Source organism: Atractosteus spatula, assembly GCF_055471065.1.
Source record: "Atractosteus spatula isolate fAtrSpa1 chromosome 10 unlocalized genomic scaffold, fAtrSpa1.hap1 SUPER_10_unloc_1, whole genome shotgun sequence".
In the NCBI taxonomy this organism is placed as follows: domain Eukaryota; kingdom Metazoa; phylum Chordata; class Actinopteri; order Semionotiformes; family Lepisosteidae; genus Atractosteus; species Atractosteus spatula.
The window spans coordinates 285,060-427,203 of record NW_028296612.1 but is presented as its reverse complement, the minus strand read 5'-3'; the positions used below and the strand labels follow the sequence as shown (position 1 = coordinate 427,203).

At 42.6% G+C, this 142,144-nt stretch overlaps 23 non-coding genes and 2 pseudogenes across 23 annotated transcripts; 16 read left to right on the top strand and 9 right to left on the bottom strand.

Moving 5' to 3' along the window:
• Positions 1-8,471: 8,471 nt before the first annotated feature.
• Positions 8,472-8,544, top strand: trnav-cac (transfer RNA valine (anticodon CAC)). The gene has a single exon. It is a non-coding gene; the product is annotated as a tRNA-Val (tRNA).
• Positions 8,545-16,906: 8,362 nt separating this feature from the next.
• On the top strand, positions 16,907-16,980 carry trnan-guu (transfer RNA asparagine (anticodon GUU)). Its single transcript has one exon. It is a non-coding gene; the product is annotated as a tRNA-Asn (tRNA).
• Positions 16,981-40,312: 23,332 nt separating this feature from the next.
• LOC148813275 (5S ribosomal RNA) lies at positions 40,313-40,431 on the top strand. The gene has a single exon (XR_016086260.1). It is a non-coding gene; the product is annotated as a 5S ribosomal RNA (ribosomal RNA).
• Positions 40,432-40,968: 537 nt separating this feature from the next.
• LOC148813274 (5S ribosomal RNA) lies at positions 40,969-41,087 on the top strand (annotated as a pseudogene).
• Positions 41,088-41,624: 537 nt separating this feature from the next.
• Positions 41,625-41,743, top strand: LOC148813273 (5S ribosomal RNA). Its single transcript, XR_016086248.1, has one exon. It is a non-coding gene; the product is annotated as a 5S ribosomal RNA (ribosomal RNA).
• Positions 41,744-42,280: 537 nt separating this feature from the next.
• On the top strand, positions 42,281-42,399 carry LOC148813272 (5S ribosomal RNA). The gene has a single exon (XR_016086259.1). It is a non-coding gene; the product is annotated as a 5S ribosomal RNA (ribosomal RNA).
• A 19,279-nt stretch (positions 42,400-61,678) lies between these two features.
• trnat-agu (transfer RNA threonine (anticodon AGU)) lies at positions 61,679-61,752 on the bottom strand. The gene has a single exon. It is a non-coding gene; the product is annotated as a tRNA-Thr (tRNA).
• A 1,679-nt stretch (positions 61,753-63,431) lies between these two features.
• trnal-aag (transfer RNA leucine (anticodon AAG)) lies at positions 63,432-63,513 on the top strand. Its single transcript is given in 2 exon segments — positions 63,432-63,469; positions 63,479-63,513. It is a non-coding gene; the product is annotated as a tRNA-Leu (tRNA).
• A 1,012-nt stretch (positions 63,514-64,525) lies between these two features.
• On the bottom strand, positions 64,526-64,599 carry trnat-agu (transfer RNA threonine (anticodon AGU)). The gene has a single exon. It is a non-coding gene; the product is annotated as a tRNA-Thr (tRNA).
• A 4,525-nt stretch (positions 64,600-69,124) lies between these two features.
• Positions 69,125-69,206, top strand: trnal-aag (transfer RNA leucine (anticodon AAG)). Its single transcript has one exon. It is a non-coding gene; the product is annotated as a tRNA-Leu (tRNA).
• Positions 69,207-70,220: 1,014 nt separating this feature from the next.
• On the bottom strand, positions 70,221-70,294 carry trnat-agu (transfer RNA threonine (anticodon AGU)). Its single transcript has one exon. It is a non-coding gene; the product is annotated as a tRNA-Thr (tRNA).
• A 5,618-nt stretch (positions 70,295-75,912) lies between these two features.
• trnat-agu (transfer RNA threonine (anticodon AGU)) lies at positions 75,913-75,986 on the bottom strand. The gene has a single exon. It is a non-coding gene; the product is annotated as a tRNA-Thr (tRNA).
• Positions 75,987-77,665: 1,679 nt separating this feature from the next.
• On the top strand, positions 77,666-77,747 carry trnal-aag (transfer RNA leucine (anticodon AAG)). The gene has a single exon. It is a non-coding gene; the product is annotated as a tRNA-Leu (tRNA).
• A 1,014-nt stretch (positions 77,748-78,761) lies between these two features.
• On the bottom strand, positions 78,762-78,835 carry trnat-agu (transfer RNA threonine (anticodon AGU)). The gene has a single exon. It is a non-coding gene; the product is annotated as a tRNA-Thr (tRNA).
• A 1,683-nt stretch (positions 78,836-80,518) lies between these two features.
• On the top strand, positions 80,519-80,600 carry trnal-aag (transfer RNA leucine (anticodon AAG)). The gene has a single exon. It is a non-coding gene; the product is annotated as a tRNA-Leu (tRNA).
• A 2,764-nt stretch (positions 80,601-83,364) lies between these two features.
• Positions 83,365-83,446, top strand: trnal-aag (transfer RNA leucine (anticodon AAG)). The gene has a single exon. It is a non-coding gene; the product is annotated as a tRNA-Leu (tRNA).
• A 1,012-nt stretch (positions 83,447-84,458) lies between these two features.
• On the bottom strand, positions 84,459-84,532 carry trnat-agu (transfer RNA threonine (anticodon AGU)). Its single transcript has one exon. It is a non-coding gene; the product is annotated as a tRNA-Thr (tRNA).
• A 1,679-nt stretch (positions 84,533-86,211) lies between these two features.
• trnal-aag (transfer RNA leucine (anticodon AAG)) lies at positions 86,212-86,293 on the top strand. The gene has a single exon. It is a non-coding gene; the product is annotated as a tRNA-Leu (tRNA).
• A 1,013-nt stretch (positions 86,294-87,306) lies between these two features.
• On the bottom strand, positions 87,307-87,380 carry trnat-agu (transfer RNA threonine (anticodon AGU)). Its single transcript has one exon. It is a non-coding gene; the product is annotated as a tRNA-Thr (tRNA).
• Positions 87,381-89,059: 1,679 nt separating this feature from the next.
• trnal-aag (transfer RNA leucine (anticodon AAG)) lies at positions 89,060-89,141 on the top strand. The gene has a single exon. It is a non-coding gene; the product is annotated as a tRNA-Leu (tRNA).
• A 1,013-nt stretch (positions 89,142-90,154) lies between these two features.
• On the bottom strand, positions 90,155-90,228 carry trnat-agu (transfer RNA threonine (anticodon AGU)). The gene has a single exon. It is a non-coding gene; the product is annotated as a tRNA-Thr (tRNA).
• Positions 90,229-101,582: 11,354 nt separating this feature from the next.
• On the top strand, positions 101,583-101,656 carry trnan-guu (transfer RNA asparagine (anticodon GUU)). The gene has a single exon. It is a non-coding gene; the product is annotated as a tRNA-Asn (tRNA).
• A 1,419-nt stretch (positions 101,657-103,075) lies between these two features.
• trnal-caa (transfer RNA leucine (anticodon CAA)) lies at positions 103,076-103,147 on the top strand. Its single transcript has one exon. It is a non-coding gene; the product is annotated as a tRNA-Leu (tRNA).
• A 9,243-nt stretch (positions 103,148-112,390) lies between these two features.
• Positions 112,391-112,473, top strand: trnal-uaa (transfer RNA leucine (anticodon UAA)). The gene has a single exon. It is a non-coding gene; the product is annotated as a tRNA-Leu (tRNA).
• An 11,871-nt stretch (positions 112,474-124,344) lies between these two features.
• Positions 124,345-124,463, bottom strand: LOC148813253 (5S ribosomal RNA; annotated as a pseudogene).
• Between the last annotated feature and the right edge of the window lie 17,681 nt (positions 124,464-142,144).

Genomic DNA, 142,144 nt, shown 5'->3' with positions numbered 1-142,144 from the left:
CTCAGGCTGGGACAGGAGATCACACTCTGTATTATTATTATTGAGAGACAGGCTCACTGTTTGTGTCTCAGGCTGGGACAGGAGATAAGACAGTTTATTAATATTATTGAGAGATAGGCTCACTGTTTCTTCCTTTGGGCTGGGACAGGAGATCACAAACTGTATTACTATTATTGAAAGACAGGCTCACTGTCTGTTCCTCAGGCTGGGACAGGAGATCACACTGTATTATTATTATTGAGAGACAGGCTCACTGTTTGTTTCTCAGACTGGGACAGGACATCCCACACTGGATTAATATTATTGAGAGACAGGATCACTGTCTGTTCCTCAGGCTAAGTCAGTGGATTACTATTATTATGAGACAGATTTACTGTCTGATCCCTGGCTGGGACAGGAGATCACACACTGTATTATTATTATTGAGTGGCCGGCTCACTGTCTCTTCCTCAGGCTGGGACAGGAGGTCACACACTCTATTATTATTATTATTATTATTATTGAGAGACAGGCTCACTGTCTGTTCCTCAGGCTGGGACAGGAGATCACACTCTGTATTATTATTATTGAGAGACAGGCTCGCTGTCTGTTCCTCAGGCTGGGACAGTAGATCACACAGTTTATTCATATTATTGTTGAGAGACATGCTCACTGTCTGTTCCTCAAGCTGGGGCAGGAAATGACACACTGTATCATTATTATTGAGAGACAGGCTCACTGTCTGTTCCTCAGGCTGGGATAGGAAGTCACACACTGTATTATTATTATTGAGAGACAGGCTCACTGTCTGTTCCTCAGGCTGGGACAGGAAGTCACACACTGTATTATTATGATTGAGAGACAGGGTCACTGTCTGTTCCTCAGGCTGGAACAGGAGATCACACTGTATTATTATTATTGAGAGTCTGGCTCACTGTTCCCCAGGCTGGGACAGGAGGTCACACACTGTATTATTATTATTGAGAGACAGGCTCACTGTTCCTCAGGCTGGGACAGGAGGTCACACACTGTATTATTATTATTGAGAGACAGGCTCACTGTATATTCCTCAGGCTGGGACAGGAGATCACACTGTATTATTATTATTGAGAGACAGGCTCACTGTCTGTTCCTCAGGCTAGGACAGGAGATCACACACTGTATTATTATTATCGAGAGACCTGCTCTTTCCTGACTGTTCCTTAGGCTGGGACAGGAGATCATAATCTGCTTTATTATTATTGAGAAACCGGCTCACTCCTATCTGTTCCTCAGGTTGGGACAGGAGATCACACACTGTATTATTATTAATGAGAGACGGGCTGACTGTCTGTTCCCCAGGCTGGGACAGTGGATCACAAACTATATTATTATTACTGAGAGACAGGCTCACTTTCTGTTCCCCAGACTGGGACAGACGATCACACACTGTATTATTATTGAGAGACAGGCTCACTGTCTGTTCCTCAGGCTGGGACAGGAGATCACACTCTGTATTATTATTATTGAGAGACAGGCTCACTGTTTGTGTCTCAGGCTGGGACAGGAGATAAGACAGTTTATTAATATTATTGAGAGATAGGCTCACTGTTTCTTCCTTTGGGCTGGGACAGGAGATCACAAACTGTATTACTATTATTGAGAGACAGGCTCACTGTCTGTTCCTCAGGCTGGGACAGGAGATCACACTGTATTATTATTATTGAGAGACAGGCTCACTGTTTGTTTCTCAGACTGGGACAGGACATCCCACACTGGATTAATATTATTGAGAGACAGGATCACTGTCTGTTCCTCAGGCTAAGTCAGTGGATTACTATTATTATGAGACAGATTTACTGTCTGATCCCTGGCTGGGACAGGAGATCACACACTGTATTATTATTATTGAGTGGCCGGCTCACTGTCTCTTCCTCAGGCTGGGACAGGAGGTCACACACTCTATTATTATTATTATTATTATTGAGAGACAGGCTCACTGTCTGTTCCTCAGGCTGGGACAGGAGATCACACTCTGTATTATTATTATTGAGAGACAGGCTCGCTGTCTGTTCCTCAGGCTGGGACAGTAGATCACACAGTTTATTCATATTATTGTTGAGAGACATGCTCACTGTCTGTTCCTCAAGCTGGGGCAGGAAATGACACACTGTATCATTATTATTGAGAGACAGGCTCACTGTCTGTTCCTCAGGCTGGGATAGGAAGTCACACACTGTATTATTATTGAGAGACAGGTTCACTGCCTGTTCATCTGGATGGGACTGGAGATCACACACTGTTCTTTTGTTATTGAGAATCATGCTCACTGTTTGTTCTTCAGACCTGGACAGGACATCCCACACTGGATTATTATTATTGAGAGACAGGATCACTGTCTGTTCCTCAGGCTCAGACAGTAGATCACACACTGGATTATTATTATTGAGAGACAGGTTTACTGTCTGTTCCTCAGGCTGGGACAGGAGACACACAGTGTATTATTATTATTGAGAGATAGGCTCACTGTCTCTTCTTTTGGGCTGGGACAGGAGGTCACACACTGTATTATTATAATTGAGAGACCTGCTCTTTCCTGACTGTTCCTTAGGCTGGGACAGCAGATCATAATCTGCTTTATTATTATTGAGAGACTGCCTCACTCCTGTCTGTTCCTCAGGCTGGGACAGGAGATCACACACTGTATTATTATTATCGAGAGACCTGCTCTTTCCTGACTGTTCCTTAGGCTGGGACAGCAGATCATAATCTGCTTTATTATTATTGAGAGACTGCCTCACTCCTGTCTGTTTCTCAGGTTGGGACAGGAGATCACACACTGTATTGTTATTATTGAGAGACGGGCTGACTGTCTATTGCTCAGGCTGGGACAGTGGATCACACACTATATTATTATTATTACTGAGAGACAGGCTCACTTTGAATTCCCCAGACTGGGACAGATCACGCACTGTATTATTAATGAGAGACAGGCTCACTGACTGCTCCTCAGGCTGGGACAGGAGGTCACACACTGCATTATTATTATTGAGAGACAGGCTCACTGTCTGTTCCTCAGGCTGGGACAGGAAGTCACACACTGTATTATTATTATCGAGAGACCTGCTCTTTCCTGACTGTTACTTAGGCTGTTACAGGAGATCATAATCTGCTTTATTATTATTGAGAGATTGGCTCACTCCTGTCTGTTCCTCAGGTTGGGACAGGAGATCACACACTGTATTATTATTATTATTGAGAGACAGGTTCACTGTCTGTTCCTCAGGCTGGGACAGGAGATCACACACTGTATTATTATTATTGAGAGATAGGCTCACTGTCTCTTCTTTTGGGCTGCGACAGGAGATCACACACTGTATTATTATTACTGAGAGAGAGGTTCACTGTCTCTTCCTCAGGCTGGGACAGGAGGTCACACACTCTATGATTATGATTGAGAGACAGGTTCACTGTCTGTTCCTCAGGCTGGAACAGGAGATCACACTGTATTATTATTATTATTGACAGATAAACTCACTGTTCCTCAGGCTGGGACAGTAGATCACACTGTATTATTATTATTGAGAGACTGGCTCACTGTTCCCCAAGCTGGGACAGGAGGTCACACACTGTATTATTATGATTGAGAGACAGGGTCACTGTCTGTTCCTCAGGCTGGAACAGGAGATCACACTGTATTATTATTATTGAGAGTCTGGCTCACTGTTCCCCAGGCTGGGACAGGAGGTCACACACTGTATTATTATTATTGAGAGACAGGCTCACTGTTCCTCAGGCTGGGACAGGAGGTCACACACTGTATTATTATTATTGAGAGACAGGCTCACTGTATATTCCTCAGGCTGGGACAGGAAGTCACACACTGTATTATTATGATTGAGAGACAGGCTCACTGTCTGTTCCTCAGGCTGGGACAGGAGATCACACACTGTATTATTATTATCGAGAGACCTGCTCTTTCCTGATTGTTCCTTAGGCTGGGACAGCAGATCATAATCTGCTTTATTATAATTGAGAGACTGCCTCACTCCTGTCTGTTCCTCAGGCTGGGACAGGAGATCACACACTGTATTATTATTATTGAGAGACGGGCTGACTGTCTGTTCCTCAGGCTGGGACAGTGGATCACACACTATATTAGTATTACTGAGAGACAGGCTCACTTTCAATTCCCTAGACTGGGACAGAATATCACACACTGTATTATTACTGAGAGACAGGCTCACTGTCTGTTCCTTATGCTGGGACAGGAGATCACGCTCTGTATTATTATTATTGAGAGACAGGCTCACTGTCTGTTCCTCAGGCTGGGACAGGAGGTCACACACTGGATTAATATTATTGAGAGACAGGATCACTGTCTGTTCCTCAGGCTAAGTCAGTGGATTACTATTATTATGAGACAGATTTACTGTCTGATCCCTGGCTGGGACAGGAGATCACACACTGTATTATTATTATTGAGTGGCCGGCTCACTGTCTCTTCCTCAGGCTGGGACAGGAGGTCACACACTCTATTATTATTATTATTATTATTGAGAGACAGGCTCACTGTCTGTTCCTCAGGCTGGGACAGGAGATCACACTCTGTATTATTATTATTGAGAGACAGGCTCGCTGTCTGTTCCTCAGGCTGGGACAGTAGATCACACAGTTTATTCATATTATTGTTGAGAGACATGCTCACTGTCTGTTCCTCAAGCTGGGGCAGGAAATGACACACTGTATCATTATTATTGAGAGACAGGCTCACTGTCTGTTCCTCAGGCTGGGATAGGAAGTCACACACTGTATTATTATTATTGAGAGACAGGTTCACTGCCTGTTCATCTGGATGGGACTGGAGATCACACACTGTTCTTTTGTTATTGAGAATCATGCTCACTGTTTGTTCTTCAGACCTGGACAGGACATCCCACACTGGATTATTATTATTGAGAGACAGGATCACTGTCTGTTCCTCAGGCTCAGACAGTAGATCACACACTGGATTATTATTATTGAGAGACAGGTTTACTGTCTGTTCCTCAGGCTGGGACAGGAGACACACAGTGTATTATTATTATTGAGAGATAGGCTCACTGTCTCTTCTTTTGGGCTGGGACAGGAGGTCACACACTGTATTATTATAATTGAGAGACCTGCTCTTTCCTGACTGTTCCTTAGGCTGGGACAGCAGATCATAATCTGCTTTATTATTATTGAGAGACTGCCTCACTCCTGTCTGTTCCTCAGGCTGGGACAGGAGATCACACACTGTATTATTATTATCGAGAGACCTGCTCTTTCCTGACTGTTCCTTAGGCTGGGACAGCAGATCATAATCTGCTTTATTATTATTGAGAGACTGCCTCACTCCTGTCTGTTTCTCAGGTTGGGACAGGAGATCACACACTGTATTGTTATTATTGAGAGACGGGCTGACTGTCTATTGCTCAGGCTGGGACAGTGGATCACACACTATATTATTATTATTACTGAGAGACAGGCTCACTTTGAATTCCCCAGACTGGGACAGATCACGCACTGTATTATTAATGAGAGACAGGCTCACTGACTGCTCCTCAGGCTGGGACAGGAGGTCACACACTGCATTATTATTATTGAGAGACAGGCTCACTGTCTGTTCCTCAGGCTGGGACAGGAAGTCACACACTGTATTATTATTATCGAGAGACCTGCTCTTTCCTGACTGTTACTTAGGCTGTTACAGGAGATCATAATCTGCTTTATTATTATTGAGAGATTGGCTCACTCCTGTCTGTTCCTCAGGTTGGGACAGGAGATCACACACTGTATTATTATTATTATTGAGAGACAGGTTCACTGTCTGTTCCTCAGGCTGGGACAGGAGATCACACACTGTATTATTATTATTGAGAGATAGGCTCACTGTCTCTTCTTTTGGGCTGCGACAGGAGATCACACACTGTATTATTATTACTGAGAGAGAGGTTCACTGTCTCTTCCTCAGGCTGGGACAGGAGGTCACACACTCTATGATTATGATTGAGAGACAGGTTCACTGTCTGTTCCTCAGGCTGGAACAGGAGATCACACTGTATTATTATTATTATTGACAGATAAACTCACTGTTCCTCAGGCTGGGACAGTAGATCACACTGTATTATTATTATTGAGAGACTGGCTCACTGTTCCCCAAGCTGGGACAGGAGGTCACACACTGTATTATTATGATTGAGAGACAGGGTCACTGTCTGTTCCTCAGGCTGGAACAGGAGATCACACTGTATTATTATTATTGAGAGTCTGGCTCACTGTTCCCCAGGCTGGGACAGGAGGTCACACACTGTATTATTATTATTGAGAGACAGGCTCACTGTTCCTCAGGCTGGGACAGGAGGTCACACACTGTATTATTATTATTGAGAGACAGGCTCACTGTATATTCCTCAGGCTGGGACAGGAAGTCACACACTGTATTATTATGATTGAGAGACAGGCTCACTGTCTGTTCCTCAGGCTGGGACAGGAGATCACACACTGTATTATTATTATCGAGAGACCTGCTCTTTCCTGATTGTTCCTTAGGCTGGGACAGCAGATCATAATCTGCTTTATTATAATTGAGAGACTGCCTCACTCCTGTCTGTTCCTCAGGCTGGGACAGGAGATCACACACTGTATTATTATTATTGAGAGACGGGCTGACTGTCTGTTCCTCAGGCTGGGACAGTGGATCACACACTATATTAGTATTACTGAGAGACAGGCTCACTTTCAATTCCCTAGACTGGGACAGAATATCACACACTGTATTATTACTGAGAGACAGGCTCACTGTCTGTTCCTTATGCTGGGACAGGAGATCACGCTCTGTATTATTATTATTGAGAGACAGGCTCACTGTCTGTTCCTCAGGCTGGGACAGGAGGTCACACACTGTATTATTATTATTGAGAGACAGGCTCACTGTGTGTTCCTCAAGCTGGGACAGTAGATCACACTGTATTATAATTATTGAGAGGCTGACTCACTGTTTCCCAGGCTGGGATAGGAGATCACACACTGCATTATTAGTATTATTGAGAGACAGGCTCGCTGTCTGCTCCTCAGGCTGGGACAGGAAATCACACACTGTTGTAGTGTGCTCTCACAAAGCACCAGTTCTGTAGGGGTTTGGGCATTTACTGGGACAATTATTAATTGTGGCAGTAAATCACAAAATTGATTCTTTTAATCGTCTTAGAATCTAACCATGGGATATAACTCAAACAACGCACACACAGGTACTAATACACGAGGATGCATTTATTATTATATAGAATATGCATGTAAACCTAACAGATCTTATCGTAAGGGTTATCAGAATACAAAAGATATAAATTCATTCAGTTACAAAGAGTTACACATATCAAGAGGACATAAGTTCGGTATATCATTCATTTAAACCGTTTCGTAATTGAACTTGTTTACAACTTCTACATTAGATACTCAAAACAAGTACATAACCTTAGGAATTAAATTGATATCAAGTGGTTGGGATAACAATTGAATTCTCGAGCACTAATGCTGTGAAGTTGAATACTCACTGCCGGTGGGACCTTTTTCCCACTGTTTCCGTAGTGTAGTGGTTATTACGTTCGCCTCCCATGCGAAAAATCACTGGTTCAAAACCGGACGGAAACAGGCCCGTCTCGTTTGTCGTCACGTACACTGTTTTGGGATTCACCTACCGCTGTGAAGACTCTCCCGCTCCTCTTTGTGGCCACAACGCAAAGTACTGACCACTATACGATCACGGCGAGTTACCGATACCCACGTGGCAGGGCGGAAAAGGCTGTGCTCTCTTCGTGTGACCTAATTCGGAAAAGTCCTGACGTTGCATTTCAACTGAGCCCCAGTATACATCGACTCTTCGACACTCTGAGTGACAACTCTCTTGCGCGTTTTCTCATATTTATGTAGTTTGCTTGCATGATGCCCGGAACAGCGGGGTTGTGTGCTCCCATATGGTCTAGCGGTTAGGATTCCTGGTTTTCACCCAGGCGGCCCGGGTTCGACTTCCGGTATAGGAACCTGTCAGTTTTGCCTCCTGCTTTCCAAAAGATCAGCACCGTGTACGAAGGAGCCGCATTAAAACCACTCGAACGTACAAAACGCGCGAGAAGAGGGGGCGCTTGTTTCCAACCGAAGACTTCTCGCGTGTGAGACGAGCTGATCATCCCTGCAGGAGGTGGGAGGGTTACTCTGGTAGACAGGGCTGACCTTCGGCAATAGGATTTATACTCTCCAAGATGATATTTGCACTTTCTGGAGAGGCGATTTTCTCCACTTCAGTGGCCCGATTTCGTCGATTGCGTGGAGAGGGCTGTAGAATGTGGCGCCGCCTTTCCTGCTCCGTCCATGACAGGCGTGCTGGTCTCTGGAGAGAGAGCACGGTCCATCAGCGCACTTTAATAAAGGCACTGGAAGCAGCTGAATCGCATTGGCGAAGCTCAGCGCTGGGCCGCTGGGTAGGGATTGCCACCGTTTCCGTAGTGTAGTGGTTATCACGTTCGCCTCACACGCGAAAGGTCCCCGGTTCGAAACCGGGCGGAAACAGACCGGCTTCTTTTGTCGGCACGCACAAAAGGGGATTGGGGATTCGCCTAGCGCTGTGATCAAACAGACCCACTCACCTCTTAGTGTGGCGGGATCTGCACAGTGCATGTCGCAGCGCATCCTGCTTTCACTTCAATGCGCGTCCTGATGTACCCCAGTCGCCCGCGTGACAGGTGGGGATAATCACCACTATACTAACGAGGAAGACATCGCTCTCTCCGACCCCCGGCATCGTGTCCCGACCCACCGTGCTGGAAGCCGACGCGTGCTGTGATTCCTTTACGGAGCAGAAATGACAACCGAGGAGCCGAGAGATCATTTCAGCATTTCGCGTCTGAACAGAAAACACAAACGACCAACTCGGAATGACTTGCCTTTGATGCTTTCAAAGCGTTCTTTGTGCATCGAACAGACCCACTCACCTCTTAGTGTGGCGGGATCTGCACAGTGCATGTCGCAGCGCGTCCTGCTTTCACTTCAATGTGCTTCCTGATGTCGAGTCGTGTGCCGTGCGGAGGCTCTGAAAGCGAGAGCAATGAAAAGGTGCACGGCGCTGTGAAAGAAAACAGAGAAGTGAAAGGCAGTCCTTTCTCTAAGGAGGTAAAAGAAAAGCTTTCTACTCCCCGTCAGGGAATCGAACGCTGGACTCCCGCGTGACAGGCGGGGATACTTGCCACTATACTAACGAGGAAGACATCGCACTCTCCGATCCCCGGCATCGTGTCCCGACCCAGCGTGCTGGAAGGCGACGCGTGCTGTGATTCCTTTACGGAGCAGAAATGACAACCGAGGAGCCGTGAGATCATTTCAGCATTTCGCAGCAATTCAGCATTTCGAAAACACAAACGACCAACTCGAAATGACTTGCTTTTGACGCTTTTCAAAGCGTTCTTTGTGCATGACGACTGCGCCGCCTAGCAGATACAAATGGGTTGTACAACTTTGAACTTGCGAATGGAAGAGGGCTAAGCCCCCTCTCTTTTAGCCCAGGTTCGATCTGTCTCCCAGAATCACAAGGGCACACACACACTGTCTTGTTTCTCGTACACGTATAGTGTAAAAATTAAGAACCCAGGACGAAGATGTGACACTCGAAGAAACTCTTTATTATTTAACCTGTAACTCCGAACCAGTTAGCTCCTAAATTCACTATGACCTGTGACCCTGAGCAACCGTTATTCCCCACTCAGCCCTCCATCAATCAACATGCAGTTTCACTGCTGACGCACACAAATATTACACCTCCTCCAGCTGTTATGAATCACCTCTCTTCAAAGCCCGGTGTGTTTTTTTTTTGGAGATGTTATATATGTCAGAAATAGCACTGTGACGTCAGAGACACCAGCCAGAGCGCCGGGATCAGAGAGCGAGACTGCGGTGGAGAGTTATTGATCACTTATCTATCGACAACCTATAAATTCAGCTGAAGAACCGTAGAATTAACGATTAACTTCACCGATTGGTGAGTACTGATTCTTTTCCCGTTCTTGACCCTGTTTTAAATATCTAGAAAACGGTCAATACCGCCTGTATCGATCAATTACAGTACCATAGTGCGTTTAGTGTTAATAATGTTCAATCCAAAATTAAAGAATGGTTATTCAAATTATTATTTAGGAATTTAATCCTAGAGCTAGATAGTTATATTCCAAGTTGATAAATTAGTAACAGTTTAAATGCATTTTCCATTTGTTTACAAATCATAAGTTTGGTAATCACGGCGACACGCACCAAGTCACTGTGCCCGGCTAGGTGTCTCGCCTTCATCACAAAGAGCGGTGTGACGTCACGGACAGCTACTAATACTAATACTAGTGTATTCATGTTAATATTAGTGAGAGTACAACTGGTAGTTTTAATATTAATGCTAGTATTCATGTTAATATTAGTGCTTATTATAGATTTACAGTTAGACTATTTACACTAGTAGTCGTGTTAGTTTTAGTGATATTATTACTGTTATTATTAGTATTAGTAGTGTAGTAGTAACTTTGTGTTATTGTTAGTAATAATGATAGTGTTAGTCATAGTGATAGTGTTACTGTTGTAATATTAGTGGTATTTTTGTTAGTGTTTGTAATAGTGTAACTGTAGGTAAGAGTGTATGTGGTGTCCGTCAGTATGTGAGTTTGTGTCTGTGAGTATGTGTACTGTCTATGTGTGATTCTGTAAATGTGCGTATCAGTGTGTGCGTGTGTATCTCTTAGTGTAGTGTCTACAGTATGTGTGTGTCTGTGAATGTGTGCTAGTTTGTATTTGTGCATGTATGTGTCTGATTGTGTGTATAAATGTGTATGGTGTTAGTCAGTATGTGTAGTGTCTGTGTGTGTGAATGTGTGTGAGTGTGTAGGTGTATACTGTATCTCTCAGTGTGTGTGAATGTGTTTGTAGGTGGGCTTGGGCTCCAATGTTGTGTCTGATAGAAGTGACCCATCAACAGGTGTTGAGGTCCAGAGCTGCTTGCAAATCGAATCACTTTCTAGAGTCCAGACCAATGTCTACAGAGCTGTGAGTGCTCTGTTTTTATCACTATTAGTAGTAATGACAGCAGTAATAGTAGCAGGAGTATTAGTATCAGAATTAGTATTAGAATCTGAAGTCATGGTCGTAGTAGTAATGGTAGTAGTGGTAGTAGCAGTTGTGTCAGTGGCAGCAGTATTAGGAGCAGTAACAGTACTACTAGTAGCTTTAGAAACATTAGTAGTAGCAGTAGGAGTAGCTGTAAAATTTTATTAGTTGCAGTTGTATCAGTGGCAGCAGTAGTAGTAGCTGTAGTAGCAGTAGTAACACTATAACCATGTGTTACAATCCCTGCCTCCCAGCAACGAAAGAGGCAGAAGAAGGCGGAGTCTTAGTTCATTAGTCTACCTGTTAGTGTACGCTTTCACCACCACACCTCCGTCTCATTTTATATTTAAGCACTAGTCTTTCCCTACTTCCTCGGTCAGTATTGGTTTACCTTTCGAGCTACTTAGTTGCGCTACGCCTTCTACCTCTTCGTACTGTTCAGGTTCCGACTTTGGTTTCTCCCCTCTTTTGGAGTTTGGATCTCTGGCTTCCCCTGGACTATCGGCTCTCTCCTTCGTCTACGGTTTTGGATTACGGTCTGGCTTTGGCTACTCTCTCCCTGTTTGGATCACCGGCTTCCCCTGGACTCTCTGCTCTCTCCTTCGACTACGGTATTTGGATCACGACTTGTCTCTATCGGCTCCTGCAAGTGGGTTCATTACTTGGTTTCGGTTTCACTGGCCGAATCCTTAACAGTATACTGAGCCACTTAACATGGACCCAGCGGAGCAAGAGGAATTTCGCTCGGTTTTGGATCAGCACTGGCAAGCTTTACTCCAGTTACAGGCTTCCGTCCAACAGATTTCAGCGCACCTGTCAGCAATGCCGCCTACCAGTAATAGTGAAAGTAACGCTGGAGCTGCCGCTTCGGCTCCGCCCCCGCCAGCTTCTACACCCGCTCCTCGACCTCTTCCACTTACACCACCTGACAGGTTTGACGGCAACCCTACGAGATGTCGGGGCTTCTTAGCACAGTGTGCGCTGGTTTTCAGGCTCCATCCGGAAACTTTTTTTTCTCCTCAAGACAAGATTGCCTTCATAGTTTCTCTGTTAACTGGCCGTGCTCTGGATTGGGCAACTGCCCTACTAGATCGCAGAGCTCCTGAGGTACAGGACTATGATCTCTTTTTAGAGAAATTTAAGGGTTTTTTTGTCGTTCCTCAGCTGGACAAGACTCCGCCTACCGCCTCTCATCTATCCGCCAGGGCCGCAGGTCTGCCCAGGATTATGCCATAGACTTTCGAGTAGCAGCAGCAGAGACTCACTGGGAGGATGAGGTCCTAATTTTTCTTTTTCTGCAAGGGTTATGTGAAGAAATAATCACCTGGTAACACCTCTGTCTCATCTTGTATTTAAGCACTAGTCTTTCCCTACCTCCTCGCTCAGTATTGGTTTTCCTTTCGAGCTACTTAGTTGCGCTACGCCTTCTACCTCTTCGTACTGTTCAGGTTCCGACTTTGGTTTCTCCCCTTTTACTATGTTTTTTGAATTACGGCTCAGCTTCGGTTGCTCTCTCTCAGTTTGGATCTCTGGCTTCCCCTGGACTCTCGGCTCTCTCCTTCGTCTACGGTATTTGGATCACGACTTGTCTCTATCGGCTCCTGCAAGTGGGTTCATTACTTGGTTTCAGTTTCACTGGCCGAATCCTTAACAAGTAGCTAAATACACAGGCCACACTGCTCCAGTTGAGGCTCAAACTCACAACCTCAGCATGACTTTGCTGTGCATTGCTGTATAAGCACCGCGCGCTGACCGATTGCGCCACTGAAGCTGTTTAACACCCTCTCCTCATACAGACTGACGCTGCAGAAACACAGGCTGCAAACAGGGTTTCGGTTGTGGATCCATCTCCACATGGGGGAAAGGGACAGTAAAATAGCAAGGAAAATACAAGAGAAGAAACGGAAAGAATTGTGCTCACTGCAAAGTAAGAAGGAAATAGGTGGCCGAATACATAAAACAACTCAGCAGATAATTTGTAAGGACATTCTTTGGTGACAATCAGCAGCCAGATTTCTCTTTAGGTTCAGCTCTGCAGTATGAACGTACATTCTCCGAGATTGGTTAGTTATATGTGATCAGCTGATATTAAATAGGACTAATAACAATCAATACAATCTGGCAAAATAACCTTTGTACATGATCTGGAATGTGACTGGTGAAATTTCAGCACAGTTGCTACCCCCTTTATAAAGGGTGTGCACACTTATACAACCAAGACATTGAAAGTTTTTTTTATTATTGTTCCAAAAAATGTTCCATTTGTTTTCTTTCTTAAATGTTGTTGATTAAAAGATCTTATTAAATGTGAAAAAATCTGATTGTGAAAAGGTCAAAATGTTAGTGAAAAAATGTGTAATGTGAGGAAAGATGAATTGTGGGAGCCCCTTGACTCCTCGTGTCGTTCTGTATTTCTCTCTCATTCTACTGGGAGTGGTGCCGTCGCTTCTGGATAAAGTCTGTCAGTGGTCATTCCAGATGGGCCAGGTATGACTGCACTTCGGCACAAGAAGAGACATGTGATTTGCGAGGATCCCGGCAGTGTCTTTTTTTTTTTTTAGAGCCCAGATAGCTCAGTTGGTAGCGCATCAGACATTTAATCTGAGGGTCCAGGGTTCGAGTCCCTGTTTGTGCTTTTCTTCAATCTATTGTGAATGTCATTCTAAATCGTCTTTTATCTTTCCCTCTTCTAGCTGTACTGTGGTTATTTTATATGTTCATCACTTGTATTTTCTTTAGTGTTTCCTTTCACAAACCGAAAATGTTCAAGGTGATCTTCTCACCACACTCCACGTAGATAAATTAAAAGAAATCACAGTAGAGTAAAGGACACGCAGTGAGGAGCTCCCGCAGTGAGTACTCTTGAATACGAAAAGAGGAAAAACGCACTGCACATCTGCGGAACATCGCAAAGTGATTTTTTTTATTAAAGGTTCAAGGAAACCTGAATATGTTTGCTAGAAGTATTTCAGAATCACAGTCAAATCGAGTACGATTGCTGCACTGATCTGCCGTGTGAAATTAGAATACTGTTTGTGCGCTGTTCAAAGCTTTTCTAAAACTACAGAGATACGTTTCGGAATGCGTCTTCCTGCAAAAATAAAATCTCTACACGGGCGCTATACGCAGAGTCTGAAGCTTGCTTAACAGAAGAACTATATTCAGAGGGCCAAAGAAGTGAATATTTCACCAAGTGAGAGAAAGCATCTCGGAAAAAGGAGGTGCAGTCTCTTCCATGCAGCATAACACCACAAAGACAGACTACAAGTGCTGAAAAGCTGCTATCAAGCGTAACCCGGCCGAGCACTCTAAAGAGCTGGATTAAAGCGCCGTCTCTTCGAGGGCGTGAGTTGGAATCCCACTGCTGCCCAGTATCTCCTTGTTAAGAATCATGGTTTTGTTGTTGTAGATTCTGCGCGATTAAATCAGTTTCAATAGAATTAATTTAAACAGTCATATTTGTTTTATTCCTCCTACCATGGCAATTTGTGCTCAAAGATTGAACTTTTTTGTATTTTAAAAAAACGTGCTAGCCTTGATGGGAAAGTAAGCGGAACTGCAGGCGTGGTGGCCAAGTGGTAAGACGTCGGTATCGATAAGGTCAATAATCTGTTAAACATTTTATGCCATTTTTTCCATAGATGATGTTCACCTTGGAACAGTGAAAAAGGCATACCTGGATGCAGTTGAACCATCACCTTACTATTATTTTAGTCCCAACGTGGCCGCACTAATCAATTGTACCACAGAGACTCCAACAAGTTGGTTTTCTCCATTTGCAGTTTTGGGTAAAAAATAATCTGCACTTTTAAGCAAGTATTGTATTTCAAATTTTGCAAATTTCTTGAAAAACGTTGTTTCAGAGAGAAACTGAGTAGACAGGGATAGCCCAGTCAGTAGAATATCGAACTTTTTATCTCTAGGTCCCTAGTCAGGCGACTGATTTTCTTGCAACTACTGTGAACCTGCGAAATAGATAGTCTTTTGTCCCTCAGTTTTTCAAGTTGTTCTATGAATGTTTAAAATGTTCAATATTTTTCATGCTCTTAAGCACTTTCCGTCACAAAGTTTATGGTGTTCTTGGTGCTGTGCTGCACGTAGATAATGTAGACAAGAGCACAGGTAACAATACAGGACAAGCAGTGAGGAGCTCCCGTAGCTTTCAACTCAGTGCAGAGTCCAGAGGGAGGTCTAGGTCACTAAACGATCAACAGGTATCTAATAATGACGTTCACGAAGGTGACAATACGTTTTTTTCAACATATCCTTACATTTACCCGTACAGCACAACGTATTTTCTATACCCTCAAATCCCCAATGTAACTACTTTCTCCTGAAAAACACAAGTATAGAGTGAAATCACAATAACTTATACAACAAATCTATTCAAACACCCAGATATGACAGAACACACCCCTTTAAATATGTATTTCCTTTATTTCAGTTTTCTTCCCTCCTCAGGATACCTGAAAATTCACTATCGCATATTAAAGGCTGTACATGTAATACATCTACTAATAAAGATGGACATTAAAGTTAATTATTACAAAAAATACACTTTTCATTAAGACATGTATTGATAAAATTATTGTGAATAGTTGTGGTGTCTGGAAAGCAATTTTTGTTAAATATAATAATTTTCAAGCGAGTGGTGCATAAGCTTGTTATTTAGTGACTAAATTATTTCCACTGCATTCACAACAGTTCTAATGTGTTCAATTGTTCCGCATAGCGGGCTACTGAGTTGTTTTCGGAACTGAAACCTTTAAGAACAGTATTTAAGATGCACCATGGCCCAGAATCGTTCATTGGGACTAGGATTAATATCAATTGAAAGTACTCCAAAATAAAAGATTTAACCTGAATATTAAAAGAGCAGGAAAGTATTACAACAACACCATAACGTCTTGACTTCCAATCTTCTTCCTTGTTCAGGCCATGTACAGTAAAATGACATAATCAGTGGAGTCATGCCGAGGTTGAAAGTTTAAGCCTCACCTGGAGCAGCCTGGTTTTCTGTCTTGACAAAAAACGGCGTGAAATGATCACGTATTTCACTCTACTTCTCTCTTGTATTAAAGCAGATCTTGCTAGGTGAGCATTTGCTCCGGTTAATTAGGTCACTTTTCATGTTAACTCACTTCTTCTAAACACAACATTTCCTGGTGCATGTTTTCTCCATGAAAAAAGTCATTTTCCCTTCCATGATTTCTCGTTTTGTTTCATCAAAGAGTACAGAAAGAAGAAAGAAAGGAAAAGAGTCATAAATGAACTCTGCCGCCCTTGGGAGATGTCAAGCGCATTGGACATGAAAAGTGCCCAATAAAAGCCATTTCTCTTCGTTTCTCTTACAGTCAGGGCTCCTGTTGCGTGTAAAGGAGGCAGCTTGCTCAGCCAGCAGACTCAGGGCTTACTGAACACAGATGGCTCAGAGTGGTGTGTCCAAGCGGCTGTAAAAGAGAAGAATTCTGCCGGCACTGTAGCTTAGTTGCTTTAAGTATCTATCTCGTTAACTGGAGATCCTGGCTCCACATCCCAGCTGTGCCTTTCTTCCTGTCTTTTTGTGCAGAAAGTACCATTTTGGACAACCGCATAGGGCTTGATTTAGTTTAATGCATGAATGCATTTCCTTTCTGCAACAACTTGTTTTTCAAGAAATTCATACAGCTTGTGAAAAATGAAATTTAATTCTTGGCTATCAGAGCAGAAGGAATATTGCCGACTGGCAAGAAAATGCAAGCAATGTTTATTTTTTGACCGGAAAGGTGCGAATGGAGAAGTGTTTCTCTCGTCAGTCTCTGTGGCGCAATCGGCGAGCGCATTCGGCTGTTAACTGAAAGGTTGGTGGTTCAAGCCCACCCAGGGACGATCTTCTTATTATTGTCAATGTAAACACTGCCTCCGCTAAAGCCGAAACCTTAAACCTGTTTATATTTGCCGAAAATGCGAGTCTTTTGCCCGTGTCCAACAACACTTGAGACCGGGGAAGTCCAATAGTGATCAACGCCGCAACTCCCCAGAGAACCATATTCACCCATGGAAAAGTATCTTTGAAGGGCTGGCGGGAGATATCATTTATACTCCTGTTGCGTCCTCTGCTAAAATAGTTCAGAAATACAACGCGGATTTGTTTGAGAATTTGACAAGCATTGTTACGTTAGCACTGTGAAGTTGGATGTTGATATTTTGATATATTTACCTTCATTTTAACATAAATATAAACATAAATGCTGTACAATCAAACACAGGCATATTTTGAGTCTCGTGCTGATCGTCCTGTGGATCCAAAAGAAAATTTTAAAGCTGATACATTTTTGATTGTAATTTGCATCTAGCTACAACGTCCCTGGAAAAGAGATTTTATTAGTTGCGTGCAATCGGTATCTTTTACTTTACGTATGGTAGTGGAAATACTTTGAAAAATGTTTTCTAAAGAAGATTGTATTGCCAGGACCTGCCTTTAGCGCTCAGTAGCGATTTCGCTGTTGATATAGATGGAGAAGAAATGTCAGATGAATTGATGATCTAAGCTAAAATAGCCCTAACATGCCTCCAGTAACAGTGTTTGTATTCATAGCAAGTAATCTCTTATCTATCTGTGTACAGGTCAGCTGGATGTCCACAGCTGATGGTAATTTAAGTAAGTAGCTGTGTTAGCATGCATGGGCTGCAAAAGAACAAGTAAAGGTTTATTCAATGCTGAAACAAGAAGGAAGCAGTGGAGCCTTCTTTGGGTGTGATACCAAGGCATCGAAAGTTTATTTTTAATTATTGTTCTAAAAAATGCGAAGGCAAATAACCTTTTTACATGATATGGAATGTGACTGGTTAAATTTCAGCACAGTTGCAACCCCCTTTATAAAGGGTGTGCACACGTATACAACCAAGGCATTGAAAGTTTTTTGTTGTTTATTGTTCCAAAAAATGTTCCATTTCTTTTCTTTCTTAAATGTTGTTGATTAAAAGATCTTATTAAATGTGAAAAAATCTGATTGTGAAAAGGTCAAAATGTTAGTGAAAAAATATGTAATGTGAGGAAAGATGAATTGTGGGAGCCCCTTGACTCCTCATGTCGTACTGTATTTCTCTCTCATACTACTGGGTGAGGTGCCGTCACTTCTGGATAAAGTCCGTCAGTGGTCATTCCAGACGGGTCAGGTACGACTGCGCTTCGGCACAATAAGAGACATGTGACTTGCGAGGATCCCGACAGTGTCACCCTTCTTCCAAAGCTTGGATAGCTCAGTTGGTAGCGCATCAGACTTTTAATCTGAGGGTCCAGGGTTCAAGTCCCTGTTCAGGCAGTTGTCCTTTCTTTAAATCTATTGTGAATGTCATTATAAATCGGTAAGGTGTCGGTCTCGTAAACCGACGATCGCGGGGTCCAACCCCGTCCGTGCCTATATCGTTTGCCAAGACTTTACTTTATCTATATCGTCAATTGTCTTGCAATGCAGAAATCTCTGTAATAAGAAGAAAAGGACTATCAGTAGTAGTTAATAATCCTTCGACAAAGAAACGGGCGCATTTAAAACAGCAGCCTCCACTGCTGGTTTGGATGGCTGAGTGGTCTTAGGTGCCAGACTCAAGGACTCAATCATGTGTAGTGACAGTTTTATTTTATTCACAACACGGATTTCCATTCATGTTTATTAAGATGTGTAATTTGTATGTTTGTATGAGAACAGTTTCTTCAAAAGTCCTGTCAATTAACAGTGGAGGGCTAGCCAACGTATGTCTTCATGAAAACGCTCTTTAAGGTGATTACAAATGTCTTGAACAAATCTGCGTCATATTTTTAAAATAGTTTAGCTCAAGATACAACGGGAGCATAAATGAATTCTCGCGCCCGCCATTCCAAGATAAAACTCCATGTGTGAATCTTATTTTACTTGACGTTGATGATGTTGGGCACTATTGGAAATTGCCCAGTGATATCGACTCAGGTACTCAGTTGTTACGTGCTGTAATTCGATACATGCAAAGCATTTGCATTCCCTCCAATTATAAATAAAGTCAATAATGTATTAAACATTACATGCCACTTCTTCCCTAGATGATGTTCATGTTGGATCAGTGAGAAAGGCATGCCAGGTTGTGCATGAACCAGCACCTTACTATCATTTTAGTCCCAACCTGACCGCACTAAGCAATTGTACCACAGAGACTCAAACGGGTTGGTTTTCTCCATTTACAGTTTTTGGGAAAAAAATCATCTAATTTTTAAGCAAGATTGTATTACAAATTTCACAAATTGTAAGTATTTCTGGAAAAACACTGTTTCAGAAAGAAACTGAGTAGACGGGAATAGCCCAGTCAGTAGAATATCGAACTTTTCATCTCAGGGTCCCTATTCAGGCGGCTGATTTTCTTGCAACTACTTATTCCATGCTGAAACGAGCAGGAAACAACGTTTCAGCAGTGGAGCCTTCTTTGGGTGTGATATAGAATAAACCTTTACTTGTTTCTTTCAAATTAATTTAAACCTCATCTCCAGCACCTAAACTTGTCAGTTGCTTTCAGTAGCTAAAGACACAGGCCATTCTGCTCCAGGTGAGGTTCGAACTCACAACCTCGTCATAGCTCCGCTGTGTACTGCTGTATAAGCACCGCTTGCTGACCAATTGCACCGCTGGAGCTGTGGAGCACCCACCCCTCATACAGACTGACACTGCAGAAACACAGGGTGAAAACAGGGTTTTGGTTGTGAATCCATCTCCACATGGGGGAAAGGGACAGTACAATAGAAAAGAATATACAAGAGAAGAAACTGAAAGAATTGTGCTCACTGCAGAGTAGGAAGGAAAGAGGTGGCCGGATACATAAAACAGCTCGGCGGATAATTTGTAACGACAATCTTTGCTGACAATCAGCAGTTGGATTTCTTTTCATGTTCCGCTGTGTAGTTTGAACGTTTGTTCTCCCAGATCGGTTGGTTACTGTATATGAGATCAGCTGATATAAATTAGGACTAATCAGAATCAATACAACTGATGTCTGGTGAAGGCAAATAACCTTTGTACATGATCTGGGATGTGACTGGTTAAATTTCAGCACAGTTGCAACCCCCTTTATAAAGGGTGTGCACACGTATGCAACCAAGGCATTGAAAGTTTTTTATTTATTGTTCCAAAAAATGTTCCATTTGTTTTCTTTCTTAAATGTTGTTGATTAAAAGATCTTATTAAATGTGAAAAAATCTGATTGTGAAAGGTCAAAATGTTAGTGAAAAAATGTGTAATGTGAGGAAAGATGAATTGTGGGAGCCCCTTGACTCCTCGTGTCGTACTGTATTTCTCTCTCATTCTACTGGGAGTGGCGCCGTCACTTCTGGATAAAGTCCTTCAGTGGTCATTCCAGAGGGGTCAGGTACGACTGCGCTTCGGCACAAGAAGAGACATGTGACTTGCGAGGATCCCGACAGTGTTAACTACCTTCTGGAGCCTGGATAGCTCAGACAATAGAACATCAGACTTTTAATCTGAGGGTCCAGGGTTCAAGTCCCTGTTCAGGCAGTTGTGCTTTCCTTAAATCTTTCGTGAATGTCATTATAAATCGTTAAGGTGTCGGTCTCGTAAACCGAAGATCGCGGGGTCCAACCGCTTCCATGTCTGTTTCGTTTGCCAAGACTTTACTTTATCTATATCGTCAATTGTCTTGGAATGTAGAAATCTCTGTAATAAGAAGAAAAGGACTATCAGTAGTAGTTAATAATCCTTCGACAAAGAAACGGGCGCATTCAAAACAGCAGCCTCCACTGCTTGTCAGGATGGCTGAGTGGTCTTAGGTGCCAGACTCAAGGACTCAATCATGTGTAGTGACAGTTTTATGTTATTCACAACACGGATTTCCATTCATGTTTATTAAGATGTGTAATTTGTATGTTGGTTGTATGAGAACAGTTTCTTCAAAAGTCCTGTCAATTAACAGTGGAGAGCTAGCCGACGTATGTCTTCATGAAAACGCTCTTTAAGGCGATTACAAATGTCTTGAACAAATCTGCATCATATTTTTAAAATAGTTTAGCTCAAGATGCAACGGGAGTGTAAATGAATTCTCCCGCCCTCCATTCCAAGATAAAACTCCATGTGTGAATCTTATTTTACTTGAAGTTGATGATGTTGGTCATTATTGGAAATTGCCCGGTGAGGGCCAACACAAGTTTTAATGTAGATGACACTGTAGTAGAAGAGGTATTATTAACTCTTGTAGAGTGATGCTGATTTTATTTTTTGCCTTTAATTTTAAAGTGAACTGCATTCTAAATTATAGCATGACATAGCATGACTCTGAGCTTTAGTTTTTCAGGTGCGTAGGCTGCAAAGGAACAAGTAATAGGTTTATTCCATGCTGAAAAAAAGAAGGTGCGCAGATAAAGCTGTCAGTTCATCTTAGTCCATGAATATCAGCAACGTTATCGCTACAGAGCGCTAAAGGCAGGTCCTGACAATACTTCATGAGATCTTTTTTAATATTTCTGGTACCATACAAAAAGCCAAAAATATACATTGCATGTAACTGATAGAATCTCTCTTCGAGGGACGTTATAACTACAAGCAAAATAAATGGAAACTTTATCAGCTTTAAATGTTTCTTTTGGATCCAGAATATATTGTATATTAATAAAGAGCCATTCTTATATTCTTTTGACCTGTTTATTAACTACACAAATCACAACCTTATGCCATATATTCATACTCCCTCGTTGTGTTGTCTCGCAATGTCTACTCACTATAATACATCTCCTCTTTTGTTATTTTAGTCCAGAACCTTACCATACGATTGTAAGAATTATATATCAACACACAAGAAAATTATCTATTACAACAAAATTTATGTAAAACCTTCCATTTCTATTCAACACATTCAACTCTCTTTTTTTAACAACAACTCAAATATGTAACAACTCAAATTTTAGTTAAATTTCTACTTAAGTCACTTCTAAATATCACCTCATTGCTAGCAATCTAAGTAACATCTACATAAAAAACACAAACAGAATAGGGCAATTTAACATTTGGAGAGCTATGTACTTTGCATTGCCTGTCCTTTCCTAGTTAGTTTTCTAAAGGGTTCTGATATATCTGTATAATTGGGAATGAATTTTATAAAAAATCTACAAGTGCCTAAGAACAAGCGCAAAAGTGCAACATTCTCAGGTCTCGGTGCACTGCAAACAGCTGTCACCTTTTTCGGTCTGATATTATTCCTTCTGCAGTGACCAAAGGTCCCAGTATCTCGATCTCTTTTAGGCCAAAGATACACTTATCTTTATTTAAAGTTAAGCCTCTGTCTTGGAATCTTTGGAATACTTGCCTGAGCCTCTGTTCTAGTTGTTCTTCATTTTCCGCATGTACTACAACAACATCCATATACTGTACCATACAACATCTGGCATTGCACACAACATCGAGTCCATAGCCTTCTGATAGGCGTCTGGTGCAATAGACAAGCCAAAAGGAACTTTTCTGAAACGGTAACAACCCCTGTGTGTGATGAAGGTAGTCAGGTGTCTTGACTCTGGGGCCAACTCAACTTGCCAGAACCCTTTTCAAGCTTTTTTGGTACTGGATGTCTCTCTCTGATAACTGCTTCATTCACTTCTCGCAGATCCACAAACAGTCTCACTTCCTTGGTGTCTTTTTTAGGTATTATCAGAATATTTGAGATCCATTCTGCACCTTCATTCACGTCTTCAATAATTCCATCATCCAACATTTTATCTAACTCTTGATTAACAGCTTCTATCATCGGATATGTAGTGTGCTCTCACGAGGCACCAGTTCTGTAGGGGTTTGGGCATTTACGGGGACAATTATTAATTGTAGCCATAAATCACAAAATGCTTCTTTTAATGGCTTTAGAATCCAACCTTGCGATATAACTCAAACAACGCACACACACAGGTACTAATACACAAGGATACATTTATTAATACATAGAATCTGCATATAAACCTAACAGATCTTATCGAGAGGGTTATCAGAATACAAAAGGTATATATTCAATCAGTCACGATGAGTTACATATATCAAGAGGACATACGTTCAGTATATCATTCATTTAGACCGTTTCGTAAATGAACTTCGTCATAACTTCTACATTAGATACTTGAAACAAGTACATAACTCTTAGGAATTAAATTGATATCAACTGGTTGGGATAACAGTTGAATTCTCGAGCAGTAATGCAGTGAAGTTGAATACTCATCCAATCTCTGGGGATTCAGATCTCCTGTGGGCACAAAGAAACAGTTGCAGGCTTGTTGCTGTCCAATCCGCACTCTCTGGCTAGGTGCTAAGCTGTGCTGTTGCGGCTTGCGACGGTGTGCTGCTGATGCTCTCTTTTGGCTGAAACTAGCAAGAGTTTGTGCAAAGGAGAAAAGATGAATGTGGGTCCCAGCAAGTCAGGAAGAAGATCAGTTCGTTCCTGATGAAGCGCTAGTTCTGAATAGTGATTCAGCTGTCCACAGTTCTGACCTGTTCACGAGGCTTACTGCTGATGCTAACTTCGGGTGGATCCTCTGGTTACTCTCTGGCAACCTCCACTCAAGACTCTTAGAACAAAGGAAAGTTCTGGCACTCGGACACACTGGCCGTTCCGTGGTTGTCCGGGCTGAGTCTCAGGATGGTCAGGAGGCGCGCTGCGAGAATGTCCTTCCCTTGGGAGCCTTCTGCTCTTGGGCCGTCCTGCCCTGGAATTCTCCTTTGAATTGTCCGAAAAAGTTCACAGAATTCTCTCAGGCTCTCTGTGTTGCCTGTTGTTACCTGGAGGAACATCAGCTCGTTCATTGGCTGAAAGTTCCATGGGCATCAGAGTCCCACGTGGGTTACTCGGCCCTACCAGTCCCTGATTGGTTGATCAAGGTGAGATATGAGTCACTTACTCCTGACACTTAGGAATGCAGTCCAGATGTCCATCTGGCACTCCCTAGACAGATAGGCGCCAATGGTTGACCATTGATCATGATAGCCAGGCTTAGCTAAGTGCATCCCCCTTTGGGAGCTGTCCCTTATCAAAAGAAAACATCTTTAAATCAGCCTGTATGAATAGTTTCTCTGTGGCTGCACCACAGAGATGAACAGAGAGATGAGGCCTCATTTGGGAAAGCACAGCAACACTTAATTCTGTCTTATTAACAAGCATTGCCGCTACACGGGTTTGCTTGAACCTTTGATAAAAAAGGTGATCTGATCTGAAACTACCCAGCTTACAATCTCTGAGGTAGTTGTCACTAAACTCGGACGTGATGTGGCACACATGTGCCATGTGCCTTTACTTTTGTAAAAAATTGGTATCGGGAAAAGTTTCTTAATATTTCTTTTGATTAGCATACAAGAAAATGTGATCATTACCTATGGAATTTCCCACCAGCGTGGAGCTTGAATTCACAACCTTGAGATTCAGTGTTCAAGAGTCACAGAAGAGGTCGGCCTGGTCTTCAGTTTGCCAACGATAAGCTCCGGCAGTGCTCCTCTGTAAAGCAGATTGTTCGGATCGGTTATGTGGGACGGCACTTCGATACTAAGATCGTTTGCAGCACACGCATGGTTTCCCCCCTTCACGCAAAAAACATAGACGAAGGAAGCTCTCTTGTCTTGGGCTGCTGACTCCCGGATTTAAAGTGCTCTGGGTGCCAGCTAAGTCTCTAACAAGCACACTATAAAGACAGGAATTACACTTTGCTCACGTCACGCATGGAATGGCGAGGCTACTTGTTCCAATATTATCTAGTCTCACCTCATATGGTGCCGATTCCTGGTTTTCATTTAAGAAAGAGCACTGCAAACACCGTAAACAGTGCAAAACGTGTGATGAAAGAAGTCTTTTCCCCCCATTGTCTAAAGCAGAACACAGCGGAGTCATGCCGAGGGTTGTGAGATCAAGATTTCAGTGGAGCACTGTCGTCTACGTCTTTAGCTACATGAGTTGGACATCCTCTTGTACACGGAAAGCAGATTGAGATCCTCTGACATGAAAAGTGCCAGATAAAAGCCATTTCTCATCCTTTCTCTTAGTGGTGGAGCTATCGCATGTAAATGAGGCAACTTGCAAGGCGACCAGGCTCGGTGCACACTGAACGCAGATGTCTCAGAGCAGTTGAGACGTGTCCAAGTGGCTGTCAAAGGACAGCACTTTGCCGGCGCCGTGGCTTAGTTGGCTAAAGCACCTGTCTAGTAAACAGGAGATCCTGGGTCCGATTCCCAGCGGTGCCTTTCTTCCTGTCTTACTGTACAGAATTTATTCTTACGGGAAAATCCCATGCCTTTGAATTCAGGTGAATGCAAGTGTTCGTTTCCTTTCTGGAACAACTTGTTTTGAAAGAAATCTATACAGCTTGCGAAAGATGAAACACAAATCTTGCTTATCAGTGAAGAAGAGGTACTCCCAGCAGGCCAGCTAATACCAGCAGTGTTTTTTGTTCACCCTAACCCAGAGAATGGAGAAAAGTGAGGCGCCTGTTGCTCTGCAGTGTAATCAGTTCGCGAGTTCGGCGGTTAGCTGAAAGAGTGGTAAATGGAGCTCACCCCAGCCCGTCCTTATTCTTTTAAAGAGGATAAAAAATTAACTTCGCCGCCATTACTACCAGCTTTAAAAGACTGCCATGGGCACGGAAAAAAACACACTACAGATGACTTTTCTGGAACCGAAGCAGAGATTCCTTTACGAACCAACTGATAAAGCTCAGCCAGTGAATACTGTTAACAGAATGTGAAAGCACGATCAACTTTGTAACTGCAACCACAGGAAAAACAGCAAGAAGCAGGCTCTATTCCCCATTTAAATTTGTCGTGCGAGGCATGCTTCTTGAACGCATGAAGTAAATCCCACGATCACTTTTGAACTTGGACAAAGTACTTCCAAAGGAGCGCTATGCGCAAAGATTTAACAAGCTCAACCCCCGCCAACGATTCGGTGTGAAGAAGCAGAACATTCAAGTTTCACAGACAGAAGCGGCACGCCAGCACAGCCAACATTAAAACGGAGGGCACACTACGATTTGCATTGACACAAAAGTGATCTGGGCAGACGTCGTTCCCTGCATAACGCAAAAAGTGGCAAAGCGCTTTTGGGTTGAGAGGACGCAAGAAGGTTTTTGTTTTGTGCCTTGATGTCAAGCTGAGAAAGTATCTTTAAACACTTTGCTTAGTTTCTCGAGAGACTGCCAAAAAGCAGTTGCCTCCTTTTCGTCTGAAGTCAGAAGCACCTGGCAGCTGTGGGATTCGAACCCACGCCCCCGAAGAGACTGGAGCCTTAATCCAGCGCTTTAGACCACTCGGCCACACTACCCACTGTGTGCTGTCTCTTTGTCTCATTACTTGCTCGGAGGAGGTCGGGTGGGTTTTGCTCTTGTCGCCCGACTTAGTGGCGTTATGACCGTGGAACCGACTGCACTTGCTTTTTCTGAGATGCTTCCCCTCTCATGGCGAGATCTCGACTTCTTTAACACCTCTGGATAAAGATCTTCTGTGGAGCAGGTTTCAGACCTCTGCGTACAGCACCCTTGATGTCATTTTATTTTTACAGCAGCTGCATCGGGAAAGTTGTGTCCTTTACGTTTTATTTGAACAACAAAACTACATACAATACAAACAAGAGCACATATAACGTATCAAGAACATCATCAGGGGCGCATGCTATAATACAATTACACTTTATGAAAAACGATTACACAAGGTAAATAAAGATAAGGTCCGCACAGCTTGTTCTTACATTTCGAAAGAGTCCGTAAATACCCCTTTACGTCTATTTTGAACTGTTCAAACGTAGGACTCTTCCCAGACCATTTCACTTTATACCACATTTCTAAACGAGGATGCATCTCCTGTTTTAGAACTATTTTGGGCGGTATGGCTTATACAACACAACCACAGTATTCTAATGGTGGACTGCAGATCTGTGCTATAGTTCAGTCGAATTCGAAGGATCCAGCAATCTACTGGATTTGACTGGGATTCTGAAATGTCTCTTGCAAAAGTATTCGGGTTTGCTTGAACCTTTGATAAAAAAAGTGATCTGATCTGAAACTACCCAGCTTACAATCTCTGAGGTAGTTGTCACTAGTCACTAGTGATGTGCCGTGTGCCTTTACTTTTGTAAAAAACTGGTATCTGGAAAATTAAAGTCGAAACCCAAAACAGTAACATATTTAAGAGTAAATGCCTCCTAATAGCTAGCAAGCGCTCCTAGTTAGTAATGTTGTTTGTGTCCCTGCCTGTCACGCGGGAAACCGGGGTTTGATTACCGACAGGGAGACAGCTAGTTTTTTTATGATCAGATTCCAATCTTTAATGCTGTGTGTGAGAGTTTACGTAACTTTCCTTTTCTCACATTTTCTGACGACTATTCCGAAGGAGCGCCCTGTCAACTCCTAATACTTTTCAAAAATCTGCCTGCATGTTTGATTATCTTTGTTTTATTTAGAACAAGTTCAATATTGATCATAACTAAAGAAAATTATGATCAGAAACAAAAACAAAATGTTAAAGATGCAACTCGATCTTGAATCAGAACTGGGTGACATGGGCTTCTGTTCTGATATGTTGTACGAGAAACAGGAGGGATCTCTTCTCTCCTATGGAGCATGAGCTGAATCAGGAATGAGACATTTCGTGTGTTTGTGCATATGTCAACGCATGACCTACATCGTAAAACTAAAACTAAATTAAAAAGTAACATTAAGTTTTCAGAGACATTCATTTATATACAAACAAGAGACAGACAAAGCAATAATTCTACATTAACTTGTCCTGCACTGATCAGACTAATTGAAATGGTCTGATTCAGAGCCTGTGCAGCTCATGCTAATACAACATTTTCCTTTGATTTCCTTTGAGGGCGGAGTTGTCTTTAAAATCTGGATTAAATAAAAAGGAGTGACGTCAGTGTAAAACAGCTTTCCTTCTTGGGGAACAACGGTTGTGTTCCATATTTCTAATTATTTTGGTTTCAAGATAGCAATTTAGTATGAAACATAAAAGCCAGCTGGATAAAGCTGTTACACATCATTTACAATGGTCTTTCAACTAATAGCCCGTGCAGGGATCAAACCCCAGCTGTTGGTACGAGTTGCGTAAGGCTCTGCAACATGCAGATGAGAACCTAAGCTCTGTATTTGATTGCGGTACAAGACTGGCCGTGGAGAAATGAAGTGAAGAGGGTGTGTTCATTAAAAGGCTCATAGCATCCCTGGATGGTCTCAAACCACCACCCTTTTGGTTAACAACCGAGCCACAAAGACTCATGTACAGCTTAACACTTCTCGGTCTCGGTGTAAGTGATACACTCCGTAAAATTTCTGGAGAATCATTTGTTTTTAAAGGAAAATCGCCAACAGCGGCCGAGATCTATTGGAGTTTTTTCATTCTATACTGCAATTTCTGAAGGGTACCCTGTGAAAATACGAATTTTGACGAGAAGGGATGGACATATAAGGTCAGTAGGCTTGGGGAATTGGACCTTATGGTGAAGGCTGCTGGCTCGGCATCAGCAGAACCTGATCAATATCGGTTGGCTCCGATATACTTTGACAACTTAACTTCTGGATTTAGAGACATTTACCTTAGTGTCGGTATACTAAGATGTTTTGGTAACGAGGAAGGAGGGACAAAGCAAATTGGCAGAATGTGTGCTATTTTGTTGACTACAAGTCCTCACATGCCAGAGGGTCAATATTAAAAAAAAAACGTAACAGTATAATCTCTTGTACTTCACGATTTAATGGTGTCTGTCACATTGTATCTCACACCTCAGTGTCAGAATTGTGAGACGAGTTTGTAATCAGGAGGATGGGCCATAGCAATTCAGCAGAAATTGCATTCACCTTTTCCCAATGCATTCTCACATGCCATTTTCTCAAATGCCATGCTCAGAGGGTCATATTTTTAAAATGGTATCATAAAATGTCCTGAAGTTCAGGATTTTGACAGTCTGTTATATTGTGTCTCACACCTTGATGTCAGAAATATGAGACGATTTTAAAATCAGAAGGGAGGGCCCTAGCAATATAGCAAACATTGCATTTACCATTTGACAATGTCTTCTCTCATGCCATGTTCAGAGGGTCGTATTTAAAAAATGGTACAGTACAATGTCCTGAAGTTCAGGATTTTGATAGTCTTTTCCATTGTCTCTCACACATCTGTGTCAGAATTTTTAGACATTTTTATAACCAGGAGGTAGGTTCGATCACCCTCTGCTCATCCTCAGTTAACCATATAGTCTCATATGCCATGTTCTAAATGTCCCATTTAAAACTGCTATATTAAAATTTCTTGTAAAATGCAAGAGTTTGAGACTTTTTATGATCAGAAGGCAAGGTCGTGGAAAATATGCAGAAAGTGCCAGTGAATTTACGTTTTGCCTTTGTCTTATTTACTCGTGGTATAACATGCCAGTTTGTTTTATTGTGAGTTGTGTTTCTGAAATGTGTTTCATACAAAAATGCAATTTGGACAGTCTCTACTTACATATTCCCCTTTACTGAGGAAATGTACAGTAATACATCCGGATAAGTATTTTTAAAAACGACTGTAGAGAGCCATCTTCAGGCGAAAGACGACATAACATCATAGCAGCAGCATTTAAGATGGAACGAAAAACGCAAAGCAGCAGCTCGCGAATAAGAAGCCAACTTCAGCCTCGTTAGTGCAATAGCATTAGGTGAGGTGGAAAAATATGTCTTGATCTGAATCTTAACATTTTTATAGGAGGTGTTCTAGGACCTCTTGCCTCAGAAAAAAAAAACTGCCAGTACATCACTTATTTCTACTCCATCAATAGCAGCAGTGTTATCAGTACTGAGCCCTAAATGTAGGTCCTATCATCACATAAAAAGTCGAAAGTATCGACTGCATTCAACTGATAAAATGTATCTTCTATGAGAGTTATATCTTTATCCAAAATACATCGGAAACAAATTTGCACGTTTTTTGGGGGGGATCCCAAAGACTGACACTCAAAACTTTTTTTTCCTTCTTTCCAGGAGGGAGGATTATTCAGATGCAAACATTGTCCCAAAATCAATGTACTCTCCATTGATATTCAAATCCTCAAATTCTTCATCTGAACGTCGATATTGAAATATGATATCGTACAAATTGTGGTTTTCTTTTTAAAGCAAATTTTATGCTTTAAATTAAATAAATTGTATTTATTATGAATGTGCCGGAAATTTTTCAGTACTTTAGAGGGTTCTGCCATTTTAGATGTTATGCTGTTCCTGTCTGATTTATCAAATGTGTCATTTAAATCTCCAGTCATTTCTATATCAGTCTGAAGGCCTTGCAGTAAAGATTGCAATTCATCCAAAAATGCCAAGTTTCCCACTGGTGATACATACAAGGAAATGAATGTATATTTCCCCCCCAAATCAACAAATTTAAAATCAAATACCTCCCTCATCTGCAGGTGGAGAGAATAATGTCAGAAGAAATACAGGTTTAAAAGTCAGGAGCATTGATAGTCCTATTTTAAAATGACACTAAAATGCTCACAATATATTAAAAAGCTCTGTAAAATGCAAAAATAATAAAAAAAATATTAAAACAAGGTAAAAAGAAATAATACACAGTTATAAAGCTCAGGGATTATCAATGTGAAGTTACAATGGGTTGATTGTGTTTCATGTGATTTAAAAAATAAAATGTTTGCAAAAAATCCACTTACAATATGCTAAAAATGGCAAGAATACTTAACCTTTTACTACCAGTGACATATTTAGCCAATGTCCGCCTGGAATTTCCTCCCCCTTAAACATTTGTTATATCTCTGCAGCAGAACATAGCAGGAGCCTGGTTCAGGTCTTAAATTGAAGCTAACCCCCTTGGCTTTGAGTGTGAATAGTCAAATTTCTTATATTGCTTAATGTGTTCACTCAGCAGACAAACATATGAAAAAAAAACAAAAAAAACAGCTGGCGAACATTTTTTTTTGGTCTTCAGAGGTCAGATTTTTCAACTATATGCATGTCAAGGGCCTGGGAATGATTTGAAAACCTTGTTCTAGGTGGCTACTAGCTTGGATAAAAAATTGGGACAAATTGATCAATTAGAAAAAATTCTACATCATGTTTTGTGAAGACTGGACCTGGAATGAAATGTCACGCCTATAATAAAAAATCATAAAATATAGAAAATAATAAGAATAAAAACCATTGCAATTGCTATAAAAACCTTAAGACACTGCTAGAGAGCCTTTATCTGCTGTTATGCAATGAAAAAAAACCTCAGAGTTGCCTTCTGGTGTGAAAAAAAGGAGCACTGATAAGAAACTGATAAAAAAAACTGATTGATTATCCCTTCTGAGTCAATGATTGACAGCTAAAAATGCAGCCTGAAGCTTCTAGAGGAAGTCTCACCCCCTAAGGGCTCTGAATGGCTGAAAATACAAAGAATGACAGCGGTTTTTACCAATCAAATCGCCTTATTTCTGGCGCTCGTTCTTCAAACATTTACTACGTCATCAGTAACGTTTACTAGTCTCTAGCTCTTGAGATAAACTAGTCTGGGTTATTTTGGATATATATCATGCTCCAGAATAAGGTAAAAACATGGGATATATATATATATATTTGCTGTTTTTTGCTTTTGCGGTTTTGTTGGTAAAAATGTATGATATTGACATGCTGTGCTTGACGGGTTGCCGTGTGTTTTTATTGGGATTCTGCTAGTTCATTAATTTATTGGTTTATTGCATAATAGTGTCATGTCTGAGGAAACAAACTTTATGGTTTTGTTGTGGTGATATTTGAGAATACGTGCATGTGAGAAAATTTGTGGAGCGGTTTCAAACAAACGTTGTTTATCTCGCGTTTATCTTAAAAATAAAAAGTGTCATCTGGGGAGACAGGAGTGGTCCTCGGTGACCGCGATCCGGGCTAAGTTAACAGGTGTGTAATTTTAAAAAAATAAAACAAGTTAAAAATAAATACTAAATGGGTTTAACATTCAGGAATGTAATTGGTCAGATGCTTACGATAAGTGATGCTGGTGTTTCGTGTGATTTAGCGAATTCAAAAAAATATTAATTTTAAAAACGGCAAGAGCTCGTATGGAAAAAAAAAAACTTCGTAAGTATCTTTGTTACAACAGCCGCGCCAGAACTATTCAGATACTGTACATCAGAAAAGTACCTGAACTTGACTGGTTTATATTCAGTTATGTGCATTGGGAACGAAAGGGAGACTTAGATGGATTTTATTAGGGTTTTAGGAATCAGAAAATTTATTTTTACACGTTTATGCCTACGAGCAGAAATAACTTCCTGCTTTCAGCGCTTTTTTTGTTTCTGCTTGTAACCTCGAACAGAGAAACCCAGTACTGACTCACAGAAACACCCCGGAGTTTCTGTGTTTCTGGGATTTAAGAGGGATGTATGCAGCGGTGTTACTAGTCTGGAAGGAGGAGACGCGCATTCCGCACGGGGAGCGTAGAGCAATGAGCCGCACCTGCTGCGCGCTGAGTCCTGTCCTATATAACCGCTGAGCACGGATACACAGAGTCTTCAGCCAGTGTTGGAGATTTATGATTTCAATGTTTTTTTTTCCTTTTGAGCAGAAGATGGATTTCTTCCTCTAGTTAAAGTTATTGGAGTTGTGGTTACTGTGCAAGACCGTCGGGAATAGCGCTTTTATTTATTTTTTATCAAGCAGTCTCCTGTATACTGTACGTGAAATAAAGATAAGAGTGCTTTCTTGATACTTCACAAGAGTATACATAATTTACGAGCTGTATTAAAAAAAATGAACTGGAAGAAAAGCAATAGGGCTGGAGTTTATAGACTGTGATGCAAATACGAGAGTAGGAGAGGAGGGGACTAGTTCAGGAGCACAACCGGCCCTCTCCTGCCCATTCTCCCACCAGGGTCTGTTGTAACCCAGTGTGAAATTCAGCTCCTTGCAGTTCAGCTTTTGATCACTCAGCTGCTTTGCCCTGGGAATATGGGGCAAATAAAGGAGATAGCAACCAGACTAGAGGGAGAGTTTTTATTCCTAAGGGATGACTTGTTTTACAACAGCAGACAACTTAAAGAAACAAAAACCTCTGTTCTGCTGCTCCAGGTTGGTTCCACTGGGAACAAGTGTGGCCAGGAGCTCATGAACAGTAATTAGGGGTTGTTTCCACAAGGGGGGCTGGAGTAAGTTAGATGTCAAGGGCAATAAAACTCATTAGACCTAATTGACCAGTTAAAGTGAGTTGTTCTGCTTTCTGCACAGAAACCAGTGCTCTCTTCTCAATGTGTGGGTGAGTCTGTCAGTGATATAACAGCTAGGCAGGACTGCCACTGTGGTCTATTTCATCACCTGTGACCCCATCTTCCAAAGACAATAGTCCAATCTAGCATAGAGTGTCCCGGACTGCTCCGTCAGTGACAGTGAGAGGTTTATCTTGTCTCTTGTTCCGCCAGAATGTAACAAATAGTGACCCCTTAATGGAGGAAACTTTAGCTTTTGTGGGTAATTATACCACTTGACAATGTTACAGGTGTTGGGGGGGGGGGACCCCTAGTGATCCCACAGTCTCACATAGACAATGGCCAGTCTACACAAACCTCCAGTCAACACAGCCCTGACCCCTGTTATGTCACCCAGGTCTACACTGTGAGACAATGATTATTTAGGAAAATTGTAAGGAATGCATTCCAAAGCAGTCAATGGAAGTATGGAATTAAAATAGTCAAGTCTTGATAAATAGAGTATATTATCTATTTATTATACCTTTACATTGTAACAAAAACAAATTTCAAGTCCATTATGAGCACACACAGCATATTAAAGATGGGTCTCTGCACTGTAAAGGAATCTCAGTTCACTTATAAAAACTTTAGCTAATAAACCTGAAATGTCATTTCTTTTACTGCTTGTTCTTTAAGGTACTAACTCATTGACATTATGTAGATTAAAATAAGACATGTTCACAAAGAAAAAGCATTTATCACAAATGTATCATGCCAAATAAACTCTAGTAATCAAGAGCAATTAAGAAAAGGAAACAAAACCATCTTTTGAGGATGCCAGATAGAAATGTAAACACACACTCACACGTGGGGCCAATCTTACCAGAAATCAATTAACCCACCAATGATCTTGGACTGATGTCTGAAAACCAGAGCAAACAGTACAATATTAAGGTACTAAAGCTATTAGTAGAACAGATCTAGCTTCTCAACATAATACTTATGTCTGAACTTCATTGAATAGTGACACTTCAATCTTTCATATTCAATATTTTTCACAAAATCAACAGCTGAGAACAGACCGCCATATACCTTTATCCAGTGGTTTTCAGAGCAGAGACATCCGTGTGGGCAAGAGTTCTTTCCCTGAGGTCCACTGCACGTCAGCTAGCCACGTTCTGGCTGGGTCGTGTGTACTCCTGGGAACGTCGCCTGTAATGAATATTGGGGACTTTGTACAAATGAATAATGTGAGCATATTAATATGATTTGTGTTGAAGCCAAACATAGACAATCACTGTTAAAACTTGAATTCAACCTCCAGTGTCTGCTTTTGAAATGCTGATCATCACCCGTCTTCTGGCTTCTAGATGCACGTGTTAATGGATATTTCTTGTCTTCTTTTTTTTCCCCCCATATTTCTGTATCATTAAGTACTTCTGGGTCATTTCATGTACCTCGTGGCATCTTGGCTGGTGGTGAATGGCAGGCAGCTGCTCTAAAAATAACATGCCTATTAATATGATGTTGAAGACAAAACCAAAACAATACAACTTTGTTTTGCACTTTACAATTTATCACAAGCTTGTCATATTTACAGTCATCGACTGATTTAGGCTGCTGTTCCTGTGAAAAATGTCCTTTGTTTAAGAAAGATTCAATTTAAAATCTTTAGGTTTTAAATATAAACCACTGGCAATATGGTAATCACTTTTACAACTTTTAAGAAGTTGCAAGATCCATATCCCTTCCTTATGAACTTGAACTTTATTGCCATATGTAACCGGTACTGGTACAATGGAATTCTTACTCACAGAAAGTCTCTCGATTGTAAAACAAGTGTAAAAAACAAGACAAAGTGCAAACAGTGCATCAAGACAATGTACAAACAATAGACAATGTGCAAGTAAACATGTAGACAGTTTGAATGTAAACAATACAGACGTGTAAACAATGACTGGAGATGTGCAATAGATAAGAAATCATAAAGAGGTAGATGGTGATGGTGTAGGTGAGGTCCGAGGGGGATGGCTAAATGTGTTCGCCAGTCTCACTGCTTGTGGATAGAAGCTATTGAAGAATCTAGTGGTAAGTGTCCGTATGCTCTTATATCTCTTGCCTGAGGGCAGTGGGGTGAAGAGCTCCTGCCCGGGGTGGTGACTGTCCTCTGTGATGGCCAGAATTCTACCACGGCAGCGGTCCTCATAGAGCTGTTTAATCTCGGTGAGACCGCAGCCGATGATCTTCTGGGCCATATTGACCATTCTCTGCAGTGCCTTTCTTTCTCGCGAAGAGGTGTTGCCATACCACACGGTGATCCCGTTGGTGAGGACGCTCTCGATGGTGCAGCGGTAGAAGTTCACCAACACATGTATTGGCATCCCCCATCGCTTGAGGCACCTCAAGAAATAAAGGCGCTGCTGAGCCTTCTTCATGATAGAGTCAGTGTTCACAGTCCAGGTTAGATCTTTAGAGATGTGAATTCCTAAAAACCTAAAGCTGGTGACTGTTTCCACTTCCATTCCATCAATACTGAGTGGGCTGTGAGTGTATGGCCTGTGTCTCCGAAAGTCCACTATTAGCTCTTTCGTTTTCTTTATGTTCAAGTCCAGGTTATTGCTATGACACCACCTAAGCAGCTGTACAACTTCATCCATGTAAGTGGACTCGTCATCATCACTGATCAGTCCTATTATAGTGGTGTCATCGGCAAACTAAATGATGCGGTTGTTGCTGTGTCTTGCTGTGCAGTCGTGAGTAAATAGGGAGTACAACCTTGGACTCAGACAGCAGCCTTGTGGGGTTCCAGTGCTCAGGGTGAGTGGTGTTGATGTTTTATTGCCTATCCGCACCACCTGTGGTCTCTCGATAAGAAAGTCCAGCAGCCAGTTGCAGACAGAGTTGCACAGACCTAATCCCCTGAGCTTTGTCACCAGTTGACTGGGTATGATGGAATTGAATGCTGAACTGTAGTCCACAAACAGCATTCTCACATACGAGTTCTTAGTGTCCAGGTGTTCCAAGGCTGTATGCAGAGCCAGGGAGACAGCATCATCCACTGATCTGTTGTTCTGGTAGGCGAACTGCAAGGGGTCCAGGGACTCTGTGATGGAGGAGTTGATGTGTGACAACACCAGCTTCTCCAGGCATTTCATCACCACAGATGTTAATGCTACTGGGCGGTAATCATTCAGGCATGTCACTTTTGCCTTTTTGGGGGTTGGAACAATAGTGGTTTTTTTGAAGCAGGTGGGGACCATGGACTGTGACAGGGAGGAGTTAAAGATGTCCGTAAGCACTGTGGTCAGCTGGGCTGCACATGTCCTTAGGACTCGAGGTGGTATCCCATCAGGCCCTGCAGCCTTACGGATTTTCACCCTGCTCAGAGTCTTCTGCACGTCCTGCTCTGAGAGTTTCAGAACAAACTCGCCCTGCACACTTGGGGTCTTCTCAGCATTGCCCATGTTCAGAGCATCAAAGCGGGCATAGAAATGGTTCAGCTTGTCAGGCAGGGATGCCTTGTTCGTGTCAATCTCCTGGCTGCAGCCCTTGTAGCCTGCGATTGACTGTAATCCCTGCCACAGCCTCCGGGTGTCAGCGCACTGCGTTTCAAGCCGCACTCTGTAGCTCTGTTTGGCGCGTTTTATGGCTTCCTCTAATGCATACCGTGATTTCTTGTACAGCTCTTTGTCCCCCGATTTGAACGCGATGGATCTATCTTTTATTTTATTGCGAATGTCGTTGTTGAACCACGGTTTCTGATTGGGAAATGACCTAATTTTCATTTCTGGTACACAAATGTCGGTGCAGTATTTAATATAGCTGGTGACCGCGTCCGTATACTCATTTAAATCTGTGTCGGGAGCTCTGAATGCGTCCCAGTCTGTACTATCAAAGCAGTCTATTAACTTGCTTTCCGCCTCCTCAGACCAACAACGCACTGACCTGTTCGCAATGGGGGAGGTCTTCAGCTTCTGTTTGTACTCAGGAAGCAACAGGAGAGCGATGTGGTCCGACTTACCGAAACTCGGTTTGGGAAGCGCTTTGTATGCTCCTTTTATTGTTGTGTAGCAGTGATCCAAAATATTGTCTCCTCTTGTCGGTACTGTGACATGCTGAATGTATTTTTGCAGTACTTTCCTCAGAGTGCAGTGGTTGAAGTCGCCAACTACAATTGAGACGGCTTCTGGGTGGGAGTTTTCGTGCTTGTTGATAATGTCGTGGAGTTCGCTATGTGCTGCTTCCACGCAGGCTTGAGGTTGAATGTAAACGGTTGTGATGATAGTGGCGGAAAACTCCCTCGGCAAATAAAAGGGTCGACATTTTATGGTCAGGTGTTCTAGATTCGGCGAGCAGGATTTAGAGATTACCTTCACGTCGGTGCACCACTTGCTGTTGACCAGGAAGCAGACGCCTCCTCCTTTGTGTTTGCCGGTTGCTTGGTGGTTTCTGTCCATGCGGTAAATGGTGAACCCCTTTGGCTGGATGGCGGTGTCCGTGACGCATGCATTCAGCCAGGTTTCCGTGAAGGCATAAACACAGCAGTCCCTCAGGTCCCTTTCCGCATTGATCCGACAATGTAGCTCATCTACCTTTTTGTCCAGTGACTGAACATTAGCTAACAAAATAGACGGCAGCGGTGGTCTGTGCGGACGCCTTCGTGGTCGCGCTAGTACGCCGCCTCGTCTCCCCCGGCGTCTGCCCACCTGTTGTTGTTGTTTGCCGCATCTTTGTCCGATCCAGCAGGTGGGGTCCGGTACGTGAAAAAAGTTGTTTGATGACATTAAGGAGTCTGTCCTCAGGTTTAAAAGCGTTTGTCTATCATAAGTAATGACAGACATTGAGCGTCCAACACAAAACAAGAGTATTAACGTATAAATAAACATTAAAACAGACACACAACGAGAGAGGTTTCTGTAAACCGTCGCCATCTTTCCATCTTTTCTTATATCCTTGCTGATGAGAATGAGAAATGCTATTTTCAAGACATTAACACGAATATAATTTTTACATTAATTCCAAGATACAAGAAAATGAATATCTTCAAAATATGCACTTTAATATACTTACTTAGTTTCTTTTTTGGAAATGGTCAGTGAACCAACCACTCCAGAGCTTGTCCTTCACCTTGAAATTATTTCCTGGAAATGCTGTAATCACAGAGGAGCTCTTCTCCCCTCAACAATGTCCCTTTTTGTCACAGACAGAATTATGACAGACTGTTCGTTGATTATAAATGACTTTCTTACAGCCCTTACATTGTCTTTTCTCTTTGATTGATTTATCCATCTTCCGATTTGCCTCCTTATCCGGGAGGCAGGCTCAGTGTTTTTCACGAGCATCAATGCACAGTTTTTGTGCAGGTTCATCTGAAAAGAAAAGACATCTCATGTCTCTCTCTGTCATCTGTGAGCTTCAGCAGTTGTCTTTGTGATGACCTTGCCATTGTAATCACACACCACCTCTCCCTTCTGGAAACACCTGGAAGTCACAAACTTCTACCCCTTCACAATGTAGTGTGCTCTCACGAGGCACCAGTTCTGTAGGTTTTGGGCATTTACGGGGACAATTATTAATTGTAGCCATAAATTACAAAGTTGATTCTTTTGATGGCTTTAGAATCCAACCATGCGATATAACTCAAACAACGCACACACACAGGTACTAATACACGAGCATACATTTATTAATACATAGAATATGCATGTAAACCTAACAGATCTTATCGAGAGGGTTATCAGAATACAAAAGGTATATATTCAGTCAGTTACGAAGAGTTACATATATCAAGAGGACATACGTTCAGTATATCATTCATTGAGACCGTTTCGTAAATGAACTTGGTTATAACTTCTACATTAGATACTCAAAACAAGTACATAACTCTTAGGAATTAAATTGATATCAACTGGTTGGGATAACAATTGAATTCTCGAGCAGTAATGCATTGAAGTTGAATACTCATCCAATCTCTGGGGATTCAGATCTCCTGCGGGCTCTCTGGCTCCGTGCCAGGCTGTGCTGTGCTGCAGATGCTCACTGACCGGCTAGTTAGTGTTGGCTTTAACTAGCAAAGTTTGTGCACAGGAGAAAAGATGACTGTGGGTCCCAGCAAGTCAGGAAGAGGACCGGTTCATTCCTGATGAAGCGCTAGTTCTGAATAGTGATTCAGCTGTCCACAGTTCCGATCTGTTCACAAGGCTTGCTGCTGGTGCTTACCTCAGGTGGATCCTCTGCTTACTCTCTGGCAACCTCCGCTCTAGACTCTTAGAACAAAGGAAAGTTCTGGCACTCGGACACACTGGCCGTTCCGTGGTTGTCCGGGCTGAGTCTCAGGATGGTCAGGAGGCGCACTGCGAGAATGTCCTGCCCTTGGGAGCCTTTTGCTCCTGGGCCGTCCTGCCCTGGAATTCTCCTTTGAATTCCCTTTAGAAAAGTCCAGGAAATAGTCTCTCAGGCCCTCTGTGTTGCCTGTTTTTACCTGGAGGAACTTCAGCTCGTTCATTGGCTGAAAGTTCCATGGGCATCAGAGTCCCACGTGGGTTACTCGGCCCTACCAGTCCCTGATTGGTTGATCAAGGTGAGATGTGAGTCACTTACTCCTGACACTTAGGAATGCAGTCCAGATGTCCATCTGGCACACCCTAGACAGATAGGCGCCAATGGATGACCATTGATCATGATAGCTAGGCTTAGCTAAGTACATCCCCATTTGGGAGCTGTCCCTTATCAAAAGAAAACATCTTTAAATCAGCCTGCATGAATAGTTTCTCTGTGGCTGCACCACAGAGATGAACAGAGAGATGGGGCCTCATTAGAAAAAGCACAGCAACACTTAATTCTGTCTTATTAACAACCATTGCCGCTACAAGTGAAAGGCTGAAGTGAAATAGAGCGGGGACGAAGGCAGTGAAGAGAGAGAACGTGGGAAGAAGAGAAAAACGCAAGGGAAATAAAGCAGCGTCGTAAAAGAGGTGACGGAACTGTCCTCTCTATAAGAAGGGTTCCAGCGAGCCTTGCACTCGCTTACGGCCACACCCCCTTGAGCACGCCTGATCTCGTCTGATCTCGGAAGCTAAACAGGGACGGGCCTGGTTAGTACTTGGATGGGAGACCGCCTGGGAATACCAGGTGCTGTAAGCTTTTAAGCGCAGGAGGCGCCCTATCCCTGCTCGCTCGCTCATTCCCCTGTTCACACGTGCAGTGCGGCTTGTCCGTCTGTTTATTTGTCAGCTTTGGCGAGACACGGGTGCTTGTGTATTAGCGTGAGCGTTTTTTATTCTGATCGTGAACAGTTTTACAAGTCCGCAAAGGATCGAGGAAAGGTTTATCGCCAGCTGAAAAGAGACACAGCGCTTCGGCTGTGGAGACTTGTTCGGCTGGCGTTCGGGGAGTCCCGTTTTTCAGAATTGTATTGAGATCGTTTTCCACAGAGCTCAGATGTCAAAGCACAGCAGCAGCTCTCCACAGCGATCCTCTATAGCGCCCTTTCTCCCGCAGCTCCGTCCTCATTGGAAGGAAGCAAGAGTGAAAGGCTGAAGTGAAATAGAGCAGGGACGAAGGCAGTGAAGAGAGAGAACGTGGGAAGAAGAGAAAAACGCAAGGGAAATAAAGCAGCGTCGTAAAAGAGGTCACGGAGCTGTCCTCTCTATAAGAAGGGTGCCAGCGAGCCTTGCACTCGCTTACGGCCACACCCCCTTGAGCACGCCTGATCTCGTCTGATCTTGGAAGCTAAACAGGGATGGGCCTGGTTAGTACTTGGATTGGAGAGGGCCTGGGAATACCAGGTGCTGTAAGCTTTTAAGCGCAGGAGGCGCCCTATCCCCGCTCGCTCGCTCATTCCCCTGTTCACACGTGTAGTGCGGCTTGTCCATCTGTTTATTTGTCAGCTTTGGCGAGACACGGGTGCTTGTGTATTAGCGTGAGCGTTTTTTATTCTGATCGTGAACAGTTTTACAAGTCCGCAAAGGATCGAGGAAAGGTTTATCGCCAGCTGAAAAGAGACACAGCGCTTCGGCTGTGGAGACTTGTTCGGCTGGCGTTCGGGGAGTCGCGTTTTTCAGAATTGTATTGAGATCGTTTTCCATAGAGCTCAGATGTCAAAGCACAGCAGCAGCTCTCCACAGCGATGCTCTATAGCGCCCTTTCTCCCGCAGCTCCGTCCTCATTGGAAGGAAGCAAGAGTGAAAGGCTGAAGTAAAATAGAGCGGGGACGAAGGCAGTGAAGAGAGAGAACGTGGGAAGAAGAGAAAAACGCAAGGGAAATAAAGCAGCGTCGTAAAAGAGGTGACGGAGCTGTCCTCTCTATAAGAAGGGTGCCAGCGAGCTTTGCACTCGCTTACGGCCACACCCCCTTGAGCACGCCTGATCTCGTCTGATCTCGGAAGCTAAACAGGGATGGGCCTGGTTAGTACTTGGATGGGAGACCGCCTGGGAATACCAGGTGCTGTAAGCTTTTAAGCGCAGGAGGCGCCCTATCCCCGCTCGCTCGCTCATTCCCCTGTTCACACGTGCAGTGCGGCTTGTCCGTCTGTTTATTTGTCAGCTTTGGCGAGACACGGGTGCTTGTGTATTAGCGTGAGCGTTTTTTATTCTGATCGTGAACAGTTTTACAAGTCCGCAAAGGATCGAGGAAAGGTTTATCGCCAGCTGAAAAGAGACACAGCGCTTCGGCTGTGGAGACTTGTTCGGCTGGCGTTCGGGGAGTCGCGTTTTTCAGAATTGTATTGAGATCGTTTTCCACAGAGCTCAGATGTCAAAGCACAGCAGCAGCTCTCCACAGCGATCCTCTATAGCGCCCTTTCTCCCGCAGCTCCGTCCTCATTGGAAGGAAGCAAGAGTGAAAGGCTGAAGTGAAATAGAGCGGGGACGAAGGCAGTGAAGAGAGAGAACGTGGGAAGAAGAGAAAAACGCAAGGGAAATAAAGCAGCGTCGTAAAAGAGGTGACGGAGCTGTCCTCTCTATAAGAAGGGTGCCAGCGAGCCTTGCACTCGCTTACGGCCACACCCCCTTGAGCACGCCTGATCTCGTCTGATCTCGGAAGCTAAACAGGGACGGGCCTGGTTAGTACTTGGATGGGAGACCGCCTGGGAATACCAGGTGCTGTAAGCTTTTAAGCGCAGGAGGCGCCCTATCCCCGCTCGCTCGCTCATTCCCCTGTTCACACGTGCAGTGCGGCTTGTCCGTCTGTTTATTTGTCAGCTTTGGCGAGACACAGGTGCTTGTGTATTAGCGTGAGCGTTTTTTATTCTCATCATGAACCTTATATACTGTATCTCTACATCCCATAACCTTTAACGGCAGGTGCCTGGGTGTGGACATGTTCTGATGTAATATTTAATTTTTAATTTATTAAATAAGTAAACATTTTAGTAAAGTCTGTTATATTGTTAAAATCTATAAGCGTTATAAATATCAATTTTTGCTTGTGCTTATAATTTATCGCTGCTAAATGTGTCTTATTCAATTATTTTAACACTTTTATGACCTATCCACTAAAATATAAAAACCTGCCCTACAACGCTCTTCTCAAAAGATAAAATAAGTTTTACATTTTTTGATTCAATGTAATTTCTTTTCTAGAGAAACACATCATTTGAGGCTTGGGTTGCATGTTAATATTTTTAAGGTTTAAAGACTTTACGTTCACGGTACGTGGAAAATCATTTCAAACTTTTGAAAAGTTGTTGAGAATTTGTCATTGAAATAAGCTTACATATTTTAATTCAAAGTGATTACTTTTCACTCTCGATAAAACACGTGTGATTTTGGGGCGGAGGGATATGGTGGGGCGTTCTAAAACATCACAACCATTTGAAAAATGTCTTGAGCTATGTAGGCATGGTTACAAATGTGGAGTTTATGCTTAAATTAGCCGACTTGCCGGTTTTGAAGTGTGACACCTGAGCTGTCAGGCCCCGATACTGACTGCTGCGAAGATGGCTTCTTTGAGTAGTGAATCATCGGATTCCTCTGCTATGCAAACTGAAGAAGTAGGTTGCTAAAATATTTTTTCTGATAGTGGAATTGTCGTTTCAATCTGCGTTTAGCGTATTTCGTTTTCAACACTTTGTCTTCTTTTTAGCAAAAGCTGACCCAGCACTCAGTGGTGTGTGACAGTGGCTGTCATGTGAACTCATGAAGAGTTGCTACAAATGGTAAATATTAAACCACAGCAAGTTCGAAGCAAACGAAAAACTAACACAAAAGAGGCATTACAATTGTAAATATTTTAGGTAAAAAGCATGCCTATTTATTTTGTTAAGCCTTCCTTTTCTTTTTTCCTTTAATAGAATAACGAAGAGGTCGACGCATCAATCTTCAAACTACCATCAAGCTTGAATGTTTCGTGTCTGTTCATGTGTGTTCGCCAAAATGTGGTTAATGATGATGTTCAACCTAGTTTAGCTAACGATGGCTCTAATGAGCCCGATGCTATGGATCAGATTGTAAAGTCGGTGGTATGTTGCACCTTCAACCATTGTTTAAAGGGGGTTGTGGTTGACGAATGCGCGGCCCGTTTGATTAATCATCCAGGTCAACGGGGTCACACATGCCTAGTTGTCGGGTGCGCGGATGGGTACTGTGGTGTCTCCGGGGGAAAGTTTATGTAAATGAAAGTAGTACTCACACCACACTTTTCTTTCCTGAGTTTCGTGGCTTTTCTTCCTCCAACTATCTTCCAAATACAGTCCGTAATCCGTTCCCTTAATCCTGATCCTATCCGAGTTCCAAAAGTCCGTAATAAAGCCAATCCGCGATGTATCCTTATCCAGTGTCCGTAATCCAAAAACCATAAACCTTTTCTCCTTTCAGTAGTCCGTTATTCTTTAGCCCGATCTTTAACATACACCTCTTTCCTCTCTTTTCCTCCAAACCGCATTCACCTTATCGGCTTCCGCCCTGTTCACTGCCTCCGGGGCACTTATATTTTGGTTCCTGATGCGGCTCAGCTGTGTCTCATTGTTTCTCAGGGTAGACCCTTTCCATGTACCGGTCAGCTGATTCTTTTTGGCAGCCATTTTGCTAAGGTCCATATCTAGTATTTTAAGTAGGTCATTCCGAAAATACCTGTTATGAATGACCCTTCCCCTGGTCATGTTACAGTACAAAGATGTGTTGTTTGCCGCATTAGAAATTTATAAGTGTCTCAGTTTAGCCCGAATTTTATCGGCTGTTCTGTACATCGCCAGTGGCCTGGGTGCCTATACTTTTACAGATGATACTGAGCGGAGTATAAAGCACTTGCTGAGAAAAATAATTGACGACCGCTCGCCATATGAGTATGTACGCTCCTTACTTGTAAAGGTAGATGGAAAAATACTACACGTGACTTTTGGTGCGTTGCAAAACTTATTTTATACTTATTTATACTTATTTTTACAGAAAAGAAAAAAGATCTATGTAAAACCAGGGCTGTGAAATACTCGCAATGTGAATAGAGCTTTCACTCTGTTTTACAGACACAGGTGTGCCATCGTGAGAAGAATGAAAAATTTCGAATGTATATGTAAGAATTCTTACAAAAAGTGCTTTACACTCTTCTTTCTGCAAAGCTTGAAATAAAAATCAATTAACTGAATGCTAATGTCCTTGAATTTGTTAAAGAGATAGATGTGCATGTAAAGAACATGAGTGAAATTACTGCGATTCTGATGTTTTCAGATCAGAAACTGAAGCCTGGCGGATTCAGCGGTGTGTATTCCAAAACTACAACGTATTTTACATAGAACCTGTGGTAACACCGTCCCTCTGATCACTCAGGCTAATTTATTTGCTCTGTTAGGGTCGCCCAGTTCGGTGTTCACGGCTATAGAAATGGCGAGAGAAAGGGCGTTATGAATGCTTTTTCAGATGCTGCTGAGTTTCTGAACAATGTTGGGGCGATAGCTACAACTAATTTTCTGCACCAACATTTAATTGGCGATTGCAAGCAGTAGTCTGTAATGTGTGTGAAAAGTTTAAAAGTGTATACTGGGATGTTTCTGTAATTTAAAACCTACTGATGAAATAAAGTGGTTCACATTTCACATGCTATTTGTCCTGCGAGTTCTTTCTGTGACACTTTACTCAGTCAGTCAGTCAGTCAGTGTGCGTGTGTGCGTGCGTGCGTGCGCTCACATCCCAGAAACTCGCGGCACTCACCAGACTTCCCACACCGCCGATTCCCTAGGGTTATAATAGATTGCATTCAAACCTGCAGCAGACATGATCACCTTCCATCCCTCGTTGCTAATACGCTCTTTCACACACTTATTTATAAATCGAAGGGGATGCGGTGGTGGGCATTTGGACCCTGAGGCCTGGGGCTGCTAGGGGTGGAAGGCGGGACAACAACACTCATTATGACACACCATTGGCTCTCGAGGGGGCGGGACATCCGCCCATAACATTGCACCATTGGCCGATAAGGGGGCAGGACATCTGCCCATGGCGGCCTCCCATTGGCTGAAAAAGGGGGCGTGGTACCTGTCAAAATGTTTGATGAAAGGTGTCGCTTTATTCTACTCCCGGGCCAAAAACAGCCCTCGGATCATCAACTCAATCAGGAACTCCCAGTCTCACAACTGCATTCCCTCGGTGCTTCCCTACCACCCTAACCCAATTTCTATCCCCAGGACCATCATTAACAATGACTACATTTTACAGGACGATCCCTCCATTGGTACTCTTTTTTCCGACCGCCCAATCATCTCTTATCGCTGACCACCACATAAGCTTCTTGTTCACAGCTCCCTCACACTCAGCACCTTCCCCTGCAATAGCACTCGCTGCATCACTGGCAAATACATATCTAACGACATTCGGGGCATCACAGGACAATTCCAGATAACCCTGACAACATCCTGTATCTCATTTACTGTATCTCTTGCAAAAAATGCCCAGCTATCTACATTTGGGAAACCGAAAGGAGACTAGGAGAATGCTTCAGAGAACATATTAGGGCTGGGAAGGTTAAAGATTTCTCCAAGCCCATAGTTTTTCTTTTCACCTCAAATAGCCAGGATCTCTCAATGACTGACTTATTTTAATGTAATCTTCTCTATTCTCTTGCAGGTTTTGACTTCACACCTTTCTTCACCTCTCTCCATTTTGCACTTCCTGTGTGGCCTCTCTGCTGCTCCTGCCTCCTCCCCTCTCCCAGCTTTTGTTCTTCTGTGCTATTTAATCTTTGTAATCTGCCCTGTCTTTCTCACACCTGAAGAAGGCTTCACAGCCGAAACATTGAGTTTTCTCTCTTCTCTTTTCAGTATGGAATAAACCTATTACTTGTTCCTTTGCAGACTACACATGCTGACATAGTTTAGTTCAGGTGGGTAGCTGCTTCAATATACATTTGTAAATGTCAATTTAAAACTGTAAAAATAGTAAGATTGTAACTCCACTTTAAAACGTGGCAAGAAATAGACACATGGGAGGCTACACCCTGGAAAGGTCATCAGTCCATCCCAGGGCAAAGATATAAAAAATAAACATATAGGCAGCACATATCAAGCCTTACAAGAAATCATTAACACCCTCAACACACACCACAGGTCCATTAAACTCAAATACACCAAGCATGGTAGCCTGATAGACTTCCTAGACACCACCACATACAAGGTTTCTTCCTTCAACAACACAGACAAACTGGACATCAAGGTATTTTTCAAAGACACATTCACACGGCTTACTGCACAAGGATAGCTTCCACCCAAAACATACTTTAAAAGGACTGGTAAAATCACAACTCCTACACTTCCACAAAATCTGTACACAACAACAAGACTTTGAGGAAGCCAAATACACACTCTTCCCAGCTTTATGCCAGAGAAGATACACACAAAGGTTCCTCAAAAATGTGGCACAAACATTTCTAAATAGAAAAACTCCAGATGACAGAAAAATACCCCTCAACACATCATATTCTCAACTCAGCATAAAAACCAACCAAAAACCATGATATTAGAAAACACAAACATACTAAGGGAGCACAAAATCATATCTGCACACAGAAAAAAACAAAAACCTTCAGCATTAATTAGTCCAAAGCAAGCTAAAACCTGTACACAACAGATCATATACACCAAGAGCCAAACATTTCATAACAGAAAACAATGATCCAAAACAAAGAAACTAAAGAAATCTTCCAGTTGCAAAGGGCACTCTCAGAAAACATCAATAACGCCATCTACAGCATCCAGTGCAAAAAGTGCGGGGTGACCTATGTGGGGGGAACGGGTAACTCCATCCGAACCCAGCTGACACAACACATGTACATCAGGAACCACGGGACTGGAAAGCAACCCCAACTGGACAGAGATAGAAACAAAGAAAAAGGAAAGGGAGTGGATCAAAAGACTTCTTTACACAAGACCTGAACATCAGAAAAACCGGGAGGGTTTTAGTCGTTGGAAGAGAGTGCTCACCTTGTGCCAGATGGTCCCCTCTCGGATAAAATCTGGGAGAAGGAGCTTTGTTCCCCTCTCCTAACTAGCCAGATCCTACAGGGACTGGAACTCTTCACCATACTAACACGCAACAAACAGACGAATAACTGAAACCAATCAGCTATGGAAACTCGCACAGCTTGCACAGTCCTACTAGGGAGGAAAACAAAAGACCCTGATTGCCTATTGAGATGTTAATGGTCCATGCATAATCCCCACCAGGGAAAGCAGAAACTCATTCACCAACTGAAACTGCACCTACTCATACAGAAACGTACAGAAGGAGCACAGACCATAGGATACAAACTAGCCCCCTACAACTACAACACACTGCCCCTTACAAAACAGGATAAAAACAGGCCAGCATGGACACAGTGTCCCAGAACAATGCCTGAAGAAGACCCAGGCAGAAACATAGCGACACACAGAAAGGCAAGATTGTCTTCCTATGGAGCCACAGATTCTACAGAGGTAAAGCTGCCTAACAGTGGAAACCTAACGATGTCAACGAAGCTGTAGGCATTTAAATGGTAAGTATGGATCAATCCAGAGTTGACAACGCACGCAACCGTACGGTCACCCTCCACACTGCCTACACAACAAACATGTCAAACAGACAGGATACCTTCCAACAAGGAACCAGGATCATCTACAAAATGATCCAAACAGTCCACCATTTACAAAACACAGCAGTTTTATTGGACGGGAGAACCGAGCACCCGCCAGCCTACGACAGAAGACCGAGGAACATAAAACCTGCCAAGCCACCCAAACTCACATATTTGAAGCTGGTAAGCAATGCCAAAAATTGGCTTCACACCACACTGCAGATCCTCGAAGAGCAAAATCTGTCATACAACTAGAGGATCTTGAGCTTCCCCACTGGGAGGAAGCTTTCACACTTGCTTCCAACTGATCAAAGAAACATTATGGGAGGAAATTGCAGGACACCACCTTTGGACCCTACAGTACACAAGCTATCAATACTGGGTTAGGGAAGGACACTCGGGCAGATCAAATTATCACAGCAGTTTTTAAATTCTACAACGACTTCTACTGGAAAGACTGCGAACAAGACCAAGTAAGAGTTAAGTTGTTTTATAAAGTCATTAACTTAGAGCAAGGTATAATTCTGATAAAAATACAATAAACAATATGGTGAAGCTATTGGAGAGAAAATTAAGGCTCGGTTAAGAAACTGAAACAGTCTTGACTTGTTCCTTTACACAAAAGTTATTTATTTTCAAAAGAGACCGATGAGGATTCCTCTGGTGTGCAAGACCTGCCTGAAGACATTTGACCAGTTTCCTCTTCACCTAAAGAGGGTGTGTATGAAATGAGCCTCAGCAGAGGAGATCAGCAAGTTCCTTCTCCAGGCCAGGAAGGACTTGTTGAATCACCTGAGAAATGGGCAGGTCGGGGATTGCAAGAGAATAGGGCTCATGTGTGGTGAGAATGTGAGACTGGCGGAATCCATGGACTGTTTTATGTGGAATCCTGAAGACACATCAGCAAGGTAAGATATTTATAATTTATAAGGCTTCTTCTGTTTCATTTCTAACCTTTACCTTTATGTAAGGGTATGTTAAAATGATATACCAGTGGTCCAGATGCCCTGAGCAAGAGGCTGCTGTCCAGGAGGAAGAGATGCCAGAGACTGAAGTGGAAGAGGAAGGGGAAGATGTGAGTTCTGGAGAACTTTCTATTTTTTCCAAATGTATCTTTTGTTTTATACTTGTATTCTAGTTTGTCTTAGAAGTAAAAATGTTTAAATGTGTATTTTGTATTCCTACTGTCCCCCCAGTTCTTAAAAGCCATCAGCAGGCTCTCAGGAAGACGGTGACCCAGGCCGGACTGGACAGAACGCACTCCCTGGATGCTCCTCACCTGGCTGGGTTTAAACAGGACCTTACCAAGGATCTTGGAGTGGCAGATTGCTCTCAGGAGGTATTTATTTTTAAAGGCATTTAAAATTGAGCAGTGATATTTCCATAGCACATGTTTTTACTCCTTAGCTTAAAATTCACCCATGTGAAATCTCAGCCATAAACATAGTGACTCTACATTTGTCAGGTAGAAAATGTTTCCAGATTCCTGTTTTTATGGATCCATCTGCATCTTCCTTAAACTTTGTAAAGGGCCTATCCAAAACAACAATTATTGTAACCAAATGAAGACCACTGGACTGTCTCACCAAATCATTGGTAATTATATTAAGAACATAAACCATTTTCCAGGCTACATCCTAAATGATATCAGTGTGAAAGTAGAGGATCCCAGCCTGGCTAACCTCATCATCAACTTCCAAAGTATCCTAAAGGATATTCAGAAGAAGAACAGTAAGAATATTGCCAAGAGATTACTAAAAATAGGTCATTTTCATTTTAAAACTTCTTTCAGTTGTACTTTTAATCTGAATACAAAAAAAGTTGATGAGTATTAATTTCTCCCACAGATATAGACAGTTGCAGAGTCCAGAACCAAGTACGAAGGATTGCTGGAAGGTGTTGCAAAGTGTTGCAAAGAGAGATGTGTTGCACAGACTGGGCAAGACATCACCTTGCCTGAGCAGCTTCTTGTACTGTATTACCTGCAGGTCTTTCTCCAGCTGAAGCACCTGTAGCACCCAGGGGTGGTAAAGAACATGACAGTAAGAATACTTTCATACAACAAAAGTAAGAAATTACATATATGGGATTTTTACAGTTTGGTGTATTCATTTTTATTTTCTCGCTATTACAGGTTGAGGAATGGGTGCAAAGAAAGTGTTGTTTCAACAAGTGGGCACAAAAATGGTCATAATTCCTATTAAAGAGCACAAAACCTCAAACAACAGCTGGCTTGAGTGAAGAAGAGGAACATGCAAGTTGATGGCTACATTGATATACCCATCCACTCAATTCAGGGTTGTGGTAGAACTGGAACCATCCTGGCAAGCAGTGGATGCAAAGTACTGTATCACCCATAATGTGACACCAGTCCATCACAGGACTCACTCACACCATGGCCAATTTTCATAGAAGCCAATTAAAATCCATGTTAATACCGAACAAAAGACCTCCACCTGCATAGCTCCAATCAAGTACAGTATTTAAGAAAATCTGGAATGTACCTTAATTGCATTTTATTTGTGTTTTATCAGCCGTTTCATCTTTACTTCACTAAACTGCGCTGTACTGCCCAGGTCAGCAGCTGTGAAAGGAGACGGAGAAGATGGACTGGTCAGCCAATGTATCAACAGTGTCTGAAGTGCTTGAGAAGTGGAAGCCCAACACAGGACTGCCACCAAATGGCATGCAAATTAAAAAGTTGATAAAGTATCAAATCTGGGAAGGCCTGAGCATCACTGACGATCCTGTGAAGGGGAAGAAGTTTGTGACTTCCAGGTGTTTCCAGAAGGGAGAGGTGGTGTGTGATTACAACGGCAAGGTCATCACAAAGACAACTGCTGAAGCTCACAGATGACAGAGGGAGACATGAGATGTCTTTTCTTTTCAGATGAACCTGCACAAAAACTGTGCATTGATGCTCGTGAAAAACACTGAGCCTGCCTCCCCGATAAGGAGGCAAATCAGAAGATGGATAAATCCATCAAAGAGAAAAGACAATGTAAGGGCTGTAAGAAAGTCATTTATAATCAACGAACAGCCTGTCATAATTCTGTCTGTGACAAAAAGGGACATTGTTGAGGGGAGAAGAGCTCCTCTGTGATTACAGCATTTCCAGGAAATAATTTCAAGGTTGAAGGACAAGCTCTGGAGTGGTTGGTTCACTGACCATTTCCAAAAAAGAAACTAAGTAAGTATATTAAAGTGCATATTTTGAAGATATTCATTTTCTTGTACCTTGGAACTAATGTAAAAATTATATTCGTGTTAATGTCTTGAAAATAGCATTTCTCATTCTCATCAGCAAGGATATAAGGAAGGGATATGGGACTGCTAAAAAGATACATGATTTTCAGAAGAGTATAGAAGGCAGATAACTATCCCACTCAATTGTTACTGCAAAGAAATGCAACAGTGTAAACAAAAAGGTGAACCATTCTTGAAACTTATTGATAGAATCTGAATAGCACGGCATTCCCAAACCAGGCACTGGAGTTTCCTGCAGCGTTAGATGGGTAGTCTCTTGGTAAGAGAGAGATCGACAGAGTACTGGACTTCATGAACGACACCTTTCCAATTCATCGAGAACAGAGCCCACAAGATCTAGAGTCTAGAGAACAATTTCTTACAATATTAGTGGTAGTTTCTGAATGAGTTAAGGACAACATAGTTGTAGAGCTATCTTGCAACTTCTTAAAAGTTGTAAAAGTGATTACCATATTGCCAGTGGTTTATATTTAAAACCTAAAGATTTTAAATTGAATCTTTCTTAAACAAAGGACATTTTTCACAGGAACAGCAGCCTAAATCAGTTGATGACTGTAAATATGACAAGCTTGTGATAAATTGTAAAGTGCAAAACAAAGATGTATTGTTTTGGTTTTGTCTTCAACATCATATTAATAGGCATGTTATTTTTAGAGCAGCTGCCTGCCATTCACCACCAGCCAAGATGCCACGAGGTACATGAAATGACCCAGAAGTACTTAATGATACAGAGAAGAGCATATGGGGGGAAAAAAAAGAAGACAAGAAATATCCATTAACACGTGCATCTAGAAGCCAGAAGACGGGTGATGATCAGCATTTCAAAAGCAGACACTGGAGGTTGAATTCAAGTTTTAACAGTGATTGTCTCTGTTTGGCTTCAACACAAATCATATTAATATGCTCACGTTATTAATTTGTACAAAGTCCCCAATATTCATTACAGGCGACGTTCCCAGGAGTACACACGATCCAGCCAGAACGTGGCTAGCTGACGTGCAGTGGACCTCAGGGAAAGAACTCTTGCCCACACGGATGTCTCTGCTCTGAAAACCACTGGATAAAGTTATATGGCGGTCTGTTCTCAGCTGTTGATTTTGTGAAAAATATTGAATATGAAAGATTGAAGTGTCACTATTCAATGAAGTTCAGACATAAGTATTATGTTGAGAAGCTAGATCTGTTCTACTAATAGCTTTAGTACCTTAATATTGTACTGTTTGCTCTGGTTTTCAGACATCAGTCCAAGATCATTGGTGTGTTAATTGATTTCTGGTAAGATTGGCCCCACGTTTGAGTGTGTGTTTACATTTCTATCTGGCATACTCAAAAGATGGTTTTGTTTCCTTTTCTTAATTGCTCTTGATTACTAGAGTTTATTTGGCATGATACATTTGTGATAAATGCTTTTTCTTTGTGAATAGTCTTATTTTAATCTACATAATGTCAATGAGTTAGTACCTTAAAGAACAAGCAGTAAAAGAAATGACATTTCAGGTTTATTAGCTAAAGTTACTAAGATTCCTTTACAGTGCAGAGACCCATCTTTAATATGCTGTGTGTGCTCATAATGGACTTGAAATTTGTTTTTGTCACAATGTAAAGGTATAATAAATAGATAATATACTCTATTTATCAAGACTTGACTATTTTAATTCCATACTTCCATTGACTGCTTTGGAATGCATTCCTTACAATTTTCCTAAATAATCATGGTCTCACAGTGTAGACCTGGGTGACATAACAGGGGTCAGGGCTGTATTGACTGGAGGTTTGTGTAGACTGGCCATTGTCTATGTGAGACTGTGGGATCACTAGGGGTCCCCCCCCCAACACCTGTAACATTGTCAAGTGGTATAATTACCTACAAAAGCTAAAGTTTCCTCCATTAAGGGGTCACTATTTGTCAGTCACTATCAGTCCGGGACACTCTATGCTAGATTGGACTGTTGTCTTTGGAAGATGGGGTCACAGCTGATGAAATAGACCACAGTGGCAGTCCTGCCTAGCTGTTATATCACTGACAGACTCACCCACACATTGAGAAGAGAGCACTGGTTTCTGTGCAGAAAGCAGAACAACTCACTTTAACTGGTCAATTAGGGCTAATGAGTTTTATTGCCCTTGACATCTAACTTACTCCAGCCCCCCTTGTGGAAACAACCCCTAATTACTGTTCATGAGCTCCTGGCCACACTTGTTCCCAGTGGAACCAACCTGGAGCAGCAGAACACAGGTTTTCTTTTTCTTTAAGTTGTCTGCTGTTGTAAAACAAGTCATCCCTTGGGAATAAAAACTCTCCCTCTAGTCTGGTTGCTATCTCCTTTATTTGCCCCATATTCCCAGGGCAAAGCAGCTGAGTGATCAAAAGCTGAACTGCAAGGAGCTGAATTTCACACTGGGTTACAACAGACCCTGGTGGGAGAATGGGCAGGAGAGGGCCGGTTGTGCTCCTGAACTAGTCCCCTCCTCTCCTACTCTCGTATTTGCATCACAGTCTATAAACTCCAGCCCTATTGCTTTTCTTCCAGTTCATTTTTTTTAATACAGCTCGTGAATTATGTATACTCTTGTGAAGTATCAAGAAAGCACTCTTATCTTTATTCCCGACGGTCTAGCACAGTAACCACAACTCCAATAACTTTAACTAGAGGAAGGAACCCAGCTTCTGCTCAAAAGGAAAAAAAAAACATTGAAATCATAAATCTCCAGCACTGGCTGGAGACTCTGTGTGTCCGTGCTCAGCGGTTATATAGGACAGGACTCAGCGCGCAGCAGGTGCGGCTCATTGCTCTACGCTCCCCGTGCGGAATGCGCGTCTCCTCCTTCCAGACTCATAACACCGCTGCATACTGTACATCCCTCTTAAATCCCAGAAACACAGAAACTCCGGGGTGTTTCTGTGAGTCAGTACTGGGTTTCTCTGTTCGAGGTTACAAGCAGAAACAAAAAAGCGCTGAAAGCAGGAAGTTATTTCTGCTCGTAGGCATAAACGTGTAAAAATAACTTTTCCGATTACTAAACCCCTAATAAAATCCATCTAAGTCTCCCTTTCGTTCCCAATGCACATAACTGAATATAAACCAGTCAAGTTCAGGTACTTTTCTGATGTACAGTATCTGAATAGTTCTGGCGCGGCTGTTGTAACAAAGATACTTACGAACTTTTTTTTCATACGAGCTCTTGCCGTTTTTAAAATGAATATTTTTTTGAATTCGCTAAATCACACGAAACACCAGCATCACTTATCATAAGCATCTGACCAATTACATTCCTAAATGTTAAACCCATTTAGCATTTATTTTTAACTTGTTTTTTTTTAAATTACACACCTGTTAACTTAGTCCGGATCGCGGTCACCGAGGACCACTCCTGTCTCCCCAGATGACACTTATTATTTTTAAGATAAACGCGAGATAAACAACGTTTGTTTGAAACCGCTCCACAAATTTTCTCACATGCACGTATTCTCAAATATCACCACAACAAAATCATAAAGTTTGTTTCCACAGACATGACACTATTATGCAATAAACCAATAAATTAATGAACTAGCAGAATCCCAATAAAAACACCCGATCACCTGGCCAGCCCAGCATGTCAATATCATACATTTTTTCCAACAAAACCGCAAAAGCAAAAACCAGCATATATATATATCCCATGTTTTTACCTTATTCTGGAGCATGATATATATCCAAAATAACCCAGACTAGTTTATCTCAAGAGCTAGAGACTAGTAAACGTTACTGATTACGTAATAAATGTTTGAAGAGCGAGCGCCAGAAATAAGGCGATTTGATTGGTAAAAACCGCTGTCATTCTTTGTATTTTCAGCCATTCAGAGCCCTTAGGGGGTGAGACTTCCTCTAGACGCTTCAGGCTGCATTTTTAGCTGTCAATCATTGACTCAGAAGGGATAATCAATCAGTTTTTTATCAGTTTCTTATCAGTGCTCCTTTTTTTCACACCAGAAGGCAACTCTGAGGTTTTTTTTTCATTGCATAACAGCAGGTAAAGGCTCTCTTGCAGTGTCTTAAGGTTTTTATAGCAATTGCAATGGTTTTTATTCTTATTATTTTCAATATTTTTATGATTTTTTATTATAGGCGTGAAATTTCATTCCAGGTCCAGTCTTCACAAAACATGATGTAGAATTTTTTCTAATTGATCCATTTGTCCCAAATTTTTATCCAAGCTAGTAGCCACCTAGAACAAGGTTTTCAAATCATTCCCAGGCCCTTGACATGCATATAGTTGAAAACTCTGACCTCTGAAGACCAAAAAAAAATGTTCGCCAGCTGTTTTTTTTGTTTTATTTTCATATGTTTGTCTGCTGAGTGGACACATTAAGAAATATAAGAAATTTGACTATTCACACTCAAAGCCAAGGGGGCTAGCTTCAATTTAAGACCTGAACCAGGCTCCTGCTATGTTCTGCTGCAGAGATATAACAAATGTTTAAGGGGGAGGAAATTCCAGGTGGACATTGGCTAAATATGTCACTGGTAGTAAAAGGTTAAGTATTCTTGCCATTTTTAGCATATTGTAAGTGGATTTTTTGCAAACATTTTATTTTTTAAATCACATGAAACACAATCAACCCATTGTAACTTCACATTGATAATTCCTGAGCTTTATAACTGTGTATTATTTCTTTTTACCTTGTTTTAATATTTTTTTTATTATTTTTGCATTTTACAGAGCTTTTTAATATATTGTGAGCATTTTAGTGTCATTTTAAAATAGGACTATCAATGCTCCTGACTTTTAAACCTGTATTTATTCTGACATTATTATCTCCACCTGCAGATGAGGGAGGTATTTGATCTTAAATTTGTTGATTTGGGGGGAAAATATACATTCATTTCCTTGTATGTATCACCAGTGGGAAAATTGGCATTTTTGGATGAATTGCAATCTTTACTGCAAGGCCTTCAGACTGATATAGAAATGACTGGAGATTTAAATGACACATTTGATAAATCAGACAGGAACAGCATAACATCTAAAATGGCAGAACCCTCTAAAGTACTGAAAAAATTCCGGCACATTCATAATAAATACAATTTATTTAATTTAAAGCATAAAATTTGCTTTAAAAAGAAAACCACAATTTGTACGATATCATATTTCAATATCGACGTTCAGATGAAGAATTTGAGAATTTGAATATCAATGGAGAGTACATTGATTTTGGGACAATGTTTGCATCTGAATAATCCTTCCTCCTGGAAAGAAGGAAAAAAAAGTTTTGAGTCTCAGTCTTCAGGATCCCCCCCAAAAAACGTGCAAATTTGTTTCCGGTGTATTTTGGATAAAGATATAACTCTCATAGAAGATACATTTTATCACTTGAATGCAGTCGATACTTTCGACTTTTTATATGATGATAGGACCTACATTTAGGGCTCAGTACTGATAACACTGCTGCTATTGATGGAGTAGAAATAAGTGATGTACTGGCAGTTTTTTTTTTTCTGAGGCAAGAAGTCCTAGAACACCTCCTATAAAAATAATAAGATTCAGAGCAAGAAATATTTTTCCGCCTCACCTAATGCTATTGCATTAACGAGGCTGAAGTTGGCTTCTTATTCGCCAGCTGCTGCTTTGCGTTTTTCGTTCAATCTTAAATGCTGCTGTTGTGATGTTATGTCGTCTTTCGCCTGAAGATGGCTCTCTACAGTCATTTTTAAAAATACTTATCCGGATGTATTACTGTACATTTCCTTAGTAAAGGGGAATATGTAAGTAGAGACTGTCCAAATTGCATTTTTGTATGAAACACATTTCAGAAACACAACTCACAATAAAACAAACTGGCATGTTATACCACGAGTAAATAAGACAAAGGCAAAACGTAAATTCACTGGCACTTTCTGCATATTTTCCACGACCTTGCCTTCTGATCATAAAAAGTCTCAAACTCTTGCATTTTACAAGAAATTTTAATATAGCAGTTTTAAATGGGACATTTAGAACATGGCATATGAGACTATATGGTTATTGAGGATGAGCAGAGGGTGATCGAACCTACCTCCTGGTTATAAAAATGTCTAAAAATTCTGACACAGATGTGTGAGAGACAATGGAAAAGACTATCAAAATCCTGAACTTCAGGACATTGTACTGTACCGTTTTTTAAATACGACCCTCTGAACATGGCATGAGAGAATACATTGTCAAATGGTAAATGCAATGTTTGCTATATTGCTAGGGCCCTCCCTCCTGATTTTAAAATCGTCTCATATTTCTGACATCAAGGTGTGAGACACAATATAACAGACTGTCAAAATCCTGAACTTCAGGACATTTTATGATACCATTTTAAAAATATGACCCTCTGAGCATGGCATGTGAGAAAATGGCATGTGAGAATGCATTGGGAAAAGGTGAATGCAATTTCTGCTGAATTGCTATGGCCCTCCCTCCTGATTACAAACTCGTCTCACAATTCTGACACTGAGGTGTGAGACACAATGTAACAGACACTATTAAATTGTGAAGTACAAGAGATTATACTGTTACGTTTTTTTTTAATATTGACCCTCTGGCATGTGAGGACTTGTAGTCAACAAAATAGCACACATTCTGCCAATTTGCTTTGTCCCTCCTTCCTCGTTACCAAAACATCTTAGTATACCGACACTAAGGTAAATGTCTCTAAATCCAGAAGTTAAGTTGTCAAAGTATATCGGAGTCAACCGATATTGATCAGGTTCTGCTGATGCCGAGCCCGCAGCCTTCACCATAAGGTCCAATTCCCCAAGCCTACTGACCTTATATGTCCATCCCTTCTCGTCAAAATTCGTATTTTCACAGGGTACCCTTCAGAAATTGCAGTATAGAATGAAAAAACTCCAATAGATCTCGGCCGCTGTTGGCGATTTTCCTTTAAAAACAAATGATTCTCCAGAAATTTTACGGAGTGTATCACTTACACCGAGACCGCGAAGTGTTAAGCTGTACATGAGTCTTTGTGGCTCGGTTGTTAACCAAAAGGGTGGTGGTTTGAGACCATCCAGGGATGCTATGAGCCTTTTAATGAACACACCCTCCTCACTTCATTTCTCCACGGCAGGTCTTGTACTGCAACCAAATACAGAGCCCGCAGGGGGCAGTAAGCCCGCATATATAGCTCACTGTGTATATAATGAAGAAGCAGAGGTTAGTTTCTCATATGCATGTTGCAGAGCCTTACGCAACTCGTACCAACAGCTGGGGTTTGATCCCTGCACGGGCTATTAGTTGAAAGACCATTGTAAATGACGTGTAACAGCTTTATCCAGCTGGCTTTTATGTTTCATACTAAATTGCTATCTTGAAACCAAAATAATTAGAAATATGGAACACAACCGTTGTTCCCCAAGAAGGAAAGCTGTTTTACACTGACGTCACTCCTTTTTATTTAATCCAGATTTTAAAGACAACTCCGCCCTCAAAGGAAATCAAAGGAAAATGTTGTATTAGCACGAGCTGCACAGGCTCTGAATCAGACCATTTCAATTAGTCTGATCAGTGCAGGACAAGTTAATGTAGAATTATTGCTTTGTCTATCTCTTTTTTGTATATAAATGAATGTCTCTGAAAACTTAATGTTAGTTTTTAATTTAGTTTTAGTTTTACGATGTAGGTCATGCGTTGACATATGCACAAACACACGAAATGTCTCATTCCTGATTCAGCTCATGCTCCATAGGAGAGAAAAGATTCCTCCTGTTTCTCGTACAACCATATCAGAACAGAAGCCCGTGTCACCCAGCTCTGATTCAAGATTGAGTCGCATCTTCAACATTTTGTTTTTGTTTCTGATCATTATTTTCTTTAGTTATGATCAATATTGAACTTTTTCTAAATGAAACAAAAATAATCAAACATGCAGGTAGAATTTTTTAAAAGTATTAGGAGTTGAAAGGGCGCTCCTTCGGAATAGTCGTCAGAAAATGTGAGAAAAGGAAGGTTACGTAAACTCTCACACACAGCATTAAAGATTGGAATCTGATCATAAAAAACTAGCTGTCTCCCCGTCGGTAATCAAACCCCAGTTTCCCGCGTGACAGGCAGGGACACAAACAACTTTACTAACTAGGAGCGCTTGCTAGCTATTAGGAGGCATTTACTCTTAAGTATGTTACTGTTTTGGGTTTCGACTTTAATTTTCCCTATACCAGTTTTTTACAAAAGTAAAGGCACACGGCACATGTGTGGCACATCACGTCCGTGTTTAGTGACAACTACCTCAGAGATTGTAAGCTGGGTAGTTTCAGATCACTTTTTTTAAAGGTTCAAGCAAACCCGAATACCTTTGCAAGAGACATTTCAGAATCGCAGTCAAATCCAGTACGATTGCTGGATCCTTCGAATTCGACTGAACTATAGCACAGATCTGCAGTCCACGATTAGAATACTGTAGCTGTGTTGTATAAGCTATACCACCCAAAATAGTTCTAAAACAGGAGATGCATCCTTGTTTAAGAATGTGGTATAAAGTGAAATGGTCTGGGAAGAGTCCTACGTTTGAACAGTTCAAAATAGACGTAAAGGGGTATTTACGGACTCTTTCGAAATGTAAGAACAAGCTGTGCGGACCTTATCTTTATTTACCTTGTGTAATCGTTTTTCATAAAGTGTAATTGTATTATAGCATGTGCCCCTGACGATTTTCTTGATACGTTATATGTGCTCTTGTTTGTATTGTATGTAGTTTTGTTGTTCAAATAAAACGTAAAAGACACAACTTTCCGGATGCGGCTGCTGTAAAAATAAAATGACATCAAGGGTGCTGTACGCAAAGGTCTGAAACCTGCTCCACAGCAGATCTTTATCCAGAGGTGTTAAAGAAGTCGAGATCTCGCCATGAGAGGGGAAGCATCTCAGAAAAAGCAGGTGCAGTCGGTTCCACGGTCATAACGCCACTAAGTCGGGCGACAAGAGCAAAACCCACCCGACCTCCTCCGAGCAAGTAATGAGACAAAGAGACAATGCACAGCGGGTAGCGTGGCCGAGCGGTCTAAGTCGATGGATTAAAGCTCTAGTCTCTTCGGGGGCGTGGGTTTGAATCCCACCGCTGCCAGGTGCTTCTGTCGGGACCCCCTTTCAGCTGACTTCAGACGAAAGGGAGGGAACCGCTTTTTGGCAGTCTCTCGAGAAACTAAGCAAAGTGTTTAAAGATACTTTCTCAGCTTGACATCAAGGCACAAAACAAAAACCTTCTTGCGTCCTCTCAACCCAAAAGCGCTTTGCCACTTTTTGCGTTATGCAGGGAACGACATCTGCCCAGATCACTTTTGTGTCAATGCAAATCGTAGTGTGCCCTCCGTTTTAATGTTGGCTGTGCTGGCGTGCCGCTTCTGTCTGTGAAACTTGAATGTTCTGCTTCTTCACACCAAATCGTTGGCGGGGGTTGAGCTTGTTAAATCTTTGCGCATAGCGCTCCTTTGGAAGTACTTTGTCCAAGTTCAAAAGCGATCGTGGGATTTACTTCATGCGTTCAAGAAGCATGCCTCGCACGACAGATTTAAATGGGGAATGGAGCCTGCTTCTTGCTGTTTTTCCTGTGGTTGCAGTTACAAAGTTGATCGTGCTTTCACATTCTGTTAACAGTATTCACTGGCTGAGCTTTATCAGTTGGTTCCTAAAGGAATCTCTGCTTCGGTTCCAGAACAGTCATCTGTAGTGTGTTTTTTTCCGTGCCCATGGCAGTCTTTTAGAGCTGGTAGTAATGGCGGCGAAGTTAATTTTTTATCCTCTTTAAAAGAATAAGGATGGGCTGGGGTGAGCTGCATTTACCACTCTTTCAGCTAAACGCCGAACTCGCGAACTGATTACACTGCAGAGCCACAGGCTCCTCGCTTTTCTCTATTCTCTGGGTTAGGGTGAAAAAAAAACACTGCTGGTATTAGCTGGCCTGCTGGGAGTACCTCTTCTTCACTGATAAGCAAGATTTGTGTTTCATCTTTCGCAAGCTGTATAGATTTCTTTCAAAACAAGTTGTTCCAGAAAGGAAACGAACACTTGCATTCACCTGAATTAAAAGGCATGGGATTTGCCCATAAGGATAAATTCTGTACAGTAAGACAGGAAGAAAGGCACCGCTGGGAATCGGACCCAGGATCTCCTGTTTACTAGACAGGCGCTTTAGCCAACTAAGCCACGGCGCCAGCAAAGTGCCATCCTTTGAAAGCAACTTGGACACGTCTCAACTGCTCTGAGACATCTGCGTTCGGGGTGCACCGAGCCTGCTCGCCTTGCAAGTTGCCTCATTTACGTGCGATAGCTCCAGCACTAAGAGAAAGGATGATAAATAGCTTTTATCTGGCACTTTTCATGTCAGAGGATCTCAATCTGCTTTCCGTGTACAAGAGGATGTGCAAATCATGTAGCTAAAGACGTAGACGACAGTGCTCCGCTGAAATCTTGATCTCACAACCCTCGGCATGACTCCGCTGTGTTCTGCTTTAGACAAAGGGGGGAAAAGACTTCTTTCATCACACGTTTTGCACAGTTTACGGTGTTTGCAGTGCTCTTTCTTAAATGAAAACCAGGAATCGGCACCATATGAGGTGAGACTAGATAATATTGGAACAAGTAGCCTCGCCATTCCATGCGTGACGTGAGCAAAGTGTAATTCCTGTCTTTATAGTGTGCTTGTTAGAGACTTAGCTGGCACCCAGAGCGCTTTAAATCCGGGAGTCAGCAGTCCAAGACAAGAGAGCTTCCTTCGTCTATGTTTTTTGCGTGAAGGGGGGAAACCATGCGTGTGCTGCAAACGATCTTAGTATCGAAGTGCCGTCCCACATAACGGATCCGAACAATCTGCTTTACAGAGGAGCACTGCCGGAGCTTATTGTGGCAAACTGAAGACCAGGCCGACCTCTTCTGTGACTCTTGAACACTGAATCTCAAGGTTGTGAATTCAAGCTCCACGCTGGCGGGAAATTCCATAGGTAATGATCACATTTTCTTGCATGCTAATCAAAAGAAATATTAAGAAACTTTTCCCGATACCAGTTTTTTACAAAAGTAAAGGCACACGGCATATGTGTGCCACATCACGTCCGAGTTTAGTGACAACTACCTCAGAGATTGTAAGCTGGGTAGTTTCAGATCAGATCACTTTTTTTTTATCAAAGGTTCAAGCAAACCCGAATACTTTTGCAAGAGACATTTCAGAATCCCTGTCAAATCCAGTACGATTGCTGGATCCTTCGAATTCGACTGAACTATAGCACAGATCTGCAGTCCACCATTAAAATACTGTGGGTGCGTTGTATAAGCCACACGGCCAAAATAGTTCTAAAACAGGAGATGCATCCTCGTTTAGGAATGTGGTATAAAGTGAAATGGTCTGGGAAGAGTCCTACGTTTGAACAGTTCAAAATAGACGTAAAGGGGTATTTACGGACTCTTTCGAAATGTAAGAACAAGCTGTGCGGACCTTATCTTTATTTACCTTGTGTAATCGTTTTTCATAAAGTGTAATTGTATTATAGCATGTGCCCCTGACGATTTTCTTGATACGTTATATGTGCTCTTGTTTGTATTGTATGTAGTTTTGTTGTTCAAATAAAACGTAAAAGACACAACTTTCCGGATGCGGCTGCTGTAAAGATAAAATGACATCAAGGGTGCTGTACGCAGAGGTCTGAAACCTGCTCCACAGAAGATCTTTATCCAGAGGTGTTAAAGAAGTCGAGATCTCGCCATGAGAGGGGAAGCATCTCAGAAAAAGCAGGTGCAGTCGGTTCCACGGTCATAACGCCACTAAGTCGGGCGACAAGAGCAAAACCCACCCGACCTCCTCCGAGCAAGTAACGAGACAATGAGACAGCGCACAGCGGGTAGCGTGGCCGAGCGGTCTAAGGCGCTGGATTAAGGCTCCACCCTCTCCAGGGGCGTGGGTTCGAATCCCACCGCTGCCAGGTGCTTCTGTCGCCACCTCCTTTCAGCTGACTTCAGACCAAAGGGAGGGAACTGCTTTTTGGCAGTCTCTCGAGAAACTAAGCAGTGTTTAAAGATACTTTCTCAGCTTGACATCAAGGCACAAAACAAAAACCTTCTTGCGTCCTCTCAACCCAAAAGCGCTTTGCCACTTTTTGCGTTATGCAGGGAACGACGTCTGCCCAGATCACTTTTGTGTCAATGCAAATCGTAGTGTGCCCTCCGTTTTAATGTTGGCTGTGCTGGCGTGCCGCTTCTGTCTGTGAAACTTGAATGTTCTGCTTCTTCACACCGAATCGTTGGCGGGGGTTGAGCTTGTTAAATCTTTGCGCATAGCGCTCCTTTGGAAGTACTTTGTCCAAGTTCAAAAGCGATCGTGGGATTTACTTCATGCGTTCAAGAAGCATGCCTCGCACGACAGATTTAAATGGGGAATGGAGCCTGCTTCTTGCTGTTTTTCCTGTGGTTGCAGTTACAAAGTTGATCGTGCTTTCACATTCTGTTAACAGTATTCACTGGCTGAGCTTTATCAGTTGGTTCGTAAAGGAATCTCTGCTTCGGTTCCAGAAAAGTCATCTGTAGTGTGTTTTTTTCCGTGCCCATGGCAGTCTTTTAAAGCTGGTAGTAATGGCGGCGAAGTTAATTTTTTATCCTCTTTAAAAGAATAAGGACGGGCTGGGGCGAGCTCCATTTGCCACTCTTTCAGCTAACCGCCGAACTCGCGAACTGATTACACTGCAGAGCCACAGGCGCCTCGCTTTTCTCCATTCTCTGGGTTAGGGTGAAAAAAAAAACACTGCTGGTATTAGCTGGCCTGCTGGGAGTACCTCTTCTTCACTGATAAGCAAGATTTGTGTTTCATCTTTCGCAAGCTGTATAGATTTCTTTCAAAACAAGTTGTTCCAGAAAGGAAACGAACACTTGCATTCACCTGAATTAAAAGGCATGGGATTTGCCCATAAGGATAAATTCTGTACAGTAAGACAGGAAGAAAGGCACCGCTGGGAATCGGACCCAGGATCTCCTGTTTACTAGACAGGCGCTTTAGCCAACTAAGCCACGGCGCCGGCAAAGGGCCGTCCTTTGACAGCCACTTGGACACGTCTCAACTGCTCTGAGACATCTGCGTTCGGTGTGCACCGAGCCTGCTCGCCTTGCAAGTTGCCTCATTTACATGCGATAGCTCCACCACTAAGAGAAAGGATGAGAAATGGCTTTTATCTGGCACTTTTCATGTCAGAGGATCTCAATCTGCTTTCCGTGTACAAGAGGATGTCCAACTCATGTAGCTAAAGACGTAGACGACAGTGCTCCACTGAAATCTTGATCTCACAACCCTCGGCATGACTCCGCTGTGTTCTGCTTTAGACAAAGGGGGGAAAAGACTTCTTTCATCACACGTTTTGCACTGTTTACGGTGTTTGCAGTGCTCTTTCTTAAATGAAAACCAGGAATCGGCACCATATGAGGTGAGACTAGATAATATTGGAACAAGTAGCCTCGCCATTCCATGCGTGACGTGAGCAAAGTGTAATTCCTGTCTTTATAGTGTGCTTGTTAGAGACTTAGCTGGCACCCAGAGCGCTTTAAATCCGGGAGTCAGCAGTCCAAGACAAGAGAGCTTCCTTTGTCTATGTTTTTTGCGTGAAGGGGGGAAACCATGCGTGTGCTGCAAACGATCTTAGTATCGAAGTGCCGTCCCACATAACGGATCCGAACAATCTGCTTTACAGAGGAGCACTGCCGGAGCTTATTGTGGCAAACTGAAGACCAGGCCGACCTCTTCTGTGACTCTTGAACACTGAATCTCAAGGTTGTGAATTCAAGCTCCACGCTGGCGGGAAATTCCATAGGTAATGATCACATTTTCTTGCGTGCTAATCAAAAGAAATATTAAGAAACTTTTCCCGATACCAGTTTTTTACAAAAGTAAAGGCACACGGCATATGTGTGCCACATCACGTCCGAGTTTAGTGACAACTACCTCAGAGATTGTAAGCTGGGTAGTTTCAGATCAGATCACTTTTTTTTATCAAAGGTTCAAGCAAACCCGAATACTTTTGCAAGAGACATTTCAGAATCCCTGTCAAATCCAGTACGATTGCTGGATCCTTCGAATTCGACTGAACTATAGCACAGATCTGCAGTCCACCATTAGAATACTGTGGGTGCGTTGTATAAGCCACACGGCCAAAATAGTTCTAAAACAGGAGATGCATCCTCGTTTAGGAATGTGGTATAAAGTGAAATCGTCTGGGAAGAGTCCTACGTTTGAACAGTTCAAAATAGACATAAAGGGGTATTTACGGACTCTTTCGAAATGTAAGAACAAGCTGTGCGGACCTTATCTTTATTTGCCTTGTGTAATCGTTTTTCATAAAGTGTAATTGTATTATAGCATGTGCCCCTGATGATTTTCTTGATACGTTATATGTGCTCTTGTTTGTATTGTATGTAGTTTTGTTGTTCAAATAAAACGTAAAAGACACAACTTTCCGGATGCGGCTGCTGTAAAGATAAAATGACATCAAGGGTGCTGTACGCAGAGGTCTGAAACCTGCTCCACAGAAGATCTTTATCCAGAGGTGTTAAAGAAGTCGAGATCTCGCCATGAGAGGGGAAGCATCTCAGAAAAAGCAGGTGCAGTCGGTTCCACGGTCATAACGCCACTAAGTCGGGCGACAAGAGCAAAACCCACCCGACCTCCTCCAAGCAAGTAACGAGACAAAGAGACAACGCACAGCGGGTAGCGTGGCCGAGCGGTCTAAGGCACTGGATTAAGGCTCCACCCTCTCCAAGGGCGTGGGTTTGAATCCCACCGCTGCCAGGTGCTTCTGTCGCCACCTCCTTTCAGCTGACTTCAGACCAAAGGGAGGGAACTGCTTTTTGGCAGTCTCTCGAGAAACTAAGCAGTGTTTAAAGATACTTTCTCAGCTTGACATCAAGGCACAAAACAAAAACCTTCTTGCGTCCTCTCAACCCAAAAGCGCTTTGCCACTTTTTGCGTTATGCAGGGAACGACGTCTGCCCAGATCACTTTTGTGTCAATGCAAATCGTAGTGTGCCCTCCGTTTTAATGTTGGCTGTGCTGGCGTGCCGCTTCTGTCTGTGAAACTTGAATGTTCTGCTTCTTCACACCGAATCGTTGGCGGGGGTTGAGCTTGTTAAATCTTTGCGCATAGCGCTCCTTTGGAAGTACTTTGTCCAAGTTCAAAAGCGATCGTGGGATTTACTTCATGCGTTCAAGAAGCATGCCTCGCACGACAGATTTAAATGGGGAATGGAGCCTGCTTCTTGCTGTTTTTCCTGTGGTTGCAGTTACAAAGTTGATCGTGCTTTCACATTCTGTTAACAGTATTCACTGGCTGAGCTTTATCAGTTGGTTCATAAAGGAATCTCTGCTTCAGTTCCAGAAAAGTCATCTGTAGTGTGTTTTTTTCCGTGCCCATGGCAGTCTTTTAAAGCTGGTAGTAATGGCGGCGAAGTTAATTTTTTATCCTCTTTAAAAGAATAAGGACGGGCTGGGGCGAGCTCCATTTGCCACTCTTTCAGCTAACCGCCAAACTCGCGAACTGATTACACTGCAGAGCCACAGGCGCCTCGCTTTTCTCCATTCTCTGGGTTAGGGTGAAAAAAAAAACACTGCTGGTATTAGCTGGCCTGCTGGGAGTACCTCTTCTTCACTGATAAGCAAGATTTGTGTTTCATCTTTCGCAAGCTGTATAGATTTCTTTCAAAACAAGTTGTTCCAGAAAGGAAACGAACACTTGCATTCACCTGAATTAAAAGGCATGGGATTTGCCCATAAGGATAAATTCTGTACAGTAAGACAGGAAGAAAGGCACCGCTGGGAATCGGACCCAGGATCTCCTGTTTACTAAACAGGCGCTTTAGCCAACTAAGCCACGGCGCCGGCAAAGGGCCGTCCTTTGACAGCCACTTGGACACGTCTCAACTGCTCTGAGACATCTGCGTTCGGTGTGCACCGAGCCTGCTCGCCTTGCAAGTTGCCTCATTTACATGCGATAGCTCCACCACTAAGAGAAAGGATGAGAAATGGCTTTTATCTGGCACTTTTCATGTCAGAGGATCTCAATCTGCTTTCCGTGTACAAGAGGATGTCCAACTCATGTAGCTAAAGACGTAGACGACAGTGCTCCACTGAAATCTTGATCTCACAACCCTCGGCATGACTCCGCTGTGTTCTGCTTTAGACAAAGGGGGGAAAAGACTTCTTTCATCACACGTTTTGCACTGTTTACGGTGTTTGCAGTGCTCTTTCTTAAATGAAAACCAGGAATCGGCACCATATGAGGTGAGACTAGATAATATTGGGACAAGTAGCCTCGCCATTCCATGCGTGACGTGAGCAAAGTGTAATTCCTGTCTTTATAGTGTGCTTGTTAGAGACTTAGCTGGCACCCAGAGCGCTTTAAATCCGGGAGTCAGCAGTCCAAGACAAGAGAGCTTCCTTCGTCTATGTTTTTTGCGTGAAGGGGGGAAACCATGCGTGTGCTGCAAACGATCTTAGTATCGAAGTGCCGTCCCACATAACGGATCCGAACAATCTGCTTTACAGAGGAGCCGTGCCGGAGCTTATTGTGGCAAACTGAAGACCAGGCCGACCTCTTCTGTGACTCTTGAACACTGAATCTCAAGGTTGTGAATTCAAGCTCCACGCTGGCGGGAAATTCCATAGGTAATGATCACATTTTCTTGCATGCTAATCAAAAGAAATATTAAGAAACTTTTCCCGATACCAGTTTTTTACAAAAGTAAAGGCACACGGCATATGTGTGCCACATCACGTCCGAGTTTAGTGACAACTACCTCAGAGATTGTAAGCTGGGTAGTTTCAGATCAGATCACTTTTTTTTTATCAAAGGTTCAAGCAAACCCGAATACTTTTGCAAGAGACATTTCAGAATCCCTGTCAAATCCAGTACGATTGCTGGATCCTTCGAATTCGACTGAACTATAGCACAGATCTACAGTCCACCATTAGAATACTGTGGGTGCGTTGTATAAGCCACACGGCCAAAATAGTTCTAAAACAGGAGATGCATCCTCGTTTAGGAATGTGGTATAAAGTGAAATGGTCTGGGAAGAGTCCTACGTTTGAACAGTTCAAAATAGACATAAAGGGGTATTTACGGACTCTTTCGAAATGTAAGAACAAGCTGTGCGGACCTTATCTTTATTTACCTTGTGTAATCGTTTTTCATAAAGTGTAATTGTATTATAGCATGTGCCCCTGATGATTTTCTTGATACGTTATATGTGCTCTTGTTTGTATTGTATGTAGTTTTGTTGTTCAAATAAAACGTAAAAGACACAACTTTCCGGATGCGGCTGCTGTAAAGATAAAATGACATCAAGGGTGCTGTACGCAGAGGTCTGAAACCTGCTCCACAGAAGATCTTTATCCAGAGGTGTTAAAGAAGTCGAGATCTCGCCATGAGAGGGGAAGCATCTCAGAAAAAGCAGGTGCAGTCGGTTCCACGGTCATAACGCCACTAAGTCGGGCGACAAGAGCAAAACCCACCCGACCTCCTCCGAGCAAGTAACGAGACAAAGAGACAGCGCACAGCGGGTAGCGTGGCCGAGCGGTCTAAGGCACTGGATTAAGACTCCAGTCTCTCGGGGGGCGTGGGTTCGAATCCCACCGCTGCCAGGTGCTTCTCTCGCCACCTCCTTTCAGCTGACTTCAGACCAAAGGGAGGGAACTGCTTTTTGGCAGTCTCTCGAGAAACTAAGCAAAGTGTTTAAAGATACTTTCTCAGCTTGACATCAAGGCACAAAACAAAAACCTTCTTGCGTCCTCTCAACCCAAAAGCGCTTTGCCACTTTTTGCGTTATGCAGGGAACGACGTCTGCCCAGATCACTTTTGTGTCAATGCAAATCGTAGTGTGCCCTCCGTTTTAATGTTGGCTGTGCTGGCGTGCCGCTTCTGTCTGTGAAACTTGAATGTTCTGCTTCTTCACACCGAATCGTTGGCGGGGGTTGAGCTTGTTAAATCTTTGCGCATAGCGCTCCTTTGGAAGTACTTTGTCCAAGTTCAAAAGCGATCCTGGGATTTACTTCATGCGTTCAAGAAGCATGCCTTGCACGACAGATTTAAATGGGGAATGGAGCCTGCTTCTTGCTGTTTTTCCTGTGGTTGCAGTTACAAAGTTGATCGTGCTTTCACATTCTGTTAACAGTATTCACTGGCTGAGCTTTATCAGTTGGTTCGTAAAGGAATCTCTGCTTCGGTTCCAGAAAAGTCATCTGTAGTGTGTTTTTTTCCGTGCCCATGGCAGTCTTTTAAAGCTGGTAGTAATGGCGGCGAAGTTAATTTTTTATCCTCTTTAAAAGAATAAGGACGGGCTGGGGCGAGCTCCATTTGCCACTCTTTCAGCTAACCGCCGAACTCGCGAACTGATTACACTGCAGAGCCACAGGTGCCTCGCTTTTCTCCATTCTCTGGGTTAGGGTGAAAAAAAAAACACTGCTGGTATTAGCTGGCCTGCTGGGAGTACCTCTTCTTCACTGATAAGCAAGATTTGTGTTTCATCTTTCGCAAGCTGTATAGATTTCTTTCAAAACAAGTTGTTCCAGAAAGGAAACGAACACTTGCATTCACCTGAATTAAAAGGCATGGGATTTGCCCATAAGGATAAATTCTGTACAGTAAGACAGGAAGAAAGGCACCGCTGGGAATCGGACCCAGGATCTCCTGTTTACTAGACAGGCGCTTTAGCCAACTAAGCCACGGCGCCGGCAAAGGGCCGTCCTTTGACAGCCACTTGGACACGTCTCAACTGCTCTGAGACATCTGCGTTCGGTGTGCACCGAGCCTGCTCGCCTTGCAAGTTGCCTCATTTACATGCGATAGCTCCACCACTAAGAGAAAGGATGAGAAATGGCTTTTATCTGGCACTTTTCATGTCAGAGGATCTCAATCTGCTTTCCGTGTACAAGAGGATGTCCAACTCATGTAGCTAAAGACGTAGACGACAGTGCTCCACTGAAATCTTGATCTCACAACCCTCGGCATGACTCCGCTGTGTTCTGCTTTAGACAAAGGGGGGAAAAGACTTCTTTCATCACACGTTTTGCACTGTTTACGGTGTTTGCAGTGCTCTTTCTTAAATGAAAACCAGGAATCGGCACCATATGAGGTGAGACTAGATAATATTGGAACAAGTAGCCTCGCCATTCCATGCGTGACGTGAGCAAAGTGTAATTCCTGTCTTTATAGTGTGCTTGTTAGAGACTTAGCTGGCACCCAGAGCGCTTTAAATCCGGGAGTCAGCAGTCCAAGACAAGAGAGCTTCCTTTGTCTATGTTTTTTGCGTGAAGGGGGGAAACCATGCGTGTGCTGCAAACGATCTTAGTATCGAAGTGCCGTCCCACATAACGGATCCGAACAATCTGCTTTACAGAGGAGCACTGCCGGAGCTTATTGTGGCAAACTGAAGACCAGGCCGACCTCTTCTGTGACTCTTGAACACTGAATCTCAAGGTTGTGAATTCAAGCTCCACGCTGGCGGGAAATTCCATAGGTAATGATCACATTTTCTTGCGTGCTAATCAAAAGAAATATTAAGAAACTTTTCCCGATACCAGTTTTTTACAAAAGTAAAGGCACACGGCATATGTGTGCCACATCACGTCCGAGTTTAGTGACAACTACCTCAGAGATTGTAAGCTGGGTAGTTTCAGATCAGATCACTTTTTTATCAAAGGTTCAAGCAAACCCGAATACTTTTGCAAGAGACATTTCAGAATCCCTGTCAAATCCAGTACGATTGCTGGATCCTTCGAATTCGACTGAACTATAGCACAGATCTGCAGTCCACCATTAGAATACTGTGGGTGCGTTGTATAAGCCACACGGCCAAAATAGTTCTAAAACAGGAGATGCATCCTCGTTTAGGAATGTGGTATAAAGTGAAATCGTCTGGGAAGAGTCCTACGTTTGAACAGTTCAAAATAGACATAAAGGGGTATTTACGGACTCTTTCGAAATGTAAGAACAAGCTGTGCGGACCTTATCTTTATTTGCCTTGTGTAATCGTTTTTCATAAAGTGTAATTGTATTATAGCATGTGCCCCTGATGATTTTCTTGATACGTTATATGTGCTCTTGTTTGTATTGTATGTAGTTTTGTTGTTCAAATAAAACGTAAAAGACACAACTTTCCGGATGCGGCTGCTGTAAAGATAAAATGACATCAAGGGTGCTGTACGCAGAGGTCTGAAACCTGCTCCACAGAAGATCTTTATCCAGAGGTGTTAAAGAAGTCGAGATCTCGCCATGAGAGGGGAAGCATCTCAGAAAAAGCAGGTGCAGTCGGTTCCACGGTCATAACGCCACTAAGTCGGGCGACAAGAGCAAAACCCACCCGACCTCCTCCAAGCAAGTAACGAGACAAAGAGACAACGCACAGCGGGTAGCGTGGCCGAGCGGTCTAAGGCACTGGATTAAGGCTCCACCCTCTCCAAGGGCGTGGGTTTGAATCCCACCGCTGCCAGGTGCTTCTGTCGCCACCTCCTTTCAGCTGACTTCAGACCAAAGGGAGGGAACTGCTTTTTGGCAGTCTCTCGAGAAACTAAGCAGTGTTTAAAGATACTTTCTCAGCTTGACATCAAGGCACAAAACAAAAACCTTCTTGCGTCCTCTCAACCCAAAAGCGCTTTGCCACTTTTTGCGTTATGCAGGGAACGACGTCTGCCCAGATCACTTTTGTGTCAATGCAAATCGTAGTGTGCCCTCCGTTTTAATGTTGGCTGTGCTGGCGTGCCGCTTCTGTCTGTGAAACTTGAATGTTCTGCTTCTTCACACCGAATCGTTGGCGGGGGTTGAGCTTGTTAAATCTTTGCGCATAGCGCTCCTTTGGAAGTACTTTGTCCAAGTTCAAAAGCGATCGTGGGATTTACTTCATGCGTTCAAGAAGCATGCCTCGCACGACAGATTTAAATGGGGAATGGAGCCTGCTTCTTGCTGTTTTTCCTGTGGTTGCAGTTACAAAGTTGATCGTGCTTTCACATTCTGTTAACAGTATTCACTGGCTGAGCTTTATCAGTTGGTTCGTAAAGGAATCTCTGCTTCAGTTCCAGAAAAGTCATCTGTAGTGTGTTTTTTTCCGTGCCCATGGCAGTCTTTTAAAGCTGGTAGTAATGGCGGCGAAGTTAATTTTTTATCCTCTTTAAAAGAATAAGGACGGGCTGGGGCGAGCTCCATTTGCCACTCTTTCAGCTAACCGCCAAACTCGCGAACTGATTACACTGCAGAGCCACAGGCGCCTCGCTTTTCTCCATTCTCTGGGTTAGGGTGAAAAAAAAAACACTGCTGGTATTAGCTGGCCTGCTGGGAGTACCTCTTCTTCACTGATAAGCAAGATTTGTGTTTCATCTTTCGCAAGCTGTATAGATTTCTTTCAAAACAAGTTGTTCCAGAAAGGAAACGAACACTTGCATTCACCTGAATTAAAAGGCATGGGATTTGCCCATAAGGATAAATTCTGTACAGTAAGACAGGAAGAAAGGCACCGCTGGGAATCGGACCCAGGATCTCCTGTTTACTAAACAGGCGCTTTAGCCAACTAAGCCACGGCGCCGGCAAAGGGCCGTCCTTTGACAGCCACTTGGACACGTCTCAACTGCTCTGAGACATCTGCGTTCGGTGTGCACCGAGCCTGCTCGCCTTGCAAGTTGCCTCATTTACATGCGATAGCTCCACCACTAAGAGAAAGGATGAGAAATGGCTTTTATCTGGCACTTTTCATGTCAGAGGATCTCAATCTGCTTTCCGTGTACAAGAGGATGTCCAACTCATGTAGCTAAAGACGTAGACGACAGTGCTCCACTGAAATCTTGATCTCACAACCCTCGGCATGACTCCGCTGTGTTCTGCTTTAGACAAAGGGGGGAAAAGACTTCTTTCATCACACGTTTTGCACTGTTTACGGTGTTTGCAGTGCTCTTTCTTAAATGAAAACCAGGAATCGGCACCATATGAGGTGAGACTAGATAATATTGGGACAAGTAGCCTCGCCATTCCATGCGTGACGTGAGCAAAGTGTAATTCCTGTCTTTATAGTGTGCTTGTTAGAGACTTAGCTGGCACCCAGAGCGCTTTAAATCCGGGAGTCAGCAGTCCAAGACAAGAGAGCTTCCTTCGTCTATGTTTTTTGCGTGAAGGGGGGAAACCATGCGTGTGCTGCAAACGATCTTAGTATCGAAGTGCCGTCCCACATAACGGATCCGAACAATCTGCTTTACAGAGGAGCAGTGCCGGAGCTTATTGTGGCAAACTGAAGACCAGGCCGACCTCTTCTGTGACTCTTGAACACTGAATCTCAAGGTTGTGAATTCAAGCTCCACGCTGGCGGGAAATTCCATAGGTAATGATCACATTTTCTTGCATGCTAATCAAAAGAAATATTAAGAAACTTTTCCCGATACCAGTTTTTTACAAAAGTAAAGGCACACGGCATATGTGTGCCACATCACGTCCGAGTTTAGTGACAACTACCTCAGAGATTGTAAGCTGGGTAGTTTCAGATCAGATCACTTTTTTTTATCAAAGGTTCAAGCAAACCCGAATACTTTTGCAAGAGACATTTCAGAATCCCTGTCAAATCCAGTACGATTGCTGGATCCTTCGAATTCGACTGAACTATAGCACAGATCTACAGTCCACCATTAGAATACTGTGGGTGCGTTGTATAAGCCACACGGCCAAAATAGTTCTAAAACAGGAGATGCATCCTCGTTTAGGAATGTGGTATAAAGTGAAATGGTCTGGGAAGAGTCCTACGTTTGAACAGTTCAAAATAGACATAAAGGGGTATTTACGGACTCTTTCGAAATGTAAGAACAAGCTGTGCGGACCTTATCTTTATTTACCTTGTGTAATCGTTTTTCATAAAGTGTAATTGTATTATAGCATGTGCCCCTGATGATTTTCTTGATACGTTATATGTGCTCTTGTTTGTATTGTATGTAGTTTTGTTGTTCAAATAAAACGTAAAAGACACAACTTTCCGGATGCGGCTGCTGTAAAGATAAAATGACATCAAGGGTGCTGTACGCAGAGGTCTGAAACCTGCTCCACAGAAGATCTTTATCCAGAGGTGTTAAAGAAGTCGAGATCTCGCCATGAGAGGGGAAGCATCTCAGAAAAAGCAGGTGCAGTCGGTTCCACGGTCATAACGCCACTAAGTCGGGCGACAAGAGCAAAACCCACCCGACCTCCTCCGAGCAAGTAACGAGACAAAGAGACAGCGCACAGCGGGTAGCGTGGCCGAGCGGTCTAAGGCACTGGATTAAGACTCCACTCTCTCGGGGGGCGTGGGTTCGAATCCCACCGCTGCCAGGTGCTTCTCTCGCCACCTCCTTTCAGCTGACTTCAGACCAAAGGGAGGGAACTGCTTTTTGGCAGTCTCTCGAGAAACTAAGCAAAGTGTTTAAAGATACTTTCTCAGCTTGACATCAAGGCACAAAACAAAAACCTTCTTGCGTCCTCTCAACCCAAAAGCGCTTTGCCACTTTTTGCGTTATGCAGGGAACGACGTCTGCCCAGATCACTTTTGTGTCAATGCAAATCGTAGTGTGCCCTCCGTTTTAATGTTGGCTGTGCTGGCGTGCCGCTTCTGTCTGTGAAACTTGAATGTTCTGCTTCTTCACACCGAATCGTTGGCGGGGGTTGAGCTTGTTAAATCTTTGCGCATAGCGCTCCTTTGGAAGTACTTTGTCCAAGTTCAAAAGCGATCGTGGGATTTACTTCATGCGTTCAAGAAGCATGCCTCGCACGACAGATTTAAATGGGGAATGGAGCCTGCTTCTTGCTGTTTTTCCTGTGGTTGCAGTTACAAAGTTGATCGTGCTTTCACATTCTGTTAACAGTATTCACTGGCTGAGCTTTATCAGTTGGTTCGTAAAGGAATCTCTGCTTCAGTTCCAGAAAAGTCATCTGTAGTGTGTTTTTTTCCGTGCCCATGGCAGTCTTTTAAAGCTGGTAGTAATGGCGGCGAAGTTAATTTTTTATCCTCTTTAAAAGAATAAGGACGGGCTGGGGCGAGCTCCATTTGCCACTCTTTCAGCTAACCGCCAAACTCGCGAACTGATTACACTGCAGAGCCACAGGCGCCTCGCTTTTCTCCATTCTCTGGGTTAGGGTGAAAAAAAAAACACTGCTGGTATTAGCTGGCCTGCTGGGAGTACCTCTTCTTCACTGATAAGCAAGATTTGTGTTTCATCTTTCGCAAGCTGTATAGATTTCTTTCAAAACAAGTTGTTCCAGAAAGGAAACGATAACTTGCATTCACCTGAATTAAAAGGCATGGGATTTGCCCGTAAGGATAAATTCTGTACAGTAAGACAGGAAGAAAGGCACCGCTGGGAATCGGACCCAGGATCTCCTGTTTACTAGACAGGCGCTTTAGCCAACTAAGCCACGGCGCCGGCAAAGGGCCGTCCTTTGACAGCCACTTGGACACGTCTCAACTGCTCTGAGACATCTGCGTTCGGTGTGCACCGAGCCTGCTCGCCTTGCAAGTTGCCTCATTTACATGCGATAGCTCCACCACTAAGAGAAAGGATGAGAAATGGCTTTTATCTGGCACTTTTCATGTCAGAGGATCTCAATCTGCTTTCCGTGTACAAGAGGATGTCCAACTCATGTAGCTAAAGACGTAGACGACAGTGCTCCACTGAAATCTTGATCTCACAACCCTCGGCATGACTCCGCTGTGTTCTGCTTTAGACAAAGGGGGGAAAAGACTTCTTTCATCACACGTTTTGCACTGTTTACGGTGTTTGCAGTGCTCTTTCTTAAATGAAAACCAGGAATCGGCACCATATGAGGTGAGACTAGATAATATTGGAACAAGTAGCCTCGCCATTCCATGCGTGACGTGAGCAAAGTGTAATTCCTGTCTTTATAGTGTGCTTGTTAGAGACTTAGCTGGCACCCAGAGCGCTTTAAATCCGGGAGTCAGCAGTCCAAGACAAGAGAGCTTCCTTCGTCTATGTTTTTTGCGTGAAGGGGGGAAACCATGCGTGTGCTGCAAACGATCTTAGTATCGAAGTGCCGTCCCACATAACGGATCCGAACAATCTGCTTTACAGAGGAGCACTGCCGGAGCTTATTGTGGCAAACTGAAGACCAGGCCGACCTCTTCTGTGACTCTTGAACACTGAATCTCAAGGTTGTGAATTCAAGCTCCACGCTGGCGGGAAATTCCATAGGTAATGATCACATTTTCTTGCATGCTAATCAAAAGAAATATTAAGAAACTTTTCCCGATACCAGTTTTTTACAAAAGTAAAGGCACACGGCATATGTGTGCCACATCACGTCCGAGTTTAGTGACAACTACCTCAGAGATTGTAAGCTGGGTAGTTTCAGATCAGATCACTTTTTTTTTATCAAAGGTTCAAGCAAACCCGAATACTTTTGCAAGAGACATTTCAGAATCCCTGTCAAATCCAGTACGATTGCTGGATCCTTCGAATTCGACTGAACTATAGCACAGATCTGCAGTCCACCATTAGAATACTGTGGGTGCGTTGTATAAGCCACACGGCCAAAATAGTTCTAAAACAGGAGATGCATCCTCGTTTAGGAATGTGGTATAAAGTGAAATGGTCTGGGAAGAGTCCTACGTTTGAACAGTTCAAAATAGACATAAAGGGGTATTTACGGACTCTTTCGAAATGTAAGAACAAGCTGTGCGGACCTTATCTTTATTTACCTTGTGTAATCGTTTTTCATAAAGTGTAATTGTATTATAGCATGTGCCCCTGATGATTTTCTTGATACGTTATATGTGCTCTTGTTTGTATTGTATGTAGTTTTGTTGTTCAAATAAAACGTAAAAGACACAACTTTCCGGATGCGGCTGCTGTAAAGATAAAATGACATCAAGGGTGCTGTACGCAGAGGTCTGAAACCTGCTCCACAGAAGATCTTTATCCAGAGGTGTTAAAGAAGTCGAGATCTCGCCATGAGAGGGGAAGCATCTCAGAAAAAGCAGGTGCAGTCGGTTCCACGGTCATAACGCCACTAAGTCGGGCGACAAGAGCAAAACCCACCCGACCTCCTCCGAGCAAGTAACGAGACAAAGAGACAGCGCACAGCGGGTAGCGTGGCCGAGCGGTCTAAGGCACTGGATTAAGGCTCCAGTCTCTCGGGGGGCGTGGGTTCGAATCCCACCGCTGCCAGGTGCTTCTCTCGCCACCTCCTTTCAGCTGACTTCAGACCAAAGGGAGGGAACTGCTTTTTGGCAGTCTCTCGAGAAACTAAGCAAAGTGTTTAAAGATACTTTCTCAGCTTGACATCAAGGCACAAAACAAAAACCTTCTTGTGTCCTCTCAACCCAAAAGCGCTTTGCCACTTTTTGCGTTATGCAGGGAACGACGTCTGCCCAGATCACTTTTGTGTCAATGCAAATCGTAGTGTGCCCTCCGTTTTAATGTTGGCTGTGCTGGCGTGCCGCTTCTGTCTGTGAAACTTGAATGTTCTGCTTCTTCACACCGAATCGTTGGCGGGGGTTGAGCATGTTAAATCTTTGCGCATAGCGCTCCTTTGGAAGTACTTTGTCCAAGTTCAAAAGCGATCCTGGGATTTACTTCATGCGTTCAAGAAGCATGCCTTGCACGACAGATTTAAATGGGGAATGGAGCCTGCTTCTTGCTGTTTTTCCTGTGGTTGCAGTTACAAAGTTGATCGTGCTTTCACATTCTGTTAACAGTATTCACTGGCTGAGCTTTATCAGTTGGTTCGTAAAGGAATCTCTGCTTCGGTTCCAGAAAAGTCATCTGTAGTGTGTTTTTTTCCGTGCCCATGGCAGTCTTTTAAAGCTGGTAGTAATGGCGGCGAAGTTAATTTTTTTATCCTCTTTAAAAGAATAAGGACGGGCTGGGGCGAGCTCCATTTGCCACTCTTTCAGCTAACCGCCGAACTCGCGAACTGATTACACTGCAGAGCCACAGGCGCCTCGCTTTTCTCCATTCTCTGGGTTAGGGTGAAAAAAAAACACTGCTGGTATTAGCTGGCCTGCTGGGAGTACCTCTTCTTCACTGATAAGCAAGATTTGTGTTTCATCTTTCGCAAGCTGTATAGATTTCTTTCAAAACAAGTTGTTCCAGAAAGGAAACGAACACTTGCATTCACCTGAATTAAAAGGCATGGGATTTGCCCATAAGGATAAATTCTGTACAGTAAGACAGGAAGAAAGGCACCGCTGGGAATCGGACCCAGGATCTCCTGTTTACTAGACAGGCGCTTTAGCCAACTAAGCCACGGCGCCGGCAAAGGGCCGTCCTTTGACAGCCACTTGGACACGTCTCAACTGCTCTGAGACATCTGCGTTCGGTGTGCACCGAGCCTGCTCGCCTTGCAAGTTGCCTCATTTACATGCGATAGCTCCACCACTAAGAGAAAGGATGAGAAATGGCTTTTATCTGGCACTTTTCATGTCAGAGGATCTCAATCTGCTTTCCGTGTACAAGAGGATGTCCAACTCATGTAGCTAAAGACGTAGACGACAGTGCTCCACTGAAATCTTGATCTCACAACCCTCGGCATGACTCCGCTGTGTTCTGCTTTAGACAAAGGGGGGAAAAGACTTCTTTCATCACACGTTTTGCACTGTTTACGGTGTTTGCAGTGCTCTTTCTTAAATGAAAACCAGGAATCGGCACCATATGAGGTGAGACTAGATAATATTGGAACAAGTAGCCTCGCCATTCCATGCGTGACGTGAGCAAAGTGTAATTCCTGTCTTTATAGTGTGCTTGTTAGAGACTTAGCTGGCACCCAGAGCGCTTTAAATCCGGGAGTCAGCAGTCCAAGACAAGAGAGCTTCCTTCGTCTATGTTTTTTGCGTGAAGGGGGGAAACCATGCGTGTGCTGCAAACGATCTTAGTATCGAAGTGCCGTCCCACATAACGGATCCGAACAATCTGCTTTACAGAGGAGCACTGCCGGAGCTTATTGTGGCAAACTGAAGACCAGGCCGACCTCTTCTGTGACTCTTGAACACTGAATCTCAAGGTTGTGAATTCAAGCTCCACGCTGGCGGGAAATTCCATAGGTAATGATCACATTTTCTTGCATGCTAATCAAAAGAAATATTAAGGAACTTTTCCCGATACCAGTTTTTTACAAAAGTAAAGGCACACGGCATATGTGTGCCACATCACGTCCGAGTTTAGTGACAACTACCTCAGAGATTGTAAGCTGGGTAGTTTCAGATCACTTTTGAAACTTTTTTTTTATCAAAGGTTCAAGCAAACCCGAATACTTTTGCAAGAGACATTTCAGAATCCCTGTCAAATCCAGTACGATTGCTGGATCCTTCGAATTCGACTGAACTATAGCACAGATCTGCAGTCCACCATTAGAATACTGTGGGTGCGTTGTATAAGCCACATGGCCAAAATAGTTCTAAAACAGGAGATGCATCCTCGTTTAGGAATGTGGTATAAAGTGAAATGGTCTGGGAAGAGTCCTACGTTTGAACAGTTCAAAATAGACGTAAAGGGGTATTTACGGACTCTTTCGAAATGTAAGAACAAGCTGTGCGGACCTTATCTTTATTTACCTTGTGTAATCGTTTTTCATAAAGTGTAATTGTATTATAGCATGTGCCCCTGATGATTTTCTTGATACGTTATATGTGCTCTTGTTTGTATTGTATGTAGTTTTGTTGTTCAAATAAAACGTAAAAGACACAACTTTCCGGATGCGGCTGCTGTAAAGATAAAATGACATCAAGGGTGCTGTACGCAGAGGTCTGAAACCTGCTCCACAGAAGATCTTTATCCAGAGGTGTTAAAGAAGTCGAGATCTCGCCATGAGAGGGGAAGCATCTCAGAAAAAGCAGGTGCAGTCGGTTCCACGGTCATAACGCCACTAAGTCGGGCGACAAGAGCAAAACCCACCCGACCTCCTCCGAGCAAGTAACAAGACAAAGAGACAGCGCACAGCGGGTAGCGTGGCCGAGCGGTCTAAGGCGCTGGATTAAGGCTCCAGTCTCTCCGGGGGCGTGGGTTCGAATCCCACCGCTGCCAGGTGCTTCTGTCGCCACCTCCTTTCAGCTGACTTCAGACCAAAGGGAGGGAACTGCTTTCTGGCAGTCTCTCGAGAAACTAAGCAGTGTTTAAAGATACTTTCTCAGCTTGACATCAAGGCACAAAACAAAAACCTTCTTGCGTCCTCTCAACCCAAAAGCGCTTTGCCACTTTTTGCGTTATGCAGGGAACGACGTCTGCCCAGATCACTTTTGTGTCAATGCAAATCGTAGTGTGCCCTCCGTTTTAATGTTGGCTGTGCTGGCGTGCCGCTTCTGTCTGTGAAACTTGAATGTTCTGCTTCTTCACACCGAATCGTTGGCGGGGGTTGAGCTTGTTAAATCTTTGCGCATAGCGCTCCTTTGGAAGTACTTTGTCCAAGTTCAAAAGCGATCGTGGGATTTACTTCATGCGTTCAAGAAGCATGCCTCGCACGACAGATTTAAATGGGGAATGGAGCCTGCTTCTTGCTGTTTTTCCTGTGGTTGCAGTTACAAAGTTGATCGTGCTTTCACATTCTGTTAACAGTATTCACTGGCTGAGCTTTATCAGTTGGTTCGTAAAGGAATCTCTGCTTCAGTTCCAGAAAAGTCATCTGTAGTGTGTTTTTTTCCGTGCCCATGGCAGTCTTTTAAAGCTGGTAGTAATGGCGGCGAAGTTAATTTTTTATCCTCTTTAAAAGAATAAGGACGGGCTGGGGCGAGCTCCATTTGCCACTCTTTCAGCTAACCGCCAAACTCGCGAACTGATTACACTGCAGAGCCACAGGCGCCTCGCTTTTCTCCATTCTCTGGGTTAGGGTGAAAAAAAAAACACTGCTGGTATTAGCTGGCCTGCTGGGAGTACCTCTTCTTCACTGATAAGCAAGATTTGTGTTTCATCTTTCGCAAGCTGTATAGATTTCTTTCAAAACAAGTTGTTCCAGAAAGGAAACGATAACTTGCATTCACCTGAATTAAAAGGCATGGGATTTGCCCGTAAGGATAAATTCTGTACAGTAAGACAGGAAGAAAGGCACCGCTGGGAATCGGACCCAGGATCTCCTGTTTACTAGGCAGGCGCTTTAGCCAACTAAGCCACGGCGCCGGCAAAGGGCCGTCCTTTGACAGCCACTTGGACACGTCTCAACTGCTCTGAGACATCTGCGTTCGGTGTGCACCGAGCCTGCTCGCCTTGCAAATTGCCTCATTTACATGCGATAGCTCCACCACTAAGAGAAAGGATGAGAAATGGCTTTTATCTGGCACTTTTCATGTCAGAGGATCTCAATCTGCTTTCCGTGTACAAGAGGATGTCCAACTCATGTAGCTAAAGACGTAGACGACAGTGCTCCACTGAAATCTTGATCTCACAACCCTCGGCATGACTCCGCTGTGTTCTGCTTTAGACAAAGGGGGGAAAAGACTTCTTTCATCACACGTTTTGCACTGTTTACGGTGTTTGCAGTGCTCTTTCTTAAATGAAAACCAGGAATCGGCACCATATGAGGTGAGACTAGATAATATTGGGACAAGTAGCCTCGCCATTCCATGCGTGACGTGAGCAAAGTGTAATTCCTGTCTTTATAGTGTGCTTGTTAGAGACTTAGCTGGCACCCAGAGCGCTTTAAATCCGGGAGTCAGCAGTCCAAGACAAGAGAGCTTCCTTCGTCTATGTTTTTTGCGTGAAGGGGGGAAACCATGCGTGTGCTGCAAACGATCTTAGTATCGAAGTGCCGTCCCACATAACGGATCCGAACAATCTGCTTTACAGAGGAGCACTGCCGGAGCTTATTGTGGCAAACTGAAGACCAGGCCGACCTCTTCTGTGACTCTTGAACACTGAATCTCAAGGTTGTGAATTCAAGCTCCACGCTGGCGGGAAATTCCATAGGTAATGATCACATTTTCTTGCATGCTAATCAAAAGAAATATTAAGAAACTTTTCCCGATACCAGTTTTTTACAAAAGTAAAGGCACACGGCATATGTGTGCCACATCACGTCCGAGTTTAGTGACAACTACCTCAGAGATTGTAAGCTGGGTAGTTTCAGATCAGATCACTTTTTTTTATCAAAGGTTCAAGCAAACCCGAATACTTTTGCAAGAGACATTTCAGAATCCCTGTCAAATCCAGTACGATTGCTGGATCCTTCGAATTCGACTGAACTATAGCACAGATCTGCAGTCCACCATTAGAATACTGTGGGTGCGTTGTATAAGCCACACGGCCAAAATAGTTCTAAAACAGGAGATGCATCCTCGTTTAGGAATGTGGTATAAAGTGAAATAGTCTGGGAAGAGTCCTACGTTTGAACAGTTCAAAATAGACGTAAAGGGGTATTTACGGACTCTTTCGAAATGTAAGAACAAGCTGTGCGGACCTTATCTTTATTTACCTTGTGTAATCGTTTTTCATAAAGTGTAATTGTATTATAGCATGTGCCCCTGATGATTTTCTTGATACGTTATATGTGCTCTTGTTTGTATTGTATGTAGTTTTGTTGTTCAAATAAAACGTAAAAGACACAACTTTCCGGATGCGGCTGCTGTAAAGATAAAATGACATCAAGGGTGCTGTACGCAGAGGTCTGAAACCTGCTCCACAGAAGATCTTTATCCAGAGGTGTTAAAGAAGTCGAGATCTCGCCATGAGAGGGGAAGCATCTCAGAAAAAGCAGGTGCAGTCGGTTCCACGGTCATAACGCCACTAAGTCGGGCGACAAGAGCAAAACCCACCCGACCTCCTCCGAGCAAGTAACAAGACAAAGAGACAGCGCACAGCGGGTAGCGTGGCCGAGCGGTATAAGGCGCTGGATTAAGGCTCCAGTCTCTCCGGGGGCGTGGGTTCAAATCCCACCGCTGCCAGGTGCTTCTGTCGCCACCTCCTTTCAGCTGACTTCAGACCAAAGGGAGGGAACTGCTTTTTGGCAGTCTCTCGAGAAACTAAGCAGTGTTTAAAGATACTTTCTCAGCTTGACATCAAGGCACAAAACAAAAACCTTCTTGCGTCCTCTCAACCCAAAAGCGCTTTGCCACTTTTTGCGTTATGCAGGGAACGACGTCTGCCCAGATCACTTTTGTGTCAATGCAAATCGTAGTGTGCCCTCCGTTTTAATGTTGGCTGTGCTGGCGTGCCGCTTCTGTCTGTGAAACTTGAATGTTCTGCTTCTTCACACCGAATCGTTGGCGGGGGTTGAGCTTGTTAAATCTTTGCGCATAGCGCTCCTTTGGAAGTACTTTGTCCAAGTTCAAAAGCGATCGTGGGATTTACTTCATGCGTTCAAGAAGCATGCCTCGCACGACAGATTTAAATGGGGAATGGAGCCTGCTTCTTGCTGTTTTTCCTGTGGTTGCAGTTACAAAGTTGATCGTGCTTTCACATTCTGTTAACAGTATTCACTGGCTGAGCTTTATCAGTTGGTTCGTAAAGGAATCTCTGCTTCGGTTCCAGAAAAGTCATCTGTAGTGTGTTTTTTTCCGTGCCCATGGCAGTCTTTTAAAGCTGGTAGTAATGGCGGCGAAGTTAATTTTTTATCCTCTTTAAAAGAATAAGGACGGGCTGGGGCGAGCTCCATTTGCCACTCTTTCAGCTAACCGCCAAACTCGCGAACTGATTACACTGCAGAGCCACAGGCGCCTCGCTTTTCTCCATTCTCTGGGTTAGGGTGAAAAAAAAAACACTGCTGGTATTAGCTGGCCTGCTGGGAGTACCTCTTCTTCACTGATAAGCAAGATTTGTGTTTCATCTTTCGCAAGCTGTATAGATTTCTTTCAAAACAAGTTGTTCCAGAAAGGAAACGAACACTTGCATTCACCTGAATTAAAAGGCATGGGATTTGCCCATAAGGATAAATTCTGTACAGTAAGACAGGAAGAAAGGCACCGCTGGGAATCGGACCCAGGATCTCCTGTTTACTAGACAGGCGCTTTAGCCAACTAAGCCACGGCGCCGGCAAAGGGCCGTCCTTTGACAGCCACTTGGACACGTCTCAACTGCTCTGAGACATCTGCGTTCGGTGTGCACCGAGCCTGCTCGCCTTGCAAGTTGCCTCATTTACATGCGATAGCTCCACCACTAAGAGAAAGGATGAGAAATGGGTTTTATCTGGCACTTTTCATGTCAGAGGATCTCAATCTGCTTTCCGTGTACAAGAGGATGTCCAACTCATGTAGCTAAAGACGTAGACGACAGTGCTCCACTGAAATCTTGATCTCACAACCCTCGGCATGACTCCGCTGTGTTCTGCTTTAGACAAAGGGGGGAAAAGACTTCTTTCATCACACGTTTTGCACTGTTTACGGTGTTTGCAGTGCTCTTTCTTAAATGAAAACCAGGAATCGGCACCATATGAGGTGAGACTAGATAATATTGGAACAAGTAGCCTCGCCATTCCATGCGTGACGTGAGCAAAGTGTAATTCCTGTCTTTATAGTGTGCTTGTTAGAGACTTAGCTGGCACCCAGAGCGCTTTAAATCCGGGAGTCAGCAGTCCAAGACAAGAGAGCTTCCTTCGTCTATGTTTTTTGCGTGAAGGGGGGAAACCATGCGTGTGCTGCAAACGATCTTAGTATCGAAGTGCCGTCCCACATAACGGATCCGAACAATCTGCTTTACAGAGGAGCACTGCCGGAGCTTATTGTGGCAAACTGAAGACCAGGCCGACCTCTTCTGTGACTCTTGAACACTGAATCTCAAGGTTGTGAATTCAAGCTCCACGCTGGCGGGAAATTCCATAGGTAATGATCACATTTTCTTGCATGCTAATCAAAAGAAATATTAAGAAACTTTTCCCGATACCAGTTTTTTACAAAAGTAAAGGCACACGGCATATGTGTGCCACATCACGTCCGAGTTTAGTGACAACTACCTCAGAGATTGTAAGCTGGGTAGTTTCAGATCAGATCACTTTTTTTTTATCAAAGGTTCAAGCAAACCCGAATACTTTTGCAAGAGACATTTCAGAATCCCTGTCAAATCCAGTACGATTGCTGGATCCTTCGAATTCGACTGAACTATAGCACAGATCTGCAGTCCACCATTAGAATACTGTGGGTGTGTTGTATAAGCCACACGGCCAAAATAGTTCTAAAACAGGAGATGCATCCTCGTTTAGGAATGTGGTATAAAGTGAAATGGTCTGGGAAGAGTCCTACGTTTGAACAGTTCAAAATAGACGTAAAGGGGTATTTACGGACTCTTTCGAAATGTAAGAACAAGCTGTGCGGACCTTATCTTTATTTACCTTGTGTAATCGTTTTTCATAAAGTGTAATTGTATTATAGCATGTGCCCCTAATGATTTTCTTGATACGTTATATGTGCTCTTGTTTGTATTGTATGTAGTTTTGTTGTTCAAATAAAACGTAAAAGACACAACTTTCCGGATGCGGCTGCTGTAAAGATAAAATGACATCAAGGGTGCTGTACGCAGAGGTCTGAAACCTGCTCCACAGAAGATCTTTATCCAGAGGTGTTAAAGAAGTCGAGATCTCGCCATGAGAGGGGAAGCATCTCAGAAAAAGCAGGTGCAGTCGGTTCCACGGTCATAACGCCACTAAGTCGGGCGACAAGAGCAAAACCCACCCGACCTCCTCCGAGCAAGTAACAAGACAAAGAGACAGCGCACAGCGGGTAGCGTGGCCGAGCGGTCTAAGGCGCTGGATTAAGGCTCCAGTCTCTCCGGGGGCGTGGGTTCGAATCCCACCGCTGCCAGGTGCTTCTGTCGCCACCTCCTTTCAGCTGACTTCAGACCAAAGGGAGGGAACTGCTTTTTGGCAGTCTCTCGAGAAACTAAGCAAAGTGTTTAAAGATACTTTCTCAGCTTGACATCAAGGCACAAAACAAAAACCTTCTTGCGTCCTCTCAACCCAAAAGCGCTTTGCCACTTTTTGCGTTATGCAGGGAACGACGTCTGCCCAGATCACTTTTGTGTCAATGCAAATCGTTGTGTGCCCTCCGTTTTAATGTTGGCTGTGCTGGCGTGCCGCTTCTGTCTGTGAAACTTGAATGTTCTGCTTCTTCACACCGAATCGTTGGCGGGGGTTGAGCTTGTTAAATCTTTGCGCATAGCGCTCCTTTGGAAGTACTTTGTCCAAGTTCAAAAGCGATCCTGGGATTTACTTCATGCGTTCAAGAAGCATGCCTCGCACGACAGATTTAAATGGGGAATGGAGCCTGCTTCTTGCTGTTTTTCCTGTGGTTGCAGTTACAAAGTTGATCGTGCTTTCACATTCTGTTAACAGTATTCACTGGCTGAGCTTTATCAGTTGGTTCGTAAAGGAATCTCTGCTTCGGTTCCAGAAAAGTCATCTGTAGTGTGTTTTTTTCCGTGCCCATGGCAGTCTTTTAAAGCTGGTAGTAATGGCGGCGAAGTTAATTTTTTATCCTCTTTAAAAGAATAAGGACGGGCTGGGGCGAGCTCCATTTGCCACTCTTTCAGCTAACCGCCGAACTCGCGAACTGATTACACTGCAGAGCCACAGGCGCCTCGCTTTTCTCCATTCTCTGGGTTAGGGTGAAAAAAAAACACTGCTGGTATTAGCTGGCCTGCTGGGAGTACCTCTTCTTCACTGATAAGCAAGATTTGTCTTTCATCTTTCGCAAGCTGTATAGATTTCTTTCAAAACAAGTTGTTCCAGAAAGGAAACGAACACTTGCATTCACCTGAATTAAAAGGCATGGGATTTGCCCGTAAGGATAAATTCTGTACAGTAAGACAGGAAGAAAGGCACCGCTGGGAATCGGACCCAGGATCTCCTGTTTACTAGACAGGCGCTTTAGCCAACTAAGCCACGGCGCCGGCAAAGGGCCGTCCTTTGACAGCCACTTGGACACGTCTCAACTGCTCTGAGACATCTGCGTTCGGTGTGCACCGAGCCTGCTCGCCTTGCAAGTTGCCTCATTTACATGCGATAGCTCCACCACTAAGAGAAAGGATGAGAAATGGGTTTTATCTGGCACTTTTCATGTCAGAGGATCTCAATCTGCTTTCCGTGTACAAGAGGATGTCCAACTCATGTAGCTAAAGACGTAGACGACAGTGCTCCACTGAAATCTTGATCTCACAACCCTCGGCATGACTCCGCTGTGTTCTGCTTTAGACAAAGGGGGGAAAAGACTTCTTTCATCACACGTTTTGCACTGTTTACGGTGTTTGCAGTGCTCTTTCTTAAATGAAAACCAGGAATCGGCACCATATGAGGTGAGACTAGATAATATTGGAACAAGTAGCCTCGCCATTCCATGCGTGACGTGAGCAAAGTGTAATTCCTGTCTTTATAGTGTGCTTGTTAGAGACTTAGCTGGCACCCAGAGCGCTTTAAATCCGGGAGTCAGCAGTCCAAGACAAGAGAGCTTCCTTCGTCTATGTTTTTTGCGTGAAGGGGGGAAACCATGCGTGTGCTGCAAACGATCTTAGTATCGAAGTGCCGTCCCACATAACGGATCCGAACAATCTGCTTTACAGAGGAGCACTGCCGGAGCTTATTGTGGCAAACTGAAGACCAGGCCGACCTCTTCTGTGACTCTTGAACACTGAATCTCAAGGTTGTGAATTCAAGCTCCACGCTGGCGGGAAATTCCATAGGTAATGATCACATTTTCTTGCATGCTAATCAAAAGAAATATTAAGAAACTTTTCCCGATACCAGTTTTTTACAAAAGTAAAGGCACACGGCATATGTGTGCCACATCACGTCCGAGTTTAGTGACAACTACCTCAGAGATTGTAAGCTGGGTAGTTTCAGATCAGATCACTTTTTTTTTATCAAAGGTTCAAGCAAACCCGAATACTTTTGCAAGAGACATTTCAGAATCCCTGTCAAATCCAGTACGATTGCTGGATCCTTCGAATTCGACTGAACTATAGCACAGATCTGCAGTCCACCATTAGAATACTGTGGGTGTGTTGTATAAGCCACACGGCCAAAATAGTTCTAAAACAGGAGATGCATCCTCGTTTAGGAATGTGGTATAAAGTGAAATGGTCTGGGAAGAGTCCTACGTTTGAACAGTTCAAAATAGACGTAAAGGGGTATTTACGGACTCTTTCGAAATGTAAGAACAAGCTGTGCGGACCTTATCTTTATTTACCTTGTGTAATCGTTTTTCATAAAGTGTAATTGTATTATAGCATGTGCCCCTAATGATTTTCTTGATACGTTATATGTGCTCTTGTTTGTATTGTATGTAGTTTTGTTGTTCAAATAAAACGTAAAAGACACAACTTTCCGGATGCGGCTGCTGTAAAGATAAAATGACATCAAGGGTGCTGTACGCAGAGGTCTGAAACCTGCTCCACAGAAGATCTTTATCCAGAGGTGTTAAAGAAGTCGAGATCTCGCCATGAGAGGGGAAGCATCTCAGAAAAAGCAGGTGCAGTCGGTTCCACGGTCATAACGCCACTAAGTCGGGCGACAAGAGCAAAACCCACCCGACCTCCTCCGAGCAAGTAACAAGACAAAGAGACAGCGCACAGCGGGTAGCGTGGCCGAGCGGTCTAAGGCGCTGGATTAAGGCTCCAGTCTCTCCGGGGGCGTGGGTTCGAATCCCACCGCTGCCAGGTGCTTCTGTCGCCACCTCCTTTCAGCTGACTTCAGACCAAAGGGAGGGAACTGCTTTTTGGCAGTCTCTCGAGAAACTAAGCAAAGTGTTTAAAGATACTTTCTCAGCTTGACATCAAGGCACAAAACAAAAACCTTCTTGCGTCCTCTCAACCCAAAAGCGCTTTGCCACTTTTTGCGTTATGCAGGGAACGACGTCTGCCCAGATCACTTTTGTGTCAATGCAAATCGTTGTGTGCCCTCCGTTTTAATGTTGGCTGTGCTGGCGTGCCGCTTCTGTCTGTGAAACTTGAATGTTCTGCTTCTTCACACCGAATCGTTGGCGGGGGTTGAGCTTGTTAAATCTTTGCGCATAGCGCTCCTTTGGAAGTACTTTGTCCAAGTTCAAAAGCGATCCTGGGATTTACTTCATGCGTTCAAGAAGCATGCCTCGCACGACAGATTTAAATGGGGAATGGAGCCTGCTTCTTGCTGTTTTTCCTGTGGTTGCAGTTACAAAGTTGATCGTGCTTTCACATTCTGTTAACAGTATTCACTGGCTGAGCTTTATCAGTTGGTTCGTAAAGGAATCTCTGCTTCGGTTCCAGAAAAGTCATCTGTAGTGTGTTTTTTTCCGTGCCCATGGCAGTCTTTTAAAGCTGGTAGTAATGGCGGCGAAGTTAATTTTTTATCCTCTTTAAAAGAATAAGGACGGGCTGGGGCGAGCTCCATTTGCCACTCTTTCAGCTAACCGCCGAACTCGCGAACTGATTACACTGCAGAGCCACAGGCGCCTCGCTTTTCTCCATTCTCTGGGTTAGGGTGAAAAAAAAACACTGCTGGTATTAGCTGGCCTGCTGGGAGTACCTCTTCTTCACTGATAAGCAAGATTTGTCTTTCATCTTTCGCAAGCTGTATAGATTTCTTTCAAAACAAGTTGTTCCAGAAAGGAAACGAACACTTGCATTCACCTGAATTAAAAGGCATGGGATTTGCCCGTAAGGATAAATTCTGTACAGTAAGACAGGAAGAAAGGCACCGCTGGGAATCGGACCCAGGATCTCCTGTTTACTAGACAGGCGCTTTAGCCAACTAAGCCACGGCGCCGGCGAAGGGCCGTCCTTTGACGGCCACTTGGACACGTCTCAACTGCTCTGAGACATCTGCGTTCGGTGTGCACCGAGCCTGCTCGCCTTGCAAGTTGCCTCATTTACAGATGCAGCCATTCAAAATGCGCGGGCGATACCGCATTATTTTCCGGTACAGATGCAGCCATTCAAAGTGCGCGTCACAGACACGTACCGCAGGTGACGTCGCTCAGTATGATGCAAGATGACGCGTGGCACCGCAGTACGTGATTGGTTGACCGACAGGGGCACTCGTGGTCCGTTGGTCTGTCGTAGAAAGACTTACAGTAAACGTCTTTGCTGTGCCCGTTGTAGATGTTGAATTTTACCACTGAAGGGAAATCTTAGTAGCTGAGCATAAAAAGAATAGGAGCATACTGTAACGCGTGTGAAGGCCATAAACGATATTAATTTTGGAACATAAACATACAGTATATAGCTGGTCTTGGTACTTTAAAGAAAAAAATACACACCAGTATCCATTTCTCCCTAAACATTTTAAGCTTTGAAGTCTTTAACTAACGTGATACCGGAGTCAACAAGCATACTTTTAGAATTTGATTAAAAGGGAATATAATATGGAATCGCGTATCTAAACAATTTAATAACGGTATTCGTGTGCTGCGACAGGGCTGTGTAGGGCTGTTTCGCCTGTCTGTTCATGCGAGCTGTCTTGTAGCCGACTGGTCTAGGTGCTTGACTACCATCTGGCAGGTTGTGTGTTTAAATCCAGCTGGTGCCTGACGTTTCTTTTAACAAACATTTCTTCGAAAAAATAGAATAGCGATATTATGGACAATCAATTGACTTTTATATTTCAAAATATCGCAACATGATCAATATTTGCGATATTTTGAACATATCTTCCCTTCTGACAGCGGTTCCTCCTTCTATTGTGTGTGTGTGTGCAACAGAGTAAATTTTTATAGAGAAATGGAGGCTGGACAGTATGCGTTACAATACAAACATTTATATTGATTTAAATCGTGTTCTGATTTAAATCGCAAACGCGTGTTTAATTATGTGTTTTTTAATCATAATCAGGCTAATGCATTTCTACATTTTCTGTATGAACCAGCTTAGAGGTTCATACAGAAAGACAGCTTGTGTTTAAATTGAGTGTAAGGTAATTTATGCTTCTAAAGTCATGGTCAGCATTTATTATTGTACTGTGCTGTAAACTTTTTCTGTGCCTAGTCACATTATTTTATAGCGTTTTTATTGCGTTATTAAATCTGGTGGCGCTGTGTGTTACAGTAGTTTCCTGACTCCCATGTCACATGGTCTGTGATTGAATCCCATAGAACTATGACTTTATTTTTTAACAAACATTTCTTTGAAAAAATGAAACGTTTCCCTTGGTCAGAGATTAAATAAAACCTCACTCGCACCAAACAAATTTATATTTCTAAATATCACAAAATACGTTCATTGTCTTCCAATCGAGTCGAGTTGACATTGGAAGCCTGCCACACCCGGACTGTTAAACCAACGCATTAGCACGTCAAAGCCCATCGAGGGTATTGAGCCAGTATTGGCTTTAGTATTCCCCCCCTCTCCCCTCAATTCAATTCAATTCAAGGTGTTTTATTTGCATGACAGATGGGTACAAGCAGTGTTGGGTATGTATATTGTAACGCTTACGGCAGACAGCCACTGTGTAAGAGCCGGCGCACCAGAGCAGCGCACCGAGGGAGCGTCTGCATTTCTAACTTAGTTTTTAAAATTAGTCAAGCAATATGAAGCATCTCCTTTTACTTAGTGCCTGAGCATAAAAAGAATAGGAGCATACTACAACGCGTGTGAAGTCCATAAACGATATTAATTTTGGAACTTAAACATACAGTATATGGCTGGTCTCGGTGCTTTAAAGAAAACATACACACCAGTATTCCATTTCTCCCTAAACATTTTAAGCATCAAAGTCTTTAACTAACGCGATACTGGAGTCAACAAGCATACTTTTAGAATTTGATTAAAAGGGAATATAATATGGAATCGCGTATCTCAAGAAATTAATAACGATATAATTATATTCATGTTGCAAAAGAACTGCAACAGACATAAAAACTCCCTTGCTTTTAACAGAGCGTTCCATAATTTCTAACTACGAAAATGCCAGGTGAAAGGATTTGTAAACATATTTTGTTAAAGCGAGTCAGATTTTTCCGCAACACATAAAAGACATTTTTCCAAGAAAGTTTAGCCTTTGTCACTAATGAAACCACTAAATAAAGACATAAATATAGAAATCTTAAGATTTGTTTTATTTAATGTTGGTAGCAGGATGAACTGTCAGAGTGTATATTTTGTCACAGAGTTGCTGCAAGATGTTAACAGTGAAAAAGGTATTTAGAAATGAATTATTTCAAGATGAAAATTTTCAGAATAATTGCAAATCTAGCAGGATAGAGAAAGCACAGAAAACTGGCAGTTAGATTGATCAGATTAGTATGAAAAGTCATTTAGCAAAGGGAATGAGAAGAGTGACAAACTAGTATACTTTAGATCTTTTTAAATCTGATCATGTTTCCCTATAACAGTAATAAAAAACTTTATTTGATTTATCACCATTAAAGGTGGCATCTCAAAGCAATACAGTAGATGTAAAAACAGATAAAAGGACCACAGATTACAAAGTAAATGCATATAAGAAAGACAAGCAGTTAGAGGTGCTACCAAAATTAGAAAATGAAGCAGATACAGACACTAAGTCTTCTGAAAAGAAAGGTTCTGAGGTTAGATTTAAACTGGCCCTGGTGTGTGTGTGTTTGTGTCTGTCTGTCCTGTGATGGACTGGCGCTATGTCCAGGGTGTATTCTGCCTTGTGTCCGTCGCTTACTGGGATAGGCTCCAAATCCTCTGTACTGGATAAAGAGATTAGAAATGGATGGAAGTAAAGGCACTGTGTGGATGGAACTATACACAGTGTTAGAAACCCACTATGAAATGGCAGCATCTCACTGAGAATAAAACATTTTATAGTGCTGGCTTAAGGAAACAGCCTTTCCACCCCTCTTGCACATCAGTATCCATACCTAGTTATTTAAACAAATTGCCTCTAATTATAAACATCTTAATATGCTGGCTCTGTGGATCCGCATCAGCTATGTTTGCTAATTCCTTCAATTCATGTGCATCCAACACACAGTTCAACGCTAGCAACTACACAAAATCTAAAATATGAGCTCTACTTGCCACTTACAATACCAACAGTACCAGCTAACTTTAGTAGTGACATTTTCATGGATCTTTTTAACAATAAAATTTACAACATCAGACTTCAGACACAATTAAACAGGCCTCAAAAAAGTCTGGTACAAACATATTCAGCATGGAATAAACCGTTACTTTAATGGTATAAACCTTAAATGGATTCATATTCTCAATAAGATTTGGTGCTCAGTAACATGACTTAGAAAATGACAGAAGACATACGTATCATGCTTATCCTTCTATTTTTCATAATCGTAAACTCCTTAAGGCAGTTACATTTTCTCTGTTCTGACCTGGAGTTACAGAGAAATTTAAATTCTAATAAGAGATTTGTAATGAGGAAAGTCATACCAATCACTCATACAGTACCAGGATTTGCAATTACAATACAAATACTTTCTTTCTGTATGTTTATTTTGCAGTTTGAGTCTATGGCATTCCTTTGGGGGTCTATACTCCAAGGCATGACTTTTTTATGTATAAACATCAGTATTTACTGCTATTAATTACTGTACGATTTATAGTTGAAATCTGAGCCTAGATATAAAGTTAAAATCTCGACAAAGCAATGTAGGAAATACAGAGAGAATAAATCCTTTCTGACATCTAAAATCAGTTTCGATCAAGGTCTCTAAAACGAACAAGAAAAAGAGGATTTTCGGAGGGCAATTACGCTGTGTTTATATAGAATAAGTGATTTATGAGCAATCTAATTTCTTGTTCGTTTAAAACAGTGAAATGTCAGCTGCAAAAGATCGCACCAGAAACAGCACTCTCTCTGCCTGTCATAGACGTTCAGGAAAGGCTGAATGAAGTCATGTCAAGTACAATAATTCGGAGATCAATAATAACAGTTGTAGGACAGTATATAAGGAGGATAAGGATTTTGAAGTTGACTCGAAATCTGATAGGTAACCAGTGCAAGGACTTGAAAACAGGTGTAATGCATCCCTGATAGGATTCTTGCTGTCATATTCTGAACATATTGAAGATTGCTCAGTGTGGATTTAATTTCCCCAGTGAACAGGATGTGCATTTATTAATTCTAGAAAAAAAGCCTTTCTTGATTTCTCTAGTTCTTAGTTTCTCTAGTTCCCTTTAAAATAAACTATTATTCCACAATGCAGAGTATTACATGGCCAGTATTTACACATGATATTTGTGATTTAAAGAAATTAACACAAGCAGCTTTTGGAGATTTAAGTGTTGGCTGAGTTATTGCAGGATAAAAGACTAGAGATGTTGGCAAGAAGAAGATAATTTGGGGAAAGCTGAGGAATACACTTATAACAAGAACACTTCCTAATGGGGTTAGGCATAATTTTGATGAAGATGATGAAGTTAACAGACTATATGTTTACATAGATACTGAAATAAGGATTGTATTTTAGATTATGTGTAGTTGCTGGCATTGAACTGTGTGTTGGATGCACATGAATTGAAGGAATGGGCAAACATAGCTGATGCGGATCCACAGAGCTAGTATATTAAGATGTTTATAATTAGAGACAATTTGTTTAAATAACTAGGTATGGATACTGATGTGCAAGAGAGGTGGAAAGGCTGTTTCCTTAAGCCAGCACTATAAAATGTTTTATTCTCAGTGAGATGCTGCCATTTCATAGTGGGTTTCTAACACTGTGTATAGTTCCATCCACACAGTGCCTTTACTTCCATCCATTTCTAATCTCTTTATCCAGTACAGAGGATTTGGAGCCTATCCCAGTAAGCGACGGACACAAGGCAGAATACACCCTGGACATAGCGCCAGTCCATCACAGGACAGACAGACACAAACACACACACACCAGGGCCAGTTTTCCCATAAACCAATTAACTTACCAGTATGTTTTGGAGTGCGAGAGGGAGTCATATCACACATATGGAGAAAAAACATGTAACCCAGAGAGAACATGTAAACCCCCCCACACACGATGGCAGGAATTGAACCTAGGACCCCAGTGCTGCAAAATAGCAATGCTAACCACTTTGCCACCATTATAAATGGATGGATATCTTAGTTATCTTTCTAGTTCACAGGTTTGCATGCATAACTTAATTTTGAAAGCCACTGAGACATCAGGTACTACTGTTGTATTTATGAAAAAGAAACAAAACAAAAAACATACTAACAACTGTGCCATCCTACTCCTTAGTTAATACATTTTATTATTCATAAACAGTTAACATTGTTAGCAAAATATTTTGAATTATATTTAACCCTATTTTTTCTTTAGTTTTGTATTTAACTTATTATATGATAGTCAGACTTAATGTATATTTGAACAATGAAAATATATTTTTACAAGATTTTACATTAAGCACTTAAAATTAATATGGTTAATAATAGTAAACTGTAACATGCTGTAACAAGATCGGTTAAACTGCGAAGAAAATGCTTTCAGAGAAAATGTTTCAGGTGTGAAGAACATAGATCTCCAATGCAATTTCAACCAAACCTGTTCCCACACACCCTGCCCCCACTACCATTAGAATATACACAAAGCACTCAAATCTTTCGAGCTAATGATCAGGTGACCCGAGAGAGAGCGAGAGAAACACCAAGGGGTGCGGAACCAGGGAACTATTTACATGGAAAACGGGCGATCTCCCCAAACTGTCCGCCCGTTTCACTGTTACCTGGATACCTCTTTATTTAGAACTCACTAACACTGATTTTTAGTTTAGAAGGATTCAAGTAGGGTTTTAGATAAAAGGCAGTGACCTTAATCAAGCCAAATCATAACTGAACCCATTCAGAGCCTACATTACATTTTAGCGTTTCATTCTGAGCAGAAGACCCTCACACCTGAAGAAGGGGGAGGTGTTTTTCGCTAGAAATCTCGCCTGCTTCTACTTTACAACCGGAGTGCTGGCTGTGACGAATTAAACCGGTTTTACAAGTTTCAATCACAGACCATGTGACATGGGAGTTGGGAAACTAACACACAGCGCCACCGGATTTGATAACTCTATAAAAACGCTATAAAATAATGTGACTTGGCACAGAACAAGTTTACAGCACAGTACAATAATAAATGCTGACCATGACTTTAGAAGCATAAATTGCCTTACACTCAATTTAAACACAAGCTGTCTTTAGCCCTCTAAGCTGGTTCATACAGAAATGTAGAGATCCAGGCTCAGAACACACAGCTTCATTAGCGAATACATATGCAGGACAACTAGAGAAGACGTTTTACAGAGGATGGATTTTTAGAAACATCCCATCAGTGACATCACTGAAGTCAACTCCTAGGTACTGTAACTGTCGTGTGGATAGTTTCACAAGAATCAGACAAAGGTTTAAGCATCGCTTGTTCTAGATAAAACTGCAAAAAAAAAACAACAACCCATAATGTACTTCTTTGCGGCTCTGTTTGCCCAAATCATATATTCACAACGTGAAATCTAGAAAATAATATTACGTAACCAAAATCCGCAATATGGAAACAGAACCTGTGTAATTGTTGATAGATGATGTACTCGTAACATTTTTTCAAGATGAACTACAACATTTAAAAAATGACTTGTATGTACTTGATATCTCTAATCAATCCACGGGTCCCAGCACAAAACGAAACTAAAATGCATACCGTTTCGCGCTTCTTATTAGTTGCTCAAAAGTAATTTGACCGTATGAAATGCATAATATAAACCTAGAAACATATACGTGAGCAGTACTTAAGCACTGTAGTATCGGTGTTAAGACATACCTCTCAAATACTGTAAATCAAGTTAAAAATATCTCAAGACCGATTCTGGTCATAATGAAACCATGTTTCGTGTATGTTTTCTTTAAAGTACCGAGACCAGCCATATACTGTATGTTTATGTTCCAAAATTAATATATTTTATGGCCTTCACACGCGTTGCAGTATACTCCTATTCTTTTTATGCTCAGCTACTAAGATTTCCCTTCAGTGGTAAAATTAGATATGAATATTCAATACTTAAACGGGCACAGTTAAGACATTAAATATACATATACATACTGTATACAGTACAGTTTGCATACGGTAATATGTTTATGTTCCTAAATCAATCTCTTTTATGAGCATGTGAAAGGCATGGTGAATCACTGTACTTTGCATGATTGGAAACAAACGCGTGATTGCGAAATGCTGTGGTGTTACTTTTACAAAGACGGTCAATGAAAAAAAGAATGTTGACCAGGGCAATACTTTGAGTTTACACTTACAGCTTGTCCAAGGTCATTCATTATTAATACTATTAGTAATATCTTCGTTAAAGACTTTGATGGCCACAGCTCAAACATGAGAGGTTGAGCTTTATTAGCTCCACCTTGCGGAAATTCCGGATACTATTATTTTGCTTGTCGTATTATAGGAGAATTTACGGTAACTTGCGGTATTTACCGGTAGCTTGCGGTAGACTGCGTACAGCATACCGCAAAATAATGCGGTATCGCCCGCCCATTTTGAATGGCTGCATCTGTAACCTTTGTACATTATCTAAAATGTGACTGGTTAAATTTCAGCATAGTTGCAACCCCCTTTATAAAGGGTGTGCACACGTAAACAACCAAGGCATTAAAAGTTTTTTTTTATTTATTGTTCCAAAAAACAATATTAAAATTGATTAAAAGATCTTATTAAATGTGAAAAAATCTGATTGTGAAAAGGTCAAATTCTTAGTGAAAAACTGAGTAATGTGAGGAAAGATGAAATGTGGGAGCCCCTTGACTCCTCATGTTGTTCTGTATTTCTCTCTCATTCTACTGGGAGTGGTGCCGTCGCTTCTGGATAAAGTCTGTCAGTGGTCATTCCAGACGGGTCAGGTATGACTGTGCTTCAGCACAAGAAGAAACATGTGACTTGCGAGGATCCCAACAGTGTCTGCTTTTTTTCCAGAGCCTGGATAGCGCAGTGGGTAGAGCATCAGACGTTTAGTCTGAGGGTCCAGGGTTCAAGTCCCTGTTCAGGCGGTTGTGCTTTTCTTAAATCTATTGTGAATGTCATTCTAAATCGTCTTTTATCTTTTACTCTTCTAGCTGTACTGTGGTTATTTTAAATGTTCATCACTTGTATTTTCTTTAGTTTTTCCTTTCACAAACCGAAAATGTTCAAGGTGATCTTGTCACCTGACTCCATGTAGATAAATTAAAAGAAATCACAGTAGAGTAAACGACACGCAGTGAGGAGCTCACGCAGTGAATACTTTTGAATACGACAAAAGGAAAGGCACACTACACATCTGCGGAACATCACAAAGCAATTTTTTTAATTAAAGGTTCAAAGAAACCTAAATATATTTGCTAGAAGTATTTCAGAATAACAGTCAAATCGAGCACGATTGCTGCATAGATCTGCCGTGTGAAATTAGAATACTGTTTGTGCATAGTATAAAATACGCTGTTCAAAGCTTTTCTAAAACTACAGAGAAACATTTCAGAATGAGTCTTCCTGTAAAAATAAAATCTCTGCATGGGCGCTATAAGCAGAGTCTGAAGCCTGCTTAACAGAAGAACTATATTCAGAAGGCCAAAGAAGTTAATATTTCACCAAGTGAGAGAAAGCATCTCAGAAAAAGGAGGTGCAGTCTCTTCCATGCAGCTCAACACCACAAAGTCAGACTACAAGTGCTGAAAAGCCACTATCAAGGGTAACCCGGCCGAGCGCTCTAAGGAGCTGGATTAAAGCTTCATCTCTTCGGGGGCTTGAGTTGGAATCCCACTGCTCCCCAGTATCTCCTTGTTAAGAATCATGGTTTTGTTGTTGTAGATTCTGCGTGATTAAATCAGTTTCAGTAGAATTAATTTGAACAGTCATATTTGCTTTATTCCTTCTACCATGGCAATTTGTGCTCAAAGATTTAACTTTTTTGTATTTTAAAAAACGTGCTAGCCTTGATGGGAAAGTAAGCAGAACCGCAAGCGTGGTGGACAAGTGGTAAGACGTCAGTATCAATTAGGTCAATAATCTGTTAAACATTTTATGCCATTTTTTCCATAGATGTTCACGTTAGAACAATGAGAAAGGTGTGCCTGGATGCACTTGAACCATCACCTTACTATCATTTTAGTCCCAACCTGGCCGCACTAAACAATTGTACCACAGAGACTCCAACGAGTTGGTTTTCTCCATTTGCAGTTTTGGGTAAAAAATAATCTGCACTTTTAAGCAAGTATTGTATTTCAAATTTTGCAAATTTCTTGAAAAACGTTGTTTCAGAGAAGTAGACAGGAATAGCCCAGCCAGTAGAATATCGAACTTTTTATCTCTAGGTCCCTAGTCAGGCGACTGATTTTCTTGCAACTACTGTGAACCTGCGAAATAGATGGTCTTTTGTCCCTCAGTTTTTCAAGTTGTTCTATGAATGTTTAAAATGTTCAATATTTTTCATGCTCTTCAGCACTTTCCGTCACAAAGTTTATGGTGTTCTTGGTGCTGTTCTGCATGTAGATAATGTAGACGAGAGCACAGGTAACAATGCAGGACAAGCAGTGAGGAGCTCCCGTAGCTTTTAATTCAGTGCAGAGTCCAGAGGGAGGCCTAGGTCGCTAAACGATCAACAGGTATCTAATAATGACGTTCACAAAGGTGACAATATGTTTTTTTCTACATATCCTTACATTTACCCGTACAGCACAACGCATTTTCTATACCCTCAAATCCCCAATGTAACTACTTTCTCCTGAGAAACACAAGTATAGAGTGAAATCACAATAACTTATACAACAAATCTATTCAAACGCCCAGATATGACAGAACACACCCCTTTAAATATGTATTTCCTTCATTTCAGTTTTCTTCCCTCCCCAGGATACCTGAAAATTCACTATCGCATATTAAAGGCTGTACATGTAATACATCTACTAATAAAGATGGACATTAAAGTTAATTATTAAAAAATTACACTTTTCATTAAGACATGTATTGATAAAATTATTGTGAATAGTTGTGGTGTCTGGAAAGCAATTTTTGTTAAATATAACAATTTTCAGGCAAGTGGTGCATAAGCTTGTTATTTAGTGACTAAATTATTTCCACTGCATTCACAACAGTTCTAATGTGTTTGCTTGTTCCACATGGCCTGCTACTGAGTTGTTTTCGGAACTGAAACCTATAAGAACATTAAGATGCACCATGGCCCAGAATCGTTCATTGGAACTAGGATTAATATCAATTGAAAGTACTCCAAAATAAAAGATTTAACCTGAATATTAAAAGGGTAGGAAAGTATTAAAACGACACCATAACGTCTTAACTTCCAATCTTCTTCCTGGTTCAGGTCATGTACAGTAAAATGACATAATCAGTGGAGTCATGCCGAGGTTGAAAGTTTAAGCCTCACCTGGAGCCTGGTTTTCTGTCTTGAAAAAAAAAAATTTTGTTCCACAACGGCATGAAATGATCACGTCTTTCACTCTACTTCTCTCTTGTAGTAAAGCAGATCTTGCTAGGCGAGCATTTGCTCCGGTAAATTAGGTCACTTTTCATGTTAACTTACGTCTTCTAAACACAACATTTCCTGGTGCATGTTTTCTCCATGAAAAAAAAGTCATTTTCCCTTACATGATTTCTCGCTTTGTTTCATCAAAGAGTGCAGAAAGAAAGGAAAAGCGTCGTAAATGAACTCTGCAGCCCTTGGGAGATGTCAAGCGCATTGGACATGAAAAGTGCCCAATAAAGCCATTTCTCTTCGTTTCTCTTACAGTCGGGGCTCCTGTTGCGTGTAAAGGAGGCAACTTGCTCAGCCAGCAGACTCAGTGCTTACTAAACGCAGATGGCTCAGAGCGCTGTGTCCAAGCGGCTGTAAAAGAGGAGAATTCTGCTGGCGCCGTAGCTTAGTTGCTTTAAGTATGTCTCGTTAACTGGAGATCCTGGCTCCACATCCCAGCTGTGCCTTTCTTCCTGTCTTTTCGTGCAGAACGTACCATTTTGGACAACCGCATAGGGCTTGATTTAGTTTAATGCATGAATGCATTTCCTTTCTGCAACAACTTGTTTTTCAAGAAATTCATACAGCTTGTGAAAAATGAAATTTAATTCTTGGCTATCAGAGCAGAAGGAATATTGCCGACTGGCAAGAAAATGCAAGCAATGTTTATTTTTTGACCGGAAAGGTGCGAATGGAGAAAACCCTCTCTCGTCAGTCTCTGTGGCGCAATCGGCGAGCGCGTTCGGCTGTTAACTGAAAGGTTGGTGGTTCGAGCCCACCCAGGGACGATCTTCTTATTATTGTCAATGTGAACACTGGCTCCGCTAAAGCCGAAACCTTAACCCTCTTTATATTTGCCGAAAATGCGAGTCTTTTGCCCGTGTCCAACAACAACACTTGAGACCGGGGAAGTCCAATAGTGACCAACACCGCAACTCCCCAGACAACCATATTCACCCATGGAAAAGTATCTTTGAAGGGCTGGCGGGAGATATCATTTATGCTCCTGTTGCGTCCTCTGCTAAAATAGTTTAGAAATACATGCGGATTTGTTTGAGAATTTGACAAGCATTGTTACGTTAGCACTGTGAAGTTGGATGTTGATATTTTGATATATTTACCTTCATTTTAACATAAATGCTGTACAATCTATGCTGTACAATCAAACACAGGCATATTTTGAGTCTCGTGCTGATCGTCCTGTGGATCCAAAAGAAAATTTTAAAGCTGATACATTTTCGATTGTAATTTGCATCTAGCTACAACGTCCCTGGAAAAGAGATTTTATTAGTTGCGTGCAATCGGTATCTTTTACTTTACGTATGGTCGTGGAAATAGTTTTAAAAATGTTTTCTAAAGAAGATTGTATTGCCAGGACCTGCCTTTAGCGCTCAGTAGCGATTACGCTGTTGATATAGATGGAGAAGAAATGTCAGATGAACTGATGATCTAAGCTAAAATAGCCCTAACACGCCTCCTGTAACAGTGTTTGTATTCATAGCAAGAAATATTAGTTTTCAAACCCGAACGTTGCTTTTGCTTAAGTGTTATGTAACCATTAGCGGTTTCGGTAGCTTCTGAAGAGCGCACTTTTCCAAACTGAAGCCTATAAGAACATTATTCAAGATGCACCATGGCCCAGAATCGTGCATCGGGACAAGGATTAACATCAACTGAAAGTACTCCCAGATAAAAGATTTGATCGAAAAAAATTGAAAGAGTAGGCAAGTTTTAAAACAACGCCATGACATCTCGATTTCCAATCTCTTTCCTGGTTCAGGCCATGTCCAATGACATGAACAGTGGAATCATACCGAGGTTGTGAGTTCAAGCCTCACCTGGAGCAGCCTGGTTTTCTGTCTTGACAGGTAAACAGTGTTTTGTGTTATTTGCTAAATGGAGAGAGGATTCTGTGTTAATTGTGCTCCTCCTGGGAGAGGTCAAGATGAGAAGTTCACGAGGCTGGTGGTAAATATCCTGTCCAGGAATATCGTGGCTGTAGGGGGTCAGATAGATGTAGTAAACACATCAGTGGAGACGGTGTGTCTGCTCTCTGTGAGAGAGCCGGGCGGAAAGAATAATCTGTGGTCTGGGAAGAAGAGACCCTCGTTGGAAGAGCGGCGCTCCTCACAGGAGAGAATGAAAAAAAACTTTTCCAGGGACGCTGATTGTTCTCTTTGGGGGAATTAAAAGCACTGGAGGCGCGTGACCTCGTGGCGCAACGGTAGCGCGTCTGACTCAAGGGCAGACGGTTGCGTGTTCAAATCACGTCGAGGTCAGTTGGTGATTTTGCAGGTGCTGCTGGTGCCGAACCCGGAACTTACACCACGCAGTCGGGTTTTATCTGTACACCGCATGGGTAATCTGAACGAAGTAACAGCGCAGTACGGAACACCCAGTCAGGAGCTTATGCAGCGAAGCATCTTGAACACGGCAAGAGAAAAAGCACAATGCACTTCCGCGAAACATCACGTCCGGCTTTAGAGACAGTAACATCAGAGAATGGAAGTTAACGACCTCCTTTTTGTTACAGGTTCCAGCAAACCTGAAAGTTAGGGAGTGTTTGGTCACTTTTGTATGAAAAAGTGTCTGAAGCCTGTAATAATAATTTGCTCTTTTTTAATTGTGGTTGAAATCCACTCCCATGTACCAAGACCTTACAGTATATTCATGTTTACTTAAATGACTAACGCTATTGGACATTAGTTGGTGTTTTTTTTGTAACGATTTGCTATTTCATGCAGGAAAGAAAGGAACCCAGACCCAACGTTTGCTTTCAGGTGCGGTTCATTTACATAACGGACATCTATTTCTGTGGAGCCTGATTTAAATCACACAACCCCGGTAGAAGTCGAATCGACAATCTAATAAACCGAAATCAGACGCCTTATCCATTAAACCACTAGCCTGTCACGTAAATGAATTGCACCATGGTGAGTTCAGCGCCGCTACTAGTAATACCCCACCCCCATCTTAAATATCTACGTGAGAAACGTGTTTTCTACATTTTTATCAGTTTTTAAAAATCATCACTTTCAAGCAGACAAAGCCTTTATGTGTCGCTCTGAATTTCTAATTGATTTAGAATTCCAAGAAAAAAGCGTTTTGTTCCACAACGGCGTGAAATGATCACGTCTTTCACTCTACTTCTCTCTTGTAGTAAAGCAGATCTTGCTAGGCGAGCATTTGCTCCGGTAAATTAGGTCACTTTTCATGTTAACTCACGTCTTCTAAACACAACATTTCCTGGTGCATGTTTTCTCCATGAAAAAAAGTCATTTTCCCTTACATGATTTCTCGCTTTGTTTCATCAAAGAGTGCAGAAAGAAGAAAGAAAGGAAAAGCGTCGTAAATGAACTCTGCAGCCCTTGGGAGATGTCAAGCGCATTGGACATGAAAAGTGCCCAATAAAGCCATTTCTCTTCGTTTCTCTTACAGTCGGGGCTCCTGTTGCGTGTAAAGGAGGCAGCTTGCTCAGCCAGCAGACTCAGTGCTTACTGAACGCAGATGGCTCAGAGCGGTGTGTCCAAGCGGCTGTAAAAGAGGAGAATTCTGCTGGCGCCGTAGCTTAGTTGCTTTAAGTACCTGTCTCGTTAACTGGAGAGCCTGGCTCCACATCCCAGCTGTGCCTTTCTTCCTGTCTTTTTGTGCAGAAAGTACCATTTTGGACAACCGCATAGGGCTTGATTTAGTTTAATGCATGAATGCATTTCCTTTCTGCAACAACTTGTTTTTCAAGAAATTCATACAGCTTGTGAAAAATGAAATTTAATTCTTGGCTATCAGAGCAGAAGGAATATTGCCGACTGGCAAGAAAATGCAAGCAATGTTTATTTTTTGACCGGAAAGGTGCGAATGGAGAAAACCCTCTCTCGTCAGTCTCTGTGGCGCAATCAGAAATGCACTTTCGGCTGTTAACTGAAAGGTTGGTGGTTCAAGTCCACCCAGGAACGATCTTCTTAATATTGTCAATGTTAACACTGTCTCTGCTAAAGCCGAAACCTTAACCCTCTTTATAAAGACCCGAACGTTGCTTTTGCATTAAGTGTTATGTAACCATTAGCGGTTTCGGTAGCTTCTGAAGAGCGCACTTTTCCAAACTGAAGCCCATAAGAACATTATTCAAGATGCACCATGGCCCAGAATCGTGCATCGGGACAAGGATTAACATCAATTGAAAGTACTCCAAAATAAAAGATTTGACCTAAAAATTAAAAGAGTAGGCAAGTTTTAAAACAACGAGATAACTTCTCGTTTTCCAATCTTTTTCCTGGTTCAGGCCATGTCAAATGACATGAGTAGTGGAGTCATACCGAGGTTGTGAGTTCAAGCCTCACCTGGAGCAGCCCGGTTTTTCTGTCTTGACAGGTAAACAGTGTTTTGTGTTATTTGCTAAATGGAGAGAGGACTCTGTGTTAATTGTGCTCCTCCTGGGAGAGGTCAAGATGAGAAGTTCACCAGGCTGGTGGTAAATATCCTGTCCAGGAATATCGTGGCTGTAGGGGGTCAGATCTATAGATGTAGTAAACACATCAGTGGAGACGGTGTGTCTGCTCTCTGTGAGAGAGCCGGGCGGAAAGAATAATCTGTGGTCTGGGAAGAAAAGACCCTCGTTGGAAGAGCGGCGCTCCTCACAGGAGAGAATGGAAAAATATCTTTTTCAGGGACGCTGATTTTTCTCTTTGGGGGAATTAAAAGCACATCTTGCGGGTGATTTCGTGGCGCAGCGGTAGTTCGTTTGACTCCAGATTAGAACCTTGGGTGTTCAAATCACGTTGAAATCAGCTGATGTGTTTGCAGGTTCTGCTGGTACCAAACCTGGAAATTACACCATGCAGTTCAGTTTTATCTGAACGAAATAACAGTAGTACACAACACCCAGTCAGGAGCTTATGCAGCGAATCATCTTGAACACGACAAGAGAAAAGCCACACTGCACATCCGCGAAACATCACATCCGACTTTAGAGACAGTAACATCTGAGAACTGAAGCTTCAGACCTCGTTTTTATTACAGGTTCAAGCATACCTGAAAGTTAGGGAGTGTTTGGTCACTTTTGCATAAAAAAGTGTCTGAAGCCTGTAATTATAATTTGTCCTTTTTTAATTGTGGTTGAAATCCACTCCCATGTACCAAGACCTACAGTATATTCATGTTTGACTAACGATATTGGACATTAGCTGGTGTTTTTTGTAACGATTTGCTATTTCATGCAGGAAAGAAAGGAACCCAGACCCAACGTTTTCTTTCAGGTGCGGTCTATTTAAATACTGAACATTTATTTCTGAGGAGCCTGATTTAAATCACACAACCCCGGTAGAAGTCGAATCGACAATCTTATAAACCGAAATCAGACGCGTTATCCATTAAACCACTAGCCCCTCACGTAACTGAATTGCGCTTTGGTGAGTTCAGCGCCGCTACTAGTACACCACCACATCTACAATTTGTGAGAAACGTGTTTTCTACATTTTTATCAGTTTTAAAAAAATCATCACTTTTAAACAGACAACGCGTTTATGTGTCGCTCTGAATTTCTAATTGATTTAGAATTCAAAGAAAATAGCGTTTTGTTCCACAACGGCGTGAAATTATCACGCCTTTCACTCTGTCTCTCTTGTAGTAAAGCAGATCTTGCTAGGTGAGCATTTCTTCCGGTAAATTAGGTCACTTTTCATGTTAACTCACTTCTTCTAAACACAACATTTCCTGGTGCACGTTTTCTCCATGAAAAAACACATTGTCCCTTACATGATTTCTCGTTTTTTTTTTCATCAAATAGTACAGAAAGAAGAAAGAAAGAAAGGAAAAGTGTCGTAAATGAACTCTGTCGCCCTTGGGAGATGTCAAGCGCATTGGACATGAAAAGTGCCCGATAAAAGCCATTTCTGTACGTTTCTCTTAGTGTCGGGGCTCCAATTGAATGTAAAGGAGGCAACATGCTCAGCCAGCCGACTCAGCGCTTACTGAACGCAGGTGTCTCAGAGCGGTGTGTCCAAGCGGCAGTAAAAGAGGAGAATTCTGCCGGCGCCGTGGCTTAGTTGGTTAAAGCACCTGTCTAATTAACGGGAAATCTTGGCTCCAAATCCCAGCAGTCCATCGCCTGTGTTGCACTGGACACCCTGTAGATCATCAAAAGCATATTGAGCTAAATGGGTAAAAGCCATTTCACATCCTTTCTTAACTTGCTCAGCGAGCAGGCTCACCGCACACCGAACAAAGATGTGACAGAGCGGTGTATCCAACTGGCTGTAAAAGAGCAGTGCTTTGCCAGCGTTCTGGCTTAGTTGGTTAAAACGCCTGTTTAGTAAACCGGTGATCTTGGGTTCAAATCCCCCCCCTGCTTTTCTTCCTGTCTTCTCGCACCGTTTATTGTTATAGACAACATGCTTCTGCATTATGTTTAAAAGAAGTGTTCATTTCGTTTTTGGCACAACTTATTTTTCAAGAAATCCACAAATTGCGAAAAATAAAGGGCTCATCTTTCTTATCAATGCAAAATAATTACTGCCAGCTGGAAAGAAAATGACAACGATTCGTTTTTACTTTAGCCAAAAATCTGTGAATGTAGAAAAAATACGACACGTGTCAGTTTCTATGCCACACTTAGTCAGGGTGTTCTTCAGTTAAACACAACGTTGGTAGATCAAACGCACCCAGAGACACACTTCGAATTAATCCGATCTAAACATTACCTTCTCTAAATGTGACTGAGTTTCTTTCCACGTCCTTAGCCATCTTGATGTTTGGAGAGATTTTCAACTTTGGACACAAGTCAAACTACAAGTAAATAGTTGAGTACCTAAGTCAATATCACCGGGAATGTGAATATAAATGTAAACATCAATATTTCTGCTGTCTCCTGAGAAACACAAGTATAGAGTCAAAACACAATAAATAATGCTAAAAAAATATTCAGTTAACACCCAGATGTGACAAAACACATTTAAGACTTACATCCCCTTTAAATATGTATTTCCTTAATATCAGTTCTCTTCCCTCCCCAGGATACCTGCAAATTCACTATCGCATATTAAAAGCTGTGTGTAAGTCTTACATGTGTTCTGTCACATCTGGGTGTTAAATAAATAGATGTGTTGTGTTATTTAATATGATTTGACTCCAAGATTGTGTTTCTCGGGAGACAGCAGAAATATTGGGGATTTGCGGCTACAGAAAATAATGTGAACTTTACAGGCAAAAGTAAGGTTACATTAAAGAAACAAAAACGTATCGTCACCCTTTTAAACGTGATTTTTTAAGACATTTGTTCGGAATAGTATATCTTCTCGTGTCTGTGGCTGTTATCCTACAATAACGGTGGTGAAATAGCAGGAATGGGCGGAAAGAATCGGAGATTGAACAGAAGACTCATCCAGTCGATAGTAAGGTTGTGTAGGACCGCATACACTACGATGTCAGTGTTGAGTAGTGTGGTTTAAAAGCTTTTTCACTAACCAGTAAGGAGTCGAAACCTACAGTCTTCTGATCCGTAATCAGACACGTTATCCATTGTGCCACTGGCGTTTGCATCGCATTCCCATACAGCACCACATTGAGTTCAGAGCAGCTAGTAATACTGTACATCGCCACGGTCAACATTTTCTCAATTAGATTCATGTGTTTTGTACGTGTGTCTAATTACTCCGTCTTTCATTATGTCTGGTTTAAAATAATGTATCTTTAAAACAGACAAAGGGTTTATGTGTCTCCCTGAAATTCACACACGAAGAATAAAAGATATCGCGTTTAAAAAGAATACAAAGATGCCGGCGATAGAAAACGGAGAGTCTTAAGTGCGCGCTATCACTGAACTAAACTCCCGATCGGTAACTTGTCGGCGGGTTTTTAATTGTGTTAGGAAGCGCAAACAGTCAACAGTGTACATTTTAAAGGTCTAAGCAAAACAATCAGACTTGAGGATTATTCAGAACAGGAGCCTCTACTTCTTTGTATACTGAGGTTTCGGGTGAACATCAAAGTGAAAGACAAATTCGCAATTTTCACTTTTTGATTAAGGAACAAGAAAACACCATCATTTGAACTGGATTCAAACTAGGGACATAAGAAATGCCTGCTGTTTTTGTCTACAGTCTTAAGAGCTAGCAACTGAGCTATCGAGAGGTCGGAAAGTAAATGTTTTGTCACACGCGTAGCCCAATGCAGTGTAGTGTTCCTCTTTATTTAAATCCCAGTTCGATATCAAAATACTCACTCCCATAGTCTCGTTTAGTAGAAGAAATGGACCAGGCTTCTACTCTATAAACGTCCAGAGTTCTTATAAAACATTTGAAGGGACATCAGTGCAGGCAGAAATTGACTCTTTTTCTAGTGGGATCAGGATCACATAAAACCTTTCTTTTGAATTGAGAAGAGGATCATGGTGACACTCAAAACATACTTGCCTTTGCTTCTTTCGAGGACGAATGGATTATTGAACTGCAAACATTGGAACATCGGATCAAATCTCTCCACTACTGCAGTTGCTTCTTTGAGAGTTTCTATAAATATTTCAACTGAACGTCAATTTCAATCTTACGGATTTTGGTTTTCTTTTGATCGAAATTGTATTAAAATCCGAGCCTCTTTCACAGTTGTATAATACTTTCCCCTGCATCCTCAGATAAAAATTCTAAATACCACAAAGTTACAATATATGGAATAGCATTTATTTTTAAATGTATTTTAAAATTTGCATTTATTTAGAGCTACATTTAGTGCTAGGTAAAGATAACATTGCTAATATTGATGGAGTACAAATGGAAGATGGATTTATGAGCTAAAAGTCCTAAAATGCCTCTTGTAACAACTAAGGACTCGTAGCAAGATTTTTTTTCAAATCCAAACTTTGCTATTGCATTGCGTATTATGTAAACACGACCAGTTCCGGTTTCTGGTGCATGCATTTTTTTCAAACTGAAATTCACAAGAATATTTTTCAAGATGCGCCATGTCCCAAAACCGTTTATCAGGACTACTATTAATATCAGGTGAAAGCAGTACAAAACATAAATTTAGCCGAAATATTAAGAGACTATTGTCTGTCAGCTACTAAGCCATGTTCTCCAACGCTAGAAATATTGCTGCTCTCCTAAAGTAGCAAAAGACCGCCAACCCAACTTAGAAACAGAACACAAAGGCTCAAACCGACGGGAGTTGGATTCGAGCCCACGCGTGCAGAGCCCAATAGATTAGCATTGCAAATTCGTGCCAAAACTATTGAGATACATCAGAATCGTACCTGTATTTCTTTGGATTTTAGGAAATTTATTTCAGCGTGTTTATTTTTTCTGCCTGTGATCTCGGAAAGAAAGACCCACTACCTGTTCACCGAAATATTCCGGGAGTTTGCTGTGGTTTAAGAGGAGTGTATGAAGGTAATAAAGGAGGGAGGACACGTGAATTGTATAGCTGCTGAACCCGGACACACACCGTCTCGAGCTACTGTTGGAGATTTACAGTTCAGAAAACTGCTGTCTCGAGCAGAAACTGATCTTCCTGCTTTAGTCAAGGTTATTGGAATCGGAGGTTACCGTGGGGTATAGCGCTTATATCTCTCTTCTCTGGCTAAACGGACAAGTTTAAGTTTACAACTGTAAAGTATAGAAATAGACAAAAAAAAGCTAAAATACTTCAGTAAGGCCGAGTAGATAGGAAAGTTTAATAAAATGTTCTGTAAAATCAATTTCCCTCGATTTCCGAACTTTCTGTTCGAGCTCTGATATAATCTCTCTGCTCCTGCCGCTGTCACTGGGAGAGTGACTGCATTCCGTAGGGCTACAGGTTGATTTCACAATGCCACATTTAAAGGATAAACCGCAAGGAAAACAGATATGTTTTAATAAATCTTCTTCTGGCTTTATATTTCGGTCTTTCACATTTATATACATACTTTGCAGTAAATCTTTACTCGATTACAGGCAGCCCGAACGTAAGGGAGAATCGAAGCCTATTTGACTTTCTGCTAATCACATTGAAGTGTTCACGAAGCATTTCCCTGCCCATTATGTGCCCGCAAACCGGTTTATCCGTTTTCCTCTTCCTGTCATTGTCAGCGAGAGCAACAAGACGGGAAAATGCAGGACAGAGAGAAGGTATTATTTGTCAGGAGTGGGATTTGAACCGACACCTCTATTCAGAGACCAGAACACCCAAGCAATGGAAAGAAAGGAGCCAGTGAGTCTGGCGCCTTAGACCGCTCGGCCATCCTGACGAACTACAATTCGACATCTTAAAAGCACCAGTAGTTCACTAAACTGAGAAATGCTTTGCTGGATAAACGTAAAATTGCCTGTTGTAGCCTAAACGGACCGGGAAATTAAATATTCGGATCGATTCAGAGTGTGCTTTACAGCCTTCTTGTAATATTTTGATCTGCTAGGGCGCAGTCGTTTTTACAATCTGGATTATTTCAAAAAGACCGACATCAGAGTAATACAGCTTTCACGTTTGGGAACAGACCTTGTATTGTACATTTCTTATAGGTTTATTTTCCTGATTGCAACATACTGTAACATACAGCTGCATAAATCTCTATTACACGTCATTTATGAAGGCGTTTCAAATGGCAGCCACTGCAGGATTAACGCTTTTGGAGCATGTATTATATTGTAAATAATCTTATTTAAATAAGTTTAAATTCGCATACTGTTTTTCAGACAGCGCAAACTGTCTGAACTGTCTGAACTGTCTGACCTCCTACAACTTTCTGTGCCGCTGTCTAGATCTTAAAACAGCTGCAGCCAGAGTAGCCGTAATGGCAACACAGTGCTTTGAGTTCGGCTTTTCTTATTTCTTCTGCAGAACCACCGGCATCGGAATATACTGATCCGCATAAGAAGCGCTTTCGGTTTCTGATCGTTTTTATTGAGCGCTGCTCTAACTTTACATTTGCTCGTAAAAGTTTTTCCCATGAAAAAAGTCATTTCCCTCATTACATGATTTCACTTTTTTTCTTTTCAACCAGTAGAAAGAAATAAAATATAATTCCATATAAGAGACACAGGTTGGATGGTTGGTGGTCTAAGGCATTGCGTTTAGGTTGCAGCTTTTCCTGGAGACCTTTGTTTAAATCCCACTTCTGACAAAGTAGAAACGATAAAATCCCTAAGTAGAAAGCATCTCGCATTTCACGTGTTTAATGTTAATTGTCTCAGCGGTTGCCTCGGTTAATGATGGATCTTCTCTCTTGCAGGGTGACGGCAAACTTCTTCAGAGAGGGGATCTCCCACGCACGGCTTTTCTTCATCAAAAGCGGAGACAAAAGAAACAGACTTCAAACTGAAATTAATTACTTCTTGATCGTTTATGACCGTCTTTAAAAAGCTGAGAGAAGGCGAAAACGTCTTTCGAAATGAGGAAATGTCTGCTGACAGTAAACACAGCTCCTCTTTAGTACAGTGCTAAGTACCCGTTTGTTGCGCGGCAGAACGGGGTACGTTTCTGTGACAGGGCCCTGGTTTATTTTTTTAAATAGTTGAATCATATTGAAATGTTAAACAACGGAGAAAAAGTCGCTGTTGATCAGGATGGCCGAATGGTTAAGGCGTTGGGTTTAAAATCCAATGGACAAATGTCCACGTGGGTTCAAACCCCACTTCTGGTAGAGTCTTGTAAATATTTTGAAGTGAGAGATAACTTTTGAGACTTACACTCTATTTAAATGTCATTTTACTTAATTTCAGTTCTCTTCACTCCCTGGGATAACTGAACTCACAATCGCATACTGAAGGCTTTACATGCATTACCTGTGATACAGCTTCTAATAAAGACGGAATGAAACTGTATTAATAATAATTCAGGTGGGTAGCTGCGTCAGCATGCGTAGGCTGCAAAGGAACAAGTAAGAGGTTTATTCCATGCTGAAAAAAAGAAGAAAGAGAACACAACGTTTCGGCCGTGGAGCCTTCTTCAGGTGTCACCTGAAGAAGGCTCCACGGCCGAAACGTTGTGTTCTCTTTCTTCTTTTTTTCAGCATGGAATAAACCTCTTACTTGTATTAATAATAAATGACATTGTTTTAAATAAACGTGTATCGATAAACTTCATAATTAATAAAAGTGGTGTGACAGGAAAGCAAATTAAATATTACAATGATATTCCAAGCAACTGATGCGTAAATTCATTATGTCGTGACAGTTTTATTCCCACTATAAAGGGTAATATTCTAATGTGATCCAGTGTTCCGCTTAGTCTGCTTCTGAATTTCTTCATTTCAGTCAGTCCTCTATTTCAGTAACCTCTGGAGGGCTCAGGATTGGGCTCCTTGAAGTTAAGAACAGGTTAATTAAGGAGCTGCGGGCTGAGTTCGTTGTAGTCTTAAATTCAAGAATTCTTCGATTTTAAGAAAAAAGACAGGTATGTTTTGTGTCTCATGGGGATCCTCTTCTCGATCCAAATGAAAGGTTTAATATGATCCCTCTAGAAAAAAATAAGTCAATTTCCGCCTGGAGTGATCGATGCCCCATCAAACATTTCGTAATAGTCCTGGACGTTTATACAGTAGAATCCTGGTTCGTGTCTTAAATTCAAGGTAAACAAGACTAAGGAAACGAGTTGGAAACTTGATGTTAAACTGGGATTTAAATCACCCGGAACATGACACTACATTGGGCAGTATGCGTGAAGAAACGACTTCTCTCATTCATTCGATAGCTCAGTTAATAGAGCGGAGGACTGTTGTGAAAACAGCGTTGAATCCTTAGGTTACTGGTTTGACTCCGGCTTGTAGGAAGGTGTCTTTTGTGTACTTTAATCAAAGACAATAAATAATTTTCACTCAGACGTTGATCAGAAGCTCAATAAACGACGAAGCAGAGGCTCCTGTTCTGAATTCCCCTCACGTCTGATGGTCTTGTTCTGACCGAGATCAATCTAAAGTGGTACAAGGGATTTTAACAAATCTGTTCTTTGAATTCAGGGCCTGCTCTGTCTGCTTTGTAATTCAAAAATAGATGCAAATGTCAAGTTTTTTGTAGATAAAAAGTATTTTCAAAAGTTAGGTACTTAATTGACTTTATGATTTGGTTTTGATTTTGAATCGTTATATTATTAAGTTTGTGCTTTCTCTGTTTTTATCGTATTGTGAACTTATTTTTTAAACAAATGCTTGCAAAGGCAAACAGGACACACAGTACAAGCTACTGTGCACTTTTGGGAGTATAACAGGTTCGATATAAAATCGCAAAAATGTAAAAGGGGAAAATACCCCAGACTGCGTGTGAAGCCCTCCTTGAGGTAGGCTGTTGTTCTTTTGTTAGATAAATACGACGTACTGCGCACAAAATGCTGCATAAAACAACCTGATATTTTAATAATTATTATTTTATAATTTGATAAGCGTGAAGCCCCGGATTCAGTTCCCGTTATCTTCAGTCCTGATTTTTTTTAAACATGAGATCTTCCCTTCCTCTAGTTGAAGTCACACGATGAGAGCGAGTGTTTTTTCACGTTGCGATCCAAACAGTCTGACAGTGACCAAACCAGAACGGATTCTGCTGGGAGCCGAACTGAGCTCATTCTCACTCCCTGTGCTGAAAATGGAATTAGTTCTTCCACGAGCACCGTCTACAGCTGCTGGACAGTGCTCTGCGTTCTACTGCTCCGGCAATGCTTTTGACGAAAGACAGCTCACATGTGCGCTTTTAACCTTCTCGCAGCTACAGGCGAGACTGAAGCTGGCGATATGAAGACCCGCTGGTACACCTTATCTAATTTTCACAATCGCGATAGACTTCTTAAAAAAAGTAGCTATAGCCCTGAAAAAAAGCATTACCTTTATCAGTTTTTACATGAATCGATTTTGACTCAAAATCGATTTTTTGATAGGTTCAATGTATATTTAAATTGAAATATAGCGTGCATACCTCATCAACCAACGGGCAGAGCAATATTTTACGTTGCCTTCCAGAGCTTCCAACATGTGGTGGATTTGTATGGTACCACTACAGCACTGGCGCAGGTGCAAAATCTACTTTCACACGACTATTTCAGTGTCTCTCACACATGATCCGGAGCGCAGGAGCCTATATCGCAGAGTTCAAATGTTATTGATTGGTGATCGTTCAGCGGGGGTCCGGACGTGTATAAGCGTATAGATGAAAACTTTAATGTATTGTTCGGTTTCAATCAAAATGCTTTACTACTACAAGAGAGAAGTATAGTAAGAAGGATGGAACAAAATGTATGATTTATTGGAAGAAAATTGTTTTTATTTGCATTCAAAATGAAGCAGAATTTTAGCGCAAACCCTTTGTCTTCATATTTTTAAACAGACATAAGTGTAGAAAACGTGTTTTTTTTTACTTAGAAATTTTGGACTGGGGGCAATGTATTAGTAATAGTAATTAGTAATAGTGTCGCTGAGCTTACTATGGTGCAATGGAGTAATAAGACCAGGGCCAGTGATGTAATACCTTTTCACCAAGAGATCGTAGGTTCAACTCCTGCCTGGTTCGGATTGCGTTATAACGGTTTACCTTCCTTTATATTGTAACGCCCTCGCCTGGTGGTGAGGAGGAAGCGCCCCTAGGCGCTCGTAGTACCGCGGGGCATGCTGGGAGTGGTAGCCGGGGAGAGTCTGAGGGTCAGCACGATGACCAGCGGCTGACCCTACCTGTGTAAATAATGTCCTAGTAATTCTAGTGCCCTGTGTAGTCCTGTAAAAGTGTAGTGTGTTGTTAGGTAATTACCACCCTAAAAATGTGTACGTGTTCCGTCAGTCTCCTCCTGTGTGTGTAGATCCTGTGTTTGGTTTCGTGTGGTTTCAAACAAATAAAGCTAATGCTTGTTTGCTGATACCTTAATCAGCCTGTAGGTGGAGTTGTTGGATTGTTTTCTTGTTTTGTGGAAGCAGTGTTTGTTTTGCAGTTTACGAAATGGCAACTTTTGGATCCCGCAAGAATGCTGTGCGTTTTGAGCTTTTGGATGACTTCTTCATGGATCGTATGCAGTTCAGCAGAAAAGTGTTGCAGAAGGAACTTGGCTTTGAACCTCGGCACTTGGATTTCATCTTTGCTCTCCCAGGTCAGAAAGCATTTGAGGTTGTATTTGCTACCTATCCTCTGTTTGAACAATGTGTGGATGTGTTTGAGGCAAAAAGAGGGAAAGTTCCTTATCTTGAGAAGATCAACTTGCAGCCTTTGACACAGAGAGAGAGGAAAACCGTGCATGTTGTTATGTTCTCGGAACTGGCAAAGACGGAGGACATTCACACCTGGCTTAACCAGTATTGCACCGTCCACCATGGAACTGAGGTTAGAGATGTTGACGGTATAAAAACAGGAGCAAGGAAATTCGAGGTTCGCTTGCTACCGGACAATGTAAATGGAGGCTTAAGGCACCTGCCCTCTACAATCCGGCTGGGCGCCTGCAATGGCTATGTTTTTTATGTGGGACAACCAAAGGTGTGTCGGCGCTGTGGTGCAGTGGGACACCTGGCATCGTCCTGCACTGTGAAATGCTGCAAGACCTGTGGCAAACAGGGACATTTAGCCTCTGACTGTTCAATGCTGCCAAAGTGCAATTTATGTGGCTCGGAAGGACACGTTTTTAAGAACTGCCCTCACGCCTACGCCAATAAACTCAAAATGAGAAAGGATGAGGCAGTGCTTGTTTCAGCCAAACCGGCCCGAAAAGCCAAAGCAAACAACAAGTCAAACAAAGAACCCTTGTTGGACAAAGACTCTCAGCCTCCAGCCAGGATCAGTCCTGCTGTGGCTCCGGGGCCAGTGGAAGAGAGATCCACTACGCCCCCACAACCGCAGACTGCACCAGACAAGCACGAGGGTTTGAAAACCCCCGAGAACAGCGAGGACCCCTCCCCCACTCCTGCTCCTCAGAACGAGGGCCAGTGTGGGGCCCCCTGGTGGAGCGGGTCCAGCGAGGATACCCAGGATTCAGCGGAGCTGCTTTTCTCAGACTCTGCAAGTGCTACAGATGCCCTCCTCTCCTCCATCCAGTCCATCACGGAGGATCTGCAGCAGCTGGTGGGTGAGGGGGAAGAGGAGACTGGTGCATCGGCTGCACCCCTTTCCCCTCAGTGCTCCCAGGAGCTGGACGTGAGGAAAAGGAAAAATGACTCTGTTTTCTCCCCGAGCGAGGAGGAAGGAGAGCATGGTGATGGGAACAGCTGGAACCCCTCCACCCCTCCCTCTACCCCCTTCCTTGAAATGGACTCCGTGAACGCTTTTACTGCTGCCACCCTGATGAAGGCTCATTCAGAGGATGGCTGGCAGGAAATTGGTAAGAAGAAAAAGAAAAAGAAGAAGGTAACAGGTGAGACAGAAGAGAAATGTGTTTTGTAAAGACTGGTTCCACTTTCTTACGTAATACGGCTCTAAACATAATTTCTCTTAACACCAGAGGTATCAATGACAGAGTTAAATGCCAGTCTGTCTTTGATTACCTCCAGCAGAGAGAGGGAGATGTGTTGATGTTGCAGGTGTGTCCTTTAGCCTATCAAGAGAGGTATAAAATCTTTGAAGATAGGTGGGATAAAGGGCCTTCTGTTTGGTCAGGGGACAATAACAACAGAGCCTCTGGCGTGGCCATTCTTTTCAAAGGATGGGCATTCATATTGAAAAGTATTCAGAGGGTCATAGATGGCAGGTTGCTTTGTGTGGCTGTCGAATGGGGGACCGTTAACCTGCGTCTAATCAATGTGTATTGTCCTACTGACGTGGGAGGAAGGGTGGAGCTACTCAAGGCACTCTTTCCCCTATTGTTATGTAGCACAGATGTGATAGTGGGAGGGGATTTTAATTGTATCTTAGAGCACACAGACAGGCAGTCTAGCTCTCCGATAAAATTGGATTCCAGCTCACTGGCCCTGCAAAACTTTGTTCAAGACTTTAAACTCTCAGACACATATAGATGTATATATCCCACAACAGCAGGATATACATGGTCAGGGAGGAATAGCAGCCCTAGAATTGACTATTGCTTTGTCTCAGAGAGAGTGAAAGTTGTTGGGGTCACTCTTCAGCCTGTCTTCTTCTCAGATCATCAGGCTTTAGGGTGTAGAGTGGAACTCCAGGGTGGGACTGTCTTTGGCCCAGGCCTCTGGAAACTCAACACAAAGCTGCTAGAGAACGAGGGGGTAGTATCCCACTACAAGGAGAAACTATCACAGTGGCTGTCCTTGCAGTGTCTGTACAGGTCAGTAGGAAAGTGGTGGGAGGAGGTGAAGGTGAGGACGAGGGCCTTTTTTATGGTGAGGGAAGGAAGGCTGCTGCCAGATGGAGAGGAGTGCTAGCCAGGAAAATAGCCAGCTACAGGTTGGCTATTTATCAGTCTTATTGCCTGGAGGTAGAAGCTGTTCTGTAGTCTGTTGGACTTGGACCGAATGCTTTGGTACACTTTACCGGACGGTAGGAGGGAAAATAGTTTGTGAGTTGGATGACTGGAGTCCTTGATAATGGACCTGGCCTTCTTCAGACATCTAGCTGAGTAGATCTCCGGGATGCTTGGTAGCTCAGAGCTGGTGATAAGCTGCGCTGACTTCACCACCCACTGCAATACTTTGCGATCCTGGGCGGAACAGTTCCCATACCAGGCACTGATGCAACCAGTCAGGATGCTCTCAATAGTGCACCTGTAGAAGTTGGCCTGGATATGTGATGGCATGCCGAACTTCTTTAGCCTGCGGAGAAAGAACAGGCGCTGCCGTGCTGTCTTGACCACAGTGTTGGTGTGGTGGGTCCAGGTTAAATCCTCTGAGATGTTAACTCCCAGGAACTTAAAGGTGCTGACCCTCTCCACTGCAGTCCCATTGATGTAAATAGGTGTGTGGGCTCCTCCCTGATGTTTCCTATAGTCCACAATCATCTCCTTAGTCTTACTGATGTTCACAGAGAGGTTATTCTCCTGGCAAAATACTGCCAGGGTTTCAACCTCCTCCCTGTATGCAGACTCCTCACCATCTGAGATCAGGCCAATGACTGTTGTATCGTCCGCAAACTTGATGATGGAGTTTGAGTTATGCCTGGCGACACAATCATGGGTAAATAAGGAGTACCTTCACCACCTGCGGACGTTCCGTCAAGAAGTCCAGGATCCAATTACAGAGGGAGGTGTTCAGTCCCAGGTCCTGGAGCTTGATGACGAGCTTTGAGGGCACTATGGTATTGAATGCTGAGCTGAAATCAACAAACAGCATTCTCACATATGTTCCTTTCTTATCCAGGTGTGAGAGGGCAGTATGGAGGGCAGTGGCAATAGCATTTTCTGTTGACCTGTTCTGGCAGTATGCAAATTGCAGTGAGTCTAGGGTGTCAGGCAGTGAGGAGGTGATGTATGCTTTGACCAACCGCTCGAAGCACTTCATGATAACTGATGTGAGTGCAACAGGGCGGTAGTCATTTAGGCAGCTGACTCTGGATTTTTTAGGAACAGGGACAATGGTGGTTTTCTTAAAGCAGGAAAGAACTATAGACTGAGCTAGAGAGAGATTAAAAATGTCTGAGAAGACATCTGCCAGCTGATCTGCACATGCCTTCAGAACGCGGCCAGGGATGGCATCAGGGACAGGAGCCTTGCGTGGATTGGTCTTTTTAAGAAACTTTACAAACATCCGCTCTGGATACAATCAGTGGGTTTCCGTTTTGGATTTCTGGAATCTTCCTGACTGGATCTGCGTTGCTGACCTCAAACCGAGCATAGAATGAATTTAGCTCATCAGGAAGAGAGGCAGACTGTTGTGCGATATACAGTGGTGTGAAAAAGTGTTTGCCCCCTTCCTGATTTCTTATTTTTTTGCATGTTTGTCACACTGAAATGTTTCAGATCATCAAACAAATTGAAATATTAGACAAAGATAACACAAGTAAACACAAAATGCAGTTTTTAAATGAAGGTTTTTATTATTAAGGGGAAAAAAATCCAAACCTACATGGCCCTGTGTGAAAAAGTGATTGCCCCCCCTGTTAAAACATAAATCAACTGTGGTTTATCACATCTTTGGAAAGCTGAGTTCAATTTCTCTAGCCACACCCAGACCTGATTACTGCCACACCTGTTCTCAATCAAGAAATCACTTAAATAGGACCTGCCTGACAAAGTGAAGTAGACAAAAGATCCTCAAAAGCTAGACATCATGCTGCGACCCAAAGAAATTCAGGAACGAATGAGAAACAGAGTAATTGAGATTTATCAGTCTGGAAAAAGTTATAAAGCCATTTCAAAAGCTTTGGGACTTCAGCGAACCACAGTGAGAGCCATTATCCACAAAACATGGAACAGTGGTGAACCTTCCTAGGAGTGGCCAGCCGACCAAAATTACCCCAGGAGCGCAGCGACGACTCATCCAAGAGGTCACAAAAAACCCCACAACAACATCCAAAGAACTGCAGGCTCCACTTGCCTCAGTTAAGGTCAGTGTTCATGACTCCACCATAAGAAAGAGACTGGGCAAAAATGGCCTGCATGGCAGAGTTCCAAGACAAAAACCACTGCTGAGCAAAAAGAACATAAAGGCTCATCTCAGTTTTGCCAGAAAACATCTTGATGATCCCCAAGACTTTTGGGAAAATACTCTGTGGACTGACGAGACAAAAGTTGAACTTTTGGAAGGTGTGTGTCCCATTACATCTGGTGTAAAAGTAACACAGCATTTTAGAAAAGGAACATCATACCAACAGTAAAATATGGTGGTGGTAGTGTGATGGTCTGGGGCTGTTTTGCTGCTTCAGGACCTGGAAGACTTGCTGTGGTAAATGGAACCATGAATTCTGCTGTCTACCAAAAAATCCTGAAGGAGAATGTCCGGCCATCTGTTCGTGACCTCAAGCTGAAGCGCACTTGGGTTCTGCAGCAGGACAATGATCCAAAACACACCAGCAAGTCCACCTCTGAATGGCTTAAGAAAAACAAAATGAAGACTTTGGAGTGGCCTAGTCAAAGTACTGACCTGAATCCGATTGAGATGTTGTGGCATGGCCTTAAAAAAGCGGTTAAGGCTCGAAAACCCTCCAATGTGGCTGAATTACAACAATTCTGCAAAGATGAGTGGGCCAAAATTCCTCCACAGCACTGTAAAAGACTCATTGCCAGTTATCGCAAACGCTTGATTGCAGTTGTTGCTGCTAAGGGTTGCCCAACCAGTTATTAGGTTTAGCGGGCAATCACTTTTTTCACACAGGGCCATGTAGGTTTGGATTTTTTTCCCCTTAATAATAAAAACCTTCATTTAAAAACTGCATTTTGTGTTTACTTGTGTTATCTTTGTCTAATATTTCAATTTGTTTGATGATCTGAAACATATCAGTGTGACAAACATGCAAAAAAATAAGAAATCAGGAAGGGGGCAAACACTTTTTCACACCACTGTAGCTGGGTTGCGTTTTGTAGTCTGTAATGGTGCGTATACCACTCCACATTGTCCGTGTGTTGCAGCCGTGATAATATGACTCTAGTTTTACTCTGTAGTTGTATTTAGCTCTTTTGATGGCTTTCCTGAGGTTGTATCTGGATTTTTTGTATTTACCCATATCGCCAGAATTGAAAGCAGCTGTCCTAGCTTTCAGTTTGGCACGTATCTCACCATTTATCCACTGTTTCTGATTTGGATATGTGCGAACAGTAATCCTGGGAACCACGTCTTCAATACATTCGCTGATGTAGCCAGTAACATAGTCCGTATACAGATTGATATTATTTTCGGCAGCTTCGCGGAAGATCTGCCAGTCAGTGGTAGCAAAACAGTGATTTAGTATAAAATCTGATTCATCCGACCAACGTTGAATGGTTCTTAACGCTGGCCTCTCCTGTTTAAGCTTCTGCTTGTAAACGGGAAGTAGCAGAACGGAGGCGTGATCAGATTTGCCGAAAGGAGGAGGGGGGAGGGCTTTGTAACCATCCCGGAAGGGAGTGTAAACATTGACCAACGTGTTTGTTCCGTGCGTCGGGCAATCGATGTATTCATGTAGATTAGGCATTGTTTTTTTCAAGTTCGCACTGTTGAAATCACCCGCTATGATGAATGCCCCCTCAGGATGTGTATTCTCCTGTCTGTTAAGGTGAGAGTGTAGTTCATCCAGTGCCTTTGTGTAATTTGCCTGTGGTGGAATATACACCACTGTGAGAACTACCGATGTGAACTCCCTCGGGAGATAGAAAGGGCGACATTTTATTGTCAAATGTTCAAGATGTGTAGAGCAAGATGTTGAAATAATCTCCACGTCTGTACACCAGGAATTGTTTACCATGAAGCATACCCCGCCCCCTTTGCTCTTACCCGAATCCGTTGTTCTGTCCTGACGGTGAACAGAAAATCCTCCCGGGAGGATAGCAGAGTCCGGAACAGACGGGTCAAGCCAGGTTTCAGTTAATGCCAGCACATTGCTGTTCTTGATGTCCCGTTGGAAAGTAAGTCTTGCTCTCTGTTCACCCAGTTTATTGTCCAGTGACTGAACATTAGCAAGAAGTATACTCGGGGCTGGGAGCGATTTGCTGCGTTGCCTCAATCTTACCAGAACGCCTGCCCGTTTACCCCTCTTCCTATGATGCCGTCTTCTTCCCAGTACAGGTACAGGTGAGACACCACAGTCCAGATAGTCGGCAGTAATTATTGGTGTAGATTTAACTGTGCCAATATTCGATCTTATGTTTATAAGTGTTTGTCGGTTATAACTAATCACTGAGCAAGCAGTATGTGCAGTTAGCAGTACGAAAAACAACAAAAAATAAAAAAATAGACAAGGACGAATGGGAGCTCGCAGGACGGCAGCCTTCCCTGTCGGCCCCATCTTGCATGTTTTCTCCTGTGTCTCGGTGCAGTGTCAGTGAACTGTAGCATCCACTCAGTTTGTGAATATTGGGGTGACAAGTGCTCTGTGCTAGTCTATCTAGGTGCTATAAAATCCCTTTCATTTGTAGGAGAACAAGTCTTGTTCTGCATCTGCAGTTCATGCTTTTCTGATCACTGTGGCTGAACATTTCCTTTTGTTGGATTCAGAACCTCACCCGGACAGAAACTAGGATGAAAATTATTTTATTATTTTCAGTTCCTTTTCACGTTATCTATGTTCAGGCAACTCAAGTGTGTTTGACTACTTGGTGTATATCTAGTTTAAAAAATGAGCTTTGACAATTTAATTTAGACAAGGTTATTGATGATATTTCCTTGCTATCTCAAAATTAAATTTTTTAGCCTCTTATGTATGAATATTATTTCCTTTTGAATTCTCCTCTAAGATCACATTAAAGGTTTTATTCTCTTCTCCTGTGTTTTCAGGGTCAGAGGCCAGTGCTCTCCCTGAAGCTGGGGAAAGGGCTCCTCTTGAACAGCAGCACAGTGAGGGGGAGTGGGGCTCCAGTCTGATGCAGGAGACAGAGCTCACTGCTGCAGAAGAGAAAGAAGCACTCAGTGAGCAGCACACAGACAGCAGACAGAGTGTCAAGGATCTGGACTCTGTGCCCATGATGAAGGCAGAGCCGGAGAGTGAGACACCTGGGCTCTTAGTAGCTGAGGACTTTACAAAGAAGATTAATAATCTAGATACTAACAATATTAGACAAGGTTGTAAAGAACTTGACTGTGACTCTGTACAAAATCACAAAAAACAACTGTATGCATTTAATCTTAAAATGCAGGATGTGGATCCTCAGTTGATTGACCCTGCAGATCAGCAGACTGATGTACCTGAAGAGAACAGTACTGAGTCACACACAGAGTTAGGACAGGGAGGAACAACAGCAGCTCCTACAGCGCTTGATGATAATAAGGCCTTGTTCTGTTAGAGTGGAGAGACTGTCATTGCAGAAGTGTTTTAAACAAATGAATAATGCTTTAGTATATAAGAACTTTACAGAGATGTATAATAATGTGGACACTAAGATTATATCAAAGATTATATCTGATGTGCTTGGTCCAATATCAGATATGGAAGAGTTACGACACCACGAACTGCGTGGCTGCGATAGGATCCCAGTTCGAAAGGAGTCGATGATACTGCTGGTTCTCGGTTTCTTTTAGTTAGAGGTCCGGAGAGGCATTTCAAGCTGGTTCCGGACATTCATTCCCTTTTCAAAGTCAGTTGTTTTGCTGTAGTCTGCATTATTTAGGCTGATTATCGAGGTTAGCCTTTATTTGGTCATGGGGACCTCGGTACTGTATGCTAATTCTAAAGACAGTTTCACCCATTTTCTGATTGCTAGGTTCTGTACCAGTGCAGACATGTCAAACAGTGAATGGCTGTACCTCTATTGTATCCGTGCTCAATGAATGAAATCAGTAATAAATGAATATATGTATAGTTGTACGAAAAACAAGTGGTTTATCGACTCATCTTCATTTGTAGATTTCGAGGCAGCTTCGATATTCGTTTTACAAACGGGGTTTTTTTTTATATGGGTCACACACATGCCATAGCAACAAAACATCTCTAGAGATGAGGCTATAGATCACCTTTCCATCCTCCAGGTTTTCCTCCCAAAGCCTACGGCACCAATGGCGACCCCTGCTGGCCGAGAGAGCAAAAGCTTGCAGCACCAGGTATTCCCAGGCGGTCTCCCATCCAAGTACTAACAAGACCCGACCCTGCTTAGCTTCTGAGATCAGACGAGATCGGGCGCGTTGAGGGTGGTGTGGCCGCAAGTGAAAGCAGTGGCGCCTGACTCGCTACTTGAAGCTGTGTGTGGCTGGGGCTCCGTGCTCCCCGAGCAGGACTGAAGGATCGATCGTGTGCAACTCTTTGGAAAGGAGCTTCATTCCAAATCGCATTGCGTGCCTGGATGTTGGCGAATGTGCTCCCTAGTGTTGGCTTGTCTCGCACTGGAGGAGGACAAACAAACTGCACGGAGGAGCACAAGGCAAGTCTTCACAAGACAAAAACCTCCAGTGCACAGCACTCTGAAAACATTTCTGGGCTGTCGCGTGTTTATTTCAGCACATAAAGCGCACCAGTCCAACACGTCGGCCGGGCGCGCGGCGCCTCCGCCCTCTTGTGGCCTTGCGGCGTCAGAGCAAGAGGTTCCTTCTCGCTGCCTTTCCGCTGTGTTGCAGAGCCCCGAGAGGGAACCTGGAGCGCACACTTTCTGGGGGGGGGGGGACAGTGTTCGCGCTCTGCCCCCGGTCTCTTGCACGAGTACTAAATCTCACGGCGCCAGCCAGCGGCCAGGAGACAAGTACAATATCGCGGGACAGGGGGGCCTCTTCATTGATTGTTACATATGAGACGGGGATTAGGAGGAGACCCCGACTGATTGGTAAAGGGGAACACTAACACCAGAGTGACACCCCCGGCGTCTCTTTTTGAGAGACGTCTTGGGATTTCTTAATGGCCAAGGAGGGTCGGGACCTCGGTTTTACGCCTCCCCCGAAGGACGGCGCCTGTTTGTGCAGCAGAGTGTCGCCATCAGGATGCTGGGGCATAAGAAAGCCACACAGACCGCAGGGTGAGCGCTCCCTACTGGTCCCAGTCACACCTCTTGCAGGAGCAGCAGCAACCTGAGCTTTTCCGGGGGGAATCTCCCATCAGGGTGCCGGCTAGGCTCACACCTGCTGGGCTGCCGTGGGTGAGCCCAGTCGAGAGTCGCAGGGTGAGATCTAGTCACCGGGGAGAAACGATACAAGCGAAGGATTACTCGGCTCCCAGCACTTGAAATGACCGACAAATGACTCGTTCCTGCTGGAGCTGAATGTACCTGCATGTGTCGTGTCGTCTTCTTCCTCCGGCCCGCTGTGTTTGCTGTATTGTCATTGAAGCCGGCCCCCGAGACGAGACGGGCTGTTCCTGTGCCCCAATTAACACTTTACAGGTGCCATTCCCCGGCATTGTGGCCATTGTCGGTGGTCACACGCGATAAGATAAGGTGGAGGAGAGCGGGGCATGCCCAGCGCCAGACATTCAAGGAGGGGGCTGTGCGAGGTGAGGTGAGGTGAGGTGTGACACACCGGCTGTGCTGACCCCTGTGAATTCCCCAAATGTGGGAATCTCAACTGCATAATTTCTGGGAGTGGGGGCCTGCGTTCGCGCTCTCCCCTGATGTGCTTGGTCCAATATCAGATACAGAAGAATTACGACACCACGATCTGCGTCGCTGCGATAGGATCCCAGTTCAACAGGAGTCGATGACACTGCTGGGTCTCGGTTTCTTTTAGTTAGAGGTCCGGAGAAGCATTTCAAGCTAGTTACACTACTCCTTCCGGAGATTCATTCCCTTTTCAAAGTCAGTCATTTTGCTGTAGTCTGCATTCTTTAGGCTGATTATCGAGGTTAGCCTTTATTTGGTCATGGGGACCTCGGTACTGTATGCTAATTCTAAAGACAGTTTCACCCGTTTTCTGATTGCTAGGTTCTGTACCAGTCGATAAACCACTTGTTTTTCGTATAACTATACATATATTCATTTATTACTGATTTCATTCATTGAGCACGGATACAATAGAGGTACAACCATTCACTGTTTGACATGTCTGCACTGGTAGATGTCCGATGATTCCGATGTCCACTTCCAAAATTTACTGGCGAACTGATGTCACTCATACGTGCGTGTCTTAAAGCGACAGCTACCAATTTCAGTGTCAGATTTAAAATATCCACTCCGTAACCACCCGGTTACACAAGCAAACTACATAAATATGAGAAAACACGCAAGAGAGTTGTCACTCAGAGTGTCGAAGGGTCAATGTATACTGGGGCTCAGTTGAAATGCAACGTCAGGACTTTTCCGAATTATGTCACACGAAGAGAGCAGAGCCTTTTCCACCCTGCCACATGTGTCTTGGTAACTCGCCGTGATCGTATAGTGGTCAGTACTTTGTGTTGTGGCCGCAACAACCCCAGTTCAAATCTGGGTCACGGCAGAATAGGGGCGTCTGCTTTTACTACTTGCACGAATGAAGGCAAAAAAAAGCCAATCGATGGGAACGAACGGCGCTTTACAGAGGAGTACTGCCTGACTGGATCGTTGATGAACGACAAAGGCCACTCCGACCTCTTCTCTGTTTTCTTCAATGACTTACTAACGATCTTCTTCACATTCGCCCATGCAGGGGAAGCCAGTTACACCAAAGCAAACGCAGGAAAGTGCATTTCAAGCAGAGACCAGGAGGGACCTGTTTACACCGAGAGTGGTCGGAGTATGGAACAATGCGCCCAGCCCTGTTGCTGGAGCCGATTCTTGATGAGATTTTCAGCTCACTAAGAGGCCCCCGCTTATCTTTTGCTTATCTTTCTGTTGTTCTCGCTGGTGCTGCGCTGCTTTTGAGCCGACAGAGCTCATCTTGGTCTGTCGGCACAGCCCAATTGCAAATGATTGGCTCCGCGTACAGAAGGAACGTGCGTTTGGTACAAGAGTACATGAAGGCACCGGAAATACATTGGGAACAAATGACCGGTGGCTCAAGACCTCTGTGAAATACGGGAGCATGCAAAAAGAGGCTGTTTCCGCCCGGTCTCAAACCGGGGACCTTTCACATGTGAGGCAAACATGATTACCACTACAGTACAGAAACCTGCAGGGGCCTCTGCTGGTGTCTCGCTTGCGTTTCGGGCTGAGAAAGGGAAGCGTCACTTTAGGCAGGGCGCGCTGGAGAGAGGAACAAAGGGCGTGATGAAACAAAATGCCGAAACCCGCGATCAAACCAGGGACCTTTAGATCTTCAGTCTTACACTTTCCCAACTGATCTATTTCGGCTGTGCGCGCTGCACACATCCACCTGCTCCAGCCTTCCTGTGTTGCGGCATGCGCACACCAAGAGGAGCGGGAGAGTGTTGCAGGAACGTCACTCAGAAGGAAAGCCACCCAGCTGCGCCCTCTGAGCTCTGCCCAGCGCATCTTGATCGCGTGGACTCCTGCCTGCGACGGGCAGGAAACAATTAGCAAGAACAGAACAACACCCCACAGGTGTCTCATGACCACACCTAAGGTTGTGACACGTGGAGGGGTGAGGGGTTGCCGGACTACTTTGGAGCAGAGCTTGGGCGGAGGGGGGGCGGGAAAGCAAACAAAGAGGTGACACCTCAAGGTCTGCACGATCACAGCTCTCCGCCGCCCCAGGCTTCCGCTCGATAAGCTACTGGATACACCTGCCCCTCCTCACACAGACCGTGGAAAACCCCCGAGTGGCAGGGCACTCTCTTCCTCCCAGGAGCCCTTGGACACGATGCACAGACAGAGGGACGGGAACCACCGCCTGCAACACGGCTCCAGGCAGGACTCCACTCCGCAGGAGCCGCAGAGCAGAGGAGATGGGGGCTGCTTAGCTCCTATGCAGAGACTTGAGCTGTTGTTGCTGCGGACACTGTATTTTCTTTTCTCAGGGTAAGAGTGAATGTTGAGTTGCCCTTAGAAATGAAGCAGAACACTTCAACGGTACTGGTGTGTGTTTGTGTGAGAGGGGGCTTAGCCCTCTTACATTTGCTAGTTCAAAGTTGTACAACCCATTTGTATCTGCTAGGCGGCGCAGCCGTTGTGTACAAAGAACGCTTTGAAAGGTGTCAAAAGCAACTCATTCCGAGTTGGTCGTTTGTGTTTTCGAAATGCTGAATTGTTGCGAAATGCTGAAATGATCTCACGGCTCCTTGGTTGTCATTTTTTCTCCGTAAAGGAATCACAGCACGCGTCGGATTCCAGCACGGTGGGTCGGGACACGATGCCGGGGGTCGACAAGAGCAATGTCTTCCTCGTTAGTATAGTGGTGAGTATCCCCGCCTGTCATGTAGGAGACCGGGGTTCGCTTCCCCGTCGGGGAGTCGCTCTTCTTCTACCTCCTTAGAGAAAGGACTGCCTTTCACTTCTCTGTGTCTTCTTTCACAGCACCATACATCGTTTCATTGCTCTCACTTTCAGAGCCTCTGCATGGCACACGACTCGACATAAGGACGCGCGTTAAAGTGAAAGCAGGAAGCGCTCACAAGTGACTCTGGACCTCAACACCTGTTGATGGGTTACATTTGTCAGACACAGCAGTGGAGCCCAAGCCCACCTATACACATACTCACACACACTGACAGATATATGCACACACACTCACACATTATCACACACTGAAAGACCCACATCCAAATATTCACACACAGACACTACACACACACACAGACACTACGAATACTTATAGACACACATCCACAAACTCACAAACATACACTCACACACCACACACTCCTCACAAACACCACACACATACACTCATAACTACAAATACACTATAAATAACACTAATACAAATGCCACTAATATTGCAACAGTAACACTATCACTAAGACTTACACTATCATCCTCTCTAACACTGACACAAAATACTACTACACTAATAATACTAATAATAACAGTAATGCTATCACTAAAACTAACATGACTACTAGTGTAAATAATCTAACCTTATCTCTGTAATTATCACTAATATTAACAGGAATACTAGCATTAAAACAATCAATAGCACTATCATCATTAATACTCACATGAAAACTATCATTAATATTAAAACTACCGATTGCACTCACACTAATATTAACATGAAAACACTAATATTAGTATTAGTTGCTGTCCGTGACGTCACACTGCTCTTTGTGACGAAGGCGAGACACCTAGCCGTGGACAGTGACGTGGCGCCTGTTGCTGTGGTTACCATACTGATGATTTGTAAACAGTGGAAAAATGCATTTAAACTGTTACCTACACAAATTTATCAACTTGGAACATAATTTTTAAGCTCTAGCATACAATTCCTAAACAATCATTTGAATAATAATTCTTTAATTTCAGATTGAACATTGTTAACACTAAAGGCAATATGGTAATTGATCGATACAGGCTGTATTGACTGTTTTCTAGATATTAAAAACAGGGTCAAAATGGGAAAAGAATTAGTAGTCACCAATCCGTGAAGTTAATCAATTATTCTACGGTTCTCCAGTTGAATTAATTGGTTGTCGATAGATAAGTGATCAATAACTCTCCTCCGTGCGCTCTACTCGCCTCCCGCGGTCTCGCTCTCTGATCCTGGTGCTCTAGCTGGTGTCCGTGACATCACAGCGCTCTTTCTGACGGAGCAGACATGTCTCCGCTGGAAGAGAGTGCTGTCCGGAGCCCAGGGGGCTTTTCTTACAGATATAACATCTCCAATAATAAAGACGATTCGTAACAGCTGGAAATGGAGAGTGACAAACCAAGGAATAAAATTCATTAAACCAAAAAAAATAGTTTACTTCACAGACTAAAATAATTGTATAGCATACTCCCGTAGAGCAGAAGAGAAAGGGCACAAGTCCCTGTAATGAGCTCTTTTAAGCATTTTAAACGAATCTCCACAGGATAGAAGCCAGGAGGATCAGACACCTGATCCTGAAGGTTGAAGAGTATCTCCTGGTTTTATTTCCACCCGAGCTCTCAGCTCCTCAGCCGGTTTGATGATTTAATTAACTGTATAACTGTTATCAGACTCTGTTTAACTGTATATTTATAAGACTGTCTGCGAGAGATGTGTGGGAGACGCTGAATCCCAGGGCTGGTGTGGAATCACACACAGACAGGTCTTCTGTGTGATCAGAGTCCCACTGCTCAGAGCTAAAGACTGGTCAACTGGTCACTATTGTAGACACAACCATTTGTCTGCTGCTGCTGAGAATCATAATACACTGGTAAGAGTGGCAATACTCACAACCAATTAATTCAACTGAAGAACCGTAGAATCATCGATTAACTTCACTGATTGGTGAGAACGAATTATTTTCCCATTTTGACCCTGTTTTTAATATCTAGAATACAATTCAACTGAAGAACTCAGATTTTCAGGATAAAGAGAAGGATGGAGATGAGCTTCTGTCTGTTCAGGAGGTAGGAGTTTTGGTAAAGTACTGAGGGATCCAATGCTCTGTGTGTGAGTCTGAGCTGTGAATCTGACTGAGAGGAGATACATTTTTTTATTCTGCCTGTGAGAAGTCTTTTCCTTTGCCAATCAATGTTACATCCCATTCAGATACTCTACACAGACTGTCAGAGTGAGAGAAAAGGAGAGAGAGATGGACAGATAAGAGCACACACAGCGAGAGAGACAGGAAGTGGGAGAGAGAGGAGAAGGAGCAGGAAGAGAGTGCAGGTGTTCAACCACACTGTGACCACAGGAGACAGGAGGCTTTTCTCAGCTGCTGAGGAGCTCAGGGCTCATGGCCACTCAGGCTCAGAGGCTCTGGCAGCAGTCAGGTCTGGGAGCTTCTCCTCATACTGACTCTGGAGCTCTAAGAGTCAGCCTCCATTCTGACAGGAATAGCCCCTCCTGTTCAGCCCTGAAAGACACACTGAGAGAGCTGTTAGAGCCCTGAGACAGCTGTGTGGGTAGAAGACCTGTCACCCTGTAGAGCTCTGAACACTGGGCTCCCCTGTGTTCCTCACTGTACAGGAACAGAGCTCTGACTGGACTCCCTGTGTGTCTCTGTACAGCAGTAGAGCTCTGAGCACTGGGCTCCACTGTGTGCCTCACTGTACAGGAACAGAGCTCTGACTGGACTCTCTGTGTGTCTCTGTACAGCGCTAGAGATCTGAACACTGGGCTCCCCCATGTGTCTTCCTGTATACGTCATCACACTGCACTGCACAAACCACAAACTCACTGCACAGTCTGACCTGCAGTTCCAGTAAAGCTCTGTCGAAACAGGCCCATTTCCTAAAGACAGGGGAGTGAAGAGATAGTGCAGTTTTACTGAAGATAATATGTCCCTCTGTAAAAATGTGCTTTCATGTCATTATATGACATTTTTTCATGCTTGCCCAGCAGGAATTGTGGCCTTAAATCACAGCTGTTCAGCTGTAATAACAAGAACTGATTGTTTCTAGTTAATCATTTTGTTGTTTTTTAGTACTTTGAAACAGACTCCTGCTCTTCTGCTCCTGTAGTTATTATGGTGAAGCTGCAACAAATACTACTGCTGCTATTACTACCACTAAATACTGCTACTACAACTATGACAGCTACTACTACTGCTGCCACTGATACAACAGCAACTAGTAATATTTTACTGCTACTACTAAACCTACTGGTACTACTGTTCCTACTGCTGCAGGTACTAGTGTTACTGCTACTACTGCTGCCACTGCTACTACTTCTGCTACTATTAATAAGGAGGATGAGAGCTGTGTTCTCACTGTTCAGCCTTGGTCTATTAACAAGTACTGATGTTTTCTTTTTGTTGTTTTTCCGACTTTGACTCCTGCTCTTCTGCTCCTGCTGCTGCAATTATTAAAGTGAAGCTCCGACACAGCTCTACTATATTGTTGAACTAAAGATTTTAAATACAGCATAACTACTACTACTATTGTTACTATTGCTCATGGTTCTAGTGTTACTACTGCTACTACAGCTACTACTACTGCTGCCACTGATACAACTGCAACTAATAAAATTTTACAGCTACTGCTATTGCTACTACTAATGTTTCTAAAGCTACTAGTAGTACTGTTACTGCTACTAATACTGCTGCTACTGACACAACTGCTACTACCACTACTACCATTATTACTACGACCATGACTTAAGATTCTAATACTAATTCTGATACTAATACTCCTGCTACTATGACTGCTGTCATTACTACTAATAGTGATACAAACAGAGCACTCACAGCTCTGTAGACATTGGTCTGGACTCTAGAAAGTGATTCGATTTGCAAGCAGCTTTGGACCTCAACACCTGTTGATGGGTCACTTCTATCAGACACAACATTGGAGCCCAAGCCCACCTACAAACACATTCACACACACTGAGAGATACAGTATACACCTACACACTCACACACATTCACACACACAGACACTACACTTACCGACTTGCACCATACGCATTTATACACACAATCAGACACATACATGCACAAATACAAACTAGCACACATTCACAGACACACACATACTGTAGACACTACACTCAGAGATACACACCCACACACTGATACGCACACAATTACAGAATCACACATAGACAGTACACATACTCACAGACACAAACTCACACACTGACGGACACCACATACACTCTTACCTACAGTTACACTATAACAAACACAAACAAAAATACCACTAATATTACAACAGTAACACTATCACTATGACTAACACTATCATTATTACTAACAATAACACAAACTTACTACTACACTACTAATACTTATAATAACAGTAATGCTATCACTAAAACTAACATGACTACTAGTGTAAATAGTCTAACAGTAAATCTATAATAAGCACTAATAGTACATGAATACTAGCATTAAAACTATCAGTAGCGCTATCAACATTAATACTCACATGAACACTAGCATTAATATTAAAACTACCAGTTGTACTCTCACTAATATTAACAGGAATACACTAGCATTAGTATTAGTAGCTGTCCGTGACGTCACACCGCTCTTTGTGACGAAGGTGAGACGCCTAGCCGGGCACAGTGATGTGGCGCGTGTCATACTTATGATTTGTAAACAAATGGAAAATGCATTTAAACTGTTACTTTAACAAATTTATCAACTTGGAATATAATTCTCTAGCTCTAGGATTAAATTCCTAAATAATAATTTGAATAACCATCCTTTAATTTCGGATTGAACATTATTAACACTAAACGCACTATGGTACTGTAATTGATCGATACAGGCGGTATTGACCGTTTTCTAGATATTTAAAACAGGGTCAAGAACGGGAAAAGAATCAGTACTCACCAATCGGTGAAGTTAATCGTTAATTCTACGGTTCTTCAGTTGAATTAATAGATTGTTGATAGATAAGTGATCAATAACTCTTCGCAGCGCGCTCTGCGCGCCTCCCGAGGTCTCGCATTCTGATCCCGGCGCCCTGGCTGGTGTCTCTGACGTCACAGTGCTCTTTCTAAAATATATAACATCTCCAAAAAAAAAACACACCGGGCTTTGAAGAGAGGCAATTCATAACAGCTGGAGAAGGTGTGATATTTGTGTGCGTTAGCAGTGAAACTGCATGTTGATTGATGAAGGGCTGAGCGGGAAACAACGGTTGCTCAGGGTCACAGGTCATAGTGAATTTAGGAGCTAACTGGTTCGGAGTTACAGGTTAAATAATAAAGAGTTTGTTCGAGTGTCACATCTTCGTCCTGGGTTCTTAATTTTTACACTATACGTGTACGAGAAACAAGACAGTGTGTGTGTGTGTGCCCTGGTGATTCTGGGAGACAGATCGAACCTGGGCTAAAAGAGAGGGGGCTTAGCCCTCTTACATTTGCTAGTTCAAAGTTGTACAACCCATTTGTACCTGCTAGGCGGCGCAGTCATCGTGCACAAAGAACGCTTTGAAAAGCGTCAAAAGCAAGTCATTCCGAGTTGGTCGTTTGTGTTTTCCGTTCAGACGCGAAATGCTGAAATGATCTCTCGGCTCCTCGGTTGTTATTTCTGCTCCGTAAAGGAAACACAGCACGCGTCGGCTTCCAGCACGGTGGGTCGGGACACGATGCCGGGGGTCGGAGAGAGCGATGTCTTCCTCGTTAGTATAGTGGTGATTATCCCCACCTGTCACGCGAGAGACCGGGGTACATCAGGACGCGCATTGAGGTGAAAGCAGGATGCGCTGCGACATGCACTGTGCAGATCCCGCCACACTAAGAGGTGAGTGGGTCTGTTCGATCACAGCTCTAGGCGAATCCCCAAACAGTGTGCGTGGCGACAAAAGAAGCCGGTCTGTTTCCGCCCAGTTTCGAAGCGGGGACTTTGCACGTGTGAGTCGGACATGATAACCACTACACTACGGAGGGAAACGGTGCCCAGCGGCCCAGTGCTGAGCTTAGTCAATGCGATTCAGCTGCTTCCAGTGCCTTTATTGGAGTGCGCTGATGGACCGTGCTCTCTCTCCAGAGACTAGCATGCCTGTCATGGACGGAGCAGGAAAGGCGGCGCCACATTCTACAGCCCTCTCCACACAATCGACGAAATCGGGCTACGGAAGTAGAGAATTCTACAAGGCAGCGCCACATTCTATTGGGCCCGATTTTCTCGGTTCGAAACCGGGCGGAAGCAGGCCCGTTTAGTTTGACGCCACGCACACTCTTTGGGGATTTGCCTAGCGCTGTGATCGAACAGACCAACTCACCTCTTAGTGTGACGGGATCTGCACAGTGGATGTCGCAGCACATCCTGCTTTCTCTTTAATGCGTGTCCTGATGTACCCCGGTCTCCCGCGTGACAGGTGGGGATACTCGCCACTATACTAACGAGGAAGACACCGCTCTCTGCTTAGTGTGCAAAACACTTACTTGGAGCATTGTGGGTGCTGTGGTTTAAATGCTATTGGTTTGTGAACAGAATACCCCTATCCCAGTGCATTGTGCCACATTAAATAAACGCACGAGAAAAAGAGATTCAGAACGCAAAGCTGTGTCAGTGTTCTGTGTAAAAATTCGGTTTGAACTTCATGGGAACTGTTTTTAATAAGCTGCTGAGTAAAGAATATTTTAATCTTTCTGCTGTATTGTGCATATAGTTGACTCTTACCTTAATGAAAACAGGACGTAAAGGAAGAGTTTCTGAATTCAGACAAAGCTTTATTCCCGTGCTTACAGTCTGAGTAATTGGAGACTGCACAATTCTGTTGCCTATGGTCATATACTGGTTTTTCGCATGAAGCCGTATTGAACAGTATTTCTCGCGTTGTGAATACAGCGGTCCCCCGAGTTCCAGTTAGTGCGTAATTACGCATCGATGAAAAACCGGTTTAAAAAAAGATAATTAGCTCACTGATACTTTGATGTAGAGGCTGTGGAAATATCCACATGTGGTGGTCTTTAAAATGCATTTGGTTTGAAGGCGTTCTGTGCTTCCGTTGCGAAGATATGGACAAAAGAATATTCGTGCTTGGTCAAACAAATGTCATATAAACGAAAAAGTAAAGGCTTAGAAAGCATTCACAATGTATTTTATACACAAAGGAAGTATTCTCGCGATTCTAAGAGGTTTCGTGTAAAATCGTTTTCGAACTTCAAGCTAACTTTACCCCAGTCTATATTTAGCGTTCGGTAGCGATAACACTGCTGATATTGATTGAGTAAACATCTGCAATGTATTGACACCTTTATCTGAAGCGATAAGTCCTCGAACGCCGCTTATGAAGTCTTGGGATTCATACCAAGAAATACTTTTTGTTTTCCCTCCCAAAATGCTGCTATTGCATTACACATTATATGAACATTACCAGTTTTGGTAGCTTCTGGGTGCGATTTTCCAAAACTGAAACTAATTACAAAATTATTTGAGATGAACCATGTCCAAAAATTGTAAATCATGACTAATATTAATATCAACTGAAATTACTACAGAAAAAAAAGATTTAACCGAGACATTCATAAGGCTATGCAAGCCTTAAAAGTAGAACAATTAATTTAATATAACTTTTATTTTTTTAGAAATGGGCTCATACAGCTGAAGACACTAACGTTTCTCTCCGCTAGAGTACGTGAATAACAGTTTAACCCAGAATGTTTGTAATTGTGATTTTGTTCAAATGCAATAAATCGTCTATCAGCAGTAAGAAATTATTAAGAAAGTAAGAAATTGTTTTATTTCATAAACTGTAAGACGTGAAGAGAGTTTACAGTTCGTATCCTTCGTTTTGTCTTTTAACTTAAGCGTTCAGGATCCAAGCCCGTGTGCGGACGGTTGTGTTTCTTGAATCTCTTCGACTAAAGTCGTTGTTTAGTCTTCAGTTTTTTTCTCGAGTTGTACCATGGATATTTTATACGATTCAGCTTTCAGCTCAGTGCGGAGTGCAGAAGGAGGACTCGCTCGCTGAACGATCTCTCAAGAAATCCCGGGTAAGATTCAACAGGTGGTTTCTTCAACAGCCACGACAAGTCTGACTTTCTCTGAATTTCCTGAATATACTGTAACATTAAATTAGTTCAAATAATTTGGTAGTTAACACAACTAAATGCTTTGGAGGTATATTTAAAACAGCAGAAGAAGACTTCAGGCACTTCGAGTATGCATTAAATTAATTGTGTAAACCTGGATCTATATGAACAAGAGTTCTCTTGTTCATAATATCTTTTTATATTTGTTAATTGAATATATCAATTGAGTATATCTATTATATTTTTGAATGGGATGGGACTGTACACTGGTGGTTCCCAGGTGAAAACAGGGTTATTAAGCCATTGGACATTCAGAGATTATATGTTGTGTGGGCGAATGTAACCGTGTGCGAAAGTAAAAAAATCCTCTTAGATGATCAAAGAATAAGTTGGGTGGGTGAATGTAATTGTGCTCTAACAATCCTCTTAGATGAAGCGCTACAGATGCAGCCCCTGAAAGTGTATTCGACTTACCTGTATAGTACTGCTGACACAAATGTAGCCTCTACATCAGACAGAAAAGGCAATGTGTTTGCTTAATCGTGTGAAGGATCTCCTCGTGAATCTGTCTCATTCATCAATTGAAATAGAAGCCATTAGAATACGATACATGTTCACCCTCAACCCCGGAGCTGCTGGACGAGCTTGTTTCAGCTCAGTGAAGTTGGCCCCCTCCAAACAGCAAAAACGATGAAACCCACCTTGGTCTTTAGTGCTGTGTTTGTGCCGTTGAAAGTAGCATTTGTGCTACATTAATAATATTTTCTTGGAATACAGAAGTTGTCAATTTTAAAACATATTTGAATCGAAATGTGGTTTTGAGTTAGATATTGGCGTGTTCATGTAATTAGTCTGTGTTTGTCATTACTATATATATATATTGCCATGTTACTAGAACTTGTAGCTGAAGTTTACTAGTTGTGTTTTTATGATGATTAGCCATATGTTGATAACAATATTGTATATAATGTATAATTTGAACTACATATTTTCCTGGTGTGAATGATTGTATATTTTCAGAATAAATTTCTAAACCAAATCATTGGCTTGATTTACTAGTTTCTACCCCATAACATCTATCTTTGATGTATAATAGACCTTTAACCATATATGTATAATAGTCCTCTAAAGTTATCCGTATAATAGAACTCCAACCATTTATGTATAATGAACATATAATCATAGAAGTCTAATTGACCTATAGTGACATACGTATATTAGAATTTCATTCTAGAGGAATTATGGACCACATTTATACAGTACGTCTAAGATATGAGTTTCATAGACGTATATTCTACATCGTTTGCCCATTGGGATGTCCTGATTTTAATTGAACAAAGCTAGATACACATTTTCTAATGCAGCCTTCATTACAAGACAGTTTATTTCTCGAAGGCATGTTATGTAAAAAAGAGAAAAACAAAAATATATGGATGACAATCTTTTAAAGCTGAAGATTTTACTTATGAGAAATTGTCATCTTATGTATCTAAACGCTTTTCAACCGCTGGTTTTAGAACTTTGCTGTGCTTCCTGAATCATTTTCAGTGTTATAAACTGGGTGTAGAGGGAGCCATCACTTTGTAGAGCAGTTGATAGGCTGGAGCTGTTCAGACTACTCTTGTTATTTCTCAAATGCTTCCATTGTTTTTCTTTCACGCTAGGACGCGAGTCTGTACATGTGTTTGGTTTTCGTTTCTCTGATTCTCATTGAAGATTTGGGAATTAACGATGAAAGAATCAGTTGCCTCGGAAGGCAGAAGCTTTGGTTCTCAATGATCTTGAAGAAACGCCCATGTAGCGTAGCGTGTGATGATTTGTACTACAAAACACCAAGTGCTCAATGTGACGTCTGCGTTTACCGTTGAAACTTTTCATCTCAGGTGAAAAAGCAGTTGTGTTGAATAGCTCCCCTCAGCAAAACCATGCTGGGCCCCTTACCCTGAAGTCGACAAATGGAAACCATCCTCTGCTATAAGCATTTTGCGCATGATTGATAAGTACACCATCAGTTTAATGAAGTGCATTGAAACTGATTTTTTCTCTCGTGTGTGCAAACTTCACACTTATGGTGCTCTTTAATCCTTACAAATATGCAGATGCCCAAATGTATCTTTGGATGTTCTGAGATCCTTGATAGTTTCCTCAAATTCTTCAAATGAACATCCATATCAAAGCAATTATGTTTATATATATATTCCAGATGAGGTACATATAAAAAATATCAACGTACATTTGTACAGTGCTCATTTAATAAAAATTGTCAAGTATTGTCAAGTTCTCTAACAAATCTGTTTTCTAATTTTAAAATATTTTTGGTAAGGATACAACAGGTGTATAAATAAATTATCCCGAAAGCCAGTTGAAGATAAAATTCCACACGTGAAAATGGTTTTCTTGGACATTGACGTAGGTACTTAATTCTTTACTTGTTGTAGTTCCACACGAGTAAAACACATTTCCTCCAAAGTTCAAAAGGGTTTGCAAAGAAATCCCATCAATTTTTAGCGGAGATTATGTTTACATCGTAACAATCTGAGCTTGAACCACTAGCCCTTTGTTTAACAGCTGCACAGGGACACCTTTTTTCCCCATTCATACGTTTGTAGTTAAAGAAAATAAAATACTGGCATTTTCCTGCCAGCTGGCAGTATTTCTTCTGCACTGACGAAGAATAATCAAGAACTTTATTTAATCTTTCGCAGGCTATAATTTCCAGAAAAGGAAGTGAATACTTGTATTAAGATAAATCAAGCCGACGGAGATGCACTGCTGTTGTTTTTCTGCACTTTTTGTTAAAAGGAGAAAGAATCACTGACATTTTTTTGCAGTATTTCTTCTGTCCTCATAAGCAAGATTTGTATTTTATCTTCCAGAAGTTGTATGAATTTCTTGAAGTTTGGAAACAGCTTGTTCTAGAAAGGAAATGAACACTTGCTTCAAAGTAAATCAAGACATATCTCTCTCGCTGTGTGTGCTCTTATCTGTCCATCTCTCTCTTCTCTCACTCTGACAGTCTGTGCAGAGTCTCTGAAGGGGATGTAACACCACTTGGCAAAGAAGAAAAATTCTGAGGCAGAATAAAAAATCATTATTCTCTTCTCAGTCAGATTCACAGTTTAGACTCACACTCAGACTGAAGTTCAACTCCATACTGCTCTCTATCCTCACAATCCAGAACAAGAGTACATTCAGACAATCAGTGCTGCTACATGAATAATATCAGAACAGCCTGGACTCAGGTCACATCTCCCCCTTTTCTCCTTCCTCACAGCCTCTTAGAGACAGAGAAGAGCTCCTGGTTCTCCTCTCCATGAACAGGGCTCAGGGGTCACTGATCTGGCAGCTGTGGGCTCTGTTCCAGGTCAGAAGCAACAAGTTTCTATTAACCCTCAGTATTACTTTCTTTACTTTCTTTACTGTATTTCAGCCTCCAAAGATGTTTTTTATAAATGTTTTATAACACAAGTGAGTGTGGAATTATCTTAGTATTTATGTAATTAACACCAGTAGTGACACTGTGATCAGTATATTGATTATCAGTAGCCAATGGTCTGAAGGTCATGTCTACAATAGTGACCAGTTGACCAGTCTGTAGCTCTGAGCAGTGGGACTCAGATCAAACAGAAGACCTGTCTGTGTGTGATTCCACACCAGACCTGGGATTCAGCATCTCCCACACGTCTCTCAGAGTCTTATAAATATACAGTTAAACAGAGTCTGATAACATTTATACAGTTAATGAAATCATCAAACCCGCAGAGGAATTGAGAGATCAGGAGTCTGAAGATTACACTGAAGATTCGTGTAAAACCCTTAAAAGCGCTTATTTCAGGGACTCGTGCTCGTTCTCTACTGCTCCACATGGGTACGCTTTGTAACGCATTAATCTGCGAAGTCAACTATTTTTTTCTGTTTAATGAATATCTTTCTTAGGTCCGTCGCTCTCCTTTTCCAACTGTGATGATTCGGTGTTTTCTTTTTTTATTTGGAGATATTATATCTTTAAGAAAAGCCCTCCGGGCTCCGGACAGGAGTCTCCTCCAGCGGAAACGCTCTCTTCTCTGTCAGAAACAGGGCTGTGATGTCACAGACACTAACAGGATCGCCGGGATCAGAGAGCAAGACCGCGGGAGGTGCGCGGAGAGCACGCAGGAGAGTTACTGATCACTTATCTATCGACAACCAATTAATTCAACTGAAGAACAGTAGAAAAATCGATTAACTTCACCGATTGGTGAGTATTGATTCTTTTCTCGACCCTGTTTGAATATCTAGAAAACAGTCAATAAAGACTATATCAATCAATTACCGTAATGCGTTTAGTGTTAATAATGTTCAATCCAAAATTAAACAATGATTATTCATATTATTATTTAGGCAACTGTATCCTAGAGCTAGAAAATTATATTCCAAGTTGATAAATGTATGTAACAGTTTAAATGAATTTTTCCAATGTTTATAAATCATAAGAATGGTAACCACGGCGACAGGCGCCCCGTTGCTGCGTGCCTCTAAGTGTCTTGCATTTGTCACAGAGAGCGGTGTGACGTCACAGGCAGCAACTAATACTAATACCAGTGTCTTCATGTTAATATTAATCAGAGTTCAACTGGTAGTTTTAATGCTAGTGTTCAAGTGAGTATTAATGACAATAACGCTACTTTTAATGTTCATTTTCATGTTAATATTAATTATAACTAAAGTGTTACGGTTAGAGTATTAACACCAGTAGTAATGTTAATTTTAATAATATCATTCCTGTTATCATTAGTAGTTTGTGTCAGTGTTAGTGATAGTGTTACTGTTGTAATATTAGTAGAATCAATTTGTGCTAGTTATCATGTATCTGTAGATAAGTGTGTTTGTGGTATCTGTGTGTGTGTTGTCTGTTCATGTGTGGGCTGTGTGTCTGTGAGTGTCTGTGAGCTTGTTGTGTCTGTTAGTGTGTGGGGTCTCTGAGTGTGTGGTGTCTATAAGTGTGTGTCTGTAAGTATGTGTAATGTCTATTTGTTTCTGTGAATGCATGCCTGTGAATGTGTGTGTATGGTGTGTGTCTGTGAGTGTGTGGTGTCTGTCAGTATGTAGTTTTATATTTGTAAGTGTATGTGTGGGTATGTCTGTCAGTGTGTGTAGTGTCTATGTGTCTATGTGAGTATTAATGATGATAGGATTACTGATGGATTTAGTATGAATGCTAGTATTCATGTTAATATTAGTGAGAGTATATCTGGTAGTTTTACTAATAATATAAGTAAACATGTAAGAGTTTGTGATGATAGATACTTTTAATTTTAGTTTTAATGCTAGTATTCATGTTAATATTAGTGATAATTATACTGTTAGTGTCAGAGTATCATCATCATGTTAGTTTTCATGACAGTATTACTGTAATTATAAGTATTATTAGTCTAGTAGTAGATTTTGTCAGTGTTAGTAACAATGATAGTGTAAGTTTTGGTGATGGTGTTAT